Source organism: Micromys minutus, assembly GCF_963924665.1.
Source record: "Micromys minutus genome assembly, chromosome: 25".
Lineage (NCBI taxonomy): Eukaryota > Metazoa > Chordata > Mammalia > Rodentia > Muridae > Micromys > Micromys minutus.
Window position 1 is genome coordinate 21,693,932 of NC_137960.1, and position 121,896 is coordinate 21,815,827.

A 121,896-nucleotide genomic window follows, 5' to 3' on the forward strand; every position below is an offset into this window, starting at 1 on the left:
TTTCAGGCCAGCCTGGTCTACAGAGTGAGTTTCAGGCAACCCAGAGCCATGTAGGGAGACCCTGTCTCAAAGGAAAGACGAGAAAGGGAAGTAAGCCATGCTCTGGAGACAGTACTACCTGACCAAAGCCGAGCTGGCAATCCGGGCGCTGGCATGTAAACGGTTAAGTGTGGTGTTTACCTGTCATAAGAATCGCTGAGCCGGACCAGGAGGTTTTTCGTATCTGGAGAGTATCTGATGTCCTGGACTCTAGTGTCACCTATGGCCACCTGTGAAGCAGATCAAAGCTCCTCAGAGGGCCGGCTCCTCGGTTTTTTTGGATGTTTGTCTAGTATGCCAGAAGCCCTGGGTCAGCCCCCAGAGCCACATGAACTGGGCGTGTTGATTAGTACTTATACCGGAGGGGGGGAGGGAGAGAGGAAGGAAGGAAGAGAGTGAGAGAAAGAGAGATAGAGGCAGAGAGGTCAGGAGTTTGAGGCCAGCCTCAGTTAGTAGCAGATGTGAAGCCATGCTTGGATGTCAGAGATTCTGCTTCTAAACAGAGAAGAGAAGAAAACAGCTGGTGCACGTATGAAGAACAATCTCTTATGAAGCAAGCATTGGGAGCCAGGTCCCCCCTGTTCCCAGGTCCCACAAGGTTCCTTCAGTTTCAGGACACAAGGTATGGCTCAAAGCTTCCTGGCCAGCCGAAGGGCCTTTCAGGGGACCATGTCACTTCCCTGTGCCAGACCCGAAGCAGGCACTGTTCTTCTGTGCACAACACACGTCCCAACACACAGCTCCACCCGCAGGTCCACAGGACTCCATTCCTCACCATTCCCCCTCTCTCCCCTCTCCCCCCTTTCTATTTCTGCCTGCCTCTCTCAGATTTGAGTCAATCTAGAATCAAGTCTGAATCACTATGTCAACTGTCTTCCAAAGTGGGAGCCCCTTGCCCACCTCACTGAGTTGGAAAAAGTCAGTGAAATGACCCTATGGGCACCCACAACTAGAACACCCCATATCTGATCCATATGCCAGGACCCAGGCCTTGCCCCATAATCAGACCTTATGCTCTGCTCAGCAAGTACACTCTCCTTATTGATTAGAAATTCAACCCTTCATGGTCCAAAGGGTCCAAGATGCCTGATACCTTCCTCATCACCTCCTTCCAATCCCCCTGCCCCGTCTTACTTCTGTTCCATCATGGACAGTATCTTGCTCATGGTTAAATCAAGTGAGTCAGGTATAATTGTATCATGTGTAATCCTAGCCCTTGAGAGGCAAAAGAGACAAAGTCAAGGCTAGCCTGGGCTACAAGGTGAGGAAAGAAAGGTTACAACTCAATGACTGAGACCCACCTTACTAAACAAAACACATTCCTAGCATTCTGACCTGGAACTGCCTAGGCTTCCACAGCAGTGTGTCCCCTGGTTGGGGCTATTAGATGTGACCATGTCACACCTGAGTTTCCAAACACAAGCTTTTACATCACATCACACAAGCTCAAAGCAAATTCTTTTCACCAACCTTTATCAGGTCTTCAACTTCACGGAAGGCCTAGAAGGGGACAGAGATAAAGTCACTGCTGGGCAGGACTGTGGGATAAACACAGGGTATCCTTCTGTGAGAATGCAGTGATTAGGAGCTGACCTGGGGGAAGGTTGGGTAGAGAGGGAAGTCCAGGACAATCCTGTCTTCTTCTCTTCTGGCCTTTAGCTCCCCGCTCAGAGTGACAAAGGTCAGGGTGCTGTTTGTGTTCTCTGGACAGAGGAGGGTCAGCAGTCAGGAAAATAAGTGTGGTTGTGTTTTCTGGGGGTTCATTGCTGTTTGTCTGTCTGTGGTGGTCATATTGTGTGTGTTACTGTGGAATGAACCCACATATGCAAGTACCTCCCACTAAGCTATCTCCCCAGTTTTCTTAGGTCTTTTATCTTTGACTGGTGTCAGAGAAGGAGCTGTGTTTCTTAAACCAGAGGCTCCACATCTCAGATTCTCAAGGAAAGCCTTGGATTAGTCCAGCCTTCAACAACAACAAGTAACTGTTTTTAGTTGCTGTTTGAGGAGCTGGGTGTGGTGACTCAAAGTTATAACCACAGCTCCAGGAGATAGAGGTTGGAAGACTGAAAAGTCCAAGTCCTGACAGGCCGAAGTACCAAGTTTGGGGCCAAACAGAGTTAGGTAGGAAGAACCTGATTTTTTTAAGGCAGGGGATGTGGTTCAGTTGGTACAGTGCTTGCCTAAGATGCATGGAGCTGGGGAACTGACTCCCAGCACTGCATAAAAGGTTTGTGCTACTGAAAGCCTAACATCAAGACTTGGGCATGAAGGCACTAAGAGCAGAAAGAAGTCCACCTTACTTCTTTTGTGAAACAGCACAGCCGCAGAAGCCAGGGTGGCGTGGCCACACAAGGGAAACTCAGCCTCTGGGGTAAACCACCTCAGTCCGAAACGGGAACCTTAGGAGGAGGAAAGGTCAAAAGAAAAGGAAGATCAACCCACACAGGTTAAAAACATGACAGCATCTTCTTCCCTAAATCATTAGTGTGTGGCTGACAGGAAAGTCCTTCCCTAGAGAGGTGAGCGTGAGGTAGAGAGAGACATTCTGCTCCGTCCTGGAAAGGTCCCAAGGAGACACACACACACACACACACACACACACACACACACACACACTGCCTGCACGCACACTCAAATGTAAAACAAAATCTTTCAATGTATATTTACTTTGTGAGAAGTTGTCGGTTGGTTGCAGTTTTCGGATGAAAGCAGTTTCAGAGAGGTTCATTTCCCTCGCAATGTGCTGATGGGCCTCTTCATCCAGTGTCTTAAATAGAAAACAAAAACAAACAAAACACCACTGAGAATCTGGAACACAGAACTGACTTAACATAGCAGTTTATTGGCATCAAAAGTCAAATGCTTAGGTGTATAGTGGTGCACACCTTTAATTCCAGCACTTGGGAGGCAGAGGCCGGTGGATCTGAGTTGGAGACCAGCAGCCTGGTCAACATACAGCTAAGTCTATGCAGTGAGACCATGTGTTGGTGGGGGGGTTGTATGTTTGTGGGAAATTTGAATGTAATTGGTCCCCATTGGCCCATAGGAAGTGGCACTATTAGGAAGAAGTGTGTCATTATGGGCGGCAAGCTTTGAGGTCTCATGCTAGTGAGAAACTCAGTCTCCTTCTGTTGACTTTGGATCAAGATGTAGAACTCTCAATTCCTTCTCCAGCACAGTGTCTGCCTGAATGCCACCATGTCCGCCATGATGATAATGGACTGAACCTCTGAAACTGAAAGCCAGCCCCAATTAAATGTGTTCCTTATAAAGGTTGTTGTGGTCATGGTGTCTGCTCACAGCAATAGAAACCCTAACTAAGACAATATTTAAAAGGAAATTCAAGTTACATAGTAAAGAAAGATTCTTTCTCTCCCTTCGCCCCCTCCCCCCCTCTCGCTATCTCTCGCTGTCTCTCTCTCTCTCTGTCTCTCTCTCTGTCTCTGTGTGTGTGTGTGTGTGTTTGTGTGTGTGTGTGTTTTGACTTTGTTGTGTTTTTGTTTTCTTTTTAGCTTTTTGTGGTTTCTTATAAGTTTCACTAAAGTTGCTTACAGGAACATGAATGAAGGTTACAGCATCATGAGCAATTCATCACCTATATCACATAAAGACATGGCAGCCTAGGTGTGACAATTTGTCATTGTCCCTCCACTGTGTTGCCCCTCAGAGAAGCCAGAGCACCTAGTATAGAAGTGCTAAAAGCACAGGAAGGCATTGGGGCCCTTCCCCTGCAATGGAACCCCTAAAGGAGGCACCGTCTACACCATCACGCATTCCCAATAGTTCTTATGGAGGCTGGGGGTGTGGCTCAGTGGTAGAGTGCTTGCCCAGTGTGGCTAAGGCCCAACCTCCAATTTAAAAAAAGAAAAATCAAACTCTGTCACATAACCCAAAGGTATACTCACTGCTTCTTTGTACGTTTCACACATACTGGACAAGATCTATCCTACCAAGCCACACCCCTAATCTTCATACTAACTTTTACATCCTGTCCAATCCACTCCAAGGTAAACCCACAAAATTAGTGACTGCTAGCTCCAATAATAATAATAATAATAATAATAATAATAATAATAATAATAATAATAATAATTCTATTATTATTACTTTTCTTTATACCATCACTATTATTATTAGCCATATAGAGTTGTGTATGTCTACATGTGGGTATGCGTACATAAGTTTAGGTACCTGAGGAGGCCAGAGGCATTGGATGACCTGAAGTTGAAGTTACAGATGCCTGTGAGCTGCCATGAGGGTGCTGGGAATGGAACTCAGGTCTCTAGATAAGCAGCAGCAAGTGCTCTTAACCACGGAGCCACCTCTCCAACCCCAAGAATTCTGGAAGGTTTTTTTTTATATGTATTTTTTAAGAGTTGTTATTTATCTGAGTATTTTGCCTGCATGTATGTCTTCGCATTACATGCACATGAGCCTAGTGCCTGCTGAGTCCAGAATAAGGCACTGGATCCCCTAGGTCTGTAGTTACAGATGACTGTGGGCCATCACAGGCTGCTGGGAACTGGGCCTGAGTATTCTACAAGAGCAGCCAGGTCTTACTTGCTGAGCCATCTCTCCAGCTCCTAGCATGAATTCTTAGGAGAAAGGTTTGCCACAGCTCCGTTGATTGTAACTTCTTCATATTGTTCTGCATGAGCCTACCTGGTGCCTCACACCTGCTGGGCACCGTATGTTAGAACAAGTCGAGTGGATTAGGAGCTCAGAGTCACTGCTGACCGAATTAAAACAGAGATGAATACAGCCATCTGGGAAACATGGTGTGTGGCTGTGAGCGGGAAGATGGGTGAGATACTGAGTCAGCAGCCACTTAGGAGTGAGTGACCCCAGGAAATCACATTAGCTGTCTTTGATCTGGAAGATAAGGACGATATGAAGAACCCCCCTCCTGGGTGGTGGTTCAAATTAATGTGGTATGTGAGCACCATTGTCTGGCTCCAACACTCCAGTGCTGAAGACTGTGTGCTAAAAGTCAGCTGGGGTACACAGGAAGCAGAATTCCCATGTCAGTATCTCCCCCCTTTTATCATTATTTTTACCCCACTCAAATTCAAATAACATGAATACACACACACACACACACACACACACACACACACACACTTTTTTTTTAAAGACAGGCAGCAAATCCTTCTGTCAGTTTCTGGCTTACAGATGTGAAGTCACTGGATCTCAGTCCTGGGTCTTGCTGGTTTCTTGCCATTGTCAACTTAGTATTTGTAATTCCTTTTTATTTCTGTATATTTTCCAGGAAGTATCTGAGGACACCATCAGCTTGTTGCTGTGGATGTTTGAGACAAGGCCTTGTTATGTAGCGCTAGCTGGCCTGGAACTCCTTTATTGTAGACCAGGCCCCAAACTCAGAGATCCACCTGCCTCTGCCTCCCAAGAGCTGGGACTAAAGGTATGCACCACCATGCCTATCTCTGAACATCTATTTTTTTTGTATTATTATTTCAAGATACTTTATTTTTTAAGATTTATTTATATATTATACACAAGTACACTGTCGCTGTCTTCAAAAACACCAAGAAGAGAGCATTACAGATGGTTGTGAGCCACCATGTGGTTGCTGGGAATTGAACTCAGGACCTCAGGAAGAGCAGCCAGTGCTCCTAACCACTGAGCCATCTCTCCAGCCCATGGACTTTTACATAATAAATTTAAAAAATTAAAAACAAAAACAAAAGGAAGCCTCTGGAAATATATCCAACATGGCATAGGAGCACAAGACTAAGTTATCCAAGAACCTGCTGTGCATGAAGTTCATGCAAAGGGGCCTGGACTCGGAAACCAAGAAACAGCTAGAAGAGGAGGAACGGAAGATGCTCAGCGACAAGCACTGGTACCTGGATTCGCTGGACTTAGAAAGAGACCTTCATCATAGAAGAGCAGAGCTTCTCCCTATGTGAAGATCTTCTCTGCGGAAGGATGTCATTCAGAGGGTTTAATCCTGAAGTTGAGAAGTTAATGCTTCAGATGAATTCTAAGAACAGAGCAGCAGAAGAAGAAGAGGAGACAGTGGGGGTCGATGTGACGGATGAAGAAGTGGCAAGAAGATATGAGGGTTTGGTGGGAACAATTGGAAAAAGGGTTGCCAAGAAAAGAGACCGAGCCAATGGAGAAGAAGATGAAAACGGAAATATAAAAGCCATTAAAACTAAGAAGATGTTCTTAAAGCCCCAAGACTAAAATGGATGCCTTCGATGCAGCAGATGCCTGTGAGCACAGCGTGGTCTGAGCTCCTCCTCCTGACGTCTGTACTGGTTAAAACAGTTTCCTTCTAAAGACATGGCATAATTTTGGAAATATGCTGTTCTTGAGACAGATGTATAATGGATGTCATACATCCTTTTTACAGCATTCTTCGGGGGCCTCAGATACATTGGCACGGGCGGCTCCCTAGATTTTTGACCTGATTCTGTGTGTGTATACACGCAGACAGGACACAAACACACCGCTCTCCAGTGGCCGTCGAGGGGTGACTGCTGTGACCTAATCACTGCCTTGTTTACGGCCCTCACATTTCTATCTGACTTTCTGATCGGATGGATCATTGCCGGTCCACTCCTTCACTCTGGATTTTATATTTGAGAACTTTTCAGAAGTGATTCGCCAGGAACAGACACGGCTCTCCAGCCTGGAGGATTTGCATGCTCTCAGGCCTTCGTCGTGTATAGTGTGGGGTTTGTGTATTTTAAACAGTCATCTGGATCATTTTTCTAATGTTCTATAATAAAAATGTTTTTATAAACTTACAAAACAAAAACAAACAAAAACTCAAGCTAGGACAGATCCTTTAACTCCTGTGTTTATTGATGATCTGGAGATAATCAAAGATACGTAACAACATAGCTATTATCTGGTGAACACTGATTATTTAAACCACTCAACTCAAAGATTACATAGGTACATAGACTATGTCTCAAACATATGTATACACATGTGTGCGTGTGCATATGTGCACACGTACATGAGTGTGTGTGTGTGGGAATGACATGGAGACCTGGGACAGATATAGTAAGACTCCTGACAGATAGATACAGTTGATTCCACAATTGCTTGACAGGAAGTTATGCTTGCCAGATTGATCCTAAAGAAGGTTCCAAGTTTGGAACCTGAGATCTGGTTGCTAACTATTCTCCCACTAATCTTTCCAAGCTCTTGTAGGACTGGATAAACCCTGGTAACTCCTTTACCCTCCCAATCTGGTGGAAGGCAAATGCTGGCTGCAGAGTTACTTAGTGAGTACACAGCTGAGACAGAATTCCAGCCATCCTCGGAGCCCCAGAGAATCAACTCCTTTATGCTAACTGCTCTGAGTAGAAGGGCAATATTGATTTCATCTTTGAGACATTTCTCATTAGTAGTCCAGGCTGGCCTAGAGCCTCCTATGTAGTCCAGGCTGGCCTAGAGCCTCCTATGTAGTCCAGGCTGGCCTAGAGCCTCCTATGTAGTCCAGGCTGGCCTAGAGCCTCCTATGTAGTCCAGGCTGGCCTAGAGCCTCCTATGTAGTCCAGGCTGGCCTGGAGCCTCCTATGTAGTCCAGGCTGGCCTAGAGCCTCCTATGTAGTCCAGGCTGGCCTAGAGCCTCCTATGTAGTCCAGGCTGGCCTAGAGCCTCCTATGTAGTCCAGGCTGGCCTAGAGCCTCCTATGTAGTCCAGGCTGGCCTAGAGCCTCCTATGTAGTCCAGGCTGGCCTCAGATTCATGATCCTGATGCTGCAGCTGCATCCTCTTTTTTATTTGGTGCCAGTTACTCTTTATGTCTGTCTGTGTGTCTGTGTCTGTGTGTGTGTGTGTGTGCGCGTGCGTGCGCGCACTTTGTGCTCTCGAACAGAGGTCAGAGAACAACACTTGTAGGCACTCTGTTCTTTCCTTCCATCCTGTGGGACCTGGAGATGAATCAAGAAGTCAGACTTGGCAGCACGTCCCTTTATTCACGGAGCCATCTCCCTGGCCTTCTGGTGCGTGTGTGTGGAGACAAAGGACAGTTTGCAAATGTCAGCTCCCTCCATTCACCATGTGAGTCTTGGGGATTGAAAGGCCCTCGGGCTTGGCAGCAAGCACCCTTGCCTGCTGAGTCATCTCGCAGGACACTGACGACGAGAATATCTGCATTTCCAAGGTATCATAAGGCTGAAGCAGGTGTGATACTGAACCCTTCGGTCCCAGACTCGACCAAGGAGACAGGTGGAATCTGAGGGGAGCCTGGGCTCCATGGGGAGTCATAGAGTGCACAGTGGGGAACCGGCTCACCTATTCCTGACTGAAAGCCCCAGGACATGCCAAATGATGCCTGCCCACAGAACTTCTGTAATTTTGTGCTTAGTTTTTTATGCTAATTAAAAAAAACAAAAACAAAAACAAAAACCTAATTCTGAAAGGGAGCACCCATCATTCTTTCCTAAAATATTTGATTATTTATTACTTTTTTATTTTTGTGAGATTGTTCCCTTTATAGCCCAAGCTAGCCTAGGAACCTGCTATATAGCCCAGGCTGGCCCTAGTCTCATGATCTCCTGCCTTCTCCCTTGGAACCCCAGAGTTACAGGCATGAGTCCCCAATCCCAGCCGCCACCAGGTCCCCTGCCTGGGAGTCTGTGGGTCTCACTCAGTCTAGGTACAGCTGTTGCCCTCATAACCTGAGGACATGGCCATCAGCGACAGGACACAGAACACAAGTTGAAGTGGCAAACACACAGGACAGTCTCACTTTTTTTACAGGCTTTACACGCATCTAGAATTTCAGGCATGGCCCTTGAGAACCAAGTACTCACACTCTCCAGTAGGCAGACGGCGGCAGGATTGCCACTGAAAGCTGTCCTCGTGAATGCATCTACTATAAACATGGGGAGCTTCATTTTCCTCGCTGGCTCTGGCTCCTGCCTTGCTGGGAGCCGGCTTCACTTCCTGTTGTTGGAGGGGAAAAGTTAATGTTTTACTCCATGTATAGGCATAGTTAATAGTTTCCAGATCAAAAGTCAAACAATTACTCCAACATACTTTGCACCTAAATATGTGTGCACCCCTACTTTTCAAAGCCTCTGCATTTCATTGGTTTTAAAATGCTAGCTGAATGCTGAATGAAATGATGTTTTTAACCTTTGACTGTTCACCCCTCAACCCCAACAGAACTCCCCAACATAATCACCTTCTTTCCTAGAGTAGCTGAAACTAGCTGTGGCAGTAACTTTAATGATATTCATGAGACATCTGAGAGGCACATGTCTTGCAGTCTTCCCGAGAAGTAAAGCTCTCCTCTCAAGGCTAAGCATCATGGTGTGTGTGTGTTTGTGTGTATAGTATGTATGTTATATATACATAATATGTTTTATATACATAATATATATTACCCACCCACGCGTGCACACGCGCACACACACACACACACACACACACACACACACACTTTATATTGGTGGGGATTAAACTCAGGTCCTCACAAAGGAGAGGCAAGTACTTTACCACTAAGCTAAATCCCAAGCCAACAGGTATCTTTAATGGTAGATATTGTTGTTTTTAAGATGGGGTTTCTCTGTGCAGTCCTGGTTGTCCTGAAACTTATTCTGTAGGCCTGCCAGGCCTCAAACTCACAAAATCTTCCTGCTTTTGCCTCCTGAGTGCTGGGATTAAAAGCACACACCACCACCACCCAGCTTTTTTTTTCAGGAAGGACCACAGGTTTATCGGGGGCTGCACACTCACACAGCATCACACAGTTACTTGGGATATCACAGTGGCCTCTGCCATCCACGTAGTGCCCAGAGGCAGTGGGTTCTGGCCTCCTCCCCTGCGGCCTAGACTCTGCTGGGTCCTTCCTCTGGGTCAGCTGAGGAAGGGAGGGGGCTGCTGGGGTTGGGCCTGGAGCCTGGCAGGGGATGAGCAGGTAAGTTGGTCCAGCAGACTGGGCTAGGCAGAGGTCTACCTCATTCCAGGAATGAATCAGCAGCTGCTTCAGCACCTTCCTGTGGCTGGTCTCTCGGATTTCTCCTGCCAGGAACATCCCATCTATCTCCATGTAAAGCTTGTAGAAGTGGAACACCAGGTCCAGTTCACAGCCATTGTGGAAGTATTATTCATTTAACACTTCTTGTGAATGGCCTAAAGATAGGCCAGACTGTTGTCACTGACGTCCACACAGATACAGAAGTAGAGGCCAGTATAGCGTCGGTAGATGACCTTGAAGTTCCGGAGGAACCCCACAAAGTTGGTGTGCTTGGCACCCCTGTGGGGGCCACGGCATGCACCTACTCGATCAACCTCTGCTTCTCGTCGTCATTGGACTGCATGTACCACGTGACCAGGCGCGTCTTGCCCGCCCAGTTCTACATGAGGATGAATCGGATCATAGCGACCCCCGTCTGGACCCCAGAGGCCTGGGTCCCGCTGTAACAGGGCGGCTCCGGCTCTGCTTGCAGCTATGGGGCTCAGGGCTACATCTCTATCACCCCGCTTTAATGGTGGCTATTCGTGGTTGTCAACTGGGTATATCTATGAGGGATATTTTTCTTTTATCTATTTTTATTTTATTTTAAACAGCTATTAATGGCCCTTTCCAAACTCAAATTCTAGTGTTGTTAATAATCTTGGGCTAAAACAGTCACAGAATTTATAGAGGCCTTGAAAACGGGGTCCTAAACCGAGCATGGCAGTGCGTATCTACAGTTCTAGCTTTGGGAAGATGTAGAGATGAGCCAAGAGGATCCACTTAAACCCAGAAGCTTAAAGGGGGGCTGGCCAACACGGTGAAATGCCATCTCCAGGAAAGAAGATGTCCCTTGATTATAGAAACAAGAAATTAAACGTGCAGCTCTTGTAAGCAGGGCATTAGTTTGCTCCTTCGGAATGCAGTTAGACCCTGACAGGAATTTATGCAATATCCTATGCCCTATAGGAAGGAGATAAAATATTTGGATTACAATGTGATGGAGCTAATATAACACATTAAAGCCCAGCATAGTAGATATATGTTGCTTGCTCGCTCGCTCTGGGAAGCAGAGGAAAGCAGATAGATCTCTGTGAGTTTGATGCCAGCCTGGTCGACATAGCAAGTTCTAGTGAGAACCTGTCTTCAAAAGAAGAATTTTACATATTGCACCCCAGATTTTTTTTCTTAATTAAAGCATTTGAAGTGGGAAGGCCCACCTTTACTCTAGTCTTTTGAGGTGGGAAGATCCAACTTTAATCTGAGCCACACCTTCTGCTGGCCGCCTATGTCAGGGACTTGGAAGAAGGAAGCTTCTGCTCTTTGCCTGCTGGCTCTTGCTCTAGCTAGCAAGTTCATTTCTTCACTAGCATTACAGCCTCCTTCTTCAGGATTCTGACATATATACTGAAGTCCACTGGAGACTTCCAGCCTCATGGACGTCTCCATATATATAAAATATATACCTATGTATTATATGCATACATATAATATATGCACATATATTCCAAATTAGAGCAGTTTGAAGATGCTATTCTCTGGCTTCAAGACAGAGGAAGGCACCAGAAACTAAGTAACACGAGTAACCTTTAAAGGTAGAAAAGACCAAGGGCAAATCCCCACCTCCCACCCCACCCCCAAACCTCCAGAAGGAACAGATCTGTGTTAGTCACCTCCAGATGTCATGATGAAATACCACAGGCTGTCTTAAACACAGGAATTCCAAGATCACAATATGGATCGGGTCCTGCTGAGGATGCTTCCCCCAGCTTATAGAAAACCCCTTTCTTGCTATGTACTCCCACACCATGATGGGGAGGGATCTAATGGTTCATTATCAGGACACAAATTCCATCATAAGGACCCCACCCCCCATGATGTCATCTAATATCACCCCCCATAGGATCATCTATGAAAACCGTCACACTGTGAACGAAGCATCAGAACCGTTAATGTAGAGGAGATTCTGCTGAGTCCCTGGCTGCTCCTTTAGGGGGAAGAGAAACTCAAAGCCAGTTTGAAGCAATCCTGGGCTGCACTGCATGCTCCTCTCTTGTAAATAATAATACGTTCCTTCCTACTCAAACCCACAACCCAGCTGACTTGCTGGATCACAAAATGTGTAGGATTTCCCTCCACCAATCAGCAAGCAGTCTAAACACTAGCTAGATAGCCTCTACTCCAATTCCGTCACAGCCCACTTAGGAGCAGCGTCAGACAGTGGGAGATGAAACGCCCCCTCATTTCAGATGCTGCTAACTCCAGACTCTGACCATTAGAGTCCCCACAGCCCCTGCCTTGGGTTTAGTTAACTCGGAGTAGCAGGGAGAACCCAAAGTAACATTATGCTTGTGTTTGCCCGTTTAATATGAGGGACATTTTAAAGCACGGCCCCCCAATGATGCGCAGGAGAGGTGTAGCAGGAGCAAGGAGCTCCCAGGGTACAGACCACAGAGAGAGCAATTCCTGCTCTTCTGGAGCTGTTCGCATGAAAAACTCACTTGTAAACACCACCTCCAGAGTACTGACTGAATAACACAACACTTTTGTTCTTATTTATTTTAAAGATTTCTTTATTATATATTTCTATGAGTACACTGTTGCTGTCTTCAGATACACTAGAAGAGGACATTAGATTCTATTACAGATGGTTTTGCGCCACCATGTGGTTGCTGGGATTTGAACTCAGGACCTCTGGAAGAACAGTCAGTGTTCTTAACCACTGAGCCATCTTTCCAGCCCAACACTTTTGTTCTTACAGTGTAAAAGTTCATTAACAGGTGCTGGCAGCCACTAGACATTGGGGAAACGTCTTGTTTTCACTTGGTTTAAAGAAAATGATGTTTTCTGAGTTACAACAGCCTGAGCCAGCAGCTTGTTTGTGATGGTAATGCCCCCACCTCCCCACTCCCTATCAAAAACTAGTTGGGTCCTTTCTGCTCCTGTATAAAGAAGCTACACTTGACTTAATTGCACCAGATATTTATATCTTGAATTTTGAGGTTTTATATATAATATAATCTCATAGTTAGAGATCTTTTTATAGAACCCTGTAGAATCTTGCTCTTTTGAAATTGATACCTGTACTTCTAGTACTTGAGAAGTAGAAAGCAGGAGGAACAAGAGTGAGAGGTAGTTGGTTGGTGGTGGCGCCACACACCTTGAATCCCAGCACTTGGGAGGCAGAGGCAGGCAGACCTTTGTGAGTTCAAAACCAGCTTGGTCTACAGAGCAAGTACCAGGTAGCCAAGGCTACACAGAGAAATCCTGGAGAGAGAGAGAGAGAGAGAGAGAGAGAGAGAGAGAGAGAGAGATTAATTTAGCTATAAATAAATTTGGGGTCAGCCTGGTCTACATGAGAGCCTGCCTCAAAAAACCAGACCAAGAAAGCATATCATATGTTCAAGGCCAACCAGATCTACATAATGAGTTCCAGGGTAACCTGGACTACAGAATCATACCCTAGCTAAAAAACAAACAAAATCAAGAAATGGGGGGGGGGGGAGAGGAGGAGGGGGAGAGGGAAGGGAGGAGGAGGAGGAGAAGCAGCCTCGTCCTTTTGGAACAAACTGACAGTTCTCAAATCCCAAGAGGATAGATATCTCCACAATGGATTACGGCTTCTGTGTTATTCTCCTGGCGGACCTCCACAGCAAGGGTATTTTCTATTAACTTAAGTTGGTTCACATAGTAAGAACAGAATTTTTTCTCCAGAATTGTTTGTCAAAAACAGTCAACCAACTGTTTAATAACATGATTTCTGCCTGAGCTGATATTAAGCAAATGTTTGTAAGAAACAGCGTGGCATGAGACAGTGTGACTTATTTTAATGCGTGTGCATGTGTGCATCTACAAAAGGCAAAAAGAGAATGCTGGGTCCGCTGGAGTCGCAGGGGTTTCTGAGCTGCCTGGTGTGGCTACTGAGACCTGACCTCAAGCACTCAGCCAGAACAGCAAATGCAACCAGCCATGATGGCGCACATCTGATCTCCAGCACAGAGGAGGCAGAGGCAGGTGGGTCTCTGTGAGTTTGGGGCTAGTTTGGTTTCCACAGAAACCAAGTTCTAGAACAGTCAGAGCTACATATGGAGACCCTGTCTCAGAACAATAACAAAAAGAATCAACAGAACTGTGGACAGTGGGTGTGGCAGCAGTCCCAAGATGGCGCTTGGGACTCCGGCCAAGTCTTGTGACTAGCACCTGACTAACTCCTGCCCACCCCCACCCCCCCCCCCGTCATGTCACCCCCCCCACCGAGATTAGCCAATCCCACAGTTTTCACTTGCATGCTGCATGCTGTAAGGTTCCTGAATAAACCACTTTGAGAAGAACGCTGTGTCACTCCTTTTCTGCTGGTCGGAGACAGTAGCGACACAGACAACAAAACAAATAAGCAAAAAACAGCAAGTGCGTTTAACTGCTGAGTCATTTCTCCAACCCTGGAAGGGGGTTCCCCCCAAAGATAAAAGGAACAAAGCTCTGGTGTGTTCCTGGGATTCTAGAAAGCAATGCACAGGTAGACAAACAGCTCTGAATTTAGTCTAAGGCCACAAGCATGGATAAAACAAAACAAGCAAACACCTAAGCTTCAGAAGCTAAGACAAAGTTTTCATCATTTGACCGATGGTGCTGAAGGTATTTCCCATCATGCTTTCAGACCTCTGCAGCAGAGCCTGGAGGACACAGTGGTTCCAAAACTTTTGCTGTTGTTCCTTTTGTGTTGAGATAGGGTCTTTATTGTGTAGTTTTGGCTGGCCTGGAACTCACTGTATAGACTGGGCTGGACTGGAACTCACAGATCTACCCAACTCTTGTCTCCCAAGTGCTGGGATTAAAGGCCTGGCCCATCACAGCTGCAAGCCTCTCCCTCAACAACAACCATGCATCAGTAGCTCGGAGAGCTGAATTGAGGAGAAACAGTCAGAGAGGGAATCAGCAGAAAGGAGATCTGAATTGGGGGAAATAGTCTGACAGCGACCATATTTGGAATGTGACTGCAAATAATAGAATGTATTCATGATGGTGACCCGAAAGCTTAAGTCAGGGTGTGCCACTTCCTAGGGAGTCTGGTGAGGTGCATGCTGGGAAAACCTGATGCAGCTGAGCAATGTCTCAGATATCCTCAGCATCTTAGTTTGTGTAAAGAGATTCATGGAGATAGAGGGACCAAGGCAACAGGAGCAGGGGAAGACTGAGAGGAAGAGAGAACAAATCATAGTGACTATGTAATAGATATAATTGAAAAAAAATTATCTATACGGGAGCTTTGCCTGCATGTATGTCTGGGTACCAAATATGTTCCTGGTACCTAAGGAGCTAGAAGGCATCAGTTCCCTTGTATCTAGAGTTACAAATTATCTTGTGAGCCACCATACAGGTCTACTGGGAAAGCAGAGAGCAGCCTTGACCATTGAGCCATCTCACCAGTCCACAATAAATAATAGGTTTCAAGAGTAATGTTATTACTAGAAACAAAGAAGGTCATGTTACCATAAAAGGATCAATATGTGACTGTGCTGGCTGGTTTTGTGTGTCAGGTTGACACAAACTGGAGTTATCAAAGAAAAGAGCCTCCCTTGGGAAAATGCTTCCACGAGATCCAGCTATAAGGCATTAATTACTGATCAAGAGTGGGAGGGCCCATTGTGGGTGGTGCCATTCCTGGACTGGCAGCCTTGGGTTATATAATAAAGCAAGCTAGGCAAGTCAGGGAAAGCAAGCCAGTAAGTAACATCCCTCCATGGCGCCTGCATCAGCTCCTGCTTCCTGCCCTGTTTGAGTTCCAGTCCTGACTTCCTTTGGTGATGAACAGAAATAACAGCAATGTGGAAGTGTAAGCTGAATAAACCTTTTCCTCCCCAACTTGCTTCTTTCATGTTTTGTGCAGGAATAGAGAAGCCCTAAGACAATGATAGATATGACAAAAATAAATACTTATTAACAGAGCATAAAATGCAAAACCAACAAGAGCTAAAGGAAATAGACAACCCAATAATAATAATTGGAGATTTGATGCCTACTTGTTTTTTTGTTGTTTTAAGATTTATTTTTATTTATGAATATGTGTCAATGTTTTTGCTGTTTAGTTTTTTTTTTTTTTTTTTTTTTTAACAACTTGACACAAACTAGAGTTATCTGGGAAAAGGGAAAGTCAATTGAGAAAATGCCTCCAACAAATTGAGCTGTAGGCAGGCTTGGAAGACATTTTCTTGAGTAATGATTAACGTGGAAGGACTCAGCCCACTGTGGGTGGTGCTATCCCTAGGCAGGTGGTTCTGAATTGTTCAAGAAAGCAGAAGTCACCAAGGCAGTGGGTACTAAGGAACAATTCAAGGGGACTGGAGAATTGGCCGCTCCAACTGTCTGTAACTCCAATTTCAGAAAATCATTAGGAGTAGCCTTCTTCCAGTTTCTGCTTCCATTTCTGCCTCCAGGTCTTTGACCTGCTTGAGTTCCTGCCTTGGCTTCCCTCGGGGATGAACTGTGATGCGTAAGCCAAACAAACCCTTTCCTTTGCTTTTGGTCATGTTTTTCTTATCATAGCACTAGAAAGCAAACTAAGATTATCTCTGCGCGTGCATATCATGTGTGCACCAAATCTCCTGGTGCTGGATTTACATGCAATTGTGAGGTGCCCATGGTGGGTGCTGGGAGCAGGCAGCATACACTTTAAAAAAATGATTTATTTGTGTATGAGTGATCTATGTGCCATATTATTCCCCGTGACCACAGAGGTCAAAACAGGGTGTCAGATCCCCTCGAACTGGACTCACGGATGGTTCTGAACCACCGTGTGTGTGTTGAGAATCAAACCTAGGTCCTCTGCAAGAGGCTGGGCTGCTTCTCCAGCCCTGAACAACAGATTCTTTGGGTGGTGGGTGTTGCTGTTCGGTTTGTTTTTTAAAGCAGACTTGTCTCAGGATTACGTATCTTAGGATGGTCTGGAACTCATTACATAGCTCAGGCTACCTTTGACCTTTCACCTTCTAGCCTCTGCCTCCCGAGCGTCACTGGCGCGTACCACCATCATACCTGTATCAGTGTTCCTCTGTTGTGTCTTCTCCTAGTTTTCCCCGTATCCACTCTTCACCACACGATAATCAGAATTTTCTAATTAGAGGCCGGGGCACCTTTGGTGGATGCTTTCCCAAGCCTGACACAATTTTCATTTTCATGATAACAATAGTATAACTTTTATGATTTTACCTGTTATTTTTACTTTGGCAGTGCGGGGGGGGCGTGACCTTGGGGTTCACATGTTAGGCGGGTCCTCTACCACTGAGCTACACAATTTGTGTGCACCACATTCATGTCTGGTGACCAAGGAGGCCAAAGGTGTCAGGTCTCTTGGAACTGGAGTTACAGATGGTTATGGGGATCTAATACGGGTCTTCCGGAAGTGTGACCAGTGTTCTTCACCACTGAGCTTTCTTATGTGTATGTAGAGGGAGGGCTGGAGGTTGTGTGCCTGCCACATGATATGTATGGAAGTCAGAGGACTTGTGGGAGTTGGTTTTCTCTTCCCATCTTGTGGGTCCCAGGTATTGAACTCAGATTAGCTTGGTTGGGTGCTGGGCTGTTCACAAGTGCTGAGACACCACTCTGGGGGTGGGAAAGCTGGAGCTGGTTTGGGGGTCCCCGGGCCTAAAGCGAGGCCAGGTTATGGGGTTCTCGGGATCTTGGATGTCCAGGTGCTGCTGGGAGTCACAGAAGAGCCAAGAATGAAGTTGGGGGAACCACAGGCTGGGTACGACTGTGGCTTGTCCCAGCGGTGGCAGGCTTGGTGGCAGTTGTGGCTGGGAGCACAGAGAGGCCTTCTGTGTGAGAATTAAGCTGTGGCTCTGTAGGTGAAGGCCTTCTCCATTGCTCCCCACAGCAGATCTTGATGAGACAGTCCATGGTTCTAAACAGTTTCTTAGTTGTTCATGTTGGAAAATGTGTGCACAACCCCTTTCTCAGTGTCTGACCTGAGATTAAATACCTTTTGTAGGGAGAAATGTCTAGGAAAGGAAACTTATTGGCTAAGCCCTCAGGGCCTCTAGGTACCTCATTAGCATGAGAAACTGTTTTGGGTCGATGTGACCATAGGACACATTTCTTTTATTCGAGGAACATGGCACATGACAGGGAACAAGGATTCACACAAGTCTCAGATGTGTACCCTCTGAGTCTCCCGGTCTCAACCTGCTCTACCATACCAAATTTCCTGGCATGGGAGGTTTTACGGTCTAACACACACATACAATAATTTGCTGGAGTCTGGTAAAAATGAATTAAAGTATCATTACTAATTTTACACAGAGAAACATAGGTATATAATGAAAACTGTATTTGTGTGTGCGTGTGTGTGGTGGTTTGAATATGCTTGCCCCATAGTGAGTGCTACTGTTAGGAGGGGTGGCCTTGTTGAAGGAAGTGTCTCACTGTGGGGGTGGGCTCTGAAGCTTCACCCAGAGCAGAAGAGTCAGCTTCTCCATGCTGCACTTAGATCAAGACGCTGAACTCTCAGCCTCAGCTCCCTCTTCAGCACTATGTCTATCCGGACGCTACTGTGCTTCCTGCCATGATGATAATGGACTGACCCTAAATCTCTCAATCTCTAAACCAGCCCCAATGTTTGCCTTTATAAGAGTTGCTTGGGTCATGGTTTCTCTTCACAACAGAAAAACCCTAATTAGGACAGTGCTCCCCTAAAAGCATAAAAGCAGGGCTGAGGAGATGCTTCAGCAGTGAAAAATGCTCACTGCCCTAGTAGAGGACCAGGGTTTGGATCCTAGCACCTTATCAAGTGACTCACAACTGCCTGACACTCCAGCTCCAGGAAATCCAATGCTCTCTGGCCTCTGAGAGCTCTAGTGAGTCAACACACACACAACACACACACACACACACATACACACACACACACACACACACATCACAAAGATGCTTGTGGGCTGGCCTCCATGGGCACACAAACACAAGCAACTTGAATGTGGAGAATGAATGGGTTCGGGTCCTCCTGTCTTAGGTACTGTTTGTTTATTTAGTATCATACTAGATGAGGTCTTTTCCTTTCCATAGTTCCCAGGGAAGTAATTTAAACAAATGCTCAAAAATAGAATCTGTCTGAAAGCCTTGTCCTGAGAAGCGGTGGCCCTGTGAGGAAGGCGGTTGATCTCCTAAAGACATCAGATATCTAGGTCATAAACCAAAGCAGGAGCTTTTCCCAAAACCTTGTCAGAGTTGCTATTCCAAAGCCCTTAAACACTGGATAGACACAACCCCAATACAATGCTGTGGGTTGTTTTGTTCTCGGCTTGTTTTCATGCAGGCAAAACGATCATAATGATCCTATGCTTGATACTCATCAAGGAGTCATCAGGGATGTATGAACATCGACTGTATACTAGTTCTTAGCCAATGTGCTCTGTTGGCCCCAAGACAGCACACTCTCAGTTCCTTTTATTTCGATGCAGGCCCAGCATGGAATTTTCCTCTCCTCTTTATTCTGCAGGAGTAACACACAGTGATGTGAGCCTCCTATTGTTCTCCTCCGGGAGGTGTGGGCATTTCCATTTCCTTTTCTGGCTTCACCTTTTCTCCCATTATACACAGTAACAAAAATCCTCTTCAGGGTCCCTCTGACCTCTATTCTAATGGGAGAGCAGGTGAAAAAGAGAGTGAGGGGGGTGGAGGAGGGGAGGGGAGAAGGAAAAAGAAGAGGGGGAGATGAAGGCAGCTGGGAGCCCTGAGTTGTAACCATCTCCATGGAAACAATTCCTTAGAGATCAATCTGGAAAGAATTCTGTAGGCATCACCGGAACAGCAGGGTCTAATCACACCAAGCCTTACAACAGGACTCAACTGTGTGAGGAAGAATCAGATATTTAGAAGAAAATTAGTAAACTAAGACGCTAATACAAATTACCTTTATCACGGTATAATGCCCCTTTAAACTAAAACATTCTTACTTGCCGTAATTAAAAGGCAAAAAGACCACATGTACTAAGTCCAAGACCTTCTAAATCTTCATAGTGGTAAAGAGCACTCACAACAAAGAAATGATAAAGACCTGCTTCCAAAAGAAACATGAACACTGGTTGAAAAGTCATACATTAGAACCATCAAAATGAACTGAGGATTGTCCCCCATAACCACACAAAGTGTGTGCAAAGAATGCCAAATTTACCCAGGCCGAAAGCAGACTGAATCCCAGGGGAAGAGGGAAAGAAAGGGATTACAGAATTTCACCTTGAAAGAGTGAAAGGGAAAGGAGCCCAGTAATTTAAACCCAATAGAAGAAAGGCCCTGGGGCGAGGTGAGTTCACCCAGCTTGGAGTTCTGCTAATAAACAGCTACTTTTTGGTTTTATTTATTTATTTATTTATTTATTTATTTATTTATTTGAAGCACGGTTTCTCAGTGTATTTCCTGGTTGTCTTGGAGCTCACTCTGTAGACCAGGCTGGCCTCCAAATCAGAGATCCAACTGCCTCCATCTCCCTAGTGCTGGGATTAAAGGTGTGTCCGACAACCCAGCTAAACCAGTTAAAAAAGAGAACATACTTTGGGCCCTAAATTCAACCCCTAGCAATTAAGGAAGGGGATGACTCTAGGGAATTAAAATAAAATAAGATAACCGAGCTTCAGCGCATCTACAGCCAGTAAACTAACTTGTAACCACAGAAAAAGGGTTTAGTGTTGCCTAGTGCAGCTTAGCTTTAACATGTTATAACGTATGCTCCGCAATTGTTTTCACTCTTACGGGTCCAGGGACAGCATCTGTGAAATTAATACCACTTTTTAAGCCTATAGAGACAGGTGACCTGGAGGTTGAGGGTCAGGAGTTCAAGGACGTCCGTGGCTACCCAAGAACAAAGACAAGGAATTGCTGACCGTGCCATTCCAGTACGTCCTTAATCAACCCGAACTCTGTGATGGCTTCTATAATAGCTTTTGATTTTCCTGTAATTATAACCACACCCCTCTCTTTCTCGGGGGTGGGGGGAATGTTAGGTTATAAGATCAGTAGAGTACTGAAGACTTTCAAGTAGGTTTGAAGAGGAATTAAAGCTATGAAACGGACGTTTCCATACCAGAAAGAAAAACTGGCCTCTTAGCTCTAGTTTAAGCATAAATAAAAATCTCATAGTAAGCAAAATCCACCTTCTACACTGCCTGTGTAGCACCGGCCCCCGGCCCCACTCCACTCCTAATGGACTTCCCAGTGTCTGCAGCAATAAGTAATATTTGAATGCACACTGAAGGGTGATTCCAACCTAGCCCCATCCTCGTTTGCAGTCTTAATCTGTCCAGCCTTGGCCTCTTTTTGCCCTCACACTGTCTGTTTCCATCTTAACTTCTTTTGCTCTCCTAAGTCTCTAACACCAGGGTGGCCCTTAGCCTTCCAACAGACTTTCCATGTGCAATTTGTGTTAAAACTTCAAAGGCCATAAACGGGTCATGAGCAATCTTGGTAGCACGACAGAACCTCAACAAGCGTTTCTTAGGTGTCTCCGGTAAGCACAATTTTTAGGAATACCAAACTCAATTTAGATAAAGTGTACTGCTATGAGCGGCTGACCCTTTAATGGAGAGGAAAATGAAACATGGCAGGTAGGGAACCAATCAAGACGATTGAGGCTGGCTACGCAGGTGAACAAAGGGGATACCCCAGGCTAGGACGGGAATCCTTCTGGGCTCTTTGGAAGCGAAACATGCATTTTTTCTGATTGCATAAAGCAAACATGGTGGACGAGAAAAGCCTTCCCCTGGCTGGGGGGGCGGGAGGGGGCAGAAACCACGTGGCTCCTTCCGCACGGGGGGGGGGCCTTTGTGGGATTTATTCACAGTGGAGCAGAAAAGAGACTTAGCGAACGGCGTCACCACGGCTCCTCAGAAGTCACACGCGCCCTCCCATGGGGAGGGACGAACGCGAGCTCTGGGGGCTCAGAGGGTGGGTTAGTAGGCAGGAACTAAATGAGCCCAACGGCTCCCTCGCACGATCCCGCGCCCACCACCTTAGCAACGAGGCAGCTCCCTAGTGCGCAGGTGTACTCCGCCCCGCCCTCACCAAGACCCCTCGGTCACTCAAGTCTCGCGAGAGCAGCGCTGCCGGGCCGGGCGCTCTGCCCCGCCCCCTCCTTCTCGCTCGCTCCCTCCCATCCCCCCTCGCCAGTGTCTCTGCTGCGCAGTTCCCTGAGCGGTTGCCGCCGCGGGAGACGGTTGAGGGAAAAGGGAAAAAGGAAAAACCGTTGTGGCGAGCGCTAAGCCGCGGACGAGCCAGCGTCCCTGCCCGCGACCGGACCCCCGCGAGCGTCGGAGTCGGCATTGCTAGCGTCCCACAGGGTATCTGAAGTAGAAAGGGGGGTAGGTTGGGCCGGCGGTGCCGACAGCGGAGTCGGGAGAAGGACGAAGAGCCCGGGAGCGGGTGAGGGAACGTGGAGTCGCCGGGAGCTCCGGCCGGGAGCTCTCACGGCCGCTCGGCTGCCGCCATCTTGGGGCCGGTGGCGGCCGGGACGCCTTCCCGCCTTTCCCCGCTCCGGCTACTTTGTCGCCTCCGGCTTGCGGAAAGTGTCGGGAAAGGGGGAGGGCGGGAGATCCGAGATCTCTGGTGGGGAGGAGGGTGGGGAGCTCGGCGAGCCGGGAAAGCGCGGCGGTGGGACGCGCTCCGGGTGGAAATGGCGCCCGGCGGGCCCGGCTTCCCACCGTGGCCTCCAGTGCTCTCGGAGGCACTACCTGGGCTGGCGGGGCTGCGGATGGCTGGTGACGCAGACTCCCGGGACGAGACGGGGGGAGCCGGAGGTGGGAAGCCAGTGAAGACGAGGCGCTCCGCTGTCAGATGCAGGACAAAGGCGGCCACGGTCCTCCTTTGTAATTCCGTTGCTCGGTGGCGAAGACCTTGGCCTGGGACCGGAGAGGGGCTGTCCCCTAGTTCTCTGGTCTCTAGGGTAAGCTAGATAAAGGGAAAGTCTCCAGAAGGAGGTAAAGGACGCCTAGCCGACCTTTTAGTCCCGATTTGGAACTGCGGAGAGTATGTACGCATCTCCAAAGGATTCCCCCCGCCCCCAACACACACAAACGACTTTAATTTTGTAAGAGAAGTGAAAAGCTTATCTAATAGGAATAGGGTGAAATGAGTGTGTTTCAAATAGGTCGAGTCCAGGTGATAGAGCTGCTTCTAGGCAGGGGTAGATAGCTAAGTTTGGTGTAGTTAATTCTCCAAGAGTTATGTTTTGTGTCGTTTGGTAATTAGGTCAAACACTTTCAGTTTCATTTGATGGCTAGGCGTGTTTAAAACTTAATTATCGAACTGTGGTTTTTTGAGCCAGAGCTATGTCTATTAAAATGGAAACCTAATCGCGTACCTAGTTGAGGTGTTTTGGGTTCTTAAATTAAAACTGTCAATAATTTTCATTGATGGGTTAAAAAAGAAAAAGGACACCCTGGGCCTGAAAGTTAGCTTGTAGTATTGCTCATCAGTAATGGGGAAACTGTTACATACATTCCAAGATTTAAGACAAAGCTGGACAAAACGCTCAATAGTATTTTGTGAGTTCCATGACTACAGAGCAAGACCCTGTCTCAGAAAAAAAATCTCCAAGAAAGAGATTACCACCTAGAAAAGGAAAATCCTTAATAGACTTTGGAAATGCAGAGGGCTCAGATCTACTGTAACGAACTAAATGATACACTAATATTTTCTTGATTGAAATGCATTATAAATATCATTTTTTTGTTTTTTTTTTTTTTGAAACAGGATCTTGATATTAGCTTGTAACTGGATGTGTACAGAGAAGGCTGTCCTCTTAACTCTCTTGGAGCCTCCTGCTTCTCTCTTCCAAATGTGTTTTGTTTTGAGATAGGGTTTCATGTAGACCATGCTGGCCTTGATAGGAGGATCTTGATATTTCTGCCTTCCAAGTGAGCTACCATCAACCTTTGTTTAAAGTGGCAGGCGTCCCACAGATTTTAGTACATTACTAGTTGTCAGACTATCACTACAATCCAGTTTTTTAAAAACACTTCTGTCATTTTGAAAAGATAAAATGTACAACAGTCATCCATGAAAATGTTCTCTATTTCAAACCTGGGAAGCAACAGATCATGTTTTGGGTTTTGTTTTTTAGATTTGTATGCTCTGGGTGTAATTGGAATGAATAATATTTAGTCTTCTGTAATTGGAATTTTTGCTTTCTATTTAAAGTCTAAATGTTACTAAAGTTGGCTTCATTTTAACTGCTAGTATTTTTTAATTGGTCCTACCACTTGGAGGTTTTGTGGTAGTGTTTTACTGCTTACCCAGGTTACCCTAGGATTCCTAGGTTCAAACCATCCTTCCCCTTTAGCATCCCTGGCCTATGAGCAAGGAGCTTCACTTTATAGCTCTTAGGGGTCAGGAGATGCGGCTCAGGTTGGTCTGTCTCAAGCTCTCAATTAGTGTCTGAGAACAGTTGGCATCCCCAAAGCAGAGTATCAATTAGTTTATGACACTGTTACAAAGAAGGGTTGGAGTACTGTAAACAGTGAACTGTTACATAGCCTCTGAAAACTGCATTAAGGTAGCAAAACAGATTGCCTTTCGGGAAACCCTTGAGTTGAGGAGTTAAAAGGTATAATAGAGCAACACTGCTTTACTTTCCTTGAATGGAAAGTTGCTCTATGAGATAATTTCTTGTCCAAATTGGTTTTTGCCCAGTAAAATTTTAATTAAAGTCAAGAACTGTTGAACAAAACTTTTTCCTCCGACCTCTTCATTGTACTGAGGTTTGTGTGTGAGGTATGAGCACATACACCAGTTTATATAACTGTAGTAAAAGATTGTTAAGTAAAAATTATCAGTGTAGTATTTTTCATAAGTTCTTGTTTTCATAAGAACTTTACTTGGCAAAAATAGTGTGTTAAGTTTTAGACACACACACAAAAAAAAGCTTTCTCCCTTGTGTTTGCTACTGACATACTAGTCTTTTCCCCCATTTATTTTAATTTTATGAATGTTTTGCTTGTTTGTTATGTACCCAACATGGGTAGAAAACCCAGAGTGTTGGATCCATGGGAACTGGGGTTACACAAGGTTCTAAGCCACTGTGTAGGTGATGGGAATAGAGCCCAGGTTCTCTGCACAAGAAGCCAGTCAGTGCTTTTTGTGATAAATTATGGCTATCAAATTGGGGGAAGGACTGTCCTAAGCTGGTGTGGTAGTAGCACCTGTAATCCTATCTATGAGTCCTGTCTGGGTTGTAGAGCTCCACCTGGCCACGGTAGTTTTTCAGACCTCAAATATGAATAGACAACTACTATGTACACCTTGGCATTATTAAACGTTTGCAGTTAGGCAGGCGTCTGAGGAAATCTTAGTACTTTGAGGCAGGACTGCTTGAAGTTCAAGGCTAACCTGGGCTACTGAGACCCTTGGATTTTTGTTTTGTTTCTCATTTTGTATTTTTGTTGCGTGGTTGGTTGGGTTTTTTTTTTTTTTTTTTTGGGGGGGGTGTTTGTTTTGTTTTGTTTTTGAGAGGAGAACAGCCCTGGCTGTCCTGGAATTTACTTTATAGCCAAGGCTAGCCTCAAACTCTCAGATCTGCCTGCCTCTGCCTCCAGAGTGCTCAGATTAAAGGTGAAGATCCTTGTTTTAAAACAGAAACAAGCTAGGTATATAGTGACACCCTGTCTGCAAAACAGTTTTTGGAGCTTTGGGTCAACATTAGTGAAGCAATTAGTGTGGAGTGAGGAAAAGTGTAGAGTATAGACCGAAAACTATTCTGGTGGTAAAATTCTGCAAGCCTTATTAGATCTTCAGGGTTGTTTGGTAGGAGGAGGATGAATTTCGTTGCCTTTTCCTACCCTGCCCCAAAGAAGCATGTGAATAGAGCACTGTTGCTGATTGTCCCAGGAGTCACTTTAACTTTTGCATGCATTTCAAGCTGGGACACTTGTCAAAGTTGTTCAAGTCTGGTAAAAGTGTGTTGTGATTGACTGCTTTATGTGCTTGTTTATTTTCATAGCATTTAAATCAAGCGGTATTGAAATGGATTGGGTTATGAAACATAATGGTCCAAATGACGCTAGTGATGGGACAGTGCGACTTCGTGGACTGCCGTTTGGTTGCAGCAAAGAGGAAATAGTTCAGTTCTTTCAAGGTACCTCTAGCACTAGTCAAAGTTTAGTAGTATTTTAATTGTATGTGTTTACTAGATGTTTTTTAATTTATAAAACCCATTTGATTTTAGAACTTAGTTTTCTGACAGTCTGGGTTATATAGTAAAATGGAAAATGTGCTCAACTTACTATTGAGTAGAGAATGTGTAGGCTATGTAAACATTGGTGGTATACAGTATAGTTAACAGAGTAACTGGGATGACATGGGCTGTGAATTACCATTGGGAGCACAGTTAAATGATTTGTAGTTTTTCATGTACTGGGCTTTTAGAAGTATAATTAATTTTAAGACACTGGTCACAGAAAATATTTAATACAATGATATTTGAAAAATATTCCATTTGTATTATGGGGTGATGGGAAACTAAGCTTTTTGTTTTGTTTTGTTTAGATTTGTTTTAAATATTTGATTCAGATGGGAATGTTTCAGCCTTTAACACTGTTCCCCTTGATGGGGTATTTGTCCTTGGGTTAAAGGGTTGGAAATCGTGCCAAATGGGATAACATTGACGATGGACTACCAGGGGAGAAGCACAGGGGAGGCCTTCGTGCAGTTTGCTTCAAAGGAGATAGCAGAAAATGCTCTGGGGAAACACAAGGAAAGAATAGGGCACAGGTGGGGATGGAGAGTTTGGGATGGTGTTACATTTTTATTTTTGGGGGGTTGTGGGTCGCTATTGCTTAAATGGGGGGGTAAGCATAACATTTTTCTGGGGTAGTTTTAAAGAATTGGTAATTACCTAAATTTAACATGGAAACTACAGATTTGGGTGGGGAATAATGCTTATAGTTTATATTGAAATTAGATTGTTTCCATTTTTTGTAGGATGTTGTTAAACTTGTTTTTGTATAATCACCTGGTTTTTTTGTTTGCTTTTTTTTTTACATGCCTATCTTGTACTAAAGGAAACAAGCTAAAATATATTCTTAATTCAGTGTTTTCAATTGACTCATTTGTCTATGTAAAACTTAAATATTTAAGTTTTAGGTGTAAAAAATGTTAACCTTATGGTTTGCTTAGGCAATTTTAACTGGGATATGTGCCTAGATATAGACAAACTTACTGCATTTTGCCCAGTATCTAATTTACTCTCTGATGCATCTATGCTGAAACCTATACCTTAAAACATTTTTAAATAGGTATATTGAGATCTTCAGGAGTAGCAGGAGTGAAATCAAAGGATTTTATGATCCACCAAGAAGATTGCTGGGACAGCGACCGGGACCATATGATAGACCAATAGGAGGAAGAGGGGGTTATTATGGAGCTGGGCGTGGAAGTATGTATGACAGAATGCGACGAGGAGGTGATGGATATGATGGTGGTATGTGTGTCTAATGAGCCAAGGCTCTGTTGTCATTTTCTTGATGTTCCTGACACTTTGTCAAGAAATACAGAAATGGCAGTAATTCCAGTATCTATGAAGTTATGGGATGTCCGTGACCATCTGGTGGAATTTGATCGATGCATATATTGACACCTAGAGAACTTAATGTTGAAGTAAAAATAAAGATGATTGGCATGTTTTCTTCCTGGCATAAAAGATGAGACTCACTTTCATGTTGTGTTTGAATTTATCCTCTGTAAATTTCCATCAAGTGTTCACCTTTTCTCGTATGCAGTCAGCTGCAAACATTAATGAAGAAGCTAAGACAGCTGACTACAAAATGACGATTTTGTAAGCTAGTTTACAAAGCAGTGGCTCAGAACTGTATTTCTTTTTCCTTACATTTTACACAGGCTATGGAGGTTTTGATGACTACGGTGGCTATAATAATTATGGCTATGGAAATGATGGCTTTGATGACAGGATGAGAGATGGAAGAGGTAAACAGAATATTGTCATGCTGAAGTCATTTTTCCCTTTGTAAAGTTCCAGTAGTAATTAGGTAACTTTCCAGTAGTAGTAAGGCAACTTTGATAGGTTAATGGAAACTTGGAGATTTATGTGAATATACTTATGTGAACCCACAATGGTTTATAATCTAGGCATGGGAGGACATGGATATGGTGGAGCTGGTGATGCAAGTTCAGGTTTCCATGGTGGTCATTTTGTGCACATGAGGGGGCTGCCTTTTCGTGCGACTGAAAATGATATTGCTAATGTGAGTAATTGTGCTTTTATATTGGGTATTTTTTATTATTTTTTTGTTAGTAATAATTACTCGTGGCGGGGAGGCCAAACAGGGCTGGAATTTGCAAATGCTAACTTGGCTTGAGTGTGTTGGAATTACAGGCAGCCACTATGCCCAGCTGATTCATCTTTTTTTTTTTAACTTGTTGAGATTCAGGCTAAGGTTGTTACATTGTCACTTAGTGATTATTTGCTTAATGTGCACATATTTGTTTTGTGCCCATTATGTGCTGACCTAATGATATTTTTGAGCAGGCAAAAAATAAAATAAAGCCCAGTTTTTTTAAGAATAGTCAGTCAATAAAGTAGGAACTTGCTTTTAGTAGTAGAGTCTGAAGCAATCCCAAACTTTAGATATTCCTAAGCATACTTTATCATTGAGCTGTATCCCTCCCACAGTTGCACAATATTCATTTAAAAGCAGAAGTGCTTTTTGTATTTTAAAATATGTACTCCTTCCCCGTGTGAGCTAAGGTGACTTTCTGTATTAATGATGATCAGCCTACCTCCACAATGCTTCAGCCATTAGAGACTCTCAGTATATTTTAGTGGCCTAGGGAAAAAAATTGAGGTATGTGCTAACTTTAAATAACTGGAATTTAAAAACAATAACTTCTATTTAGTTCTTCTCACCACTCAATCCAATACGAGTTCATATTGATATTGGAGCCGATGGCAGAGCAACAGGCGAGGCAGATGTGGAGTTTGTGACACATGAAGATGCAGTGGCTGCCATGTCTAAAGATAAAAACAACATGCGTAAGTGATGTATTTGATATGCTTGTTTTATAGGTGTATGTAGTTTATTGCCTGTAGTAGACCTTAGGGTTTAAAATCATTTGACCTGTTCATAATGCTTAAAATTTAATGGCTGTCTGAATTAGTTCTATATTTATGAATAAGCCTATTTAAATACTAGTTAACTGACCTTTAATACCTTTGGTCCATATCCCTTTCTTCACTCCTCTTACCTTTTTCCGCTTCTCTTTTTTTAAAGAGCATCGATACATTGAACTCTTCTTGAATTCCACCCCTGGAGGTGGCTCTGGAATGGGAGGTTCTGGAATGGGAGGCTATGGCAGAGATGGCATGGGTATGTATATAGTTTTGTATTCATGATGGGTAGCATCTCACTCTTAACACAGGCTGACCAAAAATTAGTCTTCCTTCCTTGGTGCTTCAGCATATCCTTCCAAAACCTAGGTTGATAAATTTTGTAGAATAAGCAAGTGTTGTCTACTTTGCAATCATCCTCTGTTGCTTTTTTATACACAGATAATCAAGGAGGGTACGGATCTGTTGGGAGAATGGGAATGGGGAACAGCTACAGTGGAGGCTATGGTGCTCCTGATGGCTTGGGAGGCTATGGTAAGTAGTTATTTCTGTATTGTGATAGTGACTTTATTTAAAGACATGGATATCTCCTGATGGGTGGTTCTTACTGTCTTCTTCTTAAGGTCGTGGTGGTGGAGGCAGTGGCGGTTACTATGGGCAAGGTGGAATGAGTGGAGGTGGATGGCGTGGGATGTACTGACACCACCACCCCAACGTACACATCCTAACACACCTGCTCTACTAGACTTTCTTACAGATTTCTTTTGTATTACAAGAACTTTATAATGACTGAAGGAATGTGTTTTCAAGATATTATTTGGTAAAACAAACTGTGATGGGAAAAATCTGTTTTCTGTAGGTTTTATTTGTTGCATACTTTGTCTTAAAATAAATTTTTATATTCAAACCACTGATGTTGCTACTTTTTATATATAGGTACTCCTAAAGATGTGCTGCCTTCATAAGATTTGGGATGGTGTATTTTACTTTTAGCATAGTGCAGTGTTTGAGGGTAAGACTGCAAGTCTTAATGAGTGAGCATCTGGGATAGTGTTAACTTTCACTCTTGAACATGATGTAGATAAAAAAGCTTAAAGATATGTTCTGGTGGTTTCAAGAACATATGTTAAGCTGATTCTGTATTCTTTTTAGTCTCCTTTATCAAGTGTAGCTCTGAATAATTTAAGAGGTATCTAGATTCTAAATATTCACAGTTGCATTATAAACGGGTGGGGTGGGGTAGGGGTATTAGTTGAAATTATAGCTGGAGACTTTAAAACCCTCATAGCACTTGACTAAGGTACCAAAAATACTCATTGTATTTTTGAGAGAATGTTTGGTAGTTTGGAATTCTCAATGATGACAGAAAAGCTCAGTGTAAATACATGGGTATTTACTGTGGTGGGTTACTTGTATTTTCAGTTCCTCACCCAAGAAAACAGGGTCTTTAATGGTGTAAATGACTACATTTAGAAAAATGTGAAACAGTGCTGTAGCTGGTTTTGTGTCTGAAACTGGCTTTGAGTAGTGAAGTGCTCTGTGTAGCAAGGAAAGGGTGCTTTTTACTAATCTTTAATCAATATAACTTTTCCCCAAATTGGCTGATAGATCAAAATGAATCTGTCAATGTGAACCCAGTTATTAAACTTGTTACTTGTTTTTGTTAGACATGTTATTAATGTAATAAATGTCAACATGGGAGATAAAGTAATGTTGTCTGTCCTAGAATGCTTTGTTGGTTATTGGCTATAGTGCATCAGTATAGAGTATCACCACGCCTTTAATCCCAGCACTTGAGAAGCAAAGGCAAGTACTGTTGGATACCAAATTGGGGTTTCTGATCAAAGGATGATTTTTCTCCATGCCTGAAATGGTGAGTTTCTGTCTTATGGATTTAATTTGGTGCCTTTACATGAAGGAGCTAGTTTGCATGCCTGGCATAGAAGTCAAAAGCACTTCAAGGGTTATCTTTTTTTTTTTTTTTTTTTAATAGTACACTGTAGCTATGTCTTCAGACACACCAGAAGAGGGCATCAGATCCCATTTCAGATGGTTGTGAGCCACCATGTGGTTGCTGGGAATTGAACTCAACCTCTAGAGGAGCAGTTGGTGCTCTTAACCGGTAGCCATTTCTTCATCCCAAGGGTTACTGTCGTAAAATCTCAAAGCAGGTGGCTGGAGAGTACGTAAGTGAAATGGTTAAGAGTACTTGCTGCTCACTCAGGCCTTTTGGTTTCCAGCACCCACATTCGGTGGATCACAACCCCACTTGCTCCAGTCCCAATAAAACCAATACCCTTTTCTGGACTCCTTGGTCACCTGCACACACATGGCATACACTCACACACATAAACAGATGATAGTAATTGTTAGTTTCTTAGGTTTTTTTCATTTTATAAAATTCACATTTATTTTAAAAACATTGCAGATCAGAATTACAATTGCAATTCCTTGGCACCATGATCACATCTTTGTAGTAGTACTGGCTAGGTAAGTAAGGGGATGACAGAAGTTTTCTGCAAAATAAGAATTGTGAATGCTTTGTAATGAATGAATTTAATGTTGGGTGGGTTTTGGTCATAGTGCTGTGAATTGAGAGTCTAGTCCCTTAAACAATAAGCAAACATTCTAGGACTGAACTATATTCTTATCCCAGATACATTGGGGATCGAGTTAACGCTGCCCCAGAGAAGGCCCATGACACAAACTTTGAGTGGTAAAAACACATAATAAAGTATTTGAAAATTTTCATTTGTGCTCACTTTCAACAGTCAGAAAAATGTTACCCCATCAATACAAAGTGGTTCAAGAATATAGTTACTTTTTTGTGCCAGGTTTTCACTGTGTGTGTCTGTAGCATTGGGATTGACCAAGCAAGCTGATCCTGAAACTTGTGGTAGTCCTCCTTTCCTACTTTACTATCTTAATTCTGTCTCAAGATGTCCCCTGCTCAACAAATGACATCTGGGCGTTGGGGAGTAACTCAGTAGAGTACCTGGCTAGATGCAACCAGGGGTTCCATCCCCAGCACCACATACAAACACCAGATAGTTGTAATCTCAGCAGCTATGTGGGGTATGAAAGTCAGAGAAGCAGTTCAAGGTCTTCTGCTGCATACCAGGTTGGAGGCCAACTATCTCTAAGAGAAGAAACAGCTAGAGATCTGTCAGAACTTAAGTTGACCACAGAAGCTGGGAAATACTGGTTTTGTAATTTTGGCAATTTATAAAGCCTTACTGAAATGCAGCAAATGAAAAGATCCTTCAGAAAAGGGGATCATAAAAGTACCCAGTCATTGAACAGTGTCCTTAGTAATGCAAAATTGGTAAGAGTTTTGAAGGGCTTATAGACTTAAAAGTACAAGACTGGAAGTAACTTAAGATCCTGAATGGTCATGATTAATGCTTTATGCTTAAACTTAATGCTTTTCTCCTGCTTGAAAAAATAAGGAACCACTGTCTACTTAAGACCATAGCATATAAGTACTTGATAACACATAGGATGAGATTCTGTTGTGGGTAAGCAAAAGCACACCAATGTAATGTTTCCTAGAAGTTATTCCTAAGAGAACTGAGGGTGAAGAAACTAGGTTATCTCATAGCAAAGGCCAAGTTTTAAGTGTTCTTATTTTTAATGCTTTAGAGGCCTGTGGTCTTGGTCCCCATATTCCCTAGGAAGGAATGTTTTCTCCTTTGGAATCTGGTCCTTTACAAAAAAATGGCATTTGTGATGGGATGGTGGTTATAAGAACTTCCCTTAAAAGCTAGAGCCCAGATCACTGGTTCACTAATCCACTGTATGAAAGGAAAGGGTGGGAGAAGAACAAGCAAATAAATACAACTAAATTAGAATCTTACCAGGCAATGGAGAATATACAGGCCTGGGATGGAAGCACACACCTATGATCCCAGCACGTCAGAGGCAAGAAAGTTCATGATAAAATGAGCAACTTTGATTCATTCTGTTTTTACTTCTTCCTTTCACTTTTTAAGATAAGGTTTCTCTGCAGCTCTCCGGGCTGCCCTCGACAAACTCAGAGATTCACTTGCCTCTGCCTTCTAAGTGCTGGGATTAAAGGCATGTGCCACCCCTTCAAAGAAAATGGTGTAATAGAAAATAAATGCATTTCCAGTTTTCTCTGAGAATTGTGATGCTTTTAAAGTGCATTAAAAGATACGTAGGCACTAAGTGCCAACTCAACAGTTCAGAAACAAATAAAGCTGTGGCCTTGTTCTCAAGAAGGCCTCTATAAGGTAAGGCAAGTGTGCATTAGCTCTGCTATTTGACCTTTTGTTAAAGGTTACTTGATTGTTGAAGTAGTGATAAAACATGCTATCTTAGAATCAGATTAAATATGGGAACGGAATACTAACCCACATAACTTAGAAACTTGTGTGTTAGCTGGAGGCAAGGTGCAGTGCTGACTGGGTACAGCTGTCCACATAGCCCTCACTCACTGCAGGTGCTTCTGTGCAAGAGCATTGAGTTCCCGTGTCACGGTACGTTAGAGGAGCATCTCTGAATGAGCATTGCATGACAGGAATCACAAACTCGGACAGGCTTTGGTGAAGAAGGCAAAGGCAGCTCGTTGTCAGAGCAGGCATTACAGAAAATTTCCCCACAGTTTCTACAGTGGTGCTATTAAATGGAAAAACCAGGGGAAAAGAAAATCAAATTAGAAGCCATTTTTGTTGCCAAAATGTTTGGAATCACTTTTACCCCTCTTACCTTTCTTTTGGAGAGTGAAAATTCCTTCTCACAAAGCTTACAGTGGGTTGCATCTTTGTCTTTTAGCCAGACCAGTCCCTAACAGGGAAAGATGGATGTTAATGTTCAAATCAGTAACACCTACCTGCTCTTGCTTTAAAAGTATGAAAACAGGCATTCTTGTGTGCACACTTCCTGTGACTTGTTTTCACCATTTTTTAGGGGGTTACTTCTCTTCAAAATGAAGGAATGACATAGAGAAGGCAAAAGGCTCAGGCAGTAGCTCTCAAGAGTTAGGTTAGAAACACAGGAAACATCTGGACAGACTTGAAGACAAAAAAAAAAAAAACAAAAAACAACCCAGCTTCTTCAGGGGACATTTGAGAAAGGTGCTATGTGGTCACAGAAGATGGGAAATAACTGACAGACAGGCAGCTGACTTGAGAAATAGCAGGGTGCACCTGGGAAGCAGTGGAACTTGAATCTCTGGGTTCAGGGCTACGGAGGGAAACCCTGTCTCAAAAAATAAAAATAGAGAAAAAGCTCAGGCCAGGGGTGTGATAGCAGGAATTATCTTTAATTCCAACAAGAGGCTTTTGGTCCAGCAAAGGCTCATTTTCCCAGTGTCTGGGAATTCCAAGGTACTGAATTGGGAGAGGGAACACAACAACTTCATAGAGGCAGTGGGGGGTGGGGGAATTAACATCTGAAATGTAAATACAGAGAATATCCAAAAAAAAAAAAAAAATGCTAAAAAGAAAGGATCAGCAAGGATTATGTAGTGAGATGAGAAAACAGGTTACAGTGTTTGCCTAGCATGTGGCAGACTTTTTTGGTTCCATTCCCTGCACTAAAAAAGGAGAAGACAGGATGAGTCACATAAAACAGCTATAAGTACTGGAAACAGCTCCATTTTTGTAATAGGTTAAAGGCAAGGGAAGCGAACACTTTTCTTGTTAGAATGGGGTATGGGGCAATGGCTCAGCCATTGAGAGTGCTACTGTTCTTCCTCATGGCAATAAATAATCTAACTCCAGTTCCAAATCTAACCCCCTCTTCTGGTCTATAGGACTGATTTTTACCTAGTGCAGAGTACAGCAGTAACAACCTAGGTTCCAAGACTTTTTGGATGACTTGTTTTGTTCACTGGTTTTGTTTTTCAAAACAGGGTTTCTCTTTGTAACCTGGAATTTGCTCTGTAGACCAGTGGCATCATGTAACATTTTGATTAAAAAATTAAATGGAATTGGGCATGCTGATACCTTTGGGAGGGAGAGGCAGACAGATCTGTGTAGTCAAGGCCAGCCAGCCTGTTCTATAAAGTGTTCCAGGATATCCACAGTTACACAGAGAAACCCTCTCTCAGGAAAAGTGGATGAGTGACCAGGAGTAAAAAGCCATCATTCATTCACAGGTCATAGGATTCTTTCAGGCACCCGAAGTAACACGTTGTCAAGGCACGTCACATGCATCACAAGCCCTTTCTAGAAGGGTCAGCAAGGACATTTTATCACTGAAGTACTATTATAGTGTCATTGTTCACCAGGACTATTATGCATCCTTTAACATACTAATATCTCCATCTTTTTATTTTAAACATTTGTTTATGTAGTACACTGTAGCTGTCTTCAGACACACCAGAAGGGGACATCAGATCTCATTACAGATGGTTGTGAGCCACCATGTAGTTGCTGGGAATTGGAACTCAGGACCTCTGGAAGAACAGTCAGTGCTCTTAACCATTAAGCCATCTCTCCAGCCCTGCATTTCCATCTTTTTAAACATGTCAGTAAGGATGGAAACAGTGATGGAATAGAAGGGAGGCTGTACCACCCACTCCCCTTTAGGGCTGCCACCTCTGTTCACATCCTTCTGGTGCTGGGACCAAACCATGGGCCCCCAACATCCCTGTTTCCAAGCATTCCAAGTTTACCAACTTTAAAAAGCTTTCAGCTATATATTACAAACCTGGTTTATTTACTCACCTGTAATGCTTTGTTGGCTTCTTTTATATCGTCTATTTTAAGTTTAGATCTAAAAGATTACAAACAGGTCCAAGTTTTAGTATGCATGTAAATACAGAAAACCTAGTATTTTGTAGATTTTTTTTTTTTTTTTGATTGCATATAATTTTAGATCCTAACAATCTCTAAGGGGATATTTCGTATTTTCCTATTTTTTTTCCTAAACGTCCTAAAGCAAAAATCAGTGTTTGAGATTTCTACAACTTGATTATGTTTTTTGTTGAAATAGTCTCACAACTGAATTTTTAAAAGCGTCTATGTGTGTATATTTTGTGAAAGTACAGATCCCTTTATTAAGACTCCTCAAGTGTGGTGGCCGACATTTATAATCCTAGTTCTTGGAAAATTACACAGCAGGAATTTCAGAAGATCAAGGTCAGGGCAGAAGAGATAGCCCAGCAGTTAAGAGCACTGACTGCTCTTCCAGAGGTCCTGAGTTCAAATGCCAGTAACCACATGTGGCTCACAACCATCTGTAATGGGATTTGATGCCCTCTTCTGGTGTGTCTGAAGACAGTACAGTGTACTTATATTTAATAAAAAATATATTTGAAAAAATGTTCAGGGTCATTTTTGGCTACTTGTATAAAAATTACCTTTTGTTTCTAAAGCACAACTGAAATTCCATAGCCCAGGCTGGCCTCTCCAGGTTGCAGATAAGGCCTGCTACACCCAATGGACTATCATCTGCAAGAGTGCTCTTCTCAGCAGGGGACCCTGAAGGCTTGAGGCTTCTAGTGGTTACTGAGCATTTATCACATGTGTTACACGGGATATAATTTTTACCTGCTGTTGAGCGCTAAACATTTTCTCACCAGAGTAACTGTTAATTACACTTAAAGTGGATGGATTAATAGCACAGTCAAGCCTGTTTTTGACACTGAGTCACATGAGCTCAGGAATTCACCAGCCTAGACAATTTACCCATATCATTTCTCAGGGGAAGGAGTAAAGGGAGAGGGAACATGATAGTTTTCTTAGATATTTCCCACCTCCATTTCTTCTTATGTGTATATTTTGTCTGCATGTATGTATGTGTACCATACGCATGCATTATGCCCAAAGGTCAGAAAGAAGCCACTAGATTTCCTACAACTGGGGTCTCGGATGGTTGTGAGCCACGATATAGGTGCTAGAAATTTAACCTAGGTGCTCTGCAAGAGCAGCAAGTTCTTTTCTTTAAGGTGTTTATTTTATGTATATGAGTGCTCTATCTGACATACGCCTGCATGCCAAGGAGGGCACCAGATCTCAAGTATGGTTGGTTGTAAGCCACCATGTGGTTGGTGGGAATTGAGCCATCTCTGTAGCCACTACTGTTTTGTTAAAGGCATGATCTCAAGGCTGGCCCTCATTCTCTGTGTAACTAAGGATGACTTGAATTCCTGTCTTCCTTTTCACTATGGATCCCAATAACATTCTACTACAGGATCACACTGAATCATGGAAGCCTTGACCCCTGCAGGCATTAAAAACTACCTTTACTTTCCAACAAACCTGGGTCTGTCAATAGTCTGATAGCCCTGGACATTTTCAAAATTTAGCTTTTGTTCTGACAAAATTAAGTTTCTGGATTCTTTACCACTGAAGAATTCAAGCAATAGTTTTTGCTCACTTGGTAGAAACCTTCAGAGCCAGTATCTACTGGAATGCACAAAATTACTAAAATTCCTTAAAAGAATCTACTCTTGGTTTTTTTTAATGTCTTTATACTCAAGCCCCCAGACACAGCTGGTGTGGTATGAGTTTGTGGCTCACACATTTATGGGTACTTAGCTGAAGGAAGAGAGAGGAATTACTCGCAGAGTTTGCTGCCAAGTTCTTGCAGAGCCTGTTCTTGTTCATGATATATTCTTTTCAACTGCTGATTTTCATCCTGGAGGTTAAGAAACTCCTTAAACAGAAAACAGAAAATACAATTTTAAAAAAAGCTCTAAATTACACATGTGTCATTAATTAGGAAAATATAACTATCTGAGTTTTCTTCTGATTGTGCTTCTACTTCCCAAGTACTGGGATCACAGGAGTATTCTATCAAGCTTGGATAAGGAACTTTCTGATACTTGTCACCTCCCTTCATTCTTTTTAAAAAAGATTTGTGTGAGTGTCCTTGCCTGCTTGTATGTATGTGCCTGCATATGCATTCTTGATGCCCAGAGGTCAGAAAAGGGCATCAGATCCCCTGCAGCTGGGGTTAGAGATGATTGTGAGCCACTGTGTAACAGCTAGAATCTTAGCTCACATTGTCCTGAAAGTCACTGTAACTAGGCTAGCCTTAACCTTCTGATTCTGCCTCAGCCTACTCAGTACAACCTCCTTACTCATACTCCTAAAATTACCAGTATATCCTGTTTACTCGTGAACATTTAAATTGTATAAAGTATCTTGTTTTAAAAGATGTATTTGTATGCAGGTGCATGTGGAGGTTGGAAGATAACACTGGTTGTTGTACTTAAGACTGCCTACCACCTCCTTTAAGATAGAGTCTTTCACTGGCCTGGAGCTCACAAATTAGGCTAGACTGGCTGGCCAGTGCTGAGACTACAGGTCCTATAAGCATATCACTGAAAGCCATCCCCTTAGCCCCCAAAATCATTTATCTAAACCAACAGAGCAGTCAGGCACAGTGGCTCTTCTTAGTCCCAGCACTCCTGAGGCTGAGACAACTCCTGTGAGTTCAAAGATAGTATGAAATTCTGCCTCCAGCAACTTGTCAAGATGTAAAATTTAGTTTTACCACTATTTACTTTTTTAAGGCTTAAGATTTTTTGAGTTTCGTGTCTAAGATGAGATAGGACATCTTTTTCCTTTTGAAGGTCTTCTTGCAAAGTCTGCCTCCATTCCTTCTCAATCTTCAAGTCCGTTTCCAGCTGCACCCTTGAATGGCAAACATAGAAGCTCAGTGTGTGATAGGGCTCCTGTATCTAAGTGTAGCCCTTCAGATCCTAATTCTCCTGTGTCCACCTCCTAAGCACTGGCTTACAAGTGTTCTTTCCAACCAGGTCACGCAGGTACTGCACACCTTTAACCTCAGTACTTGGGAAGCAGAGGCAGGTGGATCTCTTAAATTCAAGGTCAGCCTGGTCTACAGTGAGTTCCCTGACATCCAGAGCTACATGGAGAAACTCAAGAAAAATAACACCAAAACAACTGTGTGATAGCATACACGGCTTTTTTCGTTTGCTTTTTCAAGATGGTTTCTCTATGTAGTAGTCCAGGCTGACCTTGAACTCAAGAGATCTGCTTGCCTCTGCTTCCCGATTGTTGGGATTGTTGGGATTAAAGTCCTGAGCCACCAGTGCCCAGTTTAAAGACTTATTTTTTAATTGGAAGTGGTGGCGAGACACCTTGAATGGTGCTATGGACCAGAACTGAGCTGGTGATCGATTTCAGTAAGAGGAGTACTGTGCCACTGAGCCATCTCTCCAGTCCCTTCATTTTTTTATTTTTATATTTTGAGACAGAGCCTCATATTCTAGTCACAAACTTGCTACCTAGCCAAAAATGACCTTTAATTTCTGATATTGACTCTGGAGATTAGGCCACACACCTTTAATCCTAATAGTTGGAAGGCAGAGGCAGGCAGATCTCTTCTTTGTTGGTTTTGTTTTCCAGACCCTGATTTACTAGGTAAAGTCTCTCTTCCTGCCCAAGTCTGACAACCTGAAATTGATCCCACAGTCCCACGTGGGGAAAAGAAAACCCAGCTCTCACAAGTTGGCCTCTAACAGTCACATGCATGCTAACAGACTAAAGGCATGCATTGCCTATATATTTGTATGTACAAAGAAAAATCTTATTTTGTCCTTGTTTTATTGAACTTGGGACTTTGTGTAAACTAAGAAGCACATAATCTATACCAATGAGTTACACTGTAGCCCAGAACAGTTTAAAGCTGCTCAGGAGGGTTTCAGGCTTTACACACATATCACTAATGCTCCTCCCCAGGGATTTGTTATTCAGAAGATAAGCTGGAGAGATGGCTCGGCAGTTAAGGGACACAACTGCATGTAATTTAAAAAATATATTTTTTAAAATCTTAGAAAATAGGAGCTGAGGATGCATTTCAGTGGATAGAGTACTTATGTAGCATAAACAAACTCTGGGTTTTGACTCCCAGCATTACATAAGCCAGGCACAATGGTACTTACCTGTAATCCCAGCATTCAGAGGTGGAAGCAGGAAGAGCAGAGGTACAAAGTCACCCTCCCTTATGTAGGGAATTATGTAGACCCGCCTGGGGTATATGAGACATTATCTCCAAAAGTCGATATATAACATAATCAGTAAACTGTAAGCATTCTTACAACTATGTCCTCTCACTTCCCCCCCCCCCCCCCCGTGTGTGTGTGTGTGTGTGTTTTGAGTTTGAACCCCAGGGCCTCACTAGTACTAAGGGACTGAACTACATCTCTAACCCAATTGTTGGTTTTTTTAAAGATTTATTTTATGTATATGAATACACTGTAATTGTCTTCAGACACAGCAGATCCCATATACCATTACTGTTGTGAGCCACCATGTGGTTGCTGGGAATTGAACTCAGGATCTCTGGAAGAGTAGTCGGTGCTTTTAACTCCTGAGCCATCTCTTTACCCCACCCCACCCCCAATTGTTTTTCAAAGAACTACATCTATTTAGTGTGAGGAGTGGAGAAGTGCAGGAGTTTGTAAGTCAGAGGACAACCTACAAAAGTCACTTTCTCTCCATCACATAGGGCCTGGAGACCAAACTCGGGCTTGCTGGTAACTGCCTTTCCATACTGAGCCATCACAAGCTTTCTTTAGGTGCCTGTACTGGCTAGCAGAGACCATGTTAGTACAAGAACTTGATTCCAAGACCAAACACTCACAGCTGTTGCTCCTTCTGCAAGATCTGTCTCTGCAGACTGTCGGATTTGCTCAGACACTCTTGGGTATATTTCTCATCCTCGTCTTCAGCTTCCATTTGCGCCTTCTCTGCTTGCTGCAATCTGGTGTAATTCAAATCAACTTTGGGTAAAACTGAGGCTAGAACTAGGGTGTAAAAGGGTGAAGAAGACAAATAAAAGAAAAATGGGGAAATAGAAACATTTCTAAATGAAAACAAAGTTTGGGGGAGAACTCACAAACTCAAACGTGAAAGAGCCACACAATGTCTACAAATTGTTTTGTGCTTTTTTTTTAACATAAGATATAATATGCCCAGGAAACTATCTTTAAATTTGCTTTATTTCTTGTTCATAATTAATGCAAAGCAATACAGTTTTTTACTGTTGGAGGATAATGATTCAAATCTCAAATATGGCTAGGTATGATACTACCTTTTTATAAAGCCATGAGCAGCACACTTGGGTCTATAATAAGTGCAGAACACACCTGTTACATGTGATGTTAAGATGTATGTGCCAGGAATCAAGTGCACTAGAAGTGCAAAGAGCAGCGGTTACTCTCAGTAATGAGTCTTCCTATCAGAGCTCTATGCAGTTGATTATTATGCAAAGCTGTATATGTATGTGTGTATATATGTGTATTCTTAAGATTCAAAAATATTTAGTGCTTGGCATCATTCCCTAGAGAGAATTTTGTAGATATTTTACATTTATGAATGTTTTGCTTTCATATATGTCTATGCACCACATATATGCTTGGTGCCCACGGAGGTCAGAAACAGGTGTCATATCCCGTGGAAATGGAGCTATAGACAGTTGTAAGCCACACCATGTGGGTGCTGGGAAGTGAGCCCAGGTCCTCTATAAGAATATGAGTTCTTAACTGCTGCGCCATCTCTCCAGCCCCCTAAGTATAATTTTAATTGTTTAAACATGAATCTTAAAGAGTAGCTTACAATGTCATGCTTCCCTGTTTTTATTTGTTAGGTCACTGTTTGTCCCCAGGCTTAGCTACACTCCTTTCCTCCCTTGGCCATTACGATTTATCTTCAGTATTTTATCTTCAGTATTTCATAAGAAAATATTTCCTAGAATTCAAGGGACATTAACTCTTCATGAGAAGTCACAAGAGAACTCTTGCATCTTCGTATCTGCCCCAAACACCCTAAGTAAGGCAACACACACTGCGAGTATAAAAGCCTCCAAGGGAAGGCAGGGAAGGAAGTTACCTCTAGGTTTACATTGAGATGAAAGGATTAAGGCGGTAGGGGTGGACTGGCTCTGTCCTAAGTAAAGTGAGTGAGGTAGGCCTGCAGTGTGCTATCACAAGAGGGCAGGAGGATTAGAAAACGGAGGTGCTAAAGCCCAGGGCAACAGCCAGCCTGGCTTGAGAACTGCTTTAAAAACTTAACTTTAAAAATCAGTAAGGAGCCATTAGGCAGAGTTTGCCAGTACGTGAGGGTATATGTTTTATCTGTGCCAACACAGCTTGAAACCAAAAGGTTTTTAGCTTCCATCAAAAGGTAGCTAAAAAGAGATAAAACTTTGAAAATCTTGCCATCCTCGAAGATGAGACTCAGATCTGCCCTTGTGCACAAGCTGAGGCGTGCATGTGAGGAGCCAGCCCAGTGCACCTGCCATGTCTCACAGCAGCCAGGAAGGGGCCCTGCAGCCTGTACACATGATAGCATAAATGCTTTTCCATCTAATGTGAGGGTATGGGTTCTGCTCTTGGAGTGGGTTTCAGAAGGAGATGTCTTTGACCAGTTTGTACTGGTCCTGAGGGTCACTGCTGGCACTTTTCACCAGTGACACTGCAATTGTCCTAGTTTGAGTTAACAAGTCGTTGTCACTTCATAATGGAATGGACAGAAATCAAAGACAAGAAACGGTAATAAAGATGTCCAAAATGTAAAAGTGGGGATAAAGAAAACAACAAAAAGAAAGAAGAAAAAAGAAGAAAGAGGATGTCAATAAAAGAATATTTGTGTTAGTAAAGCATCAGTAGTTATGTTTTTCCTAAGGTTCAAAGAAAGCAATGGTGACACATGTTGACTCAGCATGACAGGGCAATGAACACGGAAGGTTTTCCAACAGTAAGATGGAAGGGCTGCACTGACAAAGATCCTGCCTTGGGAAAGCAGCTTCCCTGTTACTGCATGCTGCTTTCAGATAGACGGCCCGAGTGGAAGCGTGGGGCAGCTGCTCAAGTGGGCAGCCCCTTTGAGCCCCATTTCATTTTTCCAGGTCTTTGTAAATGACAAGAAACTACAGATATTGTGCCTTAAAATTATCTCTAAAAAGGCAACTTCAAATGAATCGTCCTAAATAAAGCAACTTGATTCCATGCAGCAACCAAAAAAAAAAAAAAAAAAAAAAAAAAAAAAGAAAAGAAAAGAAAAAAAAGCAAACCCTGGCTTTGGCAGACACAGGCCCTAGGTGATGTCTTTCTAACAACTTCCTGTGGTAGGTGCAGAGGTGAAGAAAGGAAGGAGACTCATGTGAGCAGCTTACCTTTGCTCCAGCTGCCTCATGGCTGTTGTGATTTTATTGGTTTTTTCTTCTAGTCTGGCAATTATTTCATTTTTTTCTTTCAAACCATCTTCAGAGCCCTATTTATAAAAACAACAGCTGTGGTGGTTTTATGACCATTAGGCCAAGTATAGTTATGTTTGCCTTGGAATCATAGCACTCAGGAGGCGGGGTAGGAAGAAGGAGTATGGATTCAATACCAGCCTCAATACACAGGACATTGAGACCAGCCTGGGCATCAGTCCCTCTCAAAACTAACCAAATACTGGCTGCCCCAGAGTAAGGCTCAGAAAATCCACACAGCTGACCTGTGGAGTTAGACTTCTGGAGCCTATCTGATAGAAGGAGGGTTTACTCCTGAAACTGTCCTCTGACTTCCACACATGTCCCAAGACACATACACAGCCTGTTCTCTTACATTCATACAACAACAACAACAACAACAAAAAAAACTCATACTTGAATGTGATTGAAAAATAACAGGCTGTGAGCATGGTGGCTCATGCCTTTATCCTAGCTTTCAGAAGGCAGATGGGTGGATCTCTGTGAGGCCAGCCTGGTCTATAGAGTTGAGTTCGTCTAAGAAGTAAGTTCTAGGCTAGTCAAGGCTATACAGTGAAACCCTGTCTCAAAGACAAAATACTGAAATTGGAGGCTGGAGAGATATCCCAGTGTTTAATAAGATAACTTGTTTGGCAGAGAGCCTCAGCTTGGTCCCAGCGATCATGTGGTGGCTCACAACTACCTACAACTCCCATTCCAGTGGATTCCATGCCCTCTTTGGGCCTCTAAGGGCACAAGGCATTCATGTGATATACATTCATACAATCTATATTTTAAGAAAATGATAGTGAAATTTAAAAATAAATTGGGAGGAGAGAGGAAGAAGGGAGAATAGATTTGGGGCTGGGTAGGATGTCTCTAACATGAGGCCTAGGGTTGGATCTCAGCAAAAGGGGAGAGGGGATCTTGTGAACTTGTAGCTGAAATGTACAAGTTAGTTATTGCCTGCAGTAACAACTGCAAGTCAACTAAATCTTGTGTTGGGGGAAACTAGGCCAGCAAGTAAAGAAGGCACTTGCCACCAGCTGTTTAAGTTTCATCTCCAAAGCCGTGGGGTGGAAGGAAAGGGCTGACTTTATCCTAGGACATCCACATTTGCACCTTAGCATGCTGTGCTTGTAATCTCAGCCTGAAACAAAGGACTCACTACCTGTCCTGTGCTCTGTCGTGTGTGAGTAAGCAGCTTCAGTAGCTAGGGCTGAAAACCACTCCCACCACTGCCTTCCCCAGGATAACTGACTAGCCCTGAAACTGTGAGACAAAATAAATCCTTCAGTTACCTCAAGTAATTTGTCCCAACAATGAGAAGAGTAATATACCATCTCAAAGGAGATAGGACCAGACGTGGCATGCACTTAATTCCAACACTTGGGAGACAGAGGCAGTTTATGAGGCCGACCTTGTCCACATAGAGAGCTCCAGGACAGCCAGAGCTATATAAAGAAACCCTGTCTCATAAAAGAGAAATGAGGATGGAGGTGGCTCAGTGGCGCAGTGTTTGTCATCATACACAAAGCCATTGAGTTTGATTCCTAATGCCAAGAGTCAAAGAACATTCTGTACCTGTAGCTTCTGATACATCTCAATGTTGATTGCTTTGACTTCTTCCAGCTGTTGCCGAAGGCCTATGAGAGTGTCTTGTTTCTCATGAATATCTTTTTCCAGCAACTTCATGGCCAGCTCGATCTCATGCTTCATGCCGCTTTGTACGGATAGCTCATTCTCCACATCCTGCAATTTCACAATGTCTTCACTTTCAAGTTATCAAAATCAGATGTGCAACTGTTAACAAGACTGGGAGCACTGTTCCACTCTAAATTTAAGTTGGTTATTGAAAATCCCTCTGCCTGGTGTGGTGGTTCACACATGGGGTCCCAGCACTGAAGAGAATGGGACAGGACTTCTTTGAGTTCAAGGCCAGCATGGGCTACACAGTGAGGTCTGGGCGCACTGCTTACACCTTCAGTCTAGCACTGCTCAGGAAGCAGGGACAGGGAGATCACTGAGGCTGAAGCTAGCCTAGTCTACATAGAAGGTCCAGACCAGCCAGAGCTACAAGGTGAGACTTCGTCTGTCCTAGTTTGCTTTCTGTTGCTGTGACAAAACAGTGAACAAAAGCCACTTGGGAGACAAAGGGTTTATTTGGCTGATGGTTACAGCCTATCAGTTGAAGGCAGGAACTGGAGCAGGAACCAGAGAGGAGTGCTGGCTTGCTCCCCATAGCTTGCTCAGACTGCCTTATTTTTTACATTAACCAGGACCACCTGCCCACAGTGGGCTGGACCTCACACACTGATCATTAACTTAAAAAAACAAACAGATTAAGAGGTTTCCTAAGACTAAAGACAGGAAGAGTGCACTGAAGGCTTGCAACAGCCTTTTCTTTGCCCAGGCAATGAGTATCTGCATTTTTCCTCATTAGACTGTATGTATGCATTTTTATGCATGCCCCATCATCTGAAATCTAACGTTTTAAATATGGTGTTGCTAACATACATACATACATACATACATACATACATATTTCACTCTATTCTCTTAACTGGTTCTGTGATGGTGGTCTGCATTCACATTACCACAGATTGTAACTCAGTTTGAAAAATACCAAGAGATGTGGGTGTCTTGATTTTCAGGACAGGGTTTCTCTGTGTAACAGCCCTGACTGTCCTAGAACTTGCTTTGTAGACTAGGCTGGCCTCAAACTCAGAAATCCCCCTGCCTCTACCTCCCGAGTGCTGGAGATTAAAGCTGTGCATCACCATGACCAGGGTTTTGTGAGGTTCACGTCACACACCCCAGTCCTACTCATCTTCCCATCTCCCTAGTATTCACCCTCTTCCCTTGCAACTTCTACCCGCCAAAAACAAAGAAAATATGAAACAGGTTGAGAATTCAGCTCAGTGGTAGAGCACTTGCCTAGCTGGGTTCGGTCCTCAGCTCCGCAAAACAAACAAACGGAAATAGAAAACATTGAGGTATGTTTTTAAAGCACCATGGTTCCATGGGTGCCACATTTAGCTTTATGGCACAGCCAAGAATCCCCTGTGGTATGCGGTTCCCTGGGCATACAGGCCTGAGCCATATAACAGAGCTAGCTGAGCACCTCTGGGTGGGCAGACAAGCTTCAGCCTTACGTCCCTGCCCTGCCTTCTCTGGGTGAAGGACTGACCAACCCTTTCCTCCACAGAAACAGGATTAGAACGGTGGGCAGCCTGATGACCCGAGTTCAACCCCTGTGGCAGAAGAACCACACGACAGAAGAACTGACCTCCACACATGCCCTGGTGTGTGCAGACAAATCTAAGATGCAAAAAACGAGTGCATTGTGGTTATCAGGTTCCACTCCACCTCAGCCTAAGGCTGAGAGATTCGGATGGTGTTTCCTGAGAGTAAATTATCCCCAGAATTGTGCTAATGTAACTGCAAGGTTAAACTACCTGTCGGAGCTGAGACTCCTCTCGAAGCTGCCTCCTGGCATCATTATACATCTCGTCCAGACCTTGCCGAGAATGCTTGTATGTCTGAAGCTCAGTTTCTACATCCACTTTGGTAACCTAGGAAGAAAAGGTCACACCATCACACGGGGCTCTGTCATCCCACACGCTCAGCCTACAGGACTCAAGGCCGAGTCTCACCTCCAAGTGCTGCCGCGTTCTCATTAAGATCAGCTCATTTTCACTACGTAACTGATGGTTTTCTTCTTGGAGCTTTATGATATTATTCTTCGCTATTGCCAACTGCAAATTGTAAAACACAAAAAACCGTTCTGAGCATCCTTGGGGTAAACTTGCTGTACCGGTTATGTGTGTGGCTACAAAGTGCAGGAAAGAAAACCCCAAAACCAGTAAGAAGAGTCCTATAGAAGCTGTAAGACTTAAAGTACAGAAGCTCCCATCATGAAAATGTGCTATAGGCTGGAGAGATGGCTCAGCAGCCACGAGTATTTCCTGTTCTGCAGTGGACCAAACTCCAGTTCCCAGCATCCACACAGGAACTCATGGTGCCTTCCTCTGGCCTCCATGGGCACCAGGCATGCATGTGGTACACAGGTTTACACGTAGGCAACACAGTCAGTCATACACATAAAAATAGGTATGTTCATCTTTTATTTATGTAGGCAGGAACGTGCTATATAGAGCCCTAGGTAGACTTAAGATCTGTCTGCCTCTGTCTCTCGAGTGCTGAGAAACTGAACGTGCCCACCACGCTTGACTATAATCATGTGTGTGCCTGGTACCCAGACTTCAAAAACGGGTGTTGAATTCACTGCAACTGGAGTTCCAGTTGGTTGTGAGCCACCATGTGAACGCCCGGTGTCCTGCAAGAGTGGCCAGTGCTCTTAACTGCTGAGCCATCGTCTTGGCCCCTCATGCTATTTCCCTTCACAGCTGAAGCACATGCTCATTTGCTGGGCTCATGAGGAACGCCGCGCTTGTCAGACTCACCGTAAGTGCCGCGCAGCACCGGAGGAAGCCCAGGAGAGTCATGTGTAAAGCAAGCTCAGTGTGAAGACGTGTGAACATGGCAAAGAAATGGTGCTGGGTTTGAAAATGTGACAGACGTTCAGGGTGACACAATAGGACAACCACCATATGGCTGTGGGAGGTGACAGGACTCCAAAACTGTGTTTACTGAGACGACTTTTAACAGAGGCTCACACTAGTGCCCAAGAAGCTTGGCTCTGAAGCCCAGAAGAAAGAAGAAATCTTGAACAAGTAGAGCAGGGGCCATTCCCTGAGAGTGGCAGCAGTTTGGACATGTCTGAACCCTCTGGGGAAACGGCTCAAACGTTGTGTATGATAGAGTCTAATGTAGCTCAGGCTTGCTCAAATTCAATGATTGTAGCTCAGGCTGGCCTCCCTGCCTCCCCTGCCCTGGGATTACAGGTGTATGCCACTATGCCTGGCCTCATACGCATTTCCTATTTGCAAGTATTCAACTTATCACAACTACCTGGTTTGGAAAGAAATCAGGACAATTCTAAAAACAATTTTAACGTGGGAAAATAGGGTCATAGTGCTAATAACAGACTTCTAACATACTTCATGCTTCTACCATATTTCAGAAAATAGGTTTGACAGACATAGGGAAAAAAAGTCAAGTGCATGCCTTTAAGCCTGGAACTTGGGAGGCAGAGTCTACACTGTGAGACCCTATCTTAAATAAATAAATAATCTCAAGAAGCAACTCTGCTTTTGAGATGAATTTTTAAAGAGGTTTATTCATGGGCTGGAGAGATGGCTCGGCAGTTAACAGCACTGACTGCTCTTCCAGAGGCCCTCAATTCAATTCCCAGCAACCACATGGTGGCTCACCACCATCTGTAAAGGAATCTGATGTCCTCATCTGGTGTGTCTGAAGACAGTGACAGTGTATTCATATAAATTTAAAAAAAAAAAAAGGTTTATTCATTTGTGCATACCTACGTAAGTCTATGGGGTGGGATCCTGGAACTGGGATGGGTGGTGAGCTACTGTGTGTATTGGAAGTGAACTTGGGTCCTGCAGAAGCACAAACACTCTTCACTACTGAGCCAACTCCTGAGTCTAGAGTTATTACTTATTTTTATTTATAAATAAAATAAACTGGCTCTTCTCCAAAGGGGCATCCAGAGGCCAGATTCGAGGTGTGGGAAGCCATGGCGGGGGGGGGGGGGTTGTACACAGGAGAGTGGAGGACAGGTGACAGGATTATACAGTCCTGCTCATGAGACAATGTCAGCTAGACCTACACATAACGAGCTGTAATGAGAATCTCACTCCAGGAATTTAGGATTCCGTGTGACTTTTGTCTCTGGCGCTGATTTCCAGTTACAATCACAAATAACAGCATCCCAGAGTACACATAGAACTTAAGGACTATGTGAGTTCTCTAGAGTGTCCCCACCATGTGTGAGTGAGTGTGTGTGTGTGTGTGTGTGTGTGTGTGTATGTGTGTGTGTGTGTGTTTGGGGGTGTGTCTGTGTGTGTGTGTCTATGTGTGTCTATGTGTGTGTGTCTGTGTGTGTGTTATGGTGCGGTGGATGCTGACAGCATTCATGCTTATAGCAGAAAAGAATCACAAACAGCAAGTGCTCAGAAAGCCAGCATCCATTGCTGGGTACTGTACCTCTTCGATCAGCTTTGTGTTTGACTTTTCTAACGAGTCCACTCTTGAATGGAGGCTGCTGACTGTGCTGCTGGAATTGGCAATGAAAAGAAACTCATTCAACATCACACAAGCTCACAAAGGCCAGGACAGCACACTGCCCCAGACACACCGTTTTTGGCATGGACCGATGACCCAGAACAAACTTTTAGAGGGGAACAATTTCATTAACCTGGTTAACTTGAGCTGGGCTATAACAGCAACAAAGGCCACAGCAAAACAATCAACATTTGTATTTAGATTTCTCTTGGACTGACTCAGCCCAGGGCCTAGAGCACGTAAGGCATCTCCATCTACAGTAGAGATAAATCAGCAGCCTTTGTGCCTTTTTGTTTTAGCTTTGGGGTCTTTTCTTTTTGTTGTTTTTTTGTTTTTTGGTTTTTTTTTTTTGTTTTGTTTTGTTTTGTTTTAAGGCGGGGCCTTATTTAGGCCATGCTGGTATCAAATTGACTAATGGAACCTTGAACATCTGACCCCCCCCCCCATCTACTTCCCAGTACTGGGATTACAGGCATGGGACACAGCTCTTGCTGTGTATTATTAATTTCTGTTCTGCATCTAGCCAGCCCCTCAAGTGCCTCTCAAAAATCCTTAGCAATCAATGATGCTAAGCAGAAAAAAATACAGATTATGCTGGAAACAAAGCAAACCCCGCAATGAGATTTAGTTTAATAAGGTGCCCATAATACTTACTTGAGTTGTCTGTTTAGTTCTTCAACATAATTCTTTTGGTCTAAAATGGCAGCAATTTGAACATTCCTATGATGGGAGGAAAAAGGAGCTTAAAATACACCTAAATCTGGAAACTTGTAAAAATCACCACAGTAATAAAATATGGTTTGGCTTTTAAAACAGTGAACTGAGGACTAGGAACCCCACTGAGCAACCTACTTGCTAATAAGTCATTAAACATTTTAAACTTAGAGCCAATCAGATAATAAGCCACCACTGGCACAAAATAGTTAACTAAGGTGTCTCAGGGAGGACAGATGTGACCAAGACTCCTACTGTGGACCAAAGTCAACCTCTTCTAAGGGACTTTCTTTGTCTGCTCTGTAGAAGCTTTTAAAGAAAGTAAAACTACAAGCCAGGGCTCCAGGGAAGGAGGACCAGAGACCACACCATGAACAGACAGCTCAAGTTCATTCACAGATAGCTACATAACTCCGAAATGAGGAGGAGGACGTACCTTTCTTTGTTTCCAATCTCTTCTTCATTTTTTAAATACATCGAGAAATCAATCACTCCAACCTGAAGTTAATAAACCCATTTTTATTTAAAGAGAAGTACTGGTCAGCAGGTATGGTGTGAGGGGTTGTCTTGTCAGTTTTCACTGGCTTGAGGGATGAGAGGTCAGGGAAGCCTGCCTCTGAGGCTGAGGGGGTGCTTCAGGGAAGCCTGCCTTTGGGGTTGAAGCGGGTGCTTCTGGGGATGTTTAGGTCCTGATAGCTCTGAGCTAAGGGATGGTTTGTCCTTTATTTAAATCCTGAACAGACTACAAGGAGCTAGGAAAACTGTAGCAGCCGGAACCTGGCCAGAGGAAGCCACTGCTGAGGCCAGGCCCCTAAAGGACACATCTAGGCCCTGGGCCTTGCCTGCTATACTTCTGGCCACCCTTTCTGCCTATTGCTCCCTCCACACCACAGGCCCACAGCCTAAGCCAGTGGGCCAGGAACCTCTAAAACCATAAGCCCAAATAAACTTTCCCTCGTTTGTGGTGGTCTGACTGGCAAGTGGCCCCCATAGGCTCCTGTATTTTAACACTTGGTCCGCAGCTGGTGTCACTGTTGGCAGAGCTTAAGGGACCTCCTTCCAGCCTCGGTAAGCTTCCAGGGTTTACAGCCACACTCCATTTCTTGCTCCTGTGGGCATGCTATGCCTTCCCCACCATTAAGGACTCTAGCCCTCTGCAGCTGTGAGCCAGAACAAACTGTACGTTGCTTTGGGGACTGGCACTTCATCCTAACAGGAAAGTAATACTTAAGCTGTTTCTATCTGCTGTTTGTCTGACAACATGCAACTGACTTTTGCTCAAGTGACTAACAGCCCTGTATACAACTTGGAGCTACAAGGATCCAGGGAGAACGATGCGCAAGGGAGACCCAGGCCAGCATTGCCCACAACCACTCACCTGGGAGTCCAGGTCCTCTCCCTTCACACACAGATTGGCATCAATTACGTTGAGGCCGACCAGCAGCCCGACAATCACGGCTCCTTCCTCTTCCATCATCAGCGCGTGGTACTCATAGAACTCACTGAGGCATGGAATAGACACCTTCATCACAAGCCTGACTCTCACGCTCAACTTTGAAACCTTAACACCAACCTCACTTCCCGCCTTACAGACTCGAAACTACCTAAGTTGCTCTAAATTTCATCCTCAACACTTAACCTGTCAAAAGGCCCAGATGTCCAGATAGAAAACAAAAGGACTGAAAGAGGTAGAGACACTTTGAGGGAAAAACCACAATCAAAAGAAAAAGGGTAATGCTCAGCAAGAAAGCTTGTGCCTTGAATCCCCAGGAGGCTGAGACAGGAGGATGCCTATGAGTTCAATGCTAGCCTGAATTACATAGTAAGTTCCAGGCATGCCTGGGCAGAAAGTTAAACCATGGCTTTTTTTTTTTTTTTTTAAGTTATTTTATCATTTACACATGTTTTGCCTACATGTATCTAGATAATGCCACATTCATACAGTACCCACAGAGGCCATAAGAAGGCATCCGATTCCCTGTAACTGGAGTTACAGCTGTGAGCTGCCACTGTGGGTGATGGGAACTGAACCCAGGTTTTCTAGATGAGCCTCCAGTGCTCTTAGCTGCTGAGCCGTCTCTCCAACTTGTGGACCATGTCTAAGAGTCAGAGAGAATGGGGGTGACCCAGAGGCCTGGGAGACTGGGTTCTCAGGACTCCGTGACTGCTGTTGACCTGAGACTATAACACTTGTAACTACAGCTGACATTTCAGTTCCCAGACTCATTAAGACCGTTGGGATAGTCGGCACTAGGAGGCAGAAGCAGGCAGATCTCTTTAGTTAGAGGCTAGCCTGGTCTAAATAGCAAATTCCAAGGCAGCTAGGGCAAGTAGCCATACCCTGTCACAAATAGATTTTATATGCTTGAACATTTTGCTTGCGTACACGTACGTGCACCAGCATAGTGCCCTCAAAGGCCAGAAAAAAGCGTAGCATCCCCCAGAATTAGATGGTTGTGACCCGCTACGAATGCACTGGCAGCTGAACGCTGGCTCTCTGTAAGAACAGAAGTGCTCTTAACTACTCAGCCATCTCTCCAGCTCCCTATGCATTCTTAATGGGTAGGTGCTCATCAACTAAGGACACATGGACAAGTACACTCTAAACATGTCCAAGCAAGAGACTTGGTCCCCAGGTCCTCTGGCACTGACAGTAGTCCTGGGACTTGAGAGGCAGAGACAGGAGAGCAAGTAATCAGGGTCATCCTTGGCTACGCAGCAAGTTCAAGACCAGTCTGAGCTATCTGAAACCCTGGCCGAGAGGGAGGGAGGGGAAGAGAGAGACTTGCAAAGTGAACAGTCAAAAATGGAAGTTGCCAGTGTTTCTCTAATTAGGAAATGCTCAGGTGCCTTTAAGTATGATGTGCACACCTAGGCTTTAATTGGTTCTCAGAACGATGCTGAGGGCGGCCAGTCCTTCGACTAGGCCCACAGTCCTGTCACAAATGCAAAAGGCTGAGATGTCAAGTAAAACCAAACAGAACATTATTCCTGAAGTAGCAGAGGGGCGGGCCAAGAGAAGCCAGGCCGCTGCGGTGCTGACAGCTGTCTCCAATGTTTGATTTTCAGTTAATAGTGCACACGGTACAGCTGAAGCATTCAGTAAAGACCTTAAAAAGAAACCTTCAGTCGGACCCCCAAGTCCCAGTGCAAATTTGTATCCACAAAATAATAATTCGGAGGTTACCCCGTGCTCCGAGATAAAGACCTGACACGATCTCTCAGGCTGGTTGCTCACTGGTAGCTTGTGACCCTCCGATCCTTGGCCTCACCTGCTGCTCCTTTGATTTTACTGAGTTTCATACATCTTTCCTCACTTCTTTCTGGGTGACAACATATAAATGTAATAAAAAATGAACATGACCTAATGATACTGACCTTAGGAGCTCCCTCTGGATAATTAGGCAACGCAGGTAATCGGCCATTTTTTTCTGCATGAGAGCTAATCGAAGCCACGCTCTAGCACGGCCCAGGGGAGTCCTAGAGAGAAGAGCCATTGGGTTATTACAAGACAACCTTAGTGCTAAACTTCAATGGCCACTGTTCACCTTTAGAACTAAATGCCAATGTCGGGGGTGGGGGGGAGCCAGTTTGGGGGAGAGTGTGCATATGCACCTGTGCTCTTGACCAAGAGGACACATCTGGAAACCAAAGATTGTCTTTAAAATGACTTTCCTCTATCGCTTCTCCATTTTATTTTTGGACATGGTCTCTCACTGAACCTAAACTGTCCTGCCCAGTGATGCCTGTCTGCCTCCTCACCCAGGGCACCTAGTTTTCACTTGGGTTCTGAGGGTACAAACTCGGGACTTCATGCCTCTGCCGTTGAGCAATTCACCCACTGAGCGACCTCCATGGGACTTACGCTAGTTTTAAATTTTATGTGTATATATGCATCAATATGCACATGGTGCCTGAAGAGGCCAAAAGAGGACACTGGATCCCCTGGAACTGGACAAGGTATAAAAAGCTGTGAGCTGGCAGATGGGTGCTGGGAAATCAAACTCTTGTCCTGCCGACGAGCTGAGCCCAATTCTTCCTCTGGGTGGCGTTTTGTTTTGTGGTTTTATTTGTTTTTTATGTATATAGGTGTTTGCTTAAATGTATGCCTGTGTATCACGCAGGTGCAGTACCAGCCCACCGAGGTGAGCAATGGGTGTCAGGTGCCCTAGGACCAGAGATGCAGATGGTTGTGAGCCACCATGTGGGTGCTGGGAATCAAACACAGGTTCTCTGGAGGAGCAGCCAGTGTGCTCTTAACCACTGAGCCATCTCTCCAGGCCCAAGTTATTAAGTACGGCTGTAAGCTTTGGAAGAAAAAAATGCTCTAGAATATCATAGTGGGCTGAGCCTTCACACCTACACCATGGCACATGTGTCAGTAAAGAAACACACACATACTCTTGAACATGTGTGCACATACACACATGCAGACATAAATGGGATTTAAAAAAAAAAAAGCTACACCATCTTACTCCTAAGGATTAAGGGCTGTTGAGACAAGCCTGATGCCCCGAGTTACTGCCTCAGATCCCACCATGTAAGGAGAAGGCTGATCCTGAAAGTCCTCTGACCTCCACATGAATGCTATAGCATCCATATGCCCTCTCACCCCACATACACATCCTACATATGTGGCATTCACGAGAGTGCGCACACACACACACACAAAAAAAAAAAAAAAACAAAACAAAATACAAGTTTAAAAAATGGAGGAGCAAGGTGTAGTGACATCTTTAATCCCAGCACTCTGGAGGCAGAGACAGGGGAATGTCTGTGAGTTCGGGGCCAGCCTGGTCTACAATGTAAATTCCAGGGCAGTCATAAGTAGTGAAACCCTGTCTCAAAAAAGACAAAAACAATTTGCTAACTTGAAAAATTTTCCCCCGTTTATGATTTCTGAGCTTGAGGGTTTCTAGTTGCTGTTGTCCAGCTTCTCTGAGGGAAACAGTGTGAGGTGAGCTCTAACAGTGAGCAGGGCTTTAGTAAGAGAAAGCGGAAGCGGGGCTCAGGCTGAGAGGGTGACGAAGCAGCCTGTGAGCATCCAGAGATGGGCAAATGTCCCTTCGGGAACAATCGAACGTACTTACTTAAGACCAGGCAAATCCCGGACACTTGCTCCGATTTCCTCTGCTTCTGGGTACAGCTTCTCCACCAGTTCCAGAGGGCCCCAAATAGTTTTGTTATAACTCAAAAATGATTTTCTCACTGGGGGAAAAACATATAACACATAATTCAACTCACGAAATGGGAGTACAACATCTTTAAATATCTAGTTACAGATGTGGCAAGTCGACCCAGCAGCTAACAGTGTCCCCTCGGCATGAGCCTGAGTCAACCCCAGCACTCACATGGCATGGGTGTGGTGTGTGCCTGGAACCCCAACACTGAAAGGGGGAGAAGGGTAGCCCAGGGCTTGCTGGCGAGCCTGCCCAAGTGAAACTGTGAGTTTCCAGTTCAATGAGAGAGCCTGACTCAAGACAGGACAGAGGGCAATGGAAAAACTCACTCTCCTGCTCTGGCCATTGCATATGCTTGTAAATATCACACACACACACACACATGCGTGCATGTGCACACACATACACACAAACTCACTCACACACTCTCTCTGTCTCTGTCTCTCTCTGTCTCTCTCTTTCTCTCTCTCTCTCTCTCTCTCTCTGTCTCTCTCTAATGCTCGCTCACATATAATCTGTTTTATGAGAGGCTGGGGCAAGAAGATCAGAAGTTTAAGGCCTGCCTACGGAACTTAGTGACCTCCTGTCTCAATAGAAAGGAAAGACGGTGGGGCTGGAGTGGTGGCTCAGAGGTTAAGAGCAGACTGCTCTTCCAAAGGTCCTAAGTTCAATTTCCAGCAGCCACATGATGAGATCTGGTGCCCTTTTCTGACATGCAGACAAAATATGGTATATATAATAAATAAATCTTTAAAAAAAAAAAAAAAAGAGCATTTGCCTAGCATGCACCAGGTTCTAGGTTTAGTCCCTAGGACCACTAAAAATAAGTAAATGCATACATACATTATATGTACACACATACATCTTGGCTGTTCTTTTGTGTCAGGAACATCATTCTTAACAAATACGAAAATAAAAACATCTTCACAAGTCTGTTAAGTAAATCCAGCACAGAGCCAGAAATAGGGCACACCTGGGTGGCCTCGGCGAAAGCGTCACAAGTTAAAGCCTCCATGGACCACGGAGAAAGTTGAGGATCAGCTGGCAAACTGCACTATCTTGTCTCAAAACTTATAAGCAATAAGAGCCCTGAAGGGGCAAGAGACACAGTTCAGAGGCAGAACACTAACTTGGGATGCACAAGGCCCTCGTACGGAAATAAAGAAAAGCACCATGAAAGCATTTTCCTAGTAAATACAATTGGAACTTTTATTAGGCTGGGGATATAGTTCCCTTGATAGACTGCTCGCCTACCAAGCAGGAAGCCCTGGGTTTAAACCCAGCACCACACGAACAACTGGGCACCACAGCCTGTGTCTGTCATCGGAGGGGGAAGTGGAAACAGCAGGGTCCAGAGTTCAAGGTTAGTGAGTGAAACGGCATGCACCTTTAACCCCAGCACCTCTCTGAGCCCTCTGTGAGATCGAGGCCAGCCTCGTCTACGCAGACAGTTCCAGGACAGCCAGGGCTACACAGAGAGACCCTGTCTCAAAAAGTAGGAAAAAAAAAATCACTTCAAGGTCATGCTAAATTAACAGCAAGTTTGCTACTTGAGAGACCCTGACTCAAACTGCTCTTCTGAGAACAAGGGCTTGGTTCCAAACAGCAGCTCTCCAGGGCATCTAATGCCCTCTTCTGGTATCCTTGGAAACTGCATGTAGACAGTACATAGACAAAACACAGACACACACACACCTTTATTTTTTCTTAATAATCAGGCCTTCTGCAGATAAAATGTGGCTGTCATAGGCACTGCCCAAGCAAAGGCAGCCACCAAGAGCAACCTTACTGTGGGGGGAAATCTCAGAAGTTAAATATCTTGACAGTGATGCAGTAAAGATAAGCCTGTGAGGGGGGGGGGGATGGCTCCGTGGTTAAGAGCACTGACTGCTCTTCCAGAGGTCCCGAGTTCAATTCCCAGCAACCACATGGTGGCTCACAACCATCTGTAGTGAGACCCAATGCCCTCTTCTGGTGTGTCAGAACACAACAACAATGTACTCACATATATAAAATAAATAAATCTTTAAAAAAAAAAAAAGCTTCTGACTACGATACCTAATTCACTGTGGTTATAAAATACAGGATAATACATCCTGAAAACAATTCAGAGTTCAACAATTCTGGGCCATGATCATCAAATTCCAGTTCAGCAATTTAGGGGAAAAGAAAGACTTTTACCACTGCCATTTTAAAAAGTAAGTAAGGGAGCGGGCTGGAGAGATGGCTTCTGGGTAAAGGCACCCTCTGCAAGCCCGACACCAGAATTTGATCCTCAGAACACACAATGGAAGCACAGACCAGATTCCTACAAGGTGTTCTCTCACACCTACACACACACACACACACACACACACACACACGTACTCACACAATAAAAGTACCTATGAGCTGGACTGGCGAAGTGGCCCAGGGGTAGAGGGAATATACTGTTCTCCTAGAGGACCTTACCCAGAGCCCATCTGTAACGCCAGCTCCAAGGGATCAAAGGCCTTAGGCTTGCCATGGTCTACACTCATAAACCCACACCCACACTCACATAATTAAAAACTAAATTTAAAAATCCTTTGTGAAAGTATCTGTGGGCTGGGCAGGTGGCTTAGCAGCGACAGGCCCTCCCGTTACTCCGCTCCTCCGGAGTTTAGAACTCAGTTCCCAGCATTCAGGTCAGGAGGCTCCCATCTGTCTCTAACTCCTGCTCCAGAGGACCAGACACCCTCTTCTGGCACCCTTGGGTAACTGAACACATAAGGCACAGAGATGCATCATACACACAAAAATAGTTAAAGTTTCGGGGGTGGGGCTGGAGATTTAGCTCAGTAAAGAGTACACGTTGCTCCAGTAAAGGACCCGCACTCAGTTCAGAGCACCCATGTCATGGAGCTCAAGGTTTCCATGGTCATCCGCACGCACGCACGCACGCACGCACGCACGCACACACACACACGCACGCACGCACACACCTTCACACAGTTTAATTTTTTGAGACAGGGTCTGACTCTGTAGCTCTGACACATAATTTAAAACATTAAATCTTTTCTTAGGTATCTAGAAGCTGGACCTGGTGATGTCCATCTGTGATCCCAGCTACTGGGGAAGCTGAGACAGGAAGATTTCGTCACACTAAGTATAGGACAGTCACAGCAATACAAAACGTCTCCGCTCAAGCACCAGAGGAAAGCACTTTGGACAGACAATATCAAGAGAGGGCAATCATGACAAGCAAAGGCTCCTACCCACTGCTAGCTGGTATGCTAACTATGCCCCCATAAGCCTCCATTGTCTCTAACATCTAAAGAAATCTTAAGATGGCGCTAGTGGCCTACACCTTTGATCCCAGGACTCTGGGGGCAGAGGAAGGCGGATCTCTGTGAGTTGGAGCCCGGCCTGGTCTACAGAGATACAGTACAGCCCAGACTACAAAGAGACCCTGTCGATCTTTGGGGGAGGAGGGTGCACAGAAAGCAATCCTAGAACATGTGCCCAGACATATATCCCCAAGATGATCTTCCAGCACTAGGTAATGTAGAAAATGTTAGGAACAGTCTGGGCTCATATGGGATGGGTTCTTCTCGGAGGTGGCTGAAGATGATTAGCTACTCCTAGTGCTCCTGCCTCCGCCTCCCAAGTGCTGGAATTACAAACACCATGGCCACCATGGCCAGTTTAGATGGAGGTCAAAGCCAACGTGCTAAGCACACACTCCCATCAGCTGAGCACACCCCGATTGGGTGTACAACTCTTTCCTAGGCTACTACACAGACACTGACCACACAAGTAAGAGATCAAAGCTGCACCCAAACCCCGTGTATATTTACCTGTATATACAGATTGATGGATGGATGAACGGATGGACGGATGGACAGATGGATGGACGGATGGATAATTTTTTTAAACAAGTCCTCACTATGTCATCCTAGCTGGCCAAGCACTCTCTGTGTAGACCAGGCTAGCCTCAAACTCGGTGACTTGCCTGCCTCTGCCTTCCTGGTGCTGGGATTAAAGTTGTACCACCACAGACACTCCACCTAACACAGGCTGGCCTCACACTTTCTCTGTAGCTGAAGATGGCCTTAAATATCTGAACTTCCTGTCTGCACCTTTGTGGGTGCTGTGATTACAGGCCTGTGTTCCCATGCCTGACTTAATTGTTATTTTAAGTAAGAAAATTATTATTATCCAGTATATATTTAAACACTGAATACTACCCAGCCAGGTGTGTCATCTTATCTTGGGATGTGGATGCAAGAAAGGCCAGACATTAGCTTTGGGAGCCATCCTCAAGAGCCATTCACCCTGTGTTTTGAGGGAGGATCTCCCCAGAGCACCAAAGAATGGCCAGCTAAGCAAGCTGAACTCCAGGGATCCTCCTGCCTCCACCTCCCCAGGTGGGCACTAAGGATCAAAGTAAGTCCCCATACTGGGCCATCTCCCCAGCCACCATCCTGTGTTTCATTCCAATCATAGCTGAGTTGCACGATTTTTTGAGAAACTCTCTGGCCTCTGCCCAGGGGAGGCGCCTACCACTTCAGTCCTTGGGAAACTGAGGCAGGGCTACATGGCATGTACCAGGCCAGTCTGGGACATTTGCCAATTCCTTGTCTCAAAACAAACTACCGCCCAAGCATGATGGGTCTGGATAACCTCAGTAGACAGAGGCAAGCGGACTTCTGGGAGCTGGAAGCCAGCTTGGTCTACACAGTGAGTTCCAGGCTAGCCAGGGCTACACAGAGAGCCTCAAACCCCAGATTTTCTGTGTATCAGCCTCTGAAGTGACCTGCATAGCAGAGGGTCATCTTGTCCCAGATCATTTCTGTTTCTACAGGAACCTGGTTCAGAGGACACTTCTCCATGTATGTTCCTATGCATGGAGACATTTCTATGTTGGTGACATACTTTGACGTACTTCTTCATCAGAGTTCAAACTATCAGTGAGCTCGTGCCAGAATCCCCTCTCAATTTCAGCTTCCAAGCAATCTAAAGCCACTGAGATGGCTCAGTGGAAAAAGGCACTTGCCTCCTGCAAGTTGTCCTTTGACCTTTATGTTCGTGTGTGTGTGTGTGTGTGTGTGTGTGTGTGTAAATAAATGATTTTTTTCAATTACCCAAGAAAATAAAGGGTAAATGTGTAAAAAACATGTAATCAGGTCAAGCATGTTGACACCCACCTCTGATCTCAGAACCTCCTCAGAGGAGGAGGCAGACAGGTCTCTGTGAGTTCGAGGCCAGCTATATCTCAAAAGACTATTCAAAAAAGAACGAAAGAGTAATCAAGTATGTTTTTCACCAATTATTTTAAAACTTTTTTTTGTAGTGCATGATGGTGCACACCTTTAAAAACACGATTTCTCTACCACACTGAGGGTGAAAATCGAGGGGTTGGAAGGCAGACCGACTGACATACCTTTCAGGCCGTGTTTCAGACAATGTTCCATTACCACAAAGAACTGCTGGAGTGGGGGGTAGTCAGAGTCCAGGGTGCGGCCAAAGCTCAGGGCGGATTCAATGAGCCCTTTGATGCTCAGTTTCGCCATGTTTAACAAATTGGCTCTCTCCACAGCCGTGGGGTCTTTTGTAGCTGAAAAATGCAAGAAAGCCCAACATCATTCCCAGGACGGGACAACCGTGGCAAGCCCACAAATCTGTCCTTCCCCATGGAAGTCAACACCATTTGCTTTCCTGTGGTTGGCAACTGGAGATCTCCTCAGGCCAAGAGCCACAACACGACCTCCTCCTCCCTCACGAGCCACTGCACACTGCGGCCAGGCTTGAATCATCCTCAAGACTCCACACGGAGAATGAGCTTTATATTCTGGCTGGGAGGTTGCTCGGAGGGGACATACGGACCTGACCTCCTGAGCTCCATCCACAACCCAAGAGGTAGCAGAAGAGAATGTCTCTGACCATCCCTTGCCAGCCATGGCACATTTGTGCCTGCCTATTAAATACACACACACACACACACACACACACACACACACACACACACTGACCATCACCAGCTATGGCACATTTGTGCCTGCCTATTAAATACACACACACACACACACACACACACACACACACACACACACACTGACCATCACCAGCTATGGCACATTTGTGCCTGCCTATTAAATACACACACACACACACACACACACACACACACTGACCATCACCAGCTATGACACATTTGTGCCTGCCTATTAAATACACACACACACACACACACACTGACCATCACCAGCCATGGCACATTTGTGCCTGCCTATTGCATGTACACACACACACACACAAACACACACACACACACACACACACACTGACCATCACCAGCCATGGCACATTTGTACCTGCCTATTGCATGTACACACACACATACACACACACACACACACACACACACACACACACACACACACACACACTGACCATCACCAGCCATGGCACATTTGTACCTGCCTATTGCATGTACACACACACATACACACACACACACACACACACACACACACACACACACACACTGACCATCACCAGCCATGGCACATCTGTGCCTGCCTATTGCATGTGTACACACACACACACACACACTGACCATCCCTTGCCAGCCATGGCACATTTGTGCCTACCTATTAAATACACACACACACACACACACACACACACACACACTGACCATCACCAGCCATGGCACATCTGTGCCTGCCTATTGCATGTGTACACACACACACACACACACACACACACACTGACCATCCCTTGCCAGCCATGGCACATTTGTGCCTACCTATTAAATACACACACACACACACACACACACACACTGACCATCACCAGCCATGGCACATTTGTGCCTGCCTATTGCATGTACACACACACACACACACACACACACACACACACACTGACCATCACCAGCCATGGCACATCTGTGCCTGCCTATTAAATACACACACACACACACACACACACACACACACACACACTGACCATCACCAGCTATGGCACATTTGTGCCTGCCTATTAAATACACACACACACACACACACACACACACACTGACCATCACCAGCTATGACACATTTGTGCCTGCCTATTAAATACACACACACACACACACACACATACACACACACACTGACCATCACCAGCCATGGCACATTTGTGCCTGCCTATTGCATGTACACACACACACACACAAACACACACACACACACACACACACACTGACCATCACCAGCCATGGCACATTTGTGCCTGCCTATTGCATGTACACACACACACACACAAACACACACACACACACACACACACTGACCATCACCAGCCATGGCACATTTGTACCTGCCTATTGCATGTACACACACACATACACACACACACACACACACACACACACACACACACTGACCATCACCAGCCATGGCACATCTGTGCCTGCCTATTGCATGTGTACACACACACACACACACACTGACCATCACCAGCCATGGCACATTTGTACCTGCCTATTGCATGTACACACACACACACACACACACACACACACACACACACTGACCATCACCAGCCATGGCACATTTGTGCCTGCCCACTGCACACATCTTAAAGGAAAATGACTCTCTGGGAAGATAAGCTTAGAAACATCAGCCACATGTTTGAGCGTCTTGCAGATGGTGGATGGTAGGCATGGTCTAACGATTTCCGAGCAGCAATAAGAGACTAAAGAGATGGCTCAGCTACTGAGAGCATTAGCTGTTCTTCCAAAGAACCAAAATGTGGTTCCCAGCATCCATTAGGATGGTTCACATCTACCTGTAACGCTAGCATCAGGTGGCCCAATGCCTTCTTATGGCCTCTGAGAGCATAACACACACACAAAACACACACCCAATACACACAAACACACACTTAAAAAAAATTAGTCAGGCAGTGGTGGCACCTTGGGAGGCAGAGGCAGGTTGATCTCTGTGAGTTGGAGGCCAGCCTGGTCTACAGAGTGACTTCCAGGACAGCCAGAGTCACATAGTGAAATTGTCTCCAAAAAAAGTCAAAATACACTAGCAACAAAATAAAAGGAAAAGTTATCAGATCCCAGAATCTCCCAGAACAAACATCACAGGAAAAACAACAGAAAAATCTTCTAACGAATACAGAGACAGTGAAGAAACAGCTCAGTTCAGAGTCATCCATGCCTTTAACCTCAGCAACTGGGAGGTAGGGTCTGGGCCAGCCAGGGTTACACAGGAAGACCCTATCGAAAAACACAACTCCCAAATCAAAAGAAAGGAGAAAAAAATAATTCCAGTCCGGGCTGGAAAGAGGTTAATTCCCAGCACCTGTGGCAACTGCTTAACTCCAGCTCCAGGGAGAGCCAACGCCTCTGGAGGCCCCTACACTCAAGTACACACCCACTAAAAATTTTAAAATCATCTCAAAAACAAGCTGTTTCCACAACACTCTAAACACTGCCGAGTGACACAAATATTTAAAGGTGACAAAACAGATGTGAAAAACGAACATAACATTTCTTAATCTCCAGATAGTTCTGCGGTGGCGGAGCGCCTGTGAGGCAGAGACAGGGAATCGGAGCTTCAGGCCAGCCTGGTCCACACGGGGTGTTCCGGGTCAGCGAATGCTACACAATGAGGGCCTGACTCAAAAACAACCTTCAAGTAAATGACAAACCCAGGTGGTCAAGGCGTTCACTAGACCAGTTTGGGCTATTTAGTGACACACAGTCTCAAAAGAAAACATCTGGGCGTGGTGCAGTACACAGTAATCACAGAATTTGGGAGGCAGAGGCAGGGAGGATCTGAGTTCGAGGCCAGCCTGGTCTAGCTATAGCTCCTGGACAGCCAGAACTATGCAGAGAGAACCTGCTTCAAAAAAACAAAACAAGAGTCCCCTTGCTCTGGCCCTCTGCTATGGTTTGGATTTCAGCTCTCTAGGCTGACTCCCTCCCCAATCTGGAACAGCCAGGCTGGGTGGGGTGATGGAGGATCTGCCCACATCTTTTCTCCACTCTCCGTCGAGGTGTGATTCGCTCTACCTGCCCCACCCCCCCGCGCGCCCCGAAGTGAAACCACCTGACCTTTCATAATCGGCAGAATTCTCCTTGGAAGAATGTCCATCACAACCTGTAACCTGCACCCGACGAGCCTAGCACGGCGGCGGTGCCGCAGCGGCCGCAGGTGGGGCCGCCCGCCCGCACTCCCCGGCAGTCCTTAGAGACGGCCGGGCTCCCTCCGCGCCCCCAGCCTGCACGGGGGTCGGGGGGGCGCCCGCAGGGACGCGCTCCCGGGAACTGGCACCACGCCGCTCTCCTACCCAGCCTTCCGCCCGCCCCCCGCGAGACTGGGAAGCCATTCTTGTCCCTGGACGCTCGGGTCCCCGCCCGTCCACCCTTCCCAGCCGCTAGGCCCCATGGCGGGCGGGGCGCAGGGATGCGGGCGAGTGAACGTTGCCATGGTGACCCCGGGAGCCCCCTGGCCCCCGGTTGACTGCGCGTCCCAAGCGGAGGATGGTGACCCCGGCTGCTGCCCTTACCCATGGCGGCGATGCGTGCGGGACACGGGCGCGCGGAGCAAGTCAGCAGCTCCCCGCAGGCGCGCGGCGGCCACCGCGTATGACCCGGCTCGGCGCGGCCACAGCGCCCCTGGCGGCGGGAGGACGTCGCGGCCGCGCGAAGTCGGTCCCCGCCGACGGCCTCCCATTTGACAAACCCTGGCAGCGTCAGAGCAAGAGGCATGGCGGGGATCCGGGGGCTCGGGCGCCGCAACACAGCGCCAGAGAAGGGTGGAGATGCGGGCCTCTAGCTACCTGCTAAGGTTTCCTCCACGCAGGCTGGATGGGTTTAACGGCACACACCGGCAAACTCAGAGCGAGCCGACAGATTTTAGAAAACTCTCCGGCGGCCGGCCACCCCAGCATTTGAGAGCAGCGAGCGAGAAGGATCCGTGGCTGAAGACCAGGCTCAGTTACATAATGGATTTGAAGCTAGCCAAGTCTCAAACGCCAGACACTGAAATCCGGGCTGCGGCGGTGGATGCTGCTAACCGCAGCGCTCGTCAGGAGGCGGAGGCAGGAGGACTGCTAGGAACTTCTGGTTACTCTGAGCTACTTAACAAGTGCCAGGTCACCTAAAGCTAGCTACAAAAACTCTTCCAAATAACAAAATGTAATACTTTGTAAGCGGGTGTGTTGGACCTATAAAATATCAACTCTTAGGAGGTGGAGGCAGGACCAGGAGTGTTTGTTGCTAAAAAAAAAATTCCTTTCCTGGGTGAGGTGTAAACAGTGTCTACCAAATCCCTCGAAAATCCCGAGGCGAGGACACATTAAAATGATTAACACTGTTCCCACTGAAGAATCAGTGAGCTTTGGGAACAGTGGGGGAGGGCTTAAAATCAGCATAGGGATGATGATTCCTCCCCTATTTCTGTTACTTCCTCCCTTAGGCCATTTGCAGTTAGGGAAGAAACTGCACACAACAGCTTGCTAGGGAAAGGCTGGCTATTCCTGTGAAGGTCCCGTGTCCCTCCCTGCCCTCCTTCTATAAGGGAACTCAAGTCAACTTGCCCAGCCGTGACCTTTTGTAAGCAGACATAGGGTAGTTTGCTGAAGAGTGATAGTTTTGACTCAGTCCTGTAAGACATAGTGCAAGGCCATTCTACGGGACACCTGGGATTTCAAGACCAGCCTGGGTTACCTGGGGCTGGCTTTTTAAAAAAAAAGTTCACACGCATAAATAAATGCTTCCTCCTGCCTTTCAGACTTGCCTTCTTGCGGGAGATAAAACTTGCTACAGGTTAAGCTGGGTGCGGTGCCTGTCTTACACTAGGACTCATCCTTGAGGCAAAAGCAAGCTGATCTTGATTTGGGAGCTAACAAACGCATCTCAAGCACTTAAACAAACCACCAAAAGTAGCTAGACAATGTTAATGTTAATGCAAATGACAATGTTAAACCAACACTCTGGTTTATAATGTTAGGAGACAGTTGCCTGAACCCAGCCATCTTAGGAATGACATTCATCCGGGTGGCAGAGTCAAAACTGAGTTTCATGCTCCCAGGCTCCAGAGCCAACTCCTGTCCTGCTTCTTCTGGTATGTGTTGACCAGTAAAAGAGAAGTTGCCATATCTAAACCAAGGCGCACCAGCACGGCCTGTAGTGAATTACTTGATTCCGCTTGGCCACTCCTCTGTTCCCTTATCATTCTGAATTCCAGACCAGGAGGAGACCGGACTGCAAAGCTAAGTCAAGAACCCTGTAACCAGGTGACCCATATAAGGCCCAGTCACCAACGTTGACTTCCTTGCTCAACCCCCTTGTGTCTAAATATGATTGAACAATGCTAAGCCTGCCCCATGCTTAGGGTTCCATCCTTTAAAAATACCGTACGTTTCTCTTTGGATCACAGTAAGCTGCGGAGTTTGTGTCCGTGATCGGTCAGTATTGACCTGCATACAATAAAAATTTGTCATCTGCCAAGATGAGTGTTCAAAGGCTTGGTCAGCTCCCAGGTTTGTGCTGTAGTCTCTGACTGGTCAGTTTTTGCTGCTTTTTTCAATGAAGACCTTGCTTGGGTTGTATTTCAGTTAGGGTTTCATTGTATGAAGAGACACCATGACCAAGCAAGCTTTTCTAAAGGCAAGCCTAGTGTCAGAGGGTCAGTCCATTATCCTGAAAAGGATGGCAACATTCAAGCAGTCTCTTCCACAGAGGGCAGAGCTTAAGCAAAGCACCTCAAAGCCCACCACCACATTGACACACTTCCTCCAAGGCCACATCTCCTAATAGTGCCACTTCCCATGAGACAAGCATGTTCAAACCACCTCAAGTTGTTTTTGGTTTTTATGGTACCCCAGCAATGATATATTGGATGCAGTGGGGTCTAGCAAGTCTAAGAAATGTAGAGGATGAAACTTCTTTTTCCTAAGAGGTTTATTGTTTTGTATGTGCACTCAAGAGTATGTGTGCATTCACAAGCATGCACTTGCACATTCTTCCCTGAGAGACAATAGGTTCTAGTTTTAGATTTTCTTTTCTGTTTTTGACAAGTCTGTGTGTAGCCCAGGTTGCCCTTCAACTTATATATGCAGTGGAAACATTTTCCTTTTTAAAAAAATTTTTTTTAAAGATTTAATTATATATAAGTACACTGTTGCTGTCTTCTGACACACCAGAAGAGGGCATCAGATCTCATTACAGATGGTTGTGAGCCACCATGTGGTTGCTGGGATTTGAACTCAGGACCTCTGGAAGAGCAGTCAGGGCTCTTAACCACTGAAATGTTTTAACATGAGACTGTCATACAGAGAGAAGTATATTTACAAAGAGTCCTAATGGAAGTGGGAGATGAAGATGGAGCAGACACCCAGGCCCTGAAGACCTAAGAACATTTGACCCTGAGGTCAGTACTGTTCTGACTCATGAGAATCATTTCCCTACTTTTATGATATACTACCACCACTTAAACAATGTACCTGACTTTAGGCTGCCTATGGGTCCCAGAAATTAAATAGTGCACGACTTTGTTGCTTCTTTCTTCCTCTCTTCATATCTGGTAGGAGCCAGGCCTCTGAGCAATCCCCCAAGCTTGAGGTGTTTCCCGGTGGTTCATTGTACAAGTCTGGTCTGGTTCTTTCTCCCAGCTCCATGCTCCCAGAAAGACTCACGCTCAACATAGATTTACAAATACCTTGGCCATGTAGCTAAGCTCTTTTTTTGACTAGACATTGACGTTTTTATTATAATATTAGAAAAAAGATGATGTCCCGGGTGTCTGCACCAATGTTAGTTAAAAGATAAAGAGAGTGGGGTGGATGTGCTCCACAGAGGTGCAGTGAGGCATGGGGGAAGGGAGATGCCTCTGGGAGACCCATGTTGGGAATCCCTTTCCTCTGAGGGACCAGCCACAAGATGGTATAGTACAGAATAGAGTTTATTCAGGGCATGGAGAAGGGAGTTGAAGAGGGGAGTAGAAGCAGAGGCCAGCCATGAGTATGTGGAAAGAGGGGGGAAGGGAATGGAGAGGGGAGGGTAAGGGGAGAGAGCAAGAGAGAGAGGAGGGAGCAAGAAGCCCCCTTTTATAGTGTCAGGTAACTGGGGCAGAGCATGCCTGGCTGTTGCCAGGTAACTGAGTGGGGTCTACAGAACCCCAACAGACATAACTTAAAGCAACTCACTTGTTCTCATCTCCATCCGAGCACGTCTGCTCACCAGTGCTCAGGTACCACGCATGCATCTGTCTCATCACATCTTCCTGGGCATACCTCCTGCCTGGCATTCTCCCAGAATCCTTTCTGGCTCCCGGATGTGCCCCCACCTATTTGCTGCCTAAGCCACGGCCATCTGACTTATTATCGATAGCTGCCGCGTCCATACAGATATGATACTCTCTCTACAGAGCATCTGCCCTTCTGTGCAAGAACACAGCGAGGGCCTCGGGGCATACGGTTAATACCAGAACGGTCTGGCAGGATGGCTCAGTGGGTAAAAACACTGAGCTGCCACACCTGATCCCCAGGGCACACATGGTGAGAGTATCCACTCCTGGACATTGTCCCCCAACCTCTGCATAGGTGGTACTAGGGTGTGAGCATCTGTCACCCAATAAATAAATATAGTGAAACATCCTTTTAATGAACCTAATTACCAGGGAATCAGTATTACCTTTCTTCTTTTTTTCTTTTGTTGTTGTTTGAAGCTGTGCATGGCAGGAGCAGAGCAGGGACTGGGAGACACTGGTCTAAACACAATCCATCTTCAACAGCTGTCAAATGACCTACTCAACAGCGGCCTTATCAGGCCCAGCCTCAAACCTGTGATGCTCCTCTCTCAGGCCTCCCGGGTGCTGAGATTTAAACTGGTGATTTTTAGGACAGCGATTAGACCAGGCCACTTGGGTTAAGTTTCGGGAAGAGCAGGTGCTGCAGGTAACAGCTGAGCCCAGAGGTGGATTCAGGTGAAGGAAGTAAGTCAGAGGCTTGACTCAGGTTTTCCAGTTGGTCCAGGAAGGGGGCTGCTGAGACTGCATGGTATCTTATTTCCCTATCACTGCATGTATTGTCTTATGACACGCATATGTTCCAGTGAATGTGTGTGCGCATGCACTCTTAGGAGTGTACATATTCAAGGGAGGACAGAGGGTATCAGATCACCTGGAGTTCCAGGCCATTGTGCAGTGCTGGGGATAGAACTTGGATCCTCTGCAAGAGTAGGGTGTGCTCCTAAGCACGAAACTCCCCTCCAGCCCCTGAAAGGCCACACTATTTCCTAAACCTGTGCTCTCACTACAAGGAAACCAAATGGGCCAATGGTACTTAGGCAAGGAATTGCATCTAGGGAGTCTCCCCTCCCCCCCCCAGACTAGAGGGCTGATCGCCCTCCCGCCCCACTGTGTGCAGCAGTTGGGAAGGACCTCACTTGTGCTTAGCCTCCAACTCCAAACCTCGAAGCACAGAAACATCTATATAGAAAACATCTTAACTTAGACTAGAGTTGGGATCAGAGGAGGAGCCCAGTGGTCAGGCACTTGCTGCTATTTCAGGACCCAATTTGGTTCCCAGCGCCTGTGTGGAGAGGCTCCCTGTAATTCCTACTCCAAGACTCTGTTACCCTCTTTGGGCCTCAGAAGGCACCTGGACACATATGCGAGCAGCACTCGCCAACACACACAAGATTTTTAAAATCTCTGACTCCTGCCAGGGACTGAGATGACCTCAGATCACCTCCAGCTCAATGCTCTCACAATAACGAGCGGAATTTAGGCAACTGACAGTAACTCTTCTGATGTGCCGTTTACTGTTTTCTTTCAGTGATTAAGCCCATCCAGTACGTCATTTATACATCTCTTTGGGATAATGCTATTTCTTGGTTTCAGCTGTAGAATGTGGTTAGAATGAAAACTCTCCCCAGGTATTTGAAGAGGCTCAGGTATCTGAACACCCGGTTCCCAATTGGCAGGGCTGTTTGGTCTCTTGGAGCAGGTGTGGGATGTCCACAGCCTCACCTCACTGTCGTAAGCTTTCTTCGTTATGCTTGTGATTAAAGATGTGACGTCTCCTGCTACAATGCCCTGCACCATTATAGACTCTCCATCTGGAAACCTAAAATAAACTTTCTTCCTTTAACCTTCAAACGAGATGCTTTATCCTCAGCAAAAGAAAAGTAACTGGTGCACATGCTCGAAGCTGGAGGCTCAATCTCTACCACTGCAGCAACCAGACAAGCAGGAGGATCACAGGTTCAAGGTCACCTGAGGTACAGAAGACCCCCCCACACACAATGTCATAAAATGAAAAATGAGTCAGCGACATCTATCAGGACAAGACATTTATTAAACTGTACATTAAATAATTATAAAAGGGGCAGTAGCACCAACTATGGGAACTTCCACTTCAGTGAGGTAGACGGCTTTCCACTGCAGGAGAGAAGCCCTGATGTGGAAATGTCATCATATATATAGATGCTAGTTACTTGCTGGTAAACTTATTCCTAGAAACATCTGTACGTTGTGGAAACACTGACAGAAACCCCGAGGAGGCAAACAAGGGTGAAGCAGGGCATCCCTCCTAAGCTGGGTCAATTCAGAAACCAAAACTCCTCAAAAAAAAAAAAAAAAAAAAAAAAAAAAAAAAAAAAGTTTGTTTTCTATCAAATACATCAAAAATACATTTTATATCAAGTCCTCATCTAATATAAAACCGGGAAATCCCAAAACTTGAAGAGCAATCGAGTCTCCTTGGCACAGACTGACTTCAAGCGATGAGACTGACCTTTTGCAATTCTGGAATCAGACCGGAAGTTCTAGTTCATTTTGTGAGATCTCAACCTTGAGATGTAACTGAACCTTAGGCATTACAGTACAGACCCAAAGGCTCTCACGGTGGAGACCTTACTTTTTATCCCCCTTGGCCATACACAGACATACTTAAAAGTATTTCCAAATTTAGACATCTCAATTTTGGGTAGATTAGTACTTTTAAGGAAGAATTTTGCGTGATAACAGAAGACAAAAATCTGAAACTTTGAAAAAAGTACATCCATGTCCTTTTGTACCATTTGGCTAAACGTCACCTTCGGTCTAAGGGTGGCGGCATTCTCAGCAAACCTAAGCCGTCCTGTGACGCCGTCACTGGTCAATCAGTCTGACAGTCACCCAGGATGTGGCACAGACTCTCGTGCTCTCTCGACGGAAGGTCCATGATGTCAGATAAATTAAGGAAGATCCAGCGAATGTAGCTGTGCGCTAACATCCACAACCTCAGCCCTAAAGAGGCGGAGGCAGGAGGATGAGCTCCAAACCGTTGTAGGATAACGTGGGATACACTAACCCCACGGGGAGGCAGGGAAGGAGAGACGGGGGGAGAATCTGTTCGAAAAGTGAGAGAAAGCCAGGTGTGGGGTCCCAGGCCTGAATCCAGGCTGCCAGGATCAGAACGTCAAGGTCCCCTTTAATTATGGCCAACCTGGGATAGCTGATTCTTCACCTCACAGAAGGATCTGTTTGAAAAGTAGTGAACTGAGGGGTGGCTGTGGTGCACGCCCATAATCCAGTGGTTCTCACCTTCCTGATGGTACGACCTTGTAACACGCACTACACATATTTAACACAGTGCCTGTTGCTACCTCTTGTCTATACCTTTTCCTCTGCTGAGTCATAATATAAAATGTCTGACATGCAACTGCTGAGTCATGTCTCATATGTGGGGCCCCCAAGAAAGGGCTGTTCAACTACCCATGTCGGGGGGAACCCCAAAGCTCGAGAACTGCCGCTATCACCCCAACCCTGAAGAGGCAGAAGCAGGATCTGAGTCCATGGCCAGGGAAGGTGTCAGAGACTACAAGGAAAAATGGCAGGATTCATAGGAAGGCTATCAACAAACAAAGGAAAGCCAGCTCTGTGGAACATGCCTATAACCCAGCAAGCAAGAGGCTGACACAGGAGCTTCTAGTCTTGCCCGCTGTGTTCCATCTTTTGAGACAGGGTCTATATAAGCCCTGGCTGTCTTGGAACTCTGTAGCCCAGGCCGGCCTCAAACTCAGAGATCCGCCTGCCTCTGCCTCCCCAGGGCTGGAACTAAAGGTGGCCAACCACACTATGCCATGCCCAGCCTGATCTTTCCAGTTATAGCATAATAACTGTATCAACAAGATGGCAGAACAAAAGGCTTCCCGTGAAATGTCTCCCTGTCTCCATGGGAACCTTCAACTATGTCCATGGCAAACTAAGAGGAGTCTGCATTGACTTACGTAGAGGAACCCACAGAAGAAAAGCCCTAGTGGCCACGTGAACGAGCAAGGATATCAACTGCTCCGCGTTCAGATAGTCGAGGAGCTTCTCCAAAGGGGGGAAACGCTTCAGCGAGGACGCACTGCCCAGCAGGATCAGCTTATGTTTGGCTCTAGTTATTGCCACGTTGAGTCTCCGCCAATCTTTCAGGAGCTCACCAAGCTGGGAAAAAGAAGTTTTCCAATGATTCCAGTCATGTTATATATCTAAGTCTGTCATAACATAGCTTTCCTTAAATGAATTCAGGATTTTTTATTGTTGTAGCTTAGCCAGGTTGGCCTCCAGTTTCCAGGTACTAGGATAACAGGTCTGTGCCATCATGGTGGTTTAATTATTTGTTCTTTTGTTTTTGGTCTGGAACTCTGAGATCCTTCTGCCTGTCTCCTGGTACCCTGCCTGTTTTATTTGTACATTTGTGTGTGTGTGTGTGTGTGTGTGTGTGTGTGTGTGAAAGAGGAGAGGGAGAGAAGAGAAAGAATGAAAGAGGTGCTGGGTGCATGTATATGGGTTCAGAGGACAACTTTAGGTGTCCCTCCTCAGGTATCTCTCTGTTGTCTGAGACAGGGTCTCTCGTTGGGCCAGAGCGTCACCACAGGTCAGGCTGGCTAGCCCACAGGCTTAGAGCCTCCTGTTTCTATCTCTGTGTTGCCATCACTGGGATTACGGGAGTCCACGACCACACCAGCATTTTACATGGAATCTGAACTCAGTCTCACACCTGTGAGGCAAGCCTGTTACCGTGCATGTATCTTCCTGACTCATTTTGATCAAATTTTTATTTTCCGTGACTATCGTGTATATCGGTGCATGGGCGCCACAGCACACGAGTGAGGTCAGAGGAGAACCTTGGAAAGTCAGAGTCCAATGTCCTGCGTGGGGGCGGCAGCAAGTGCCCTTAATCCTGGCACTCAGAGGGCAGAGGCAAGCAAATCTTTGAGTTCAAGGACAGCCTGGTCTACAGAGTGAGCTACTCTCACAGAGGGAACTACAGAGAAACTGTGTCACCCCACCTCCCCCAAAAACCCGGAAGCCAGATGCCTTTATCCACTGAGCCACCTGCCTTCCAATCCCACACACCTTGTTTTAAAGGATTTCGGAAGAGAAAGTTGGAGGGAGGCTGGGGAGATGGCTTCATTGGGGCACTTAAAGCTCTGGGAGAGAGAGAACTTGGGCTCAATTCCCAGCATCCACAAGCCACCCAAGGCCTTGGATTTTAGCAGACGGTGTGAGGCCGGAACGGAGGAGGGAGAAAAATGGCGGATCAGTCAGATAATCAACTTACAGTTCCATCCTCATTACTCCGAACAAAGGACACCAGGATGAGACTCTTGTCCCTTCCTTGGTATTTGTCTACTGTGTTAACCTCGACCGTCCCAACAGAAGACCGTGCCAGTAAGTCGGTGATGACCCGCAGCTGCTGCCGGTAAGGTGCAATGACGCCAATGTCTGTGGGGCTGCAGCCCGCCTAGGTGGAAGACGGACGCGATTTAAGTGATGCACGCTTGGTATTTACACTTTTTACCCCAACTTCTAAGACGTTTTAAGTTCTCATCTTTTGCAGGCAGATGTGGTTTGTAGTGTGACTGGGTGCCTGTATGTGAGGGGGACTTGCTCGTGGATGTGGAAGCCAGAGATTCGATCTTACAGGCAGGCTGTCACACAGGCCTGACATTTACATGGGTGCTGGGGATTTGAACTCAGATCCTTAAGCAGGCAGACTGCTCTTCCAGAGGTCCTGAGTTCAATTCCCAGCAACCACATGGTGGCTCACAACCATTTGTAATGGCATCCGATGCCCCCTTCTGGTGTGTCTGAAGACAGCGACAGTGTACTCACATACATAAAGTAAATAAATGTTTAAAAATAACCTCTGGGTCGGACAGAGCTACCAGCCCCTGCCCAGGAACCACCCCAATCCATGTGTGAAACACACACACACACACACACACACACACACTCACTTATTTTTGATATGATGCTTTAGCTCAATGGCCAGTTCTAAGCCTCTCTCGGCTATTGTGTCTTCTTCACTCCCAGCAACACCTCTAACTCTGCCCTCAGCTCAGTGACATTTCTAATCTCCCACCTGCTACCCCAGACCCAGTCAGGGAAGCAACCAAGGAGACCACTCTACCCAAGATTTCACAGGGCTGTGGCTCTTTCTCCCTCCGAAGCTTGGTCAATGTCTCTCCTCCTGCGTCTGCTAGCCTGCAGGAAACTGGACGTCTCGCCACTTCAGCCCAGCCACTGGCTGCTAGCACCCTCACTGACTGATCACCAACTGGGGAACAGGACCTTCAGCCTCCATTTCTGATAAGAGCGTCAGAACCACCCTTACAAAGATTCTGACGACCCTGCACACAGGACACTATGCAGTGACACTAAGGGCAATCTTCAATTGCTACCACAGGAAGGAATTACATGTCACTGGGCCTGGTGGCACACATTCTTATTCACAGCGCTCTGGAAGCAAAGGGAGGTGGATCTCTACGAGTTCCAGGCCAGCCTTTCGACTGAGTAAATTCCAGGATAGCCAGAGCTATGTAGACACACCCTTTCACAAAATACAAAAAAAAAAAGTCTTAACTTTTCGGATTGCGGCTTTTAGAGTCTTAAGATTTGGGTTTTGGATCCTGGAAGCTAGAGTTAGTTAGTTGTGAAGTGTCTACCAGGGATGACAGAAACTGAAGACTAGCTCTAAGATATCAGCCCTTAACCACTGATCCTTATAGCTCAATGAACAGGTATTAACACCAGATCTTCTGCTCCTTAGAGTCTGACAATATTAACAAAATAGTTACTAATTAGTCTGTGTACATACGGACTAGCCTGGAAACCTCCACTTTACCTTTATAAATGTTGAGGTTAGGAAGGCGATGAGTCTGGCTTCTGTGATGTTGCTCACGCCACCATTTTCAATTTGTTCTGGAGCTGGGACCTAGGCGGAGAAATGTCAACCAGTGATGCAGTCTGTCAGGTCCAAGCAGTGGGGGCTTCAAAGACCTGACAAGTCGGTTTGGAAGTAAACAGAAAGCCGTCTGAAATAATACAGAGGGGACACGCGCGCGCGCGCACACACACACACACACACACACACACACACACACACACACACACACACACACGTGTGCGTGCTCAGCATGTACAGGCAGAGTTTACTTTCAGGCTGGCTCCCACACTTCTCACTGTTGTGTCTTTCACAGAAAGAACAGGCAGGAAAGATGGCCCCAGGCGAGAGCCCTCACCATGGCACTGGCTCCAGCATCACTGCTCCACTACAGACATCTTTTGTTTTTAAATGTGCGGGTGTTTGCCTCCATGTATGTCTGTGAGTCATGTGTTTATCTGGTACTCACAGATGTCAGAAGAGGGTACGAGACAAATGTCAACTGGTATGTGGGCGCTGAGAATCGAACCTGGTCCTCTGGAAGAACAGCCAGAGCCTCTCCGGCCCCAACACTGTATCTTGGTGTCTTTTATTCAAATGCCCCAGCAGAAAAGCCCCACCCAGCCTGGAAGAATGCTCCAAGGAGTGATCTGCCCATTTCCGTCACATAGCACTCATCCTATACAAATGTCTTTTTAAAAACTGCCTTTAGTCTCTCAGGAATCCCAGGATGGCCTGAACTACACCTGTGGCCCAGGAAGATCTTAAATTTCTGGTCTTAACTCCACACGCCAACCTCAAGAAGTTAACCTGGCATGCATCAATCTGAGAGTAAATACCCCGAGGGCACTGGAGCCTGCAGGTGCAGTAAGTCCTTTAGTAGGGCTGGGAGGACAGGTATGGATCACAGGTGAGAAGCAGGACAGACAGACAGGACTGCACGAGGTGTGGAGGTATGTGAGAATGTACTAAACTTGGTTCTAAGCAATCAGCTCAAAAAACATACAAGCTGAGAAATTCAATTAGGAAAACACTTTAAAACATCCGAAACTCTTCTTCAGTCTCACTTTACCTTATCTGTGTTAAGGAAGCAAACAGGATTGTCTGGTTCAAACACTGCAGCCAGCCAGGGGTTATCAGAATAATCGGCATGAAGCTCCAGGCTCAGCTTGACATCCTTGAGGTTGGGCAGGGCTATCACTGCGTTGGCCACTCGGTCTGATCCACACTCCAGCTTCCCTTCATATGTGAGCTTATTGCTCAAGGACATGATCTTCCTGGAAGAATTAGAGAGCAGCGCCTCGGCTTAGACGGAGGACAAAGCACCGAGGTGCCGGGGCTGGTGGGCTGCACACACCTGTTCATTCTGTACTGCACGGTCAGCTGCACAACAGCATTCTCCTTCTGCTCCAGCCTCTTGAACAAGCTCTCGCCCATGCCCAGAGCTCTGCCAACAAACATATCATGAACACACCCGACTGTCCCTTAAAAAGAACCCAACTCACTTTTTAACTTTAGCTACTGTGATGGTTTCTACATGCTCAGCCCAGTGAGTGGCACTAATAGTATGTGTGGCCCTGTTGGAGTGAGTCACTGTGGGCGTGGCTTTAAGACCCTCATCCTAGCAGCCTGGAAGCTAGTCTGTGTGCCTTCTGAACAAGATGCAGAACTGTCAGTTCCTCCTGCACCATGCCTGCCTGGATGCTGCCATGCTCCTGCCTTGATGATAACGGACTAAACCTCTGAACCTGTGAGCCAGTCCTAGTTAAATGTTATCTTTTATAAGACTTTCCTTGGTCATGGTGCTTGCTCACAGCAGTGAAACCCTAACCAAGACAGCTACTGGTATGTAAACCTGTATGTGCTTTGCACGCCCACTGGTAGTATTCCTGTGGAAGCCAGAGGGCAGCATTCTTGGTGGCTCTCTCCTTCCACCTGAACTAAGGCTCCAGGGATCAATCAAACTTGCTCCTCGGGCTTAGGGAAATGTTTTTCCCAGTGGGCAACATCACTGGTTCCCAAAAATCCAGCTTAAGGGCTGGAGAGATGGCTCAGTGGGTAAGAGGTCCTGAGTTCAAATCATCTGTAATGAGATCTGATGCCCTCTTCTGGTGTCTATAAAGACAGCCTGCAGTGTACTTATATATACTACTAATAAAAATCCAGCTTAAAATTGAAACTTGCTTTCTTTAACATTTGAGACAGGGTCAAGTACCCCAGGCTACCTCTCTGACCCTCCAGCATCTATCTCCCACGTGCTGGAAGCATATGCACTATGCTTGGCTCATGCACTACTGGGGTGGACCGCAAGGCCTCGTGCACAGCAGGCAAACACTTTGAGAACTGGGCCACATCCCCAGTTCCTACAGTCGAGATTTCAGTACTGAGTGATGACACTGGCCTGCACCTCAGGTCTCTAGAAGCCTGAGGTGTGAGTCTGAGGCAGAAAGATCCTTCAAGCCTGGAAAATGCGGCAAAATCCATCTATTAAAACCAAACTGAAACCCGTGTGAGGGTGCACGTCTCCAGTCCCAAAACTTGGGAGGCAGAAGAAGCAGGCAGGTCTCTGGCCTACAAAGTGAGGTCCAGGCCAGCCAGGGATACATAGTGCTTCTGTCTCAGAAACAAAACAAACACACTAAACACGCTGGGACGAGGGAAGGAATGTCGAAGGGAGAATTACTCCATCCAACTGGCATATGGGAATGTCTGTGGGGAGTTTTTGTAATGGTTCTCTGATGCAGGAGCAGGGCCGAGGCCACTGTACCATGGCTGGACAGGGGGGTTGGGTTGTATGAGAGAGGCAGCTGGACATGGGCCTTGGAACAAGCCAGGCAGCAGTGTACCCTCATGGCTTCTGCCTCAGTGCTCCCTCAGAACCTCTCTGCAGTGCTCCCTCAGAACCTCTCTGCAGTACTCCCTCAGAGCCTCTCTGCAGTGCTCCCTCAGAGCCTCTCTGCAGTGCTCCCTCACAGCCTCTGCCACAGTGCTCCCTCAGCCTCTCCTGTGGTGCTCCCTCAGAGCCTCTCCTGCAGTTCCCGACTTCACTTCCCTCAGTGGTGAACTGTAATCTGTAAGCCAAATAAAATCTTTCCTAGAACGGTTTTGATCAGTGTCTCACACAGCAACAGGACGCGGACAAGAGCATGTACCCACCTTGCTTCCCGGTTTAGAACCAGGGGAGGAAGCTGCTGATGGTCCCCCACCAACACGAACCTCCGAGAAAAGAAAAGTGGGCCCAGGCAGACGGGCTGACTGATTTGAGAGGCCTCATCCACAATACAGAAATCAAAGGTTTTCCGGGAAAACATTGGGTGGTTTATTCCCATGCAGGTTGTTGCAACGACAGGCTGCAAATGAGCACAAGAAACAAGGCAGTCACTGAAATGTCGAGGACGGTACTTGGGTCCTGTTCTTCACCCCCACCACTTTTTTAAATTAAAGATCAAAACCATCCTCCTCCAAAGCAAGAATTTCTCAGTATTATTTCATCCAGAAACATGAATAGTTTGTTTTGTTTCTTGAGAGACTCTTGTTACGTAGTTAGCCCAGGATCCCCCTGAACTTACTATGTAGCATAGGCTGGCCTTAAATTGCTGGGTCTGAGGGGACGGCTAGCCTGAGCCTCCAGGGTAGCTAAGGGATCAGACCCATCATACCTGGCACATCCCTAACTCCTTCGCTCTTTGCTCTGCAAGAGCTGCTGTGAAGAGGACAAAAGGGAACTTCCAGGGAGGGAGACCAGGAAACCATGTATGTAAAGAAAGGACCAGAACCTAACATGTGCACAGTGCTCCCAAACTCAACAGCAAGCCAGGCATGGAGGCATAGGCCTGTAATCCCAGCTCCTGAGGGAGTTCAAGGGCAAGCTTAACTACTTCAAGGTGATCCTGGTCTACGAGACATACATACATATATACATACAGAAACTGTCCTGATGTCTACATGCACACCGCACAGCCACGCAGTGAGCACCAGGCTGACTTACGTGACTGTTATAGAATGCTTCTAGATGGGCTACGGACGTAATGGAGCTTGATGTGCAAATCTCCTCCTCTGTGAACTTCTGGATGTCTGGATGGACCTTATGAGACTGACCCAAACGCAAAAACCCAATTTTAAACTTGGCCAGCTTCAGGAGGATGTTGTCAACGGCAGAGTGAGTATAGCTGGTGAGCAGAACGCTAAAACCGCAGGCAGCGAGGATCCTGACCTACAAGTGCGAGGCCGAGAGAAACTGCATCACTGAAACCCTCATAACTATCAACAGGCTCATAGTTTCCAAACACTCACAACGTTCAGCAAGACCGGAATCCAAGAGAGAAGATAAATAACTTCTGAAGAGTTATAAAACTAAAATGACCAACATTACGCAGCATTGATTTTTATTACTTATTTCTGCGAGCGTATGCATGCCACAGCACACAAGTGAATCTCAGAGAACCTGCAGCTCTCTCTCCCTCCACCGTGTGGATTCCAGAACAGAGCTCAGGTCACCAGGCTCAGTAACACTGATGTTTGCTGAGCACCTCACCTGCCCTAATTAGGCCATCAACCGTATCCAGAGTGGTGTGTGTGTAGGCCTGTCCCACCATGCCAACTTCATTTGTTATTTGTTTCGATGAGACAGGGTCTATGCACCCTTGGCTGGTCTGGAACTTACTATGTGGACCAGGCTGAATTCAAATGTACATATATCCATTGTCAGAGTCACATCTAGGTGAGAGACACACAGGCAGGAAGTATGTCAGGATATATGCTTGGCCCCAATTGGATGAACGTGGGAAGTATGTAGCCTTGTGAGTTTGGTATTTATCGGGACCTGACTGACCTAATTCTGCACCACTCTCTGGGAATGCTGGGTAAGGACCTGGCCCGTATCCACGTTCCTAGACAGTACTAAATAAAACTTGCTTTAATCGTGTAACTGTGGAACATGTCTTTCTCCTCGAGGTTTTTAGGCTTAACAGCAGTTGTGATCAGGCACCACACTCAGGAAGGAAGGATCCAATATAAGCATTTAATTTCAGAGCTTACGAGGGCACATATTGTGGTTGTCTTTCCTGTCCCTGGCATCCCAACAATGAGCGTGTAGTCTTTTGAAAGAAGAACTTTCTTCATTGCTTGTCTCTGAGGCTTATTCAAACCTGTATTTGTATTTGACAGAACAGAAACAAGATTTCATTTCAATGAACTTTTATTTTATTTTTTAAATAGAGGCTCTGCTATCTAGGCTATGTACCACAGGCTGGCCCTAAAATGCGCTTTTCTCTGCTTCTCAAGTGCTGGGATTACTTGTAGAGTACCATGCCCAAACCATAAATTCACCTTTATAAGGTGGTAGCACTCGGAAGGCAGAGGTCAGCCTGGTCTAGAGTGAGCTCAAGGACTTTTCAGGTCTACACTTTTTCCCGTCTGCTCTGAGTATGTTCTTAAAGCAAATCAATGCGACTGTGATTTGTAGTTTTTGTCTGCAGCCCAGGCTCACAGACATCTGCTTGCCTCTGTCTCCTTAGTGCCGGGATCAAGCGTGTGCACCACCACCCAGCAATGATTTGTTTTTTAAGACAAGGTCTATTATGTAGTCGCAGCTGGCCTGGAACTCAGTAATTCACCTGTTTCTACCTCACAAGTACTGAGATTAGAGAAGGGAAGCACCATGGCTTGTTTTGTTATAGTGATTTTGTGTCTTTGGTGTGCATATACATCTATATGCATGTTCAAATGTGTGCACCTGTGTGTGCATGTATTCAGAAGCCCAAGGTTGATACTAGGAGTGTTTCTCAGTGATGCTCTACCTTATTCATGGAAGCAGGTAAGGCAGTGTCTCTAAATCATCATTATGGGCCAGGCTGGCTATCCAGCTTGTTCCGGGGATGCCCTGATGTCATGCACACCCAGCATTTATGGGGGTTGGGGATCTAAACTCCAGGCTTCACACTTGCTGGCAAGTACTTTATCACACTGAGCCAAAGTCTCTACCTACCTTTGTAAACTTACTATGTGTATGATGTGTGTACAGGAATGAACATGTATGCTATGTGTGGAGGTCAGGTGACAACTTACAGGAGTTGCTTTCCTTCTTCCATTTTGAGTCGGGTGTCCCTTATTTCTGCCAAGCTGCACACTCGAGCTTATCTGGCTGGCCAGGGAGCTTCCTGACGATTCCCCAGTCTCCACCCTCCCATCTCGCCATAGGAGATGTGCAGATTAAGCCACTGCATCCTTATTTTTTCAAATGGGTTTCAGGGACCAAACTCAGCTCATCAAGTGTGCGTGGCAAGTCCCTTTCCTAACTAAGCCGCTTCTCTGGCCCTATATAACTGCATGCCTAAGCAACTGCTAAGCAACTAGGCACTAGGCATAGTTTAGGTTATAAGAAGAATCAAGAAAATCAAATTGAAATGCTGGTTATCCCATACCCTTTAGAATGTTGGCCACTGCATCCTTTGCATCGTGTGGAAGAACAGAGCTGAGGTAGGGTATAAACTGAGGTTCCCTGAAATCAATGATTAATTCTCGAAGTCTTTCGCTGCAAAGGAAAACAAAAGAGCTTTTACTAGTATCCCAGGAAAACTGGGAAGAGACAGATTCCATCATTACCAACCTGGTATCTGTGTTTTCCATCAATTTAGACAGATTTCCTAATGGAGTATTTATGTCACCGTGTTTTTCTTCCCGGTCTAATCGAAACAATGTCGTTTCTGGGAGTGTCGACAGGTTCCTGAAACAACAAAATGGCTGTGTAAGGCACACACTGCTGCAGGCTGAGTCTGTAAGGACCAAGTGTAGGATGTGAGCCATAATCCTGGCACCTGGGAGGGGAGGAAGTTCAAGGTCATCGTCGGCTACACAGCCTGTTCCAGGTCATCCTAGACACAACATGTAAGCCAAATCTCATAAGTATGATTTTTTTTTACAATAAACTCTGCAGAAGCACCTGTAATCACCCACCTCATGTTTAACACTTCAGGACTACCCACACCTCTAAAACCTTGGTCATACTACCTCCGCCAACTCGCCTTCCTGCCTCATGCTCTCAGCTAACCTGTGGGTGGAGAAATGAGCTCCCCCAAAGCCTTCTAAGCGGAGCACAGGCATCATGGAGATGCTTACTAGTATGTATGCGTGTGTCAAGTGTGGGGGCGGATAAACCACAGCCTGTGTATGGAACCGGAAGACAACTTCACGGAGTAGTTTTCTCCCTTCTGTCTTTCCAAGGGTAACTGGAATAAGGTCAGACTTGTGCAGCAAGAACCTTCTCAACCATCTTGCTAGCGGCCACTGTCTTAATCACTGATTTCAATGTACGATTGTGATAAAGCTTTTGCGTACTGCAGGTGAGCTCCTGGGCTCAAACTTCAGCATGAAAGAGAAAGGGCTGGACCGAGAGAACCGTGGGGGCAGGCTCGGAGTTGCTGGGTGTGGGCTGCACAACTTATACATATAAATAAAAAAACTCAGCAAAAGAACACAAAATGCTACGACAAAACCCAGGTCCCAAAGACCTTCTACTCAATCAATTTGTTTGAAATGTTTAAGAGGAAAATTTACAGAGGCAAAGAGCGTGTATAATCCCAGTTCCAGGACGACAAAGCTGTCATCTGAAGAAGTGTCGTTACCTGTCTAGCAGGCAGGTTACAGCTGCCTTGTTAATCTTCCTCACGTAGCCTTTAGATAAAGCGAACAGTTTTCTCTCTTCTCCACTTAAAATAATCCTGTCACCCGTCATCAGATTGGTGACTGGCATGGGGCCTTTTTTCCTATGAAAATTATGTAAGTACTGTCCGTCACAGACCTGCTTTACGGGCTCCATCCTGACCAGGTTTCCAACACAGTTGCCACTCTCCTCCCTGTGAAAGAGAAAGAGAAAGTGCCCATTGACATATTTGTTTTTACTACAATGTATTTGTTTACATAACCCATGAGATTTATTATTGTTGTTGTTATTATTATTATTATTATTGTTGTTGTTGTTGTTGTTTACATAACCCATGAGATTTATTGTTGTTGTTGTTATTATTATTATTATTATTATTATTATTATTATTATTATGTGTGATATGAATGTGTACATACATGGGCCAAGCCACTCCTGTGAAGCAGAGGACGACTCCCAGGATGTAGTTCTTCCCTTTCACCATGTGACTACCAGACACTAAACTCAGGTCATCAGGCTTAGCTGCAAGCACCTTTCCTCCCTGAGCAAGCTTGCTGACCTATGGCCCCTGGCAATCAATGCTCTTTGCCTTTTTGTTGTTGTTTTTAAACGCTTTCTACAATCCACTATAAAATACGAATGCCACAGTAACAACCTTCTACCCGTTCTTTTTTTTTAACATAATTTTGTGACGCCCATGACAAGGTCATGAGTAAATGAAGCCGCAGACACTTTTAAACACTGTGCTTGCGCCTATGGGTGTCCGGGTGGCCACCTGTGCAGACGCGACCTTGGGTGAGCCCTTAGGAACTGTCCTCCTGGATTTCTCACAGAGCCTCTCAGTGGCCTGGCAGGGAAGCTCCAGGATCAGGTGTCTCAGCATCCCCAGCACGGGAATTACTCCTTACACGGGGATTAAAGCTCAGGTCCTCGTGCCTGTAATACAAGCACTTTTCTAACCGAGTCTCCATGAAACCGTGTTGTTAACATACTACCCAAACCTCTGCTGTCATTGATTCCAAATGCTACAGTGCACTACCTAACACGGTACTGAGAGTCCAAGTGCTGGAACACTTACAGTTCGGAGGCCGGCGTTCGCCAGATACTCTGGTGAGTCTTCCTATTATCTTTAGCTTGTGACTCCAGTGTTAACATGAGATACCACAGGCTGAAATACTTCAAGTGCGTCAGCTTCAGGTGCCGGGTTTCTTCCTGGATTTTGGACAGCATGCCTTCTGGGATGGAAGTGTCATCTGCCTGTTCGATTGCTCTAAATATAAAGTCCCAGTTAGAGCTAAGCATATATTTCCGTCAGGTAGTGCAGTAAGGATTCTCACACACACACACACACACACACACACACACACACACACACACACACACACACACACAAACACACACACGTTTACCTGCTATAAAGAGCACAGTTGCCCATCTGAGAACAGTATTTACACGTTTTCTCTTCCTGGATTACTTGTGGCAAGGCAGAAAGCCGTGCCTCCTCCCCCGTGGCCTCTCTGCTCACTCGGTGCAGCAGACAGAAGGCCAGCTGGTTCCTAAGCTTCAGCAGTTCTGGGGAACAGGCAAAGTTGGCTTTTCAGAACGAGGCAGTTTCTACCAGTAAAAGCCTCAGAACTAGTGACAAAGAGAGCAGTGTACGTATTTGCCTCTGAATTAGAGTAACCACAGTTGTGATGTGTACACGTGATGAGGTGTTTAAACAGCTTCCTTGCTCATCCCTAGGAAGCACTGTGAGGCCCTTTAATTGTTTTGGTTCTGAGACAAGGTCTTACCGTGTAGACTTGGCTAGCCTGGAACTCAATGTGTTGACCTGCCTGCCCCAAGTAATAGTGCTGGGGTTAAAGTACACACCTAGTAAAGCTAGTAGGACGGCTAAGCAGGTAAGGGAAATGGTTTAAACTTAGAGACATGAGCTCAATCCCTGGAATCCACATGAAGGTGGAGAGATCTGACTTCCACAGAGTTGTCCTTAAACCTCTATACCTGCAGTCCTCCCGTAAATGATAAAAACAAGGGAGACATTTATAAAGTACAGAACTACAGCTCACAACCTGCAGTCTGGTCCAGCAAGTAGCATAAAGGTATCACCAAGGAGGGCAGTAGTGGCTCACGCCTTTAATCGGAACACCGAAGCAGGCAGGTCTCAGAGTTTGAGGCCAGCCTGGTCTACAGAGTGAGTTCTGGGGCTACACAGTGAAACCCTGTCTAGAAAAACAAAATAAAAAGTATCACCAAAAGGGGGCAGGAGGAGCGGGCAGGAGGAGAGGCAGAGGTAAGGCCAAGGAGAGCAGAGCAGTTGAACCTCTTTTGTCCAGATGGTTGGCGGGCACAGGGTACATCTGCCCAGTCTTGAGATAGAGAAGCCATCCAGCCTCAGGGTCCTCCCGTCTCTCCTGGCTTAGCAGCGTGTACAGGACCACCTGTGTAAGACAGTCTGTCAAGCAAATAGTGACTGCGCTTTCCCCACGTCGTCTGGGACCGCACATAGAAGGTCAGCCGCACAATTCCCAGTGTGTAAATAGCACAAGCACTTGGTAAAGGCGACAAACTCAACGTCAAACGTCCATCTGCACAAAACGGCTCATGCCCTGACATTTTACGCTGACTGGAAGGAAATGTAGTGAACTTGGGAATGGGGGAGTGGTTCAACAGCGTAGTGCCTGCCCAAAAAACAGGAACACGGGGAGAAAAACGATTTTTCACCTCTCTAGTCAAATTCTAGACACCACCCCCCAAAAGTTAAGGAATTAATCGGTTTCGCATTTCTAAGTTAACTCTGCACATTATGTCCTGACTTAAACATATGAACCCTAAAATGCTTAGGATTCGCACCAGTCACACTGACACTTCAAGAGAACCAACACTGGCTTTTCCAAAGCGGGAACTCATTACTTCCGGGGAGAGCTAACTTTAAAAGTGTCCAGCAGAGGACGCCACTAAATCCAGCACACACATTGCCTTCCTGCCTTGAGTACTGCGGAGTTCTAGGGTTGCCTGGTCTACATGGTGAGCTCCAGGATAGCCTGGTCTATATAACGAGCTCCAGAACAACCAGTTCTACAGACCTTGACTCAAAAAACCAGAAGGGAGGAAAATAATTTGACAAGAACTGGAGAAAGGACTGCCTGCAGCCGGATGAGGGGCTGCACGCCTTTAGTCACACAGCACGGGAGGCAGATGCCAGCTTGGTCTACAAAGCAAGTTCTAGAACAGCCAGGGCTGATGAAAAGAGAAACCCTGTCTCCAAAAACAAAAACAGGAAAATAGTGACTGCTCTTCCAGGAAATCCAGATCAAGTCAAACACCCACATGACCACTCACAACATTTTAACTCCAGTTCTAGGGGATTTGGTGCCAATTTCTGGTGTCCAGAGGAACCAGGCACATGGGGTACACAGACATATATGAAGGCAAAACAACGATATAACATTTTTTAAAAATTAAAAGTTTAAAAAACACAAACATTTGGCAAACTGGGGACTGAAGAGAAGGCTCAGACGCTAAAAGCCAGTACTGCCCCGCAGAGGACCTGAGCTGAGTCCCCAGCACATGTGGGGCAGCACACAACTGCCTGTAAATCTAGCCTCAGGAGATCTAACATCTTATAGCCTCATACACACACACACACACACACACACACACACACAATTAAAGATAAAAATAAACCTTTTGATTTTAATAGAATAATCTTGCAAACTGCAGATATAGCTTGGCACAAAGCCCTGAACTAGATCACTTATACTAAAAAAAAAAAAAAAAAAAAAAAAATCACAGGCCTGGGATCAAATCCCAGCACCCACATGATAACTTATAACTGTCTGTAACTTCAAGATCTGACACAAGACCCTCACAGACATATATATATATATATGTGTGTGTGTGTGTATATATGTGTGTGTGTGTGTATATATATGTGTGTGTGTATGTATATACACATACATACATACATATATATATAGGCAAGACACTGATGCACATAAAAAATACATTAAAAAACACCAAAACTGGAGGACAGCTGGGCTGTGGTAAAGTGTGGTAATCCCAGCACTTGGGAGATCTGCCTGGATCTCTGTGAGTTCAAAGCCAGCCTGATTTTACAGAGTGAGTTCCAGGACAGCCAAGGTTACACAGAGAAACCCTGTCTCAAAAAGACCCAATGAAAAGAAAACAGCTGAACTTGGAAGCCATTGAGGCTAAATTTATATGCTAGACTAGCTATCTAAGCAGACATTTTCTGAATGTTCGGGAGCTACATATAGTTGGAGATTTTGCCATGTACACTACGCTGGTCTGCTCAAAGCAGCGCACTCCTGAACTTCAATTACAAACTAGAAACCACAATGTGAACGGAAACACTACTGCGCTGAGCGGAGATTAGGAAACAGCATGTGTTTAGAAACACTCAACACTACAAACATTTGTTTAAGAGTTATACCTGACTTCGGTGTTCGATAGAATTCGATTCTCTGCCAGTTTTGAGCTCCAGCGGCATTATCTTATATTTGACTGTATGATCTCGGTGTATTTTGACCCCGACTGTGACATCTATTTTGCCCTTCAGTCCAAACCTAGGGGACCAGATGCTTTCTTCAATATCCAGAGACTTGATTACTTCAATGTTACAAGGTGAACTTCTGCTACTGCCATCGCTTGGCCTAAAAGGGACACAGAACACAGTCACTCCACCCCTGACCCGATGACTACCACACAAGTATCTCTTCTGGTTGCTGGGATCTGAATCCGCTGCTCAGCCTGTGGCTATAAAGACTAGCTGTGACAACCGTCTGGGAGTCCTGGTGGTGCCTGCTGTTAATCCCAGCATGCTAGCTGCAGAGGCAGCATATGAGTCAGGTCAAGGCCAGCCTGGTCTACATGGTGAGTTCCAGGCCAGCCTGGTCTACATGGTGAGTTCCAGGCCAGCCAAGACTGCATAGAGAGACCATGTGGCAAAAGAAAAAAAAAAGTCATTTATAAAATGTAAGACAAATTGGAGCTGGAGAGATGGCTCAGTGGTTAAGAGCACTGACTGCTCTTCCAGAGGTCCTGAGTTCAATCCCAGCAGCCACATGGTGACTCACAACCATCTATAATGAGATCTGATGTCCTCTTCTGGTGTGTCTGAAGACAGTTACAGTGTTCGCATATACATAAAATATATAAATCTTAAAAAAAAAAAAAAAAAAAGTAGGATCTGGTCTTAACAGACAAACTCTGAATCAACAAGTATAAGGGAATCCTGTCTAAAGCTCTGAATGGCATATATACAGAATCTACTTCTTACAGAGAAAGATGCATTTGAGGGAATTCAGAAGGGCCCTTATGCATGAAGTCCTCAGCCCACTTAGAGAAAGAGGGGAGATACTCCTCAACTTCACATCTTATTTCATCTTGACTCAGATTCAAGCGATACCTGCCAAAAAAGGGAAAATGGGTAAGAAAATACAAATATTAGAGATATAAATGAAGAAAATATTATCAAGGCAGGCTAATGTTTGCAAATGTGGTACAAACAACAGAATACGCTCAGCCTTAAAATATTCAGTGGTACAGAACATCTGCAGGCTCAAGGCTCTGTGGCTGAGCCCCAGCTTTCTCTTTTAAGGCGCAACACCGACGTAGGCTTGATAGCACACCCCTAACGTCAACTGTGTGCTTTCTGTGAGGCTGGCTGAGGAAGCTACACTGCATGGGTTCCATCCTTGAGCACACGCGTGTGGTATTTCCGGTAATGTTACCCAGCAGCCTCTGCTGCCCAGAGACAGCACAGGGTACTGTGAACAAGTTGGCTGAGCTTCAGCTAGGAGAGCTCATAGCGGAGGGTCTCTTTTCCCGAAACCTGAATTGCAGGCAGGAAGTTACAGGGTGACGTGGCACCTGCACTTCTCGGTTACTTACATTTCCTTCAGATGCCTCACTTCTCGGAGAGTTTGGAGAGCAAGCTCTTGTAGCTTTTCTGGGATGAAGCACTCACTTATTGCTTTTTGAAAGACTTCGTGGAGAATCGTACCAATCAGCATTTGTCGAGTGGCTGGATCAGAGCCCTATGAAAACAAGTCGTGTGCACATCTCATGCTAACACGTTGACACAATGTAGATATGACGCCAACATGAACTAAGACAAATGCCAATACATTCGCAAAGCTGCTTTCTTCCCCTAATTGGTTCGCATTCCTGTGAGTGGTGCTTTGCCCACATGCATGTCTGCATGCATGTCTGCACGCAGGATGTGTGCCTGGTACCAGCTGTCCCCATTTGTTGCATATTTTCCTAGGCAAATCCTGTAAAGAGTCCCTTACGGCTCTGTTGTTCTCTCTCTGTCTTCTGGTCTCTCTGTCTGTCAGTCTATCTATATCTCTCTCAAGTCCCTATTATGAGATGGCCTTTCACCACCCCTCGCCCCCATAAACCTCTGGAATTAGATCAGTTTCGTGGTATGATCTCTTTTGCCACACACCTTGGCCCCAACCTGTCAAGGTACTTCTGCCACTAAATCCTAAGACTTGACCACAAACCTACCAACCTGAGTTCGATTCCTGGATCCCACATTAGAACTAGCCAGACACAGCTACAGGTGGTGGTGCCTAGCTTTCATCCCAACATTCGAGCAGGGGGACGTCTGTGAGGATGAGGCCGGCCTGGTCTACAGCGTTCCAGCAACTGTGGCTACTAAACAAGATCAGGGTGGGTTAACATGCCACCGTGGAGGTGTGTGATGTCCAAAATAGGCCTCCAAAATGGCAGTGCAGCTGTCAATGTCTAAACTACAGTCTGAACTTCGCTCAGGCTGGACCCTGACTGGGTCTAAAGGGTTGCTAGAAGATAAACAAAAGCTAAAAATCAGCATTCCTTGGATTCACTACCATCTTTATCTGTCTACCTTCAGCAACAAGACATCCAGTCCCCTGTCCCATAACACATGTCCAAGTCCCCAGGGAGCTGTCAAGCTCTTGCATCACAAACCACCCCCGCCCCACCCCCACCCTCTCTAACTTTCAGGCTGTTCCTGAGTTTACATGCTTCCTCTCGCCCCAACCGGTCTTTTTTAAATTGGTATGACTTCCCCTACCTTTTGCAATTCTCTCTTGCTCACCCGATCTCCACACCACCCACTAAGACACAGCAGCTTTGAAAATCCGCCAAATAAACTTTTCTCTTCAGGGTGATGCTGTGCATGGCTAACACCCCACCACTCAAGAGAGTAAAACCCTGTCTTAAGAGCCCCAAACCAAACCAACCAACCACACAAAAAACCCTGCCTACCATGTCCTGTGCAGTGACTTCCCTCTGCCCTCACTGTCAGGGTGGATGGGACTCAGGAGCCCCTTCCCCAAACAGAGAAGTCATTGACAGCTGATGTCTTTCAGGGGAATGAGTCAGTTTTCCCCAGTGGTGTGGGCCCCAATAAGTTGACCAAGTTCCAGCAATGGTTTTGTAGCAAGGATTGTAAGGACAGGACAGCAGAGACTGGAACTGGTAGGTTATTAGGAGAAAAACAGGGGATGGGCTGGAGAGATGGCTCAGCAGTAAAAAAGCACTGGCTGCTCTTCCAGAGGACCTGGGTTCAAACCCCAGCACACACACACTTGGCAGCTCACGTGTAACTCCATGAACTGACCCCTTCACTGACATACAGGAAAACCACCAATGCACAGAAAGTAAAAATAATAATTTTTTTAAAAAGAAAAAAAGAGGGACACAAAATTGAGGGGAGGTTAAAATAGGTCTGGGAGGAGCAGGGTAAAGATTACCAAAGTAATCACATGACATGCTCAAAGAGTTCATTCACTAATTACACACAAACACACACCTACACACACACTTTTTTGTTGTCATTTGTTCTTTGAAACAGGGACTCTCAATGTAACCAGCCCTGGCTGTCCTGTACTGGGGAGCCTCGAACTCACAGAGATCCACCTGCCTCTGCTTCACAAGAACTGAGATTAAAGACATGTACCATGCCACCCCTATAACAAAGTATTTTTAAAAGCAGATGCCAGCAGACACTTTTAAGCAGAAGCTCTGTGAGTCGGCTGACTTTTGAGTTATTGAAAAGGCCGAAAGTTTCCATTTCCTTCTTTCTACCTCTTTCTCATCATGCCTTTGTAATGCTCTGGGTTTCCTTACCCCGCCTTGGGGTACTGTGTAGCTGACCTCCACAATGGCTTAACTCAGGTGCCATAGCTTTCTCTCTCCCTCCTTCTGGGCAGCTGCTGAGGTTTACAACCTGCTTCCTGTGGAGCTTCCTTTTAAACTCACCTCTTGAGTAGCATTAAATGCCTTCAAGGGTCTGAGTAAACTAGGCCCCTGGGAAATGGCACTATGAGGAGGCGTGGCCTTGTTGAAGTGTGTCACTGTGGGGGTGGGCTTTGAGGGCTTCTAGAGCTCAAGCTACACTAAGTTCCTAAGTTGGTCTCCTCCAGGCTGCCTTAGGATCAAGCTGGAGAACTCTCAGCTCCTCCTGCACCATGTCTGCCTGCATGCCGCCAGGTTCCCACCATGATAACAGACTGAACCTCGGAGCCTGTAAGCCAGCCCTGATTCAATGTTGTCGTTCTAAGAGTTGCTGTGGCCAGGCTGTGTCTCTTCACAGCAATAAAACCCTAACTATGGCAAAGCCAAATGAAACTCAAAGGACCAGATACACGGTCTGAATCCCAATGCAATGACTCTGAGGTCACAGAGCTGGTGGCTCTCACCTGTTTGCCCTCTGTAAAGTGCAGCAGGTGAGGACTGAACACTAGGGTGAAGGTGACTCTGCCCTCAGCACAGCAGGGGAAACACTAGAAGACTGCAGTCACTTACCCTGAAAGTCTCAGTCAGGACAGCTCTTCTCAGACACCGAATGCTGCTGGCGACACTTGTGCCAGAGATCAGCATGTCCGGGTACAGGATGAAATACCCAAAATCATCATCTATTATCCAGGGCTCAGATGTGCAGTCTCCCTCTAAGTGAACGATGTCCCCTGGCTCCACCGGTACCGAACTCCTGAAAACAGGCAAGGTTGAAAACAGAAGAGTGTAATCTAGGTTCCCGTGGTTAAATCCATCCAGAAGCATCAAGGATTTAATCTGAATAAATATTTCTAAACCTCTGGGTATTAAACTTCGTTTAAGCTGGGAGTTGCTATAGAGATGGCTCATGGCTAAGAGCACTGTCTGCCCCTGCAGAGGACCCTGGTTCAGTTCCTAGCACCCACAGTGCAGCCAACAACTGTGTGAAACTCCAGTTCCAGGGATCCAATATATTCTTCTGGCTTCCATGGATACCATGCACACACAGTGTTTGAATATATATGTGCAGGCAAAACATACACATAACATAAATCTTTAAATAAAAATTAAACAAAATTAACGCGTCAGCTTAAATTTTTATTATAAGCATACATGCATGTACCTGATTATATGCGTACCATATGCGTGCAGTGCCCAAAGAAGCCAGAGGAGGGTCTCGGATCCCATGGGACTAGAGCCACACGAAACTGTGAGCTACTTTGTGGGTGCTGGGAACCAAACTCAGGACCTCTACAAGAGCAGAAAGTGCTGTTAACCATTGAACCATCTCTTGAAACTTCCTTTTAATTTATTTTTTTATTCCCTCCTTTAAATTATTCTTTTTCTTTTTTAACAAATTCATTCCGTGTACCTGTATGGGGTGGGGGGGTGTCTATCAGGCATCAAACTCTGGTTTTCAGTTTCGGTACCAGGCATTACCTTTGAGCTGTCTCTACCTCCTTCTAAATAATTTATCTACACAAGATGGGTTTTCAGGAGATACCCTAGGCATACACAAGGCCTTGGGTAAGGTGGTATCCTCCAGCCTCTACCAAATCATGCCAAGCAACCACAGCATTTGGAGATGAGGCAAGAGACAATCAATTCAGGGTCAGCCTGGACTACGTGAAAGCTGGTATTGGAGAGCAAACAGAACCACCCACCGGACCACCAAATCATGGCTCAAAGTCAAATGCAACTCACCAGCCATTCCTCAGGATGCACAGAACCTCATGCTCTCGGTCCTGGGACGCGGTGATGAGCAAGCGTTTCTCCTCCTCCCCTCTTTCATTCTGCGCCATCTCAACAGCTAGCACCAGGTATCGGTTATCCACTCCTCGGCTCAGAACTGTTTCAGGAAAAAAAGCGTCCACCTCCTTCGGAAGTCTAAATCGAAAACGTAAAAACCATCCTATCAGAATCCCTGAGATACTCTGTGGAAGTCAATCTCCTGGTTTTCTTGTCTTTGTCTTTTTTTTTAAAGGTTTTATTTATTTTATGTATGTGAGTACACTGTAGACACACCAGAAGGCATCAGATTCCATTACAAATGGTTGTGAGCCACCATGTGGTTGCTGGGAATTGAACTCAGGACCTCTGGAAGCGCACTCAAGTGCTCTTAACCATTGAGCCATCTCTCCAGCCCCTGGCTCTTTAGTCTTGTTTTATCTGAAAACCTTACACTAAAGAAAAACACCGGGGAAAATTCTTGTTATAATGACTGGGGCATGGGGTCCTTGCTGAGCATGCCCAAAGCCTGGGAGTCAATTTGTCCCCAGCACGGTGCAAGCTGGTGTCTGTGGTGGCTCATGCTTGTAATCCCAGCACTTAAGCATCAGAGGCAAGAGAACCAAGTCATCCTTAGATGTACAGGGAGTTTGGGCTAACCTGGACTATCAGAGGAACCATTTCAAAACAAACAGGAAGTGAAACATACATGAGCAACAGGAGAAGTTGCACAAGACGACTCCCAGGGCTTGGGAGGCTGAGGTGGGGGCGGGGTACTACCACAAAGTCAAGTGTCTCAAGAGATCAAACCGAGGATGAGACATCCAAACTGCTTTAAATAGGGAAGCTGACTATCTCTGGAGGGTCAATACCATAGGTTAGAGAGCTCTGGAAAGCACAAGACTGTACTTTTGTACATTTCTGCCTTTGCCCTCCACACGTGGTTAACATACATTCTGATCGGTGTTTTTAAACTAGTAGGCAGTAATGGTTAGAATTGGGAAGGGGTGCGGGCTAGAGTTCGGGTCAGTCTACAAACGGGGGAATGCCCATCAGTTTGACCAGCTCTCACAAATACCTGGACTGGACATTAATCAGCCCATGTGGCTGTTTCTTGGGCCTCTAAGGCCCACTCCTGCCTCCTAACCACACAAGGTTAGTTTGGTCTATTAAAAAAAAAAAAAGACCCTGTATAAAACAGCAACAAAACAAACTCGTGGGAAATGGAGAGCAGCTCCACAGCTGTAATTGCGGCCAGGAGCTGCCAATCACACCAACCTTTACAGCATTAGTGGGTTTGGCCCTCAGCACCACCAAACAAGCCTAGTCCAACACAGCACAGACACAGGAAGAAGTCCTGTCAACAAAGCAAGCTCCCGATAGGCTTCCCAGAAAAGGTCTCTGTTAATGCAGAGGCGGGTCTCAAGAGCCCTGCTGGAGTCACTAACAGAAAATTCTGAGCCACAGCACCTCACCTTATTCCTGGGAAGTGTGGCTGAGGGCTCCCCTCTGTATGCTAACCCAGCAATTTCTTATTTGTATTTACAATGGTCAAGTCATCTTCACAGTTATTATTGTGCAAACTAGTATGTAAAGTCTTTCTGGGTGGGTTTCCATAATCCTAACAAGCCACCAACCCTCTCCAATTAAGGACATCAAAAGCTGCCAGGCATGGTGGCACACAACTTTGTGCCCAGCAGTCTGGAGGCAGACCAGCCAAGAATATTGAGAGACCTTGCCTCAATAAACAAACAAATGTCTTCCACCTTCCCTTACCAATAAATGGGGGCGGGGGGGGGGGGAACAGCACCATCCATTGTTTTGTAAATGTAATCACTCAACACCGAATTTAGCGGGAGGGGGAAAATGGGGTAGACTGTGACACCTCTTGGAGCTCTTAAAAGATACGTTGGAGGGATGGCCCAAGTTCAATTCTCAGCTCTCGCACCACTGCTTGTAACAAGAGCGCCAGAAGACGGCTCTCTAAACTCAGGCACGTGCTCATATACATGTAAATAAATTTACAAACAAATGAATAAGACTGGTCTGACTAAAGGAGATTCCTGGCAAGCTTTAAGCTCGGAGTTTGACCCCGCGGTCCCACGCAAAAGCCAAGAACTGGCACAGGTGCTCCTCCGACCGCCACAAGCCGGTCCTCCGCACTTGCAAGTAAAACAAAATCAGATCCAAGGTATCAGTGACAGTGATGAGCTGCCATGTGAAAACACAGACAAACTGCCGGCTACACAACCAAGCCCAGGTCCCAGTTAACACTGGCAGGTGAGGATCACCCTTCCAGCTAACGCCAGGGGAGACGGCGCGAGTCCCCTCGCCTCCGGCACCCGCCGCCTTCCCGCAAGCTCACAACTCCACCCGCGGCACGGCCTCCGCCCCGCCGTCCTCCTCCAGCAGCAGCAGATCCAGCTCGTCCAGGGGCTCCATCCCGGCCGAAGCCCGGAGAGCACGGGAAACAGAGAGCGTGAGGCGGCGGCGCCCCCACCTCCCGGCGCCGGAGACGCGCCAGAGCGCCGCGCATGCGCAGCAGGCGACCCGCGCGCCAGCGGCTCCCGCGTTTTCGGCGCCGGGAAGCACAGCGCAGGACCGGAGGCGCTTTCCCGCTGTCTCGCCTCCGGGACCCAATGCCTGCGTGAACCCTGCCAGGCTGCCACGCTCACGCTCGCCGCACGCACCACACAGCAACCCCTCTGTGTGGCTTTTCAGAGCAGGGGGTCGGGAGATGACTGAACTTCCAGTCCGTACCTGGCTGCTTCCCACTGCCGTTAATCCCAGTTGCAGGGGATCTGATGCCCCCAAAGGCATCCCTCATGCACATGGTGCACACACATACGCACAGGCACATACGCACAAAATCTTTTAAAAAGTGAATCTAGCCGGCAGGTAGTACTAGCACGCGCCTTTGTTCTCAGATAGAGCGCTTGCCTAGCAAGCGAAAGGCCATGGGTTCGATCCTCAGCTCCGGAAAAAAGAAAAATTCTTTTTAAAGAAACATTTCATAATTTTAACATTCGTCCATTCTGATGTCTCTGCATGTGTTTGCGCCTGTATGTGTAGACACCAGTGGTTTGACAGTGCCTTCTATGGCTCTTCACTCTATGAAATAGGGTCTTCTGACTAAACCTGGCTAGTATGTGGGTGCTAGCAATATGAATGTAGGTCATACAGCTCTATCGCCTAAAACATCTCCCCAGCCCTCCCATTCTTTTATATTTAACATTTTTCCTTATCAATAATGCAAACATTTAAAAGAAAGGTATTGGCCAGATACAGTGGTACATATCTATAATCCCAGCACAGGAGAGGCTGAGACAGGAAGATTTTGAGTTTCAGGTCAACTTGGGTTACATTAAGAGACTGTTGCAGAAAATAAAGGGCTGGAGAGATGGCTCAATAGTTAAGAACACTGATTGCTCTTCCAGAGGGCTCCAGTTTGATTCTAAGCATCTACTAAGCAACTCTGTAACTCCAGCCCCAGGGGAGCTGATGTCTTACTCTGACTTCTTTGGGTAAGAGGCATGTCTGTGGGGCACAGACATACATGCTGGCAAAACTCATTCATATAGAATAATATTAAATAGGAAAAATTAAATTAAATAGTCTGGCTGGGGATCCAGTTCAGTGGTAAAGTATTTACCTCAGTTTCCACAAATGATAAATAAAACAAGCCATCCAAATAAGGATAAAAAATTACTTTTAATATCTTATGGATTATATAACAGACATACAATGCAATTTCTTATTTTAAAAAATATTTTCAGTTCTCTTTTATTGATAATATAATTGAGATACTTATTTTATAGATTTAAATTACCTTAAGATTGAATGGAATAATTAGCTACAGTGTGGCCCAGAAAATAAAATATACAAGAGTTCTATAAACAGACTTATCCCCACTCCTGGTACATTTACAAATCACAAGATACATCTTTATTTTTAAAGTAAAGATTACAAAAAAAAAAAAATGAAACTGATTCATCCAATTTTTTTCCAAGTAATGACAAGAAATCTTTACATACATGGAGAAATGCAGAAATAACATTTGCAGCTTAATTTTAATGTTTTAAAAGTCACATTGATTCTACAAACCACTTCCTCTGAAGACAGTTTACTGCCTCTACTCCACATGTCATGCTCACAAGAGAGAAGTGCTCTAAACACAACAGTCAGGGTTCTTATATTCTAAACAACCTCTGTAAAATGTAACAACCAAAACGTTTGTATTTATGCTTAGAACTATGACACACTAAGCTCACAATACATGGAAGAACTTACATCTTGACATAATACCTTGGAAACATTGCTTCGTCTAAATTGATGGTCCATTTAACTTCTCTAGTACATACCAAGTTGAGACAAGTATCTGCAATGCTACTCTCCTTTTAAGAGCAAAGATATTTAATTGTTATTAGCACTGCCTTTAGGAAAGACAGTGGCTTTTTAAAACTCATGAAAAATCAAGGTCCATGATAATAGCATTTGAACAAGACTTGGTGACTTCATTTGTTGAGTATCTCCTTTAAAATGAGTGACAGAGAGCTGGAATGTACCTCAGTGTATGCCTGGCTTTCCGACAGGATTCCATCATGCCTGGCATAGACAAGGCCCTAGATTCAATCCCCAAAGAGAGTTTTTTTTTAAAAAAAAGCTTTTCCATCCAATGAAGGGAAAGGTGTCTTTCTATCAATGGAGCAGAATTATGAGAAGAAACATAATAAGAACACTACTTTGTTGCTGGCTCTGTTTCGCAGACCTTAAATATTCAGTTCTCATTCTGCTACAATAAAAGGAAATTCGGTTTATTTTAATAACATTACATAATGTTAGAAGGCTGGAGATGTAGTTCAGAGGTAGAGCGCTTATCTAGCAAGATAGGCGAGAGAGACCCTGAGTTTACTCCCCAGAAGTAAAGAGAGGACAGAGTGGGAGGGGCACATGATGAGCTGGGTTACCGGGCTGGGGATGTGGCCGTTGGCAGTGTGCAACTATGCAATCGGCATGCGTGAGTGTGGTCCCCAGCACCACGCTAAAGGAAAAGGGCCAGTGACATAGGTCAGTGCTATGGTGCTTATAGGCTGGGGATGTGGCTTAGTGGGTACAATATGTGCTTGGCATGCAGAGGCCCTAGGTTGGATGCCAGCCCCTTCCCACCTCAGTAACCACAATTACAATGCAAAGTTTGGAATGGTATGGTAGGACTAATGACAAACCTCTTGAACACAAATATGAACTTTGTTTTCCTTCCAAATAACACTCTACAATAACCAAACAGGTAGCCACAGTCTGCCCAAGATGGCTCTTCAGGGTTCTAAGGTCTAATGTTTGCCATTAAAAAGTATGTTAGAGCAGGCATGGTGGCCCATGCCTGGAATCCCAGTACTTGGGAGACAGAGGCAAGAGGATTACCACAAGTCTGAGGGCAGCCTGGTCTCTTCGCAGTGAGTTCCAAGCCAGCCAGGGTAGCATATAGAGATCCCATCAAAAAGAAAAAGAAAATTATGCTAAGCATTTTTGATCTATCATTTAAAAACTGAAAGAAATCAAGTATTAAAATACCAGTGGTTCCTGTGTGAGGGCAAACGTCCCCTTCAAGTAATGTTTCCCTCACAATTAAGGTATCATACATACATACACACATACATACATACATACACACATACATACATACATACACACACACACATCCTTCTGAGAATAACAGCTACAAATCATGATTTTTTCTTTTAGTTTAGGTGAAAGAATTGCTTCATAAGTTCATATGTTGTGAAAGCCACAGCTTGGGAGGGAATACAGCGGATGTAGTTCAGAGACAAGCCACGGTACAGTCCTCTGCGAATGCCATGATGCCCATAGACGTACTTCATGGTCTCCCGCATGGTACTGAAAGACAGTGGAAAATGCTGCAGCGATCATCACAAGCTGACAAGACAACTCGGAACCCACAACAGCTTTCTTTATTATTTGCTTGGATGCTTTCTTCAGACAGAATTGTGCTCTGTAGTCTGAGTTAGCTTTGAACTATAATCTTCTTCCTCCCAGATGCTGGAGAAAGGACCGGGCCACCTGAACCAGCCTACAGTAGCATTTAAAGGAGGCTTGAATGGCTGTGGCTGTTCGAGCTAGTACTTCAGAAGCTAAAACAGGAGTTAAGCCAATCTGAGCTACAAAGAGAGACTTTGTCTCAAATCAAACTATAAATATTTGCATATATTAATAAATACACACAAACAAGTCCAGGTGGTACATGCCTGTAAGTTTAGCACTTGGGAGATAAACAGGAAGACCAGTTCAAGGCAGTTTTTGCTAAGTTTTTGTCAAACATTTGAAAACTGGCCTGGAGAACTGCCTCAGAAGTTAAGAGAACTTCTGAACTCAGGTTCCATTCCTAGCACCCACATGGTGTTCTACAACCATCTGTAACTCCAGTCCCAAGGGATCCAACACCCTTCTGGCCTCAGCAGGCACCAGGAATGGATGGGGCAAACAGAAATACATGTAAGCAAAACACTCATAAAATAAAATAGACAAGTCTTTAAAAAGCAAAGTGGCCTGAATGCAGTACACGAGACTTTGTACAAACTTCCATCTGGAATAGCTTTTGAAGATAAAGGTGACAAGCAGCTAACATATCACAATGAAAATCAAGTCACTCCTAAACAGGGGACGAATTCTACAGGAGCAGCATTTCCAGGCTACTCAGGACCATGTGCTCAGCCTGTACCACATCTACACTTGTAAACTGACAGCACTAGCCCATCATCACACTAATGGACGGTGATGCAGGCCTCAAGCTTGGGGTTACCCGAGTTCTAAGAGGCACCATTGGGAATGATGGCACCTCTCCCAGACGGGGCCTGGCAGGAGGCAGATGGGGAAGACTGTAGGACCCTATCCTCCTCTTAGCATTCTCTTTCATTTCTTACCCACAAATTGGGTCAGGTTGAGTTTCTCTGACAAGGTCTTGTGCAGCTCTGAAAGATGGTGCATGTTCAAGGCCAGATGTGTATGAGATCCTGTCTCAAATACCAACCACCAAAAGCCAGGTAAAAGAGGGTCAACCTTATCCCTGGCACTTAGAATATGAGAAAGGAAGGTCACAAGTTCAAGAATATCCATGTTGCATACAAAATTGGAAGCTAATTGGGGTTACATGAGATCCTGTCTTAAAAATAGAAATTTAGGGCTGGAGAGATGGCTCAGAAGTTAAGAGCACTTACTGCTCTTCCAGAGTATAGAGTTCAAATCCCAGCAACCACATGGTGGCTCACAACCATCTGTAATGGGATCTGATGCCCTCTTCTGGTGTATCTGAAGACAGCTACAGTGTGCTCATATATATAAAAAGAAATCTTGAAAAAAAAATTAAAGACCTTTAGGTTTCTAAAGATTAGAAATAGTTAAACTTCAGAATACTTACAGGCACTTTTCAAACTCTGGAAGGATTGCCCCTAACTGCATTCTCCGACGGGTCACATCAAATGGGTAGCTAAAAAAACACAAGAATTAAAGACTTAAAAAACAATCTCTCATTTCCTATCTGACAACCATCAAAACCAACATCTAAAATCTACTGGGCAGTCTGGGACTGGCCAGGTGGAGGCAGGAGGATCTGAAGTTCAAAGCCATCCTCACCTACATAACAAGTTAGAGATTAGTTTTGATCACAAGAGACCCTGGTTTTCTGGTGGGGGAAGGAGGAGGTAAAAAAGAGAAGACATATTAAGCTGTGAATGAGAAAGGGAGGTGACAGGGCCAAGAAGAGAACGAGGACTTCGGGAGATGGTCAGGCGTCCACAGAAGTCCACAGCCAGCTCCCTACAGTCAAGCAGATACCTCTCCTTTATCTTCTTCCACAGCACAGCATCACCTCCCATCTGAAGACACAGTCTACTTTCCCAGGGCAGCTCTTGGTCTGAGCATCTTACCCAGCTGACTCTGGCTTTGCTTGCCCTACCCCAGGATTCTGAGGAGTCTGGTGACAGAACATGTCCTTCCTGGTGTTCATGACATGTCCTTGGCCACCTGACTTGCTTTCTCTGGAAAGTCCTGCTGCTTAGCTTCCCTCACGTCTCATTCTACTCAATCTCTCTTGCTCTGGGGAAATGTCTTGAAAGCACCTTCCAATTTTGACATAGAAATGGGTTAATTATAACATCCCTCTACATGGTGGTAACTTCAACTCCAGTTAAACACTGAACTGCTTCAGTAAAAACGTCTTGGGCTCAATGGTCAAGAGTGCTTGCTCCTGTTGCAGAGAGCCTGAGTTTAGTTCCCAGCACCCAGCACCTTGTCTTAGACAGAGTTTCTATTGCTGTGACAATCACCTTGACCAAAGAGCAAGTTGGGGAGGAAGACTTTTTTCTGGCATATACTTCTATATTATTGCTCATCACTGAAGGAAGTCAGGACTGGAACTCAAACAAGGCAGGATCCTGGAAGCAGGAGCTGATGTGGAAGGATTTTACTAACTGGCTTGCTTCCCCAGGCTTGCTCAACCTGCTTTCTTATAGAACCCAGGATCACCAGCTCAGGGATGGCACCACCCACAATGGGCTGGGCCCCTTCCTTTGATCACTAATAGAGAAAATGCCTTCCAGCTGGATCTCTTGGAGGCTTCTCCCTTTCTGATGACTCTAACTTGTATCAAGTTGACACATAAAACCAGCCATTACACATCTGTAATGCCAGCTCCAGGACAATCTGAAATCCACTTCTGGCCTAAGAGAACTATACTTTTACGAGCAAACACACAAATATACATAATTAAAAGTAAAATATAAAAAAGGGGGTTTTCTGAGTCACCTATTATATTTTTCCTTCAGTGATCCTTACAGTGCTTTATATACTAATTGGAACAAAGTAGGTTTTCAAGAATTTAGTATAAAGGGCGCACATACACACACTGCACACACACACACTGCACACACACACACAAACACACACACACACTGCACACACACATACTGCATACCACAATCCATACACACAAACCACACACACAGCACATATTGTACCCATACATGCTCACATACCACAATGCACACACACATAGTACGCACATATTACACACATATACACTCACATACCACAGTCTACACACACACATCACATAGCACACATACACCCAATAGACCACATTAAATAGCTCAAATGTTAGAAACTTCTTGTGGGCAACTTAACCAGAACATATGAATGGAGCCAGGCAGTGATGGCTCACACCATTAATCCCAGCACATGGGAGGCAGAGAAGGCAGATCTTCCTAACTTCAAGGCAACCAAGTCTACAAATCAAGTTCCAGGATAGCCAGTCTACACAGAGAATCCCTGTCTTAAAAAAACAATACAAACAAATAAAACCAAACCAGACAAACGAACACTCATATTTACGTGACTCTTTTCAAGGGAATCTATAGGAAACTGGGAGGATCTAGATCAATGCAATTGACTATTCACATGTAAATTACCTATAATATGCTTATAATAAAGACATATCTGAAAAAGGATTAAATTAATATTTATCAAAACTAAGCTATATTTTATAAGGAATTCTGCTTTTCAGTGATCTATTAGAAGAGAATAAAATGAACAAAGACGTCAGCCATGACTCAGAGCTGGAGACTCAGGAACCAAGGCTGAGATACTTACGAAATCGTCTGCGCTATTGCTCCAGCAACACCACCACATAGTAAGTTTATGTGAGTTTTCAAAACTAAGACGTTGGGGTTGTCGGACGAGGGTCGGCCAAGCAGGGTGGGAGCGTAGGAAAGCCCAACACTCTTCAAGGTGCCAAAGGTAAAGAAGGAAACACCTGAAAAGCAGGATACAAACTCACCATGGCATGAACTGAGAAAGAGATCTTCATTACATGACAACAAATTAGTTGAAGGAAACTATTTTGCACTTCCCAGTCTAGGACAATTGCTTGAATACATTTAATTAATACTGAAGTACTAAGTCAAAGGCATTGCCAGTTATCAAAACCAATAGCATTAGTTCTCACACACTGATACGTATCATATGTGCACTCAAGGGGCAGAAATGAAAACTATTTCAAACCATATAGGAGAAGGATACAGTCTTCTAATGTTTAAAATGAGTAAAATTTAAATTCATAATCATAATTTGATGCGGGGGGAGGGGACGGGGTCTGAGACATAGTGTCACCATGTAACTCCAGCTGGCCTGGAACTGCTATGTAGCTCAGGGGAGCCTGAGCCTCTCAAGTGCTGAGAGTAAGGCATGTGGCACCCAGCCCTAGTTCATCATCTTTATATACACATGCACACTGTAAATAACTGTGGTGGTTTGAATATACTTGGCCCATGGAAAAGTGACACTCCCTGCTAGAGAAAGTGTGTCACTGTGTAGGTGGGCTTTGAGGGTTCCTGGACTCAAGCTCCTCACTCCTGGATACCTGCAGAAAATAGTCTCCTTCTGCTTCCTTAGAATAAAGATGCAGAACTCTCATCTCCTTCCTGAGAACCAAGTCTGCCTTGATGGTAATGGATTGAACCTCTGAATCTGTAAGCCAGCGCCAGTTAAACGTTGTCATTTATAGGAGTTGCTTTAGTCATGGTGCCTCTTCTCAGCAATGGAACCCCTAAGACATAGCGGTAATCAGAATATTTTTTTAACTATATAGACATAGAAGTCAGGCTCAGTAGAACACGCATGCCAGCCCAGAACTTGGGAGTCCCAAGCAAAAAGATCAAGATTTCAAGGTCATTCTCAGCTATATAGCACATTTAAGGTTAGACTAAGGTACAGTAAACCTCTTCTCAAAAATAAATATGTACTCAGAAAACAGCTCCACAGCAAAAACAAGAAAATACAGTGTATCTCCAACACAATGAACCTCAAAAACACATAATCTAAGAATCAGTCACAATATGATTTCCTTTATATGAAATGTCAACCTATAGTGATGCAAAGATTAACAGCTGTTTAGACTTGGGAGTCCTAACTATGGATGCAAGATGATGTCGAGCTTGTTCTGATGATGGCTGTGTATCTAAAATCAACTAAAAGCCAATGACTTGGACACTTACGTGGACAAGCTCTATGGTGTTCTAGTCACAACTCAACAAGGCTGTTATTGGAAAACAACTTAATTGCTATTCCTTAAAGACACTTTAGGGGCTAGAGAAACAGCTCGGCCTTAAGAGCACTTGCTGCCCTTGCAAAGAACACAGCACCCACATGGTGCTTTGCAGCACTGTGTGAGCCTATTCTGGTCTCCAAGGGCAACAGGCACACATGCAGTGTACAGACACATCTACAGGTGAATCACTCACACATATAAAATAGAAATGAAATTTAGAGACAACAGTGTTTCGGCCAGCACAGCAGTCACAGTTACAATCCTAGTGCTTAGATTCAAGGTCCTCAGCTCTAATGAGGCCAGCTTGGGCTACACAACTTATCTAAAAATGAAAGGAGAAATGAAAGACCTTCCTGCATGTCACCAGCGCTGGCCCCAAACTCCCAGTCTCAGTCTCCTGCCTCAGCTTCTCAAACAGCTGGGATTTCAGTGTTTATCACTTTGCCCAAATGACAAATGTAGACGATCTTGACATTCTGACTCTCTCACCTTGGCCTCCCCAGTGCCAGGATTAAAGCAATGGGCCACTATACCTTTTTTTTTTACTTTATTTAAAAATTTTATGTGTGAGTGTTTAACCACATAGATGCCTGATGTCTGCAAAAGTGAGAAGAGGTTGTCAAACATCTGAACCAGAGGAACAGATGATTGGAAGTCATCAAGCGGGTGCTAGGAAGCAAACCCTGGTCTTCCATAAGTGCTCTAAACTGCTGAGCCATCTCTCCAGCTCCAACCTGAATGCTTTATTTGTTTGTTTGGTTGGTTGGTTGTTTTTTTTTCTTTTAAGACAGGGTCTCTCTGTAACAGCCCTGGCTGTCCTGGAACTCACTGCATAGACCAGGCTAGCCTCAAACTCAGAAAGGTCTATCTTCTCTGCCTCCTGAGTGTTGGGATTAAAGGCATGTGCCACCATGCCTGGCTAGAAACTGGATCCTTAAGAACATAAGTGTTTATTAACAAGGCATTAAATGAGTCACATATTAATAAAAAGACGTAAAATTGCATTTCTACTCAGTGTACATAAACAGTAAACTCTATATATAATGGACTGAGTAACCATATTTGAACTATAATTCTATGTTCATCATAAGTAAAAACCATTTCAGAGAGCATCTTTTCATATTGTCACTTAAAAAACACTGGTAACATAAACACAAAGTAGAATGCTGCTTTATGTCTGAGACAGGATCTCTCTGTGTAGCCCTAGCTGTCCTGGAGCTGGCTGTGTAGACCAGGCTGGCTTCCAATTCACAGAGCCCTGCCTGCCTCTGCCTCTGAGTGCTGGTTGAAAGATGTATAGCATCTGCCTGCCTGGTGTAGTTGGAATCATACCTGCATATGGAGCCATTCCTAAAATAGTAGGCATCAGACCTCTGTAGAATCCAAGGAAACCACCTTCCTTGGAATGAAGAAAAGTAGAGGATTATATTATACTCATCATAAATGTCATCCAATAAAAGCATTATGCAACGGAAGCAACCCTAGGACTCACCTGAAATAAAAACACAGGCTTCTCAGGGCTATTGCTGCTGTTACCATTAATAAACCCCTCCTTCCCCTCCTCCTTACTCTCTCCTTTACTGTGGTGCTGGGAATCAGTCTAGAGCTTTTGCAGGGTAGGCAAGTGCTCTAACACCGACCTATACCCCTAACCTAGTATCGCTAATTCACACAGAGGAAGAGGTAGCTATCCTTCAATAGTTGACTAGATACAGGAAGGCATGCTGTATGTTTGGAAAGTGGGATGGAATACCTTGGCATAGATTGTCTTGAAGGCATGGATGATACCTGAATAGGTGTGCTCACCCTTCACCTGGAAGGCCAGGCGCACCCTGACCACATCGAGAGGGTAAGTGCAGATAACCGCTGTCATGCCTGAAAAGAATGGAACCACAAATGTAAAAGTAGTGACATCTAATGTGCACACACACACTCCATAGAGTAACATTCTTAGTATATAGAACTGGTAAAATCTAGTCAGAAGAAAAAGGTGAATTTAAGGACTAAAGGCTCATATCATACAATAGCAGTACCTACGAGGGGTTAGGGGGTTTTGAGACAGGGTCTCACTATGCAGCCTTGGCTGGCCTAGAACTCTGCCCATGAGTGCGAGGTTTGAAAGTACCTCTCCTGGAAAGGGCCAGTTTTTAAAAAGTCATCTTAAGTTCCTCTCATTATGAAATCCTGCTGTCAGCACCAAATTATGCAGCTCAAACACACCATGGGTTTGGTTTTATTGGATGTGAAATTAGAAGTAAAAATGATTGTAGGCTAGATGGTGGTGTGCACCTTCAATCCTAAATTTAACACCTGTAATTCCACCATTGAGGTGAGAGCAGAAAGCTGAGGAGTTCAAAGTCACTTTGTCTAAATAGCTAGTTTGAGACTAGCCTATGTTCCATGAGACCCTATTTCAAAAAACAAATAGAACACGCTGGGGATGTAGCTCACTTGGTAGAGTGCTTGCCAAGAGTTCATGGAGCCCCAGATTCAACTCTCAGTACACATAAACTAATCGTGGTGGTGGTGGTACATGCTTATGAGCCAGCATGGGGGAGAAGCAGGAGGACCAGGGGTTGAAAAACATCCTCAAGTACTTAGCAAGTTCAAGGACACTTGCAATGTCCAAGATGCTGCACGGAAACAGAGCAAGGGCCAGTTGTAATGTCCTAATCTCAGTAGTGGGGAGGCACAGGCCAGCCTGGTCTAGAGTTCCAGGCCAGCCAGGACTACATAGTGAGATTCTGTCCCAAAACAGTCAGTTAGGCTAGGAGTGTGGCTCAGTAGTAGAATATTTGCTTAACATGGACCAGGTCTGACTTCAGCCCCCAGTATTGATAGAAAAAGAAAATGTTTATCTCTTAAAATGCTTTCTTAGAGTTCCTTTTTAAATTTTGCTTGTTGTTTTAGATGGTGTCTTGCTGTACAATTCATACTGGCCTAGAACTCTCTATATGGACCCAAGGTAATTTTGAACAAGTAACAGTTCTCTAGTTTTGGTTTCCCAAGTGCTGGAAATGCAAGCACCTATAAGTCCTTGCTTAGATACGGGCCTGTGTATATACATCTCAGCCTGTAAAGTGATTCAGTTAGCATTGCTTTCTTGGTTTGGTAGCTTTTTAATTTTAATAAACATATTTATTTTTAAAGTCCTTGGTTTTTTTAAGATATGGTCTCTGTATATATCCCTGGCTATCTTGAAACACAGTGTAGATCAGAGTGGGCCAGAAATCAAGAGATCCGCCTGCCTCTGCCTCCCAAGTGCTGGGATTAGAGATACACACCACCACTCCCAGCTTTTAAAAATGCACAGCCCATGCTGGCCTCAAGTTCACAATCCTCCCTCTCCATCTCTGCTGCATGTCCTACTGACGTAGAGCACACATCTACTAGCAGTAGGGTTATTTACTTATGTGTGCTGATCTTCCATGGCACATTTCTGTGGATGTCAGAGGACAAGTCACAGGATTAGATTCTCTCCTTCCACCTTGTTGGGTCCCAAATATTGAACTCAGGTTGCCAGGGTTGGCTGCAAGCACTGTCACCTGCTGAGCCAACTCAGTTACCCAGTATTTAGTTTTTGATCCTCTTTCCTCAGAGCCAACCTTACCTCCTATTAACCAGTATCCCATCCCTGGGACTTCTGTTCCCCTTTTTACTTGACCAAATATAAAATTTCCAGTTACATGTGAAAGTGGTTCAAGGTAAACAAAGAAATAGATTATTATATATAAACTAACTAGAACATTAATTCATCCTTGAAAGAAACAACATATTAATTGTAATCAAGTAAACATGGAACAATAGAACCATCAGAGAGCCATAGCTCTAAACAGTCTTACATTACCTAAACAATAAGTATTTCTTCTTTTAAGATTTATTTTATGTATATGAGTACACTGCAGCTGTCTTCAGACACATCAGAGGAAGGCATCAGATCCCATGACAGATGGCTGTGAGCCACCATGTGGTTGCTGGGAATTGAACTCAGGACCTCTGGAAGAGCAGTCAGTGCTCTTAACCACTGAGCCATCTCTCCAGCCCACGATAAGTATTTCTTACAAAGATTTTTGTCTCTTATTTTTAATTGGGTGTTCATCTATCTGTATGTTGAGCATGTGCACGGGAGACCAGGTGCCCGTGGAGGTCAGAGGGGTTAGTTTCTCCTGGAGCTGGGATACCAAGACACTGAATCACCTGAAATGGGAGCTGGGAAGCTGACTCAAGTCTTCTGCATGAGCAGAAATGGGGCTATAAAGATGGCTCAGTTGTTAAAAGTACATATTGTTCTTCAAAAAGACCACAGTTTTAGTTGACAGCACTCATGTTAGGTACCCTAAACAGCCAATAACTCCAGCTCCAAAGTATCTAACACCCTCTCTGGCTTCCATGGGCCGATATGTGTGTGTGTGTGTGTGTGTATATATATATATATATTCATATATATTCTCCCTTCCTTCCTTCCTTTCTCTCTCTCTCTCTCTCACACACACACACACACACACACAAACATGTGCATTTGCATATAAATAAATATTTAAATATAGGCCCACCAGGATTACATAGTAATACTGTGTCTCAATAAAAAATAAATATTTAAAAAAAAATAACAGGAAGTACTCTTAACTGTTTAGCAATCTCTCTAGCCCCCAAATTAAGCACATTGATATAAAGAAAACTTATTGATCAGACATAAAATATATTACTCATCTTACCTGCCATGGATCCAGCCATTAATCTATGCACATGACCAGAAACTCCCAGCTTTGTAGTAATGAACTGAAAACCAAAAACACTGAATTAAATGAGATGCTACTTTATGTGTTAAAGTAAAGGTAAAGGAGCCAGAAAGACGGTTCAGAGGTTAAGAGCATTTGCTGCTCTTACTGACTCGGGTTCAGTTTCCAGCACCTACATGGCAGCTTATGACCGTCACTAACAGCAGTTCTAGGGGATACAACACCCTCTTCCAGCTACCATAGACACCAGATATGCACGGCACATACACACAGATATATATGAAAGCAAAACATCCATATACATAAAATAAAATCCCAGCACTTGGAAGGCAGAGGGAGGTAGATCTCTGTGAGTTCAAGGTCTACAGAGCAAGTTCAAGGACAGTCAAGGCTAAACAAAGAAACCTGTCTCAAAAGAAAATTAGTTTTTAGTTTCTTTATGCTGGTGTTTACAATATGTATAAAAGTTTGCCACATATGTGCAGCACCAGTGGAGGCTAGAAGAGGACATCAGATCCCCTTAAACTGGAGTCACAGATGCTTTGAGGCACCATGTGGGTGTAGGGAATCAAGACTGGGTTCTAAGAACAGTAAGTGCTCTTTTTTTTTTTTTTAATAATTATTTATTTTATGTATGTGAGTACACTGTAGCTGTCTTTAGACACACCAGAAGAGGGCATCAGATCTCATTACAGATGGTTGTGAGCCACCATGTGGTTGCTGGGAATTGAACTCAGGACCTCTGGAAGAGCAGTGAGTGTTCCTAACCACTGAGCCATCTCTCCAGCTCAAAATTAATGTTCTTAACCACTAAGCCATCTCCAGCCCAAAATATAAATCTTTTTTTTTCCTGTAAAGTCAGGCTGGGTGTGGTGACTCATGCCTTTAATACAGCAGAGGCAGGTAGATCTCTGTTAGTTCAAGGCGAGGCTAGTCTATAGAGCAAGTTTCAGGACAGCCAAGGTTACACAGAGAAAACCTGTCTTGAAAAAGCAAAACAAAAGAAAGAAAGAAAGAAGTAAAGTTAGAAAGATAAGAGAAATCTAATAACAGAAAAGCTGTTGAAGTTGCTGCAAAATAATAAACTCTGGTGACATGATCACACAAAATAATAAGCTCTGGTGACATGATCTCACAAAATAATAAACTCTGATGACATGATCTCACAAAATAATAAACTCTGGTGACATGACTCACTTATTTAGTAACAAGGTCCCAGGCTCAGGATAGAGTTCACTGGTAAAACATTTGTCTAGGATGCTCAAGGCTCTGGATTTGAGCCTCAAAACAGCAAAATATGTATGTGCATAATTATACATTTATATAATATACATTTATTAAGTATAATATACATTTATACATTATGCCAATTGAAAACATAAACATAATAAATGAATATAAATATGTAAGAGAAAAGTCACACTGGTATTCTCAGAGAACAGGAAAACAGATCTATTAAGTGGGCTGGAGAGATAGCTCAGTGGGTTAAGAGTGCTTGCTGCTCTTCCAGAGGATGTAAATTCTGTTTTGAGGGCCCTAATCAGCTAGTTTCAGCTCCAGGGGAAATCCAGAGCTCTCTTCTGGCCTCCACAAGCACCCTTACACATATACATACAAATAGTTTTTTAATTTAAAAAAGCATATTAAAATATTATAAATTTATCTTTTTAAAAAAAGACTGGGCTAGAGAGATTGCTCAAGGTTAAGAACACTGGCTGCTCCTCCAGAGATCCTGAGTTCAATTCCCAGAAACCACAATGTGGGTCATAACCATCTGTAATGGGATCTGGTGCCCTCTTCTGGTCTGCAGGAATACATGCAGGCAGGACGCTGTATATAATAAATAAATAAACCTTTAAAAATAAATTAATAAATTCTATAAAAAAAAAGCACTTCGATTTTTATTCATTTTATTTTGTATGTGTTGTGTGTGAGTGGGTGTGCACGTTCCTGAGGGAACAGCGTGAAGGAGTCAACTATGTACCATGTGGATCCCAGGAACTGAACATAGGTTGTTGGCTTGGCAGAAGTCACTCTTACCCTCTAGCCACCTCACTGACCTTGCATCTATCTTTCTGGAAGGCACTTTTGAGCTGGGCGTGGTGGTATACACCTACAATTCCAGCATATGAGAGGGAGAGAAGGGAATTGGGAGTCCAAAGCCAGCTTTGGCTATACATTAAATTCTAGGCCAGCCTTACATAAATTCCAGATCCATCTCTAGCTAACATAACAAACTAACAGGAATGAGAAAATGCTCCATTGGGAAAGTGCTTGCCACATAAGCATAAAAGCTTGCACTGGATTCACAGTACCCAAACTTAACTTTGACTTAAACCACTAGTGTGCACAGAATTGTAGGCTCAATTCCCAGCACTGGGGAAACATTCCACCAGAGAGCATGCAATTAACCCGTATAATCCCAGGGTAGAGATAATCTGTTGTGTACTGATGGTTTCATCACTTGTCAATAAAAATCCTATGGCCTACAGGAAAGGGTGGAATAGAGAAGGTGGGACATGCAGCTGGCAGAAAGGATTCTGGGATAGAGCCAGGGAGTTAGGTGAGAACGTGGAGGTCAAAAACATGGCAGCTGAGCAGAGGTAACCAGCCATGTGGCAGAACTTAGATTAGAATAAATGGGATTACAAGTTATTAAACTTATGATCTAATCAGGGAACCAACGTAAGCTTATGGCCAAGGTGTTTGTAAATATATTTTGAGTCTCAGAGTCATTCCAGTTGCTTGGGCCTAGAAAGAAAGAAATGCAGTCAACATTCCTGTACTTGGGAGGCTGAAGCATGAGAACCATTAGTTCAAGCCTGGGCTTAACATAAAGATACAGTTTCAAAAGATGCAAGGGACTACAGGATGATTCAGCAGTAAAGACACCTGCCACAAAGGGAGAACCTGAGTCCAACACACAGACCCCACAGGATGTCTTTGACCTCCATGTACACACACACACACACACACACACACACACACACACACACACACATATAAAAACAAGTGTTTGTTATTAAACATAACATTCAAAGACTAGAAAGAAAGAAAAATACAGCTACCGTTTTATAATGCTCAAAGGCCATGAACTGGATTGCACCGTAGGGAAAGATCCGAATCATCATTGCACCATTTCCTTTATATAATCCAAGGTAGCCTTCCTTTTGGGGAACAGCACGCAGTGTAGAAAGTACCCCTATTCATGGAAAGAGTTTAGAAGAAGAGTGTTAGTAAGGTAATGAACACTGAGCCAGGCACTGTCTCACATTTGTAGTCTCTCTTAACTGTTTTGATTTGGTCTTTCTGTCTGTATGCATTCGTCATGTATGTTTGAGACCGTGTGCACACTGCTGTGCTCATGTCATGGCATGTGTTCAGGTCAGAGGGCAACTGTGAGCAGTAGGTTCTCCTTCCATATTTATATGGGTTCTGGGGACCAAACTCAAGTCATTAGGCTTATGTAGTAAGCATTTTATCCACAAAGCTATCTTACTTTCTGTTTCATGTGTGTGTGAGAGTGTGTGAGTGTATGTGTGTGTGTGTGAGTGTGTGTGTGTGTGTGAGTCTTATGTGTTTTGTTATAGCTCCAGCTGGCCTACAATCTGTAATTCAGAGATCTGCCTGCTTCTGCCTCCTGAGTACTGTACTAAAGACATGCGCCCCACCTTGACCTGTTTTGTTCTTTTCCTTAAGTGTAATCTCAGTGCTGGGGGGGGAGAAGATCACATGTTCAGGGTCAGCCTGGGCTACATGTAAATTTGAGGCCCAAATAAAGAACAGTGTCTTTTTTTTTTAAGGAGGCCAAACAGTTGTTTTTATTTATTATTATCTTACGCAAAAGTCATTTAAGCAGTAAGAATACACAAAAAGTTCATCTCCTGTTCATGATTCATGTTATAATTTTATTCCCCCTATATTTAATATAATGTCTATTAGTAATTCGCATGGTCTTTGTCTAACATTCTTTCAGTCCAAACTATAAAAGAACAGTGTCTTAATGTTCCTTCCTCCAATAAACAAACTGAAATTCAATTTTCCATAAAAAACACTGGTAGGATTTACTGAACCATCATTCATACTGAAGTTTTCATTGAGAAATTACATAATTTCATGAGTGTTTGGCTTTTCTAGAAAGGGTCTGTGATAGAGGCTGGTCTCAAACCAGAATGACCTTGAAAGCCAGCAAGATGGGTCACCAGCAGCTCTACTGGAGTCAGCCACAGAAGTTTGACCAGGGCTCTCGCTCTGACCGCCACAGTCTGATCTGTAAATGTGGGCTGACCGTGTGGGCAGTGCTCCGGGCAGTGCACGGAGGACATAGGCTTCAGTAAGTAGGACTAAGCCACTCTGAATGGATTATTCATCTGTCTACCCAGTGAAACCAATCTTGCTAGTCTTTGTGCATAAAAAATAAAAATAAAAAAATGAAGACTTTAATTCAAAAAAAAAAAAAAAAAAAAAAAAAAAAAAAATGACCTTGAAGCTTTGATCCTCCTGCCTTCACCCCTCAAGCACTGGGATAATTACTGTGTACTATCCTGCCCAACCACAAATGGTAATTTATTTTTTAAAATACAATTTACTTATTTTATTTTATATATACAACTCTTTTGCCTACGTGTGTGTGCACCACATGAGTGGCAGACGCCCAAAGAGTTTAGAAGAGGGCATTGGATCCCTGGAACCAGAGCCATGGATGGTTGTGAACCACAGTGTAGATGCTGGGAACTGAACCTAGTCCCCTACAAAAATAACAAATCCAACCTTTGAGCCATCTCTCCAACCCCAGCCTGTAAGTGGTAATTTCTATACAATAAGTGAACTTCATCATTTAGCTAAATTATATAAATAAGCTTTATTCATATAAAACAAAGCTCACCACTGACCTGGACATGGTGGGGAACACCTTTAATCCCAGTTCTCTAGGGGTAGAGGCAGGTGAATCTGTGAGCTCAACAGCCAGCCTGAGCTACTTAATAGTTTCAAGACAGCAAGAGCTGTGTAGAGAGGCCCAGCCTCAATCAATCAATCAATCAACTGATCAATAGAAATAAAGAAATATACTGGGTGATGGCAGTGCATAGCTTTAAACCCAGCACTCAAAAGCAGGGGCAGGAAGATCTCTGTGAGTTCAAGGACACCCTGGTCTACAGAGTGAGCTCCAGGAAAGCCAGGGCTATTAGAAAACCTTGTCTTGAAAAACAAACAAAACAAAACAAAACAAAAAACAAAAAAAAAAGAAAGAAAGAAAATGAAAAAAAGGAGGTGGGGGGAGATAAGCCTTAGGAAGGCTTGTCCCAAACACAAACACTGACTCTACTCCACTTTCTACTAAAAACAAACAAATAAAACAAAATAGGTAGATAATGTTCCATTCCTTTTCATCTTCGGGTTTTTGCCAGCTTGACACACAAGCTAGAGTCCGCTGAGAGGGGAGGGCCTCAACTGAGAAATGCCTCCATAAAATAGGGTTGTAGGCAGGCAGCCTGTAAGGCATTTTCTTAAATAGTGATTGATGTGGAAGGCCGCCCAGCTCATTTTGAGTAGGACCACCTCTGAGTTCTACCAGAAATTGGTCCTGGGCTCTGTAAGACAGTACACTGAGAGCCAGGCAGTGTTAGTGCACACCTTTAATCCCAGCACACAGGAGGCAGAGGGTAGATCTGAGATCCAGGCCAGCCTGGCCTACAGAGGACTGCCAGGGCTACATAGAGAAACTGTCCTGGAAAACAAAAAAGAAGAAGAGTAGGAGGAGGAAGAAGGGGGAAAAGGAGGAAGAAGAGGAAGAGGAAGAAAGGCAGACTGAGCAAGCTGTGAAGAGCAAGCCAGTAAGCAGCAGTCCTCCATGGCCACTATGCTATTGCACAGCTCTGTATCAGCTCCTGTGTTTCTGCTCTGTTGGGTTCCTGCTGCCTGCAGGGGGGAACTGTGACACAGAGGAGCAAGCAGCTTAGACCCTTCCTCCCCAGTGTGTTTTTCTCATGGTGTTCTATCACAGCAATGGAAACCCTGACTAAGACAGCATGTAGAACTCACCTAAATGTTTGTAATGGTGGTTGTGAGCTTGCAGTAAAACCTTTACTCGATCCAAGGGGGCAACTGTGGTTTTGGCGCAGCATCCAGCAATACCTAAAAGAAAATGGAAAGGTCAGAAAGAAACTGGATACCATCTCATCCTAAAGGGAAATCATCACAGGTTCAGCCAGAACACCAGCTACAGTTCAGTTTGGTCTCCATGGGGAGAAGTGTTTAATAGTAGGTTCTGTAGATTAATGGCCCTGTTCCCTGTAACTTACAATTTCTAAGCATATCCAGCAATGTAATACCCAATAACAGAGGGGAATTTACCCAACTAGGAAGCTCCATTTGAATCTCTCTTCTAAAAATGTTTTTCATTAAAACATGAAAACAACCTTTGCTTATAAAAGCAATCATTCATTTACAATGCAGCAAGTATGTATTTGGCGCCTACTCTGTTGCACTAGTCAGCAGGTGTTCAGGATGCAGAGCTATGCTTACAGCAAGTTCCCTTAGATCCATGAGCTGTTAATCTACCAACAAGGATGGCTCTAAAATGACTGAATAAAAGGACATGGTGGCTCATTCCAGTCTTCGGGAGGATGAGACAAGAGAGCTCTGAGAGTTCCCACTGCTGCAGCTACACTGGTCTAGGCCAGCTTGACCTACAGAGTGAGATCAGGTCTCAAAAAATTCAACAAGTATCAGCCCATGACTTTAATCCCAGCACTTGAGAGTCAGAGGCAATCAGGTTGTCTGTGAATCAGGGGCTAGCCTAGTCTATATAGTGAGTTCCAGGACACCAAGGGCTATTGGATTATACTAGAGACCGAGGCTCAGAAAAACAAACTACAGAAAGAAAAGAGAGCTGGAGAGATGGCTGCAGTGGCTTAAGGTACTTGCTGTCAATCCTCATAACCGAGTTTCCTCCTGAGACCCACATTATTGGAAGAGTAAATCAATTCCCACAAGTTACCCTCTGACCTTGCACATGCCCAACACACACACACATACACATACACACATACACACACACACACACACACACACACACACACACACACACACGTAATTTAAGAAATTTTAAGGGCTGGAGAGATGGCTCAATGGTTAAGAGCACTGACTGCCCTTCCAGAGGTCCTGAGTTCAAATCCCAGCAACCACATGGTGGCTCACAGCCATCTGTAATGGGATCTGATGCCCTCTTCTGGTGTGTCTGAAGACAGCTACAGTGTACTCATATATGTAATAAATAAATCTTTAAAAAAAAAAAAAAGAAAGAAAAAGAAATTTTAGGAAGCCAGTTGTGGTGGTGCATGCCTTGAGCCCTGGTGCTCTACACTTCAAGTTCCAACACAGCCAAAGCTATATAAGAGAGCCTGGCTCAAGACAAAAGAAGGAAAGAAAGGGGGGTGGGATGAGAATATTTTTAGGAGCTTGAGAGATGGTTGGCAGTTAAGAACATTGGTTGTTCTTCCACAGGACCCAAGTTCAATTCCTAGCACCTACACACCTGCCCATAAGAATCTGTAACTCCAGTACCTGGGGATCCAATGCTCTTTTGGCATCCACTGTTACTACCATATGGTGTGCAGACATACAAACAAGTAAACACAAAAATAAAGGAAAAATTATTTAATTTAAGCACACACACACAAAGAAGGCTTTCTACTAGAACCAGGCATAGGTACACTCCTATAATAGCAGCACTTGGGAGGTAGAAGCAGGAAATCTGTCTCAGCCTAGACTACATGGGACCCTGTTTCAAAACCCTACTACCTACCTACTGCACAAACATGAGGACCAGAGTTTGGGCCTGAGTTCAGATCCCTTATATCCATGTACAACCAGGGCATGGTGGCATATGCCTGCAAACCCCAGCACTGGCAGGTGGAGAAAGGCAAGGCAGACCTCTGGAGCTCACTGGTCAGCCACCCTAGCTAATCAGCAAGCTCCAATGAAAGAATGCTGCAAAAACTTAAGACAGATGGCTGGTCACAGTGGTGCACACTTTTAATCTCAGCACTTGGAAAGTCAAGGCTGATAGATCTTGGTATGTTCCAAGTTATCCAAGGCTACATAGTAAGACCTTGTGTAAATGCATGGGTGGTTAAGTAGGGATAGATAAATAGATAGATAGATAGATAGATAGATAGATAGATAGATAGATAGACAGACAGACAGACAGACAGACAGACAGAAAGACAGATAAGAGAGAAAAAAAAAAGAAAACACTGTGGTTCACACCTGTAATGCCACACTACTCAGTCACCTGGAGACTGAAACAAACCAACTGCCAAAAGTTAGGGGTCATTCTGAGCTAAGTAGTTATGTTCCACGCCAGTCAGGGCTACCCAGAGAGATCCCATCTCAGGAAAAGAAGAAGAGGAGGAGGAGGAGGAGGAAGAGGAAGAAGAAGAGAAAAAAATTGAGTGTTCACTGTAACAAGCACTAGGCCAAGAGATCTGACTGTAGACAGTATGCCAAGATTGTTACAATCTCATTTAACCTTTTCGGTACTCTAACATCAAAGTTTGGTGGCACAGGCCTGTGATTCTACCTCCTAGAGAGGCTGAGTGGAAGGATCCCAAGCTCAGAGCTAGCAGATGCAGGCAAATCTCTGAGTTTGAAGCCAGCTGTGTTGGGAATGCAATTATTTTCTTATTCAGATTAAAAATATTTTTAACTAAAAACAAAACAACAATCTCCCTGGTCTGGCAAAGATGGGTCAGTGCACATGTAAAGGTACTTGTCTTTCAAGTCTGAAGCTCTCAATTCAGTCATTGTAGAAGCAGAGAGTTACATATGCCTGGTACCTGCTAAGGTTGGAGGAGGGCCGGATCCCCAGGGACTGCACTTAACAGATATGTGTGGTGTCACGTGCTGGGAATCAAACCTGGCTGCTCTGGGAGAGCAGCAAGAGCTCTAAACTGCTGAGCCAACTCTTCAGCCCCCAAATATATTTTTTAAAGGCAGGATCTGGCAAGATGGCTTAGTGGGGTAAAAGGTTTGCCACCAAGCCTAACAACACAGATATGACTCCCAGGGCCCGCATGACAGGAGAGAACTAACACAAGTTATCCTCTACATGCCACATGAGAGTGTGCGACAGGTACACACAGGTGCACACAGGTGCACAGAGGTAAATATAAGTTTTAAATAAATTTAAAAGTACATATGTTCTACCCCCAAAACGCACTGGGCATGGTGGCATATACCTATAAGCCCAGGACTAGAATGTAAAGGCAGAAATGAGAGCATCAGGAGTTTAAAATTAGCCTCAGCCAATCAGGTTCCTTCTTCATGGGGATCTGGTAATATAGTGGCTGACAAGAACAAAATCCTTGGTAGTGTATGCAACCTGTTGTATGCCTGGGTTCCCTTTAGAGGCCTCCAAACAGTTTTCTGATGAATACTGGTATCTCTGATCTCAATGCTGACCTCAACCAACCTAGGATCCAAAATATCAGACAATGTACCAGGGCAGAGTGGTGAGGGTTCATGTAGTGGTGTGAATGAGGATGACCCCCATTCCTCAATGAGGATTTCTTTTTTTTAAAGATTTATTTATTTTATGTATGAGTACACTGTATCTGTCTTCAGACACACCAGAAGAGGGCATCAGATCCCATTACAGCTGGTTGTGAGCCACCATGTGGTTGCTAGGTATTAAAATCAGGACCTCTGGAAGAACAGCCAGTGTTCTTAACCGCTGAGGCATCTATCCAGATCCAAGTCTCATATTCTTAAATACTTGGTCCCTGGTTGGTAGAACTGTTTGGGAAGGATTGGGAGGTACAACCTTGTTGGAGAAGGTGGGTTACTGGAAGTAGGCTTTGAGGTTCAAAAGACTGCCACCATGGCTGATGTGTGCCTATCCGCTTCCTGCTTGATCAGGATGTGAGCTCTCAGACATTGCTAAAGAGTCGTGGCTTTGCTCTACTATCATGGACTCAAAAACCAAAGCCCAAGTAAACACTTTTTTTGGAGATATATAGCTCTGGCTGTCCTGGAACTTGCTCTACAGACCACACTGTTGTTGAACTCACAGAGATCTACTTGTCTCTGCTGCACAAAGTGCTAGGATTAAACCAGTGGGCCAGCATGCCCAGCTGACAGCTCTTTCGTTTATTCTCTGGTGTGTGTGTGTACACACACACACACATATAATAGTCAAAGTAAAAGTCAAAGTAGACGACTAGAACTCAGGCGTTATAGTTGAATAAAAAGATGCCTTTTGGGGGCTGGAGAGATGATTCAGTGGTTAAGAGCACTCACTGCTCTTCCAGAGGTCCTGAGTTCAATTCCCAGCAACCACATGGTGGCTCACAACCATCTGTAATGGGATCTGATGCCCTCTTCTGGTGCGTCTGAAGACAGCAACAGTGGGCTCACATAATAAATAAATTAAAACAAACAAACAAAAAAAAAGACTATATATATATATATATATATATATATATATATATATATATATATATATTGGTTTTTCCAGACAGAATTTTTCCGTGTAGCTCTGGCTCTCCTGAAACTCATTTTGTAGACCAGGCTTACCTGGAGCTTACATAGACCCATCTGCCTCCAGAGTGCTGGGACAACAAATATTGTTTTTTAATCTGCAGAAGAAAATAATTACATTCCCAACACAGCTGCAAGCTATGACACTATCTCTCCACGAATCCTCATCATGTTATTTTTTTATTGTCAGTCATAAATAATTAAGTAATGACAGCTCAAATAATCAATCATTGATGGGAGAGGCAGTTAAGAGATACAAACATCTGCAAACAGAAAGGGAGAGAAAACCAGAGACTTGTAGACCGTCTGGTCATGTACCCACAAACCACAGCACTTCTTTTCAAGCAGCTGCAGCTTGTTTACCACAATTCCTGGAACCAGTTTTGATGGAAGACAGTTTTGCATAATACCCTTAGTCATTTTATTTTGTTTTTGAGACAGGGTATCACTATGCCTTCCTGACTTGCCCGGAACTTGCTATGTAGATCAGATTGACCTCAAACTCAAGATCTGCCTGACTCTGCATCCCTGGTGGTGCGATTCAAGGTACTTTCTACCATGTCCAGCTCATAACCTAGTCTATTTTTCAAAGTTAGGCTCCGGAGACGGATTGTGCCTGTAATTCCAGCGCTTGGGTTGTAGAGGCAGGAGAATCAGTAGTTTAAAGGCAGCATCAACTACATAAGGAACTTGAGGTGGGGGCTACATGAAATATTCTCATATCATTACCCGCGCGCGCGTACACACACACACACACACACACACACACACACACACAGGAAAGGGGCAGGAGCCCAAGCTGGCCTCCCCCTCCAATATTTTTCCTTTTAAGCAAACAGCAACATCCAATCCTACAATGTCACTCGGGTTGTTGGTAACAGAAAGGGGTGGTACCCACCATGTCCCACCTAAAGGATCCTTTTATCAACCTTTGGGAACAGGTGCTTGTTTTAGAGGAGGGATTAGCCCCGATTGCAGCGACTGAAGTAAAGGCCCGGCTGGATCCTGCAGCAGAAGCCCGGGACTGTCACGGCGGCAGCCGGCTCTGACCGGCCCGCGGCCCGGCTTCACCACCCAGCCCCAGGGTCCCGGCGACAGACACATACCTCCAGCCAAGAAGGAACGCAGCCAGTAGAAGTCTCGGCGCGAGGCCGGACCCCCGCTCCCCGCCGCCTGCGGCACCGCGGGTGCAGGCTCGGCCGCCGCCAGGGCCGCCGCAGCCACCAGGGCCGCCATCCGGACCTGCGCCACGTCCCGAGCCTCCGCTGCCAACTTACAAAACACTGGGCAGCACCATGGCTGGAGCCGGCTCTGACAGGAGCCGAGCCGCCTCGAGGGCGGGGCTAGATGATGCTCATAGCGCGGCGGCGCGGAGTGATGACGCACGTGGTCACAGCTGGGCCCGGGCCATAAGAGCAAGGCGGAAGTGGGCGTCACCCAGGGGGTTCTGGGAGCTCAAGGTCCTGATGTTTGTGCTGAAGGTTTGCAAGCCTCCTTAGCCAGACAAGTTAGTTGAGGCTTGCAGTCTCAGCACCCACCGACTTGATTCAGGGCATTGGAGATCAAGGCCCGTCAGAGCTAGGTAGTGAAGCTCATACCTGTAAATCCCAGTACTCACTCAGGATTCTAAAGCAGAAGGATCACCTCCACATCTAGGCCAGTCTGGGTATCTGCGGAGCCCAGCTAGTCCGGGCTCCGCAGAGAGAAAGAGATGGTCAAATAAAAGACTAGGCAACCTAGCTGGCTCAACGAATACAGCAGGCACTTGTCATTAGGCTGGACAACCTGAGTTGTCTTCAGACCCGGCTTAGTTGAAGAGGACAATTGATGTCCACAAGTTATTCTTAGACCTCCATACATGCACCTTGGCAGAATGCACGCACTCATATGCCACACATTATAGTAAATGTTGGGGAGAAAGAGGAAAGAGACTGAGGATCGGTTGACCTCAGAGCTTGTCAAATGCTAGGCAGACACTTTACCCCGTGTGTAGCTAACGTCTAGGTTAGTCACACTTAAACCCCCGATCCTCTCACCTAAGTGTACCATTCATTCAGCTTTTGCTCTTCCACAAATAGGAATGTTGTGTCCTGTCCATAAGCTAGAAAAACCACAGACCAGTTAGTCTCCCTGCTTTCTCTAGTCCTCTACTGTCCTTGACATAACAGCGAATGCAATGTTTTAAAATTACACATTCTTTCACATTGTGGCTGGAGGAGCATGTGTGTGGAGGTCACGAAACAGCCTATGGAGTCTGGGGTTTTTCCTCTTTGCACCGT

At 45.0% G+C, this 121,896-nt stretch overlaps 5 protein-coding genes and 2 pseudogenes across 11 annotated transcripts in view; 2 read left to right on the forward strand and 5 right to left on the reverse strand.

The window, feature by feature from the left end:
- LOC308436638 (phenazine biosynthesis-like domain-containing protein 2) overlaps positions 1–8,923 on the reverse strand; it is a 12,202-nt gene extending 3,279 nt beyond the window's left edge. Inside the window, exons 1-6 of the mRNA XM_080937634.1 lie at positions 8,837–8,923; positions 2,707–2,806; positions 2,340–2,438; positions 1,633–1,742; positions 1,510–1,539; positions 181–269 (exon numbers count right to left, since the gene is read on the reverse strand). Of these exons, the coding sequence (XP_080793760.1) occupies positions 181–269; positions 1,510–1,539; positions 1,633–1,742; positions 2,340–2,438; positions 2,707–2,806; positions 8,837–8,920 (512 nt within the window). The 5' untranslated portion in view covers positions 8,921–8,923. The remainder of the gene's footprint in view (positions 1–180; positions 270–1,509; positions 1,540–1,632; positions 1,743–2,339; positions 2,439–2,706; positions 2,807–8,836) is intronic.
- On the forward strand, positions 5,787–6,249 carry LOC308436882 (M-phase phosphoprotein 6-like; annotated as a pseudogene). Its single transcript has one exon. The product of its transcript is annotated as an M-phase phosphoprotein 6-like (transcript).
- A 204-nt stretch (positions 8,924–9,127) lies between the features above and the next one.
- Positions 9,128–10,408, reverse strand: LOC308437119 (AP-2 complex subunit sigma-like; annotated as a pseudogene). Its single transcript has 2 exons — positions 9,783–10,408; positions 9,128–9,138 (listed from the first exon to the last, which is right to left on the reverse strand). The product of its transcript is annotated as an AP-2 complex subunit sigma-like (transcript).
- An 11,710-nt stretch (positions 10,409–22,118) lies between these two features.
- Positions 22,119–30,244, forward strand: HNRNPH3 (heterogeneous nuclear ribonucleoprotein H3). Of its 5 annotated transcripts, none has more exons than XM_080938263.1 (10): positions 22,119–22,313; positions 25,970–26,104; positions 26,601–26,739; positions 27,264–27,448; positions 27,865–27,951; positions 28,114–28,229; positions 28,882–29,017; positions 29,256–29,351; positions 29,534–29,626; positions 29,716–30,244. In XM_080938263.1, the coding sequence occupies exons 2-10, from the start codon at positions 25,993–25,995 to the stop codon at positions 29,790–29,792; spliced, it is 1,041 nt and encodes a 346-aa protein (XP_080794389.1). In that variant the 5' UTR covers positions 22,119–22,313; positions 25,970–25,992; the 3' UTR covers positions 29,793–30,244. The 5 variants fall into 5 exon arrangements, with proteins under 5 accessions (XP_080794389.1, XP_080794386.1, XP_080794387.1 ...); XM_080938260.1 differs by having other exon boundaries at positions 22,172–22,334; XM_080938261.1 differs by having other exon boundaries at positions 22,180–22,313; positions 27,264–27,403.
- A 1,175-nt stretch (positions 30,245–31,419) lies between these two features.
- Positions 31,420–64,959, reverse strand: RUFY2 (RUN and FYVE domain containing 2). The gene is made up of 18 exons (XM_080937866.1): positions 64,903–64,959; positions 60,773–60,946; positions 55,279–55,396; positions 53,567–53,668; positions 51,567–51,690; positions 50,625–50,686; positions 50,129–50,194; positions 49,397–49,466; positions 46,924–47,025; positions 46,726–46,842; positions 44,852–45,019; positions 43,208–43,305; positions 40,676–40,795; positions 38,571–38,700; positions 37,623–37,717; positions 35,785–35,833; positions 33,821–33,898; positions 31,420–33,730 (listed from the first exon to the last, which is right to left on the reverse strand). Exons 1-18 carry the CDS (start codon positions 64,904–64,906, stop codon positions 33,587–33,589), a joined length of 1,821 nt encoding a protein of 606 aa, XP_080793992.1. The 5' UTR covers positions 64,907–64,959; the 3' UTR covers positions 31,420–33,586.
- Positions 64,960–71,499: 6,540 nt separating this feature from the next.
- DNA2 (DNA replication helicase/nuclease 2) lies at positions 71,500–95,662 on the reverse strand (the record flags this gene model as incomplete). Its single annotated transcript, XM_080938195.1, has 20 exons — positions 71,500–71,568; positions 72,669–72,815; positions 73,936–74,118; positions 75,502–75,591; positions 76,613–76,817; positions 76,898–76,987; positions 78,697–78,890; positions 79,529–79,753; positions 80,578–80,687; positions 81,963–82,264; positions 83,163–83,393; positions 84,279–84,470; positions 84,610–84,772; positions 85,524–85,641; positions 87,657–87,876; positions 88,503–88,631; positions 89,117–89,262; positions 92,024–92,207; positions 93,197–93,379; positions 95,586–95,662. The coding sequence occupies 20 exons, from the start codon at positions 95,660–95,662 to the stop codon at positions 71,500–71,502; spliced, it is 3,258 nt and encodes a 1,085-aa protein (XP_080794321.1).
- Positions 95,663–96,999: 1,337 nt separating this feature from the next.
- SLC25A16 (solute carrier family 25 member 16) lies at positions 97,000–120,914 on the reverse strand. Its single transcript, XM_080937981.1, has 9 exons — positions 120,724–120,914; positions 115,118–115,210; positions 112,144–112,277; positions 109,052–109,115; positions 106,090–106,211; positions 105,669–105,735; positions 102,881–103,043; positions 100,653–100,721; positions 97,000–99,115 (listed from the first exon to the last, which is right to left on the reverse strand). The coding sequence occupies exons 1-9, from the start codon at positions 120,851–120,853 to the stop codon at positions 98,959–98,961; spliced, it is 999 nt and encodes a 332-aa protein (XP_080794107.1). The 5' UTR covers positions 120,854–120,914; the 3' UTR covers positions 97,000–98,958.
- Between the last annotated feature and the right edge of the window lie 982 nt (positions 120,915–121,896).

Excerpts from the sequence above, each read along its gene's own strand:
- SLC25A16 (XM_080937981.1), bottom strand. The coding sequence starts at position 120,853 with ATGGCGGCCCTGGTGGCTGCGGCGGCCCTGGCGGCGGCCGAGCCTGCA. Across the intron at positions 112,278-115,117 it reads CCACCATTACAAACATTTAG|GGGTACTTTCTACACTGCGT; the intron begins GTGAGTTCTACA and ends TTCCATGAATAG. Across the intron at positions 103,044-105,668 it reads AGGAATGGCTCCATATGCAG|GTGTTTCCTTCTTTACCTTT; the intron begins GTATGATTCCAA and ends CCTGCTTTTCAG.
- RUFY2 (XM_080937866.1), bottom strand. Across the intron at positions 38,701-40,675 it reads TTGCAGAAGGAGCAACAGCT|GGTGCAGCTGGAAACGGACT; the intron begins GTGAGTGTTTGG and ends TTGCCATTCAAG. Across the intron at positions 37,718-38,570 it reads AAATCTTAAGCCTTAAAAAA|GAGTTTCTTAACCTCCAGGA; the intron begins GTAAATAGTGGT and ends TTTCTGTTTAAG.
- HNRNPH3 (XM_080938263.1), top strand. The coding sequence starts at position 25,993 with ATGGATTGGGTTATGAAACATAATGGTCCAAATGACGCTAGTGATGGG. Across the intron at positions 26,740-27,263 it reads AAGGAAAGAATAGGGCACAG|GTATATTGAGATCTTCAGGA; the intron begins GTGGGGATGGAG and ends ATTTTTAAATAG. Across the intron at positions 29,352-29,533 it reads CTATGGCAGAGATGGCATGG|ATAATCAAGGAGGGTACGGA; the intron begins GTATGTATATAG and ends TTTTATACACAG.